The 103,872-nt window shown below is 48.4% G+C and overlaps 2 protein-coding genes across 8 annotated transcripts; one reads left to right on the top strand and one right to left on the bottom strand.

The window, feature by feature from the left end:
• Positions 1–10,709: 10,709 nt before the first annotated feature.
• Positions 10,710–76,775, top strand: RAD54L2 (RAD54 like 2). Of its 5 annotated transcripts, XM_065845846.2 has the most exons (24): positions 10,710–10,854; positions 12,314–12,403; positions 30,508–30,714; positions 56,546–56,744; positions 58,126–58,265; positions 59,849–59,980; positions 60,506–60,738; positions 61,235–61,417; positions 61,692–61,825; positions 62,843–63,039; positions 63,549–63,891; positions 64,755–64,932; positions 65,501–65,752; positions 66,361–66,479; positions 66,789–66,904; positions 67,902–68,001; positions 68,214–68,419; positions 69,703–69,878; positions 70,629–70,825; positions 70,940–71,136; positions 71,606–71,695; positions 72,254–72,346; positions 72,564–73,028; positions 75,680–76,775. In XM_065845846.2, exons 3-24 carry the CDS (start codon positions 30,564–30,566, stop codon positions 75,745–75,747), a joined length of 3,969 nt encoding a protein of 1,322 aa, XP_065701918.1. In that variant the 5' UTR covers positions 10,710–10,854; positions 12,314–12,403; positions 30,508–30,563; the 3' UTR covers positions 75,748–76,775. The 5 variants fall into 5 exon arrangements, with proteins under 5 accessions (XP_065701918.1, XP_065701913.1, XP_065701915.1 ...); XM_065845841.2 differs by lacking the exon at positions 75,680–76,775 and having other exon boundaries at positions 72,564–74,085; XM_065845843.2 differs by lacking the exons at positions 12,314–12,403; positions 75,680–76,775 and having other exon boundaries at positions 10,716–10,854; positions 72,564–74,085.
• Positions 76,776–78,408: 1,633 nt separating this feature from the next.
• LOC136105921 (semaphorin-3D-like) lies at positions 78,409–102,578 on the bottom strand. Of its 3 annotated transcripts, XM_065845847.2 has the most exons (18): positions 102,406–102,577; positions 90,377–90,567; positions 85,386–85,546; positions 84,591–84,653; positions 84,221–84,340; positions 83,795–83,897; positions 83,220–83,348; positions 82,748–82,893; positions 82,397–82,511; positions 82,168–82,237; positions 81,768–81,912; positions 81,465–81,687; positions 81,245–81,333; positions 80,734–80,775; positions 80,300–80,457; positions 80,008–80,072; positions 79,627–79,757; positions 78,409–79,547 (listed from the first exon to the last, which is right to left on the bottom strand). In XM_065845847.2, exons 2-18 carry the CDS (start codon positions 90,498–90,500, stop codon positions 79,137–79,139), a joined length of 2,295 nt encoding a protein of 764 aa, XP_065701919.1. In that variant the 5' UTR covers positions 90,501–90,567; positions 102,406–102,577; the 3' UTR covers positions 78,409–79,136. The 3 variants fall into 3 exon arrangements, with proteins under 3 accessions (XP_065701919.1, XP_071669246.1, XP_071669247.1); XM_071813145.1 differs by lacking the exon at positions 84,221–84,340 and having other exon boundaries at positions 102,406–102,578; XM_071813146.1 differs by lacking the exon at positions 90,377–90,567.
• Between the last annotated feature and the right edge of the window lie 1,294 nt (positions 102,579–103,872).

The raw sequence follows: 103,872 nt of genomic DNA on the forward strand, positions 1-103,872 counted from the left end.
TTTGCATTGTGGCTGCAAGTACTAAGGTTTATTTTGTCTTTGGATTGTGGGAGTAGAATGCTGGTCTCCTTGAAATACGTGGGACGTGAGTGACTCAGATAATAAATGCAAGATTTCACCATAGACATTGTGAATCACCTCCAGCCCCTCCCAGCCAGTTCCACAGCAGACAGGTGTGTCAGGCCTTGCTATCTGCTCCATGAGCTCTTTGTGATGCACAACCATCTGCCGCTAGCTATTGTTAGCTCGTGCTGTGTTCCCTGGGCTGTGGAATACTGCCCATGAGCGATGGGAGAATCTCCTGGCAGACGAATCCCCAAGGGACATCAGCAAGGAACGATGTTGTCTGCTATGGAAAGGTTTACAAACCAGCTGCAGTTACTCACCATGCAGCAGATTAATATTCAGTGTTTGCTTCAGAGCAGCATCCTCAGATCTAAACCTGCAAGTCTCCATATATCCCCTTCACAAAGGGCAACCAACTAAAAGGGGATGCTGAGGTCTCACATCTACAGCTCTTCTGAACTACTTATAAAGTTCCCTCCTTGCCTGGAGTTGATCAGCATCACTCTCCCAAGAGCCTTGCAAGATGGGAGAAGAGGAGGAAAAAACTTCGTTTCCTACAGCCAGGCAAGTTCACAAGCAATTTTGCTTGCTGGACTGACTGCAGAGACTCTCCACACTTATAGATAATTTTTTTGTTCCTATTCCAAACACTGCTTTTCTCTCTTGGTCCTTTACCAAGACTTGGGTTACACATGGATTCTGCAGTCAGTGGAGTTTTACCCCTTATCCTGTACATGTAGGAGAACATGTCACCCTGTAGACACTATCATACCTCACAGTTCTATCTCCCTTCCTCTGGAAACTATACTTGATAGTGGGAATTTGCTCCATTAGGAACAATCCCCAGGAGCGATTCACAACTGGCTGAAGCGGGTTTGCTAGAGGGAGGGTTGTGTCTCTCCTCTTCCCCCTATAAGTGTCAAATGCAGCATCCTCATCCTCAAGCTGTGTTTTCTGGAAGGAGCCTCTGACTTGACCCTGTGCTTCTGCCACAGTCACAGTGTCCAGATCTGCAAGTCCTGCTCAGGGCCTCTCATTCCATCTCAATTCACTTGATGGTGGGGAACTGCTAAGACGATTCATGTCCCAAACCTCTCTCAGGCATTCAGGAGTCTCCTTCCCATGCAGGCACCAGCTGGGAGCAAACCATTCCTCCTCAGCTCTGCACCCAGACTGTGTGCAAGTAATTTTTAACGTAGGGTGTGGACTAGTTGAATATAACTAAGACAATCAAAGATGATTAAGAAGTTTGTGTGCTGTGGAATATATCTCCAGCCTGAAACAGCTAAAAAAGCTCTGCAATTCACCCGCAAAGTTCCCAGAAGTGCACAGATCTCCTGATAACATTGAAGCACCCTGACAGCCAGAGTTCCTGCCTCCAGCTCACCTCCCAGTGGAGCTGAGAGCACAGCACTTGTGTTCAGAAATGCGGCCTCCTCCTGGGAATCTTCCAGAGGTCTGTATCAGTGCAAAAACCTCTACCCACTGCTTTTCACTCCTGTGGAACAAGTGGCTGTGCAGAGGAGTGATCAGGGCTGTCACCTCCTGCTGCAGCCCTCTGCCCCATCTTCTGTCCATTTGTGACTCGAAAGCACACCAGGCTTGCTGTGTCCACAGGGGCTGCTAGCAGGTATATGCAAACCTGCCTGGGCAAGTTTTGCTCCTATTATTTGGCTGATTTCTAACCATCTGCAGCTACAGTTCCAGTCATTCCCTGGCTCCTTCTGTCTTGTCTCTTCTTCTGTGGTTTTTCTTTAATTTTCCCCTAATACTTCACATAATTCTGGTTGCTATACAGTGTTTCCAGGCTCAGCCATCTGTAACAATCCCCCACCATGGGTGTGTGCAGCTTGGGTGCACTGTGGACACTTTCCTGATGAATTTGCCCTTTTTGTAAAGTTACTCTGGCTGCTTGGAAACAAACTGAAAATAAAACTATTACTAATACCTTCCCTCTCCTAGTACCAATTAACTTCAGCAAAACAGTCTCTTCCAACATCCTTTGTGTGGTCTAGACCAGGGTACAGACAGCAAAGTAAATTGTATGGCTTGATTTACTCTTCAGTTTTGTTGTCACCAGTGCCACATAGATGAGGAAGGTGGGTAGAGCGGAGCAAGTGGCACAGTGCAACTGCCCCCAGAAAGGGGGTACATTTGAACAGCTACCTGGATTCTGTGCTGAGTCACCACATAGGGTGATGGGAGCAGTCCCAGAGGCTGCTTCCTTCACCGGAACCTGGAGAAAGGGAAGGATCTAAGTTCAGTCCCCCCACATGCTGAACACAGATCCCAGTCCCCAGACTATTAAAAGGCAACCATGTGCTGTTTCATGTCTGAAAGGGAGTTCTGTGCAGTTCCAAAAGCTCTTCAAAAGAAATGTTGCCAACTTAACTGCTTTTCTGATCTACAAACAGCAAGTTTCCAAAAATAATTGTCCAGCCTCTTGATTGCTTTGTCCTCCCCTCCTTCCTGCCAATGGCCTGGCTGGGCAGGTTGTGCTGTGTTTGGGCAAGGAAGGTCATTCACCTTCACAGGCTCCAGCCACACAGAAGAAGGAATAACATGTTAACGTTGCTTCCTACTTTATACATTAGGACATCTCACACACACAAGCAGCCCCAAGATTACCCCCTTCACGCAGACAGTTCCATAGTTTTTCTGCTTAAATACATCTGCCATCAAAACTATTTGAGAGCCTTGCAGGAATGAACATGTGCTTTTGAAACAGAGATACTTCCTTAAGCCCCTGAACCTCAGGCACCATTGTAAAGCCAGAGGAGTCAATAAAAGGGGGAAAATGCTGCTTAATGCAGTTTAAATAGTTGTTGTTTAGGGGTTGTTTTTCAAATGCATGAAATGGCCTACTGTGGGGGGAAAGCAGACTACAAAGATGTTAGATTATTCCAAAATTCAGATACCACTCATTGTAGGAAGACAGAAACTGCAGAGAGTACTACACTACACCAGTATATTCCCACTGAGTGAGGAAGCCAAAATAACTGCTGTGAAGATCCCTTTCCAAAGACAGGGCGTGCCAAGATGCTAGAGCATAATGAATTGTGGATTTTAAGCACATCAACTTCTGCCATTAGCAAGATTATGTTCTTCAACTCCACCAATGTTTTAGAATGATGTTTCAGCATCATGAGAAGTGTGACTAATATCTACTGGTAGTGAAACAGGAAAGGACATCAGAGTAGCAGTAAAGAGAATGTAGGTACAAATGAGGAGATGCTATGGCTTGCATTTCATTGTATGAAGTTTTAAATGTTAAAATATTAATTGCAGTGCACAGAGTGTTGAGGAAACCCCTCCAGTAGAACAGGCACTGTGTGGAAGACTGTGGGCAATAGCTGTGGGTGGGATGCAACCACAGATACCCATGGTATGTCAGGAACGGAGCAGCTCCTGGTGACACTAACACCTCACTGCCTGAACAAGCAGACATGTATGACCAGGGAGTCTCACATGGCACATTGCCTCAGGATTACAATACTAAAATGTAACTGTTACTGCTAAAAAATAAAATGTGAAATCAACACTAACCCCCTCATATGGGCTGCTTACGTCAAAGAACTTGCAGTGATTACAGGTGTTCTAACAAACAAAAGATTATGTCCTGCGTGAAGAATAAAGGAGAGAGTAGAAAGCATACTGAAAAACAAAGAGGAAAAGCCAGCTATCTTGTTTTATAGCTGCAGATTAATAGTAAGCCCTGGATGAATCTACTGAATGAAGAAGCAAATGTAGGTCTTATCAGCATCAACATGAAAAGTGCACTGAATTATCCTCCCAAACCTCGATAATCCACCCATAGTCCTTCTGCCTGTTGTATATCTGCTCAAAACCAAGAAGTCTTTTATTATTAGTCATTTAGTTGCATGTATCCTTCCCCTTTCCTAAAACAAACACCTTCCTTGGCCATCCTCATCTGTGAGGTTAAGTTTCAGGATAAACAATTGAAGTACAGTTGTGAAATGAGGAAAACAGAAAAAGCTCACTGTTTCCACCTGCCCCATAGCCATCCTACCTACCAGCATCATTCACATATAACCTGTAGCCATGGTAAACCCCAGGGTCTTCATCAACAGAAGATGTGAGGGTAGAGGTCAACAGCCTGAACCCTAGGAGGAACAGTAGGGACTGAGAAGCAGTCCTTCACTTCTCTACCAAGAGCAAATACCTGCTGTTCCTAAAGGGACAAGAAATGAGGAGCCAAGGGAATACCAGGACCAGTAGGGCAGGGTTGTCACCAGTCAATGCTCATACCACTGTACCTAGGCCAGATCAGTCAAGGGACAGCAATCAGCATCAACCAAGAACACAAGTTACCAGGCAAGTTCATGGTGACAAGACAGAACCAAAGTTAAGCTAAAAACCAAGTCTATAGGCCACAACCAACAATACCAACCAAAGTCAAACACATCCCAAGACCAGGTGCCCAGGGCTGAGTTTAAATAGAGCCCCTGTGCCAGTCGACAGTGGGGGGGGGTGTGAGTGGAAGCCCCAGGTGAGGCTGGTCAGGGCTGTGGAGGCCCATTAGGTCCCTGACATTTGCAGCCCAACACAGGGACAATGTTACCACACAGGGGAAAACTCCCTTGTTCAGAGTATTATCAAAGTTGATTCCTCAGGAGAAAACTGACTGTAGCATTAGAAAGGAGGTTTGAAAGCATGGTTCAGAGCAAGGCAGTCCTGACCAGCCACTGGGTTTATTTTCCATTAAGGAAGGTGAGGAGGTGATTTTTTTTTATCCCACGTGCTCCTCTTGTTCTAGGTGAGTGAAATGTCCTGGGATACAGAAAGGCCACACTGGCCAGGAAAGAGTCAGTGCATTTTGGGGGTGGAATGGGAGTAGATGTTGTTGTGCTCACTGGCAGCACCTGCTGTAACCAGCTGGCTTGGAAGGAGGGCTTAAAAGGAGTGAGCTGGACCTAGGAGGGAGTATGAAGATGTTTGGTTTCTTAGGCTGGGCTTAGAGGCAAATAAGACTCCAGTAATATCTTCTTGTAAGACTGTTTTTTAGTTGCTTGCTTCCTTCTCAGTTGTACCACAGTGTGTGTTTCTGACTAAGCAAAACAAGAAAGAAACTATGCAACTTCAAAATATTTTTGGCCTCCCGGTGACTTCACTAATGGGCCTCACAGGTAGTTCAATGATGCACTTGTGTGTGCTGGAGCTGTGGGTTTAACTTTGTTGCCTTCATGGGTGTTCTCAGCACTGCAGGTCTCTGTGGACTTTGCTGCTGGCTCTGCAGTCCTTGTCCTTGCAGTAGGTGGCTAAGTAGGGTGAGTCCTGCTTTAGCGGGATGCCCTGCTGCGGGGATTGCCAGGAGCTGCTGTGTGACCTTTTCTGATAAGGTGCTGCCTTGCATTACTACTTAAATTTGTTACTTTTGTTTCTTTAAATATACTGCTGCTCCTCCTATGAGCGAAGTGCCCTCTCTTGCCCTCACTCCCTCCTGTTACTCTGTATATCATTGTTTTTTTGTTATTTCCTTTCCTGACCTGAAATTATGAACACTTGTACCTTCCTCTAGAAAAGGTGGTGCCTTGTTTTATCTTCCTGCTGTCTTCTCTGGGTGGCTGCACCCGATTTGATCACTTGGTGTTTGAGAGTGGGGTATTGAAGGCTGAAGACCAGTTCAAGCAAGCAGCGCTGTGCTGAGTTATGCAATGGCATTACAGCATTTCAATACTGTAATCCTTCTCAAAGCAGGTCACCATAGGGTTAAGAAAACAAAATAAATGCCTGCTTTCCAAGCAGAGCGATCTTGCCCTGTAATGGCACTGATTCTCTTCTGGATTAGGCTAGTGCAGAGCTGAGCACACAGAGGAAGTGTTCCAGTTGTTTCATGTAATGAACGTTGGTTTTAATTTGTCCAGAACAACTTACCTGTTTCTGTTCTCCAGTGTCTGGTTCTTAGCCCCTTCTAGTGGGGAAAGAAGAAGATTGCAGACTGAGTGTTAAGGTGCAAGTGAAATCCAAGATGAATACCATGATTCCGGTTAAATGTTCATGAAGCAGAACCACCATAAAATGAACAGGCTTCTCTGAGATGAGACTCCCTGGTAATTCCTTGATCAAAGCACAAAGCTTAATGTTACATTAAGTGTGATATTAGAAATAGAGTGAGCTTCTGTTTCTGATTTTTCACTTTTCTTCCCTCTGTGTGACTGCCTGAGTTCTCCTCTCAGGATGGAAACAACTTCTAGGTTTCCTATCCTGTGGTGTGGATGTGCCTGCTGTGAAAAAGGGACTGGCCAGAGTGTGTTCTCCTTCCACAGTGGGACAGTTCACCAGCAAGCAGAGGGGACAGTGACCAGCACCCAGAGTGAGTACCGTAAGAAGAAAGAGGCAAGTAAAGGCACATGGAAAAGGAGGCAACACAGATGTGGTTTAGCAGGTGACTGGTGCTGTGAAGAACAGCGTTGTGTGTCACCGCTGGCCAGGGAAGGTCTGCAGGAAGCACAAGGAGGGTCACCATGGCACACAGATGATGCCTCCTCCATGTCAGTTTAAGTAACACAGGTTAGACCAAACTCTTGAAAGAGAAGCCTCTAAGGGCATGCCCATCAGCATTAGGAATTATGCTGTAGCAGTTGTAGCACTGTCACTAGAGTACTTGGGAAACAGTTGCTGTGATTCCATCAAACCAAGCACATTTGTGCCAGGCTTGTGATTTATTAATTGACTGGATGTCATATGCTGATTCCCAGCTGCTTGGGTTGTAGAGTGAACTGCAGACCTGCTGCTTTGCCTGTGCCTGTGGACTGCACCTTGATAACATCTGCTCTGTTTCCAAGCATCCCATCACAGGCTTTCAGTTTCTAGAACTCTTGGACAGAGCTTAGGATGGAAGAATCCAGAGGTATTCTAGTGCCAGGGCATGGAAGGCAAAGCTAAGTTATCTTCCTGATGGGATATGTATTTTTCTCTTGCTATAGAGACACCCTTCACAGAGCCTTGTCTCCTGTGGCAGGGTGAGCAGGTTTAGGAGATGCTTCTGTAACTCTCATGGAAAGTTTTTGTAAGGCATTTTAACTCTCCACATGTTCTGTGGATTATGCATCTCAGAGCACTTATTCAGAGGAACAGAGACCTTCCCAAATCCTGCCTTTGCCTCTTTTAAAGACCCTGGTGTGTAGGAAGAGGGCCCAGAGTATCTAGAGCAGTGCTGATGTCCCAGTCAGGACAGTGAGCATCAATGCATCAGAGTTACTTGATGAACACTTTTTTCTGGACACAAAACTGAGGCCTGATGGCTCTATGTATTGAGAAAGTCTGATCAGTAAAGCTGTGAAAGGTAACACTTTGAAAGTGCCTTTTCCAAGTAACATAAAACTTTGTAAATTGTGCTTTGCTGGACAAGAGTGACACAGCCAAGTACAGAAGTGCTCATGGTTATGAGAGAATCAATTAGGGCATGTTGATGAATAATGCATGTGCAGCTTAGGAGGGATGGATGACATCAGTTTTATTTTTGTACTGTTAATTGAGAGTGATTCTAGGACAGAAAAAAGCACAAAGGGAAGAAGGAGAGCTTTGGGGGAGATTCTGGTCGGAGCATCAGAAGCTGGAGGCTCACCAGCAATGCTTCCTGTCCATTAAACTGTAAAAACCTCAGGAAGAGGAATTGTGCTAATGTCCTCTACAGCTGCTAGTCCATGTAACTGATACTGCCCAGGAACCCAATTCAGACTGTAAATGATATGAGCATTTAAAGAGATAGAGGTTGAAACTGTTGCTTTGAAATCTGATGGCCTTTCCTGTATTAAGATAATGTCTGTCTTACTCTTCTGAGGCCCAGTTGTAGGATATCAGTCAGCTCTATTTATCACTAGAGATGAGACTCTGCTGTTCCTTGGATTTGCAGGGATTTACAGAGAAAAGCTGGAGTGGCAGGGTGCTAAAGAAAACCTGGGACCCTGGTGGGAAGTACTCTACAGGTCTTACTGTTCTCCCCTTGGGCCTGTGCACTGGTCAGGTTTGCAAAAGCCAGAGATTCTGCGTGACCTCTGAGACTGGCTTAACTACTGCAGGCTGGAGCAGGAATCTCGCAAAGGAGGAGATGCACTCTGCATCCCTGTGCTTTGGTGTTTCACAACAGCCAGCTAAGGGAACTTTCCTATGTTTCGATGCCTGCCCAGCTCACACCAAACCTGCTGCATGTGCCCAGTAGTATTCACTCAAGTAGAAGGACAAAGGGCACACTGCTGTGATGACCAATCAGCCACTGCCCCAAGGAACCATGCCAATTTGTTGTCTATATAGCACTTTTGGTGATGGTTTATGTATATGTGAAAGGCTGTGAAGGTACTTGGAGTGTTGTGTGGATGGCTGTTCTGCTCAAATTGGGTGGGAATTAACAATCCCACCTGGAATATTTCAGAACATTTATTGATATGCTTTTTCAAGAAGGGGTCACTCCTTCAACCTAATCTTCCACAGTGATGGTAAAGGACAGGTGGTACCTGTTTAAGGAGCCAGAGCTGCCATGTGTGATGGGATTTGAGGTTACTTATGTTTCCTTGAGGAATAACACCTGAGCTTTCTACCCAGTTCTATCTGGACACTGTAACTCCAGCCTCAGTGTTGCAAACCAGCAGTAATAACTCATTCTTGCTGTGTGGACTGAAAGTTGTTGTTGGTGTGAGTTCCTGATGGCATCTGCTTCAGTGTGGTGGATGTGAGTGTTCTGTGGCTGGACTGTGAGCTACCTGCTAAGAAAGAGTGTATGATGTGGAGCTGGGTGATGGGGACAAACACTGCATCAGGACTGTGCAGGCAGCCCCCCTGTGCCAAACTCAGCCTGACACACCCACCTGATACATGTGTCTGATTGCAAAGATCCATTGACTTTGAAAGATAGTGGTCATACACCTATATTAGCCAAGAATAAATTTCTAGGTCTGTTTTAGCTCCCTTAGTTAACTCCACAGAAATAAGGAGAAGGTGCTAGCTGCTGGAGAACTTAGAGGTGGTCCTTAGAGAAGCTGTCCTTAGCTGGATTGAGCTTGTCAGTGCTACTGTGGAGCAAATTGCTGAGGTGTGACTTTTTTTTTTTTTTTTTTTCAGATGTTGTAATGTGGAATAAAAGCCAATAAGAACTCCTCACTGCTCTGCTGGGGGTTCTTCTGCTTTCACTCTGTCTCTGAGGCCTCTGTTGTCATCCTGCCTTCTGGATGTCTCATCTGTGTGACAAGTTGGGACAGGGAAGGAAAACCCAGAATTTCATGTCAGGTTTAACAAAAGGTCCGGTGGAGGATTTTGATGTGTCTGGGTGGGAAGGAGGGTGAAGGTTTTCTGTGGTACCTCATGGCTTTGCAAAGTGCCCAGGGACACGGTGTTTGTCAGATGGCTCTGTGGTGTTATGGTCCTTTTCTCCTGGACCAGCTCTGGCTTCCCTGAAATTCAGGAGACCCCTGAAGAACTAAGGGTTGTGTTGCACTGATCATCCCCAGGCTGCCACTACATTGCTGGAGTCAGATACTAGTCTCTTGCTTTTATTTTTCATGCTCTGGATATTTGAGTACCGACCTGGGAAACCAGACAGGCACATTTTTCTGCTGGTCTTGTTCTTTTTCTTCCGTTTAACAGAAGGAAACACCAGGCTCTTGCTGTTGTACAGGGTGAACAGCATGCTCTCCATGCGGTGTCAGCAGTGTCTCCTGGCAGTGATGGAGACTATCAACACGCTGGGCTGTGTCCATGGGACTGCGGCCAGCCACGGAGGTGAGTGGTGGGCTCCCCTTTTACTCAGCACTCATTAGATCACATCTGAAATGCTGTATGTGGTTTTGAATCCCCCTGATATGTTAGAGATGCAAATTTAAGAAAGTTGTGTGGAGGCTGTGAAAGGGTTGGGGCATAACAGGCTGAGGGAAGGGAGTGGGTTGAGCTGGAGCAGGTTTGGGTGGATGCAGTGGTGATTGTCCAGTACCTGTGGGGAGATGACAAGAATTCATGGCAGGAGAATGAGAAACAGTGGTTGTAAACCTAAGTGTCTTGTGTCAGACTGGATATGAAGGCAAAGTTCTCTCTTGTGAAGGGGTGTGGCACCGGAGCGGGGTATCAGAGACTGACGGAATGTCATATGTGGAGGCTTTTAAGACCTGACAGGACGAGGCCCAGAGCTGAGCTCTGTGTTGTCCCTTCCTTGAGAGGGAGGCTGGGGGAGAGATCCCTGAGGCGGCTCAGCCTTAACTAACTGTGGCACCCTGTGGCTAATTAACAGCATCTCGCGGGGGGTATCCCCACGCTTCACGCAGTAACTCTCCTCACAGCCGATGTTGCCGGCAGAAACAGCCGAAGCTCCAGCCGGTGAGCCAGGCGGCTGGGCAGGCCCCGCATTCCCCGGCCTCGCTGCGGCTCCCGCCGTTACCCGCTCCCGGGCCTGCCCAGCAGGCGGATGGGGCCCTCGGGACTCCGCCGGGGGGCCGGGCCCTGGCGGCGCGGAGCAGCCCCGTCCCGCGGCCAGCGGGCCCTGACGGCCGAGCGGCGCGGGGCCCACCCAGAGCCGGGCCGCCCCGTCCTCGCCGTGCGGCTCCCGCCGCCTTCCCGCCCTTGGCGGCGAGGAGGAACCTTTCTCCGCCCTGCGGAACCTTTGCGGCGGAGGCGCCTGTTGCTGCCCGGGGGATCCTGCGTATGCTCCAGCGGGGGGTGGGGGGGGCCGGACGCTGGGTGATGCGGCCCCCGAGCGGCGGCTGAGCGCCGAGGCTGGGACGGAGGCGGGCGGGCGGCCTCAGCTCCTGGGGCCCGCCGCAGCCCCCCCGCCCCCCGGCCGAGGTGAGAGCTCGGCGGTGCCGCGCGGTTGGGGCGCCGCCGCCACAATGGGAGCGAGCCGGGAAGGGGCGCGCCGACAGAGGCCCGCGGCCGCCCGCCCCGCCCCGCCGGGGGTGTGTGAGCAGCGGCGTGGGGCGCCGGCCGCCCGGGCCGGGGGGCTGCGGGGGCGGGCGAGCGGACACCCGAGAGGGGGGTGGAGTGGCAAAGGCTGCTGGGCCCGTGGGGATCGGAGTCGGGGCAGCGGGGAAATAGCCACCCGGTGTGAGGGGGCGGCGGGGTAGCGGCCCGGCTCCTGGGGAGCCCGAAGCCGGCGCAGCGGTGTGAGGGAGTCGGAGGCTGAGCCTGGGGGCGAGGGTCGGGCTGAGACTGCACTCCCTGCGCCGGGCCCCGCCAGCGACTGTGAGAGCGGGGCGACTGGCCCGGGGACCGCCGAGCCCGGGCTTCGCGGGGCTCGTTTCCCGCTGCATCCCGCCGCGGTTCGGGGCCTAAGCGAGTGTCTGATTTCGGGGGCGTGGGCGGGCCGGCTGCGGGGCTGCATCTGCCCCCGTGGGGTGTCGCGGCTCCTCGGTGCCCACGCGCGCTGCAAGGAGGGACCCGAGCCGGGGGGCTGTCAGAGCCCGGCTATGCGGGGCACAGCGCTTGTCCCGCTCCTGCTGCGGCTGAACAGCCGTGATCTGTAGGGCCGGTGAACAGACAAGCAAAGTAAAAATTTAGTGTCTGTGTGAGACTTGGTGGTGAGCTTTAAGAGGGAGAAGTCTCGGTGTGTTGAGCTGTTATCTCTTGATCCTGTCTCACTGCTTTTTAACTTGCTCCCCCTATGGAATAGTGTATGGGCTGCTTTTGTTGGTGGTTACATTGGTGACTGGACGTTTCAGTGCTCATGTTTATGAGACACTTGTAAACTACATTGATTTCCCCTCCTGCCACTTCGCTGATTTGTACAAAACTGGTGCTTTAAAAAGTTCTTAGTACATCACCTTAGTCTATCTGCAGGTGGGGAATTTTTATTGAAAAAAAAAGGCTTTAAAAGGAAATAATGGAGCTCATTTTTACCTTTTTATGCTAATAAGATGCTAATGATCACATTTGCTTGTTTTTTTAACTTTCTTAACATTGGATATCTTTGTATGGTTACACAAACGTTGAGGCTAGCAAATAATCAATATAGCCCATAGGAAATGACTGCGGAAACTTCTGTATTAAGATATTCTTGCTGCCCGGTCAAAGGTGGTAACTCCCCTCCCCAGGTTAGAGTAATGGACCTTTTGAGCAATTCTCTCTCTGCTTCAGTGCCATATCAGTTATTTTAGAATAAACATCCTTTGTTTTGGTAGTTCTGCTCTAGGGGCAGTAGTGTCTAGGAGAGGGATGAAAACAAACCAGCCTGCTTAGGCCACTGCAGGTGCTTCTGGTGGGAGCTCTGGTGTGACCTTGGTTTTCTAAGTAAGGTTTCTTTTCCCAGGTGTGAAGCTATACATCCTGAATACACAGAGCAAACAGCTCTTGTCCTGTGACCTTATCAGCATCAGAATATAGGAGTTGTTCATTAACGGTAGGTGCTGAATGTGAAATTTCCAAGAAAAATATAGTTGCTGCTTTAAGGAAAAGTTTTTGTGGTTGTGTGATGTTTTCTGGGTTAACACTGCCTCAAACTGAATACCACCATCTCCTCCTCCCAAAAGAAGCTGAATGTTTAGCCACCATGTTCCACTTGTACTACACTCGGGTAACTGGCAACTTCTGCATGCCTCAAATCTCTTGAAATTCCAATTTTGATATTTGAGAGTATTGCAGATCCTGGACTGGAGCATCATATACTCTTTTGAGGAGAAGAAACAATGTGTTTCCTGTCTTATCTTAGTAGTGGAGATTTGAGAAGTATAATCTGGCATAGAAAATGGTAACAGGTCATTTTAGTGTTCTCTGGGATCCAAATCAATGTCATAGAGTAATTTAGGCTGGAAAGGTCCTCAGGAGATGTCTAGTCAAACCTGCTGCTCATAGCAGGGTCAACACCAAATTCAGACCAGGGCTTTGTTCATTCAGGTCTTCAGCCTTCCAAAGATTTGTCAGTCTGTGTCCCTGTTCCAGTGTTTGACTGTCTCCGCAGGGAAAGGTCTTTTCTCTGTCAGGTCACAACCTCTGCTACTGCAGTTTATGTCTCCTGTCCTCCTGCCGCGTATCTCTGTGCCTCCCGTCTTCTGGAGAACCTCCGTGTCTGGACAACTCCAGTTCTCACAGCCTTTCCTCACACAGCAAGTGCTCTGTTCCCCTGAACATCTCAGTAGCCCTCCACTGAACTAATTCAGGTTTATTTGTGTCTTGCTTGTGCTGGAGTGTTCAAAACTGTACATGGTGTTTCAGGTGGGTGTGGAAAGCGCCAAGTGACAGGGAGTGATGGGTTCCTTGCTCAGGCAGGCTGTGCTCCTGCTGGGGCAATCCAGTGTGCTGTTAGCTTGCACCACTGCCAGGGTACACTGCTGACTTGTTTTTAGCCTGCTGTCCAACCTGTGTCACATTTTGTGTTTGTATGTACCTGTATGTAACACACACAACTGTTGTATCTCACCCTCTGCCATGCACCTCTGAAGAGCCTCCTTAACTTTTATGTGAGCACATACCTGTGTGATACTTACACACATGCATCAAATCACACCTGCAGCACTGAGCAGTAGTTTTCCCATCCTTTTCTGCACATTGCGGTTGTTGTTAGTGGTGACTGTTGACTACCTGGCCTTTCCTATCTCTTCTGCTGTTGCACATACCCTGGCTGGTTGTGCCTCCCAGCCCACAGGTCTGCCAGTTGTGTTGCTGTGACTTTGTTTCTCAAAATTGTGTTCTTTCAATTACCTCTTTGAGATGTATCAGGTTACCAGGCTGAGAAGGGAGTGGCAGTGGAGTGAGACTTTTACCATGAAGATTGAATTGAATCTCATTTGATCAAATTCAAATCCAGAATTTAGTAACGTAGGAAATGTGTTTTCAGGTAGTGTTGTTTATGGATGTGAGTTGAATGAAACGTTTAAATGCAATATTTTTAAGAATGCAGTTAGTTGCAGTGCAGTTATGTTAGTGTAATTTCTTTGAACTTGTTTCCTTCAGGTGCTTAAAAGTTTTTGCACCATAACACTCTGGAGGACAAATATCCCCTGCTAATGAAGTTTCTTAGTTTAAACTTAATTCTGGAGAACACAGTTCCTTCAGAGGCTAAGTACTATTTGAAATTCCTAGATACTTGGTACAGATATAATTTTGAGATGTGTGTTTTCTGTTTACACAAAATAATTTCTGCATAATATTTTCCTGATTGTCAAGCATATTGAGTTAATTACAGGTGGGTTTGTTCCAGAGAATGCTTATTACAAGACAGGAATTTGTTGTATTTAAGCAACATTTGAAGCTATATAAAAATAAGATAATTTATAGAGAGCTGCTGTTCCCCTCTGCCCCCCAAATCAGTGTTTATTAAGTACTTACCCCAACATAGAAGAAGTAGAAATCAATAGTTATATTCAGACTTGTAGAACAGCATGTGTAGAATCTGATATTTAGGTAATTTGAAAAAATGAAAGAAAGCTTCATTTCTTATTAAATTTTAGAAACCTCTGGTTTCTAGGGTTTTATGCTTATGAGAAACAGAATCCTGAAAATGAAGGGGGCTGATAAAGTAACACCATTTGTTGTTTGAGAAAGGGGCAGATTTAGTTGATGAAATTGAGTCATTCCATAATGCGAGAAGGAAGAAGGTGGAATTACAGGTAGCTGTGAGAGGGGAAAAATTGTTGAACAGGCATCTTTAGAAGCTGGTTTGACTTCTGAGAATATGGTAGTGTGTTTTGTTTTTTTTAAGTCATTGTTCTTCTGAACCTGCTAGCTGGGGACTTCTCATTCTAAGGAACACTAAGAAACTAACTGATCAGTATTTCATATGTGGTAACCAGCAAGTGCTGATTGCACATATTTGCTATCAGAATGAGGATATCTGAAGTTGAAACAAGTTTTTTTGGGAAAAATGTATGCATTGATTTTAACCATGCAGATATAAAACTTATCGAGAGTGATTGCTTTGAAATATACCTCAAAGTATAGAAAATAGGCTTTTAGAAGTTCTTGAAGGCCAGGCATACCATTGACTCAACTTTGTCTGAAGTGGAATAGCAGAATGTCAGTTTAGTCCTGCAAGGGAGACTGATTCAGTGCTATTGTAAACTCAGAGCAGCACTCATGATTTAAATCTTGTTCTTGCTAAGTGGTAATGCTGGAGTTGGGGTTACTCTGACACCTTTAAAAATCTTGTGGCATTTTGAAGGTAACTAGAACTCATTTGAAGGAGGAGGGGAAAAAGAGAAGTATTACATCACTTTAAATTTAATAGTGGTATTTTCAGCATGCTCTGAAGTGTGTAAGTGGGAGCAGCGATTTGAAGCACTCTGTGTTGGCTTGTCAGCTTGTCCCAAAGCTGCTGTTCTGCAGGTATATCTGCAAGGTTGAATGCAGAAACGAAGGAAGATTGAACCAATTTAGGTATGAGGGACAACTGATTACTCAAACATTAGAACAAACATAAAGGCTGGTGTGAACCTGTCTGGAGGTAGTATTGACTCTGTGCTCGAGAAAAGCACTGGATAACTTCATGGCAGAAGATGTTCAAGGATGCAGAAATCTTGAGGGGAAGACTTTTAGCCAGTTGCTTGACAATGAAGCTGAAAGAATGTTAGATACTGTCAGCATGGCTTGTGGTGTAAACATGGAGTACAGTGTTCAAACCTTATAAATAGTGCCCTCTGCTACTGTCCTAAATCCTAGGAGGGGTTTTTGATCTGCAAAGTGCAGTTAGCATTGGCTTCTTGAACACCTGTTTGAAAAGGAGAGTTGATGAGGTGAACCAGCTTCTTGCTGATATGACTTGATGTGACTCTGTCCTTCTCCCCCCACTCTTCATGTGCACATGTAGCAGTGCTGGTAGAAGCCTCAGTAGTTGCAGTGTGCTGGCACAAAACACTTTCTACTGCCATGACTTAAATTTCTAGCCAAGGATTAAGCATATTAACAGAAGCTCTCCGCTGCCACTGTAATTAGCGCTACGCTGGTGGACTTTTGCTGGCAGCTAAGTAAAAAATAGTAGTTGGAAAAGCTCGATATATTCACATGCTTTCTTGTGTTACAAATACATCAAAATTTATGCTGAACATGAGAGGACTTTGATTGAGGCTTAACATGCAAAACAATGCAGTTTACACAACAAGAGAGCCTTAAGAGAGACATTAAACTCAAAAAAGCAATTAAAGTGGTTTTGTAATGATTTGGCAGTTTACAGGCAGATAACTTTACTCTGGCATTCTCTGTGGAAAGCTAGCTTGATCTAATTAACAAAGAACTGGAGCTATATGGGGGCAGAATTGATTAACAGAAACTACAGAACCCTTCCATTACTTAGCCAATGTGGATGGTCGTGTACAAAGGGTTTGTAGGGCAAGTACAGTGTATCATTGAAATGTGGTGGATGTAATACGATCTTGACTTGTACTTTCTTCCCTTGGCAATGAAAATTTTTACCCAAAATTTTTGCTTGTGAAGAAAGCTTTTCTAGCCCATGAGAACTGTGGAAATCATGTTTTAGATGAAGGATAATTCATCAAAAGATTTTCTTCAGTCTCTGAGAAACTCAAGTCTTGTCCCGGATATCAGCATCAATTAAGTGTGGGCTATTATATTTGGAGTTGTTGGATCTGCAATAAATAGGTTATTAAAGTGTATTGATTTCATGTGAGTTGCACTAGCTGCATGTTGCACCCAAAGGCTAGTAAAACAACAACCAACCAAACCTCAAACCAAACAAAATTTGTGAACCAGACAAAGCCTGAAAAGGGGTTGTGAGGTGGCAATGCTCACACAGCCTGCTGAGTCAGCATGGAAACCAGGATGTTACTCAAAAAGGAATTGATTGAGGAGGGCTGGTGGTAGGGTTTACTCAAAATTAGTGAAATAAAGGAAACCGCTACATGACTGGTGAGTGTCAGTGCTCTGGAAGATCAAAAAGTTGTAATCAAAACTCTTGTATCAAACATATACTTAGGTATGGGATTTGTGTGATGATTATGTTCCCGTTCCTCCTGCAATACTGATCAATAAGGGTGTTGTTGCAAAGTGAATCTTGTTCAACAGATATGTTTTTATGTATGGTCAGTTAGTCAAAACCTAGATTAAAAATAGTAGATGTGGGAAACAGAAAATGAATGGAGGATGTTTCAGGGATTTATAGTAGTCTAGAGCTTTGTAGTATTTTGTTCAGTGGCCTGGAAGAAAACATGAAATTGGAGCTGATCAAATTTGTGGATTATGTAAAGGATGCAGTGAGTGGTGAAGCATGAAGAAGGAATGGCAACTGTACAGTGTCCTTCGAATCGTGTGGGTAACTGGGTCTAATATGACCAAATATGTGTTTATAGAGATGGAGCATAAAGTTATGCGTATTGTGGGAAAGACTGGAGGCTATCGGTCTAGAAAAAAGAATTGTGCTTCCAGAAACTAGAGACCTTGGAGAGAATGGCAGGAGCTGAGCGCATATATATATATATATATATGTATATATATTTATATATGGCCGTACGTGAGTCCTCAGAGTAACACTGTGGATAGGAGGGCTACTAAAATAAGCTGATTACTTTGTTAATACTAATGTACATCCGTAATAACAGGAAATACTGAATAAGGACAGAGGGGTAAAATCAGTGAGGAAATATTTTGACCTGGTCTAATGCTGATGTTTTTAAAGGGAATTTTAAAAGCAAGGAAGATGATGTAACATTTGATGTTGCTTGGGTGATTAAGTCACTCATTATAAAACTTTTTCTTAAAGTGCTCAATTGGTTTAGCTTATCGTGAGATATTTAAAAGTTTCTCAATTTTCTTTGGGGAAAATAAGCTGTGTACTAAAGGGCTCTTTAATTTAGTAGAAAAAGGTATGATATCAGCCAGTGCCTGGAAGTTAAAAATATTATTTCATAGTCTAGATGACATTTTGGAGCTCTGTATGTCATTCTGGAGGGTCATCAGCCTCCCCAGACTTGGGATGACACAAAGTTTAAACTGGAGGCTTCTTTTGTTTTTTTTTTTCCTCTTAAAGGTGATCATTGTGACTTAGAATGGTTCTGAAAGTAATGATCTTTTTGTTTCTAAATCTGTTGCTGGTCTCTTTCATTTTTTAAATATTTTGAAATATAGTTTTCCTTAAAATGTACTGTCACTTTTAATGGAATCCTCTAGTTTTTCAAGTCTTGCTGCTTTAACTACAACTGTTGTTATTACTGTGGAAAAATTGCACCACAAGAACTGGAGTGGCGTGAGAGATGACAATGAAGAAGATGCGATTTAGGTAACGTTTTTTCCTCACTTCCTTAAGGAAGCTCCAAACTGGTACAGAAAAAACCCCTTTGAACACAGACACTCTTTCTAGATTTTCAGAAATAATGAATCTTCCTTTTAGACTTCAACTTGTATGTTTTTAACTTAATTAAAAAATCTTCACCTTGACCTTCCAGAAAATGGATTCAAAAGTTGAAATTTCTCATGTCTTTTTCCTTGAATAAAAATGATATTGCTACTTTGCTTTCATTTTTACCATCTTTAGGTTTCAGGTTAGCTGGGTTGTATGTTATATGCTAGCCAAAATAAACTCATGCATGGCTTTTTGATTTGTGTTTATCTTAGAAATTAAAAAAGCACAATAAAAAAGGACAGGACAAAGGGGAGGCAAACAGTTTTTGGCTGTTCCTCTATGAAATCACATCAGTTTTGTGCTGCTGCTCCCCATGAGTATTATAAGGTAACTCCACCTCTCTCATTATTTATGGCAGGGAAGATTGAGGGGGAACAGCATTAATTATCCAGGAGTCTGGATGAGATTTTGGGGATGGGGGGAGGATTGTAGAACCGAGGCCGGGGAATGCGGGGCCTGCTATGGGGAGAGAGATGTTAACAGTGCACAGCGAGAGTCTAACTGTGTGGTGTAATTTGTGGTACTTTTGTCCTTTGAGTGGCAATTGCATTGATTTTTCAATTAGAAAAAGCCAACCAAATGAACTTCAAAAATAGATACCTCTCTGCACAAACCACATAATGATGCCGTGACTATTTAAAGAAGGGGACAAATGAGAGGATTAAATATGAGAATGTTCATGTCTCACCTCAGATACATGCACGATGCTTTTGATCAGTGATTGTAACAAAGGTAAGGAAGTTTTATTGCATTCCCAAGTCAAAACGCTGTCTGTCCTCTGTATGTGGAGCACCATTCTGGCTGCTGAGACCATGGTCCTGCAGACATTGATGCCAGCTTGATCTGGCCATACCCAGGGCTGCTTGCTCCCACCCTCTTGGCTGTCTTTTTCCTTTCTGGCTGCACAGCTGTTCATGCAACGTTGTAGTAAATCACCTTTGGGAATTGAATTTTGCTTTTGGGTTGTTTTTTGGCTGAATCAGTTTGCCGTGTGGCCGTGCAGGCTGTGGTTCTGGCACAGTCCGGACAGGTGCACTGGTGGGAGAGACCAGCTGCTGCAGAGAGTGTCCGAGGCCTAAGAAGCTGCAGTCAGCAGAAGGAAAAACAGGTAATTTAATAAAGGACAAATGTTTATTACCCTTCTGGTGCCAGTGAAATCTGAAAGCTGCCTGCCCGTGTCAGGGCATGTCACTGTCTCTCTAACTGGTGGGATTAGCATCAGGTTTTTGGTTGCCATCTTGTGTTTATCACTCTCTTTTGTTTAGTCTTTGCATCACTCACTGATGAAAGACACAGCACTGGTAGTATAATCCAACTGTCCAGAAGTTGAGATTAGTCTTCCAGCATCACTACTTGTGTGAAAAATGACTAGCTGTGGTTTCTCCTTTCCAGAAGCAGTTGGATGTTCCTCTTAAAGTGCCAGGGTTGTGGAGTCACCTCAGCGACTTCTCAAACACAAGTGTCCGGGCTTAAGAAATAAGAAAAGTCAGATTGTTTTTGCAGGGTATATTGGGGTGTGGGAGGTAGGAGGAACAAAGAATATTTTCCTAAATCAAGAAGTTGTTGTAGGAGTGGTGTCATTGGTTGGGTGTTTAGTTTCTTGTCCATAGGTGTCAACAAATTGAGGGAACAGGACCAAAAAATAAACCTTACAAAAATCAATGCCTTGCAACCCTTACCCTAAACAGGGTAAAGCAATTGCCTTGAAAACTGGACAGCAGAATGACTGTTGCGTAGAATGAAGGCCTGGGGTGAAAAAGCAGGATGCCTTTGAGATTAGGTATTTGGGGAAAAGCTGTTATGCCAGAAGAGATTTTGTTTCTGATTTTTCCTCAATCCTAAGACATAATCCTGTCATCTCTGGAGGAGAATTTCCTGGGGAAGCTGTTAGTTTGTTTTTTTTTTTTTTTTGGCAGGGGTAAACTCTGGACAATGCATACCACAATTTGCCCTAACCAGCATTTTTAAGTTTCTGTCCACTGTAACTTCACATGCTGTTCTCCAAGGAATGTGAGCAACTAAGGCCTTTATTATGTGATCTGAATTTGTTTATTCTATAATGACTATAGTTAACTACTTGAGAGAAATAAGACTCAGATAATGAGCAGCGAACACTGAGGAAATGGGTGATCTGCTTAGTCATGCACACTTTGTAAGAATATTTTTTTTTCTGACTCTCTCTTAAAAAATTGTTTAGAGGTGCCTTTTTCTTTCTCCTGTACTTACCACAGCACTTGTGAAACACAAGGAAGAGAGGAGATCTTGTATTTCAACTAAATCAATATTTCTAATCAGTGAAATGCTTATTTTAACAGAATGAGGTACAGAGCTGTGAGCCTCTGCTGCTAGCATGGAACATTTTGTGAATATTTTTATATACATTCATAGCGACAAATGCATCCAGCGGTGTACCCACTAGAAAGTCTTTAATTTTTACCATTTACCTCCTAACAGAGAGAGATCTATGAATGAAATTAAGTGAGGTTTTACAGCGTTGCCAGTAAATCTACTCTGGAAATGCCACGTAAGCAGTTTTCTCTGTGAAAGAGTGCTAATAATTGTACCCAAGAACTCCCATCAAAAGAAAAGTTGTACTTAGTATTAAAATTTCTGAGTTCAGCCCAAATCAATAATGATCAAGAGTTCCTAAAAATCAGGCAAATGGGTAGCTTGAGTAAAATGACTCAGCAGCCTGGATTCAAGACTGGTAACTCAACTGAAAATTTGAGAGGGGGAGAGGAAAAATGAAGATGGGACACAAAATTCTACCTCTGTTGTATTTCAGAAGATCGTAGCAACTGAGTGTAGGGATGTTGACTTCTTAGAACATATGTCCCCTTTGCCTGGGATAGTGACATGTCACCAGGACGCAGGAAGAACCGACCTGCTGGCAGTTCCTTCTCTCCTTGCTCGCTGGGTACGGGTGCCGGTCAGGCAGCGTTTGCAAATGCTGACTGAGTTCTGATAGAAAAAGCGGTCACTTGGGGAAAGCAGTTAACTGAAACTTGCACTTATCTTTGAGAGAAAGAGTACCCAAAAGGTTGTGGTGTTTTGAAGATCACAGCTGAATGTTCTTTATAGTTCTGTTTCTGAATCTTGGAAACGTAACATTTGGATTCTGCATGGGTGTGAATATCTCTACAGTGTTGTCTGTTCAGTAAGAACAAGTACTACAAAAGACATTCCTGGCAGTTACGAAAGTTAAGTGAATTTATACCTTTGGGAGGTAGTGCCATTTTTACTCCAAAAGAGTTGTCTCTGTAGCCAGCAGCTACTTCTGTAGGTGACTGTCATGGTCCTTATTCACCATATGGTGTCTTTTAATAATTTGCTAATATGTCCATTTTCAATGGTACCTTCCTGTCTTACTGTTGGATATGCCTGTGCCCATTTGTAATAGTAGTTAATGTCCTGTTTAACGTACGTTGGGACTGGATAGTTGGGTGTGTTTACCAAAAGGGTACGGTGACCTACAGGGTATATTATCTTTCTGTTAATATTTGCGTATCTCCTTAGCCAAACTTGCATTGTGCTGCTTTTAAAGCTCTTTTGAAAGTAAGCTCAAATACGCAGAGTCATATACTCACAATTTTATAAGATAAAAAAATCTAATATGTATATAATGAGACTCATAGCTCAGTTTCTTTTGTGAAATAATACTGATTATCTGTAATTGGGGTGTTTTTTGTGTGTGTATGCATGCAACAGTGTGTTGGATGGTGAGAGGCAGTGAGCTGCATTCTTTTCCTTTGCAGGCCTGTCCAAACCATTGGGAGGTTTTGAGCTAGTGAAATGCAACCAAAGTGGTGCTTCCATTTCTAAGGACAAAACCACAGGAGGCTACTTCATCCCTTTGCTTTCAGTGTGAGCTGCTTATAGTGTCAATTATAAGTGTTTTCAAAAGAAATGTATTTGTGCAGGATAGATAAGGATCTGTGCAACGGTTTTATTTTAGCCTGTTTAATGGGAAAGGTGAAGATCAACAGGTTTTGGTGACTTTGTTCTCAAAACCAGCAAAACGTGACCTTTATAAGTGTGACTTACTGGAAATTTTTCCAGCACTGTGCAAGTAGAATGTAGGGAATGACTCTGAAAGAAACTCAGGTTTCTGACAGTTTTTAATTCTTTAATGGATTTTTAATCTACAGTGGAATTCAATAAAAATTAGTGTGTCTGATTGTTTGACAGACTGGAGCGACTTGGGTCTAACATATGCTAATTGTCATCTTCATATCATGGGAGTTCAAAACTGTTTATTTTAATTTCCTCCTACTTCAGGATTTTTGTCTTTCTTTTCTTTGCTCTTGTTCAAGTTTCTTTGGTAAACTGTAGGTGGCATAAGAAATGCTTTCTCGTTGCTAGTGTAATTATCGTTGCTGGAGGTGGGGTACGGAATAAAGAGGAACAAAACCATGTTGAATTCCTCTTTTTTCTAAAAACTGCATAAACCAAGAGGAAGAAGGATGAGGCACTGAAAACAAACTCCTAGTCCTCTGCAACAGTTGGTAGTCAGGCGCAGACATATGACCAAGGGAAGAATGAAGTGGTGTTTACTTTGTGATCAGTTGGTGACAGTGTGCAACGTGGCTGGTGTCAGTCTCCCTGGGGATTTTGGGTTGCCCTGGACCACGGCTGGTGGGAAACTTGGTTTCGTGAGCAGAGACACAGTGACAGGTGTGAATCATTCCTCATAATGAAATGTGCTTCTCTGGGGGGCGAAGAACAAGTGTGTGTGGATGGGGTGATGCTGAGGGAACAGGATAGATCAACTAGACCTTTCAGCATCAGGAAAACATGGAACTTTCCTCATTCTGAAAGATGAAAACATTGTTCATGAGCTATATCAGTCTGTTTCTGTAGGATACTCTTCAAGGAAGTAAGCCCGAAGCCACAGCTTGTCTTCATAGAGTGACAGTGACTGATCTTTACTTGAGAGGGGATTAGCTCTTTGCCTTTTCACTCCTCTCTGTTCCACTGCTTCTGTTTATGTAATTTATTCTTGATTTATTATATAACTTCTTATCTGGCACCTATGTATATCAAGAGCTTAAACTCCTAGAGGGATCTTTTAGTTATCTCGATCTTCCTTTCTCATGGGAATTGGCTCACCTCTGGCCATAGTTTGGGTGTGCACAAAGAGAAGGCTTAGCACACCTCTCCTGGGACCTGATTTTTAAAATCTACCTTTTGGAATTTGAGAATGGTTATCATTAATGCAGGGTAAGCAAATTTGCCCCAAATTAATCTACTATATAAAATATATTGAATATAATTTGGAATCCTGACATGCCATGCTCTACTCTTGGGTCTTCCGCATAATTTGAAATCTTTAACGGGATTTCACTCCTCTCACAGCTACTGGTTATTTTTCTATAGCTGTAGCACCATGGGCAAAACCTGTAAAAGCACACTTAAAAGTGCCTTTTATATTGAAATACTGTTTGCTTGGACTAGATGATCTTTTGAGGTCCCTCCCAATCCCTAACATTCTGTGATTCTGTGAAAGCAGAAACAGTGTTGAGGGAAGGAAAGTTTCCTTTTCTCAGCATATTCTTTAGCAGGGAATGCATGTGCCATTTATACAGGAGTTAGCAGAGCTAAAAATGGGGGTTGAGTGAAGTAAGAGAAAATTTCTGTTCATTTATGATGGTGTTAATCCAGATGAGTATCAGTAATTATTGGAAGCAAAACTGATCACATGCTTCTTACCTCAGCCTGAAATTGTATGTAGTACAAACCAAACTGCTCTTCTAGACAGTGAGGACCTTTTGAGTATTTCAAAGAAAGAGCTCATTTATATGAAGCCAATTTCTACTTTAGTGTGATCAAGTCAAGTTGCTTTTAAAAGCAATGCAACATTGTTCAGGAAAATAATTATATACATACACACGTATACAAACACAGAAATAGTTTGCCCATTTCTGCTGGCTCTGTCTAGAGGTAAAGAGCTTGTCAGTGTCTTACGATGTCTGCATGGAAGCGAGCGCTGACATCTTATGAAGAGTATTCAGGGTTTTTTTTTCTTTAGAGGTCACAAACTATTGGTACTGTGGGCAGCAGGGTGTCCCTGCATCCCTTAGGAAAGGCGAGAGGGAAAGGAGGCTGTTCCGGCAGCGGTGGTGGCTGGTGCCGGTGTGCGCAGTGGCTGGTGCCGGTGCGTGCCGCTGCCACCGGTCCGGGTTGCGTAAGGATCGACAGACGCTGCCATTGACTCACGCTGGCTCTTTTTGTTCGGGATCACGGTGGGAGCCAACCCTTATGTAATGTTCATTGTCACATTCGCCGTTCCAGCACTGTCATGTCAGCAGAGAGGAAGGATTAGCTCTCCCTTTTCTTTCTTTATGGATTGGTTTTAGTTTGTTTTGGGTTTGTGGGTTTTTGTTTTGTTGGGTTTTTTTTTTTTGCTTTCTCCCACCCCTTCTTGCAGCAGCTTTTGTTTTTGTTGTCTGGGAGCAACCAGTTTCAGGCTGTTTTTAGTGTTGTGGTGCCTTTTAGGAAGGAGATTGTTAACCTAGAGAGAATAAAAGAGCAGGTCCTGTGACTGATACATGAAAGTGTTTTTCAAAGCACTCTCTTATTCTTTCTGTCGATTCCTGCTCCCCACAAATCACAGCGGGCTCCTTAATACTCACGTCACATGTGGGCAAAGATGAGATGCGTTGTGCCTATATTTGCATGGGGTGGGGAGAAACACACTCGCCTTCTTCAGAAGAGTGGTCCAGGGCAAGCAGATGCTCTCCAATTTATGATTTTACAAGCTGCTGCTTTTTGCTTTCTTCAGTTTAATGTTCCTGTAGTAAACATGTCACTTATGGGATCAATGCCACTTAGTTTTGCTGTGCTTGAACAAGAGAAAAGAAAGGAGGAGAATTGTTTTCTTCCTTCCCAGCCAGCAGTGCGTGGCCACCAGTTATCTGTGAGTCACAGCTGAAAAACTGTATTGCTCAAGTCCTAACAGCCTCAGACTGCAAAGGAAGAAGGGATTTAAGTCACGAAGTAATCAGTTAAGGATGGCTTTAAGTGCAATTTGGGGGGTTATCTTTGGGGAAAAGAAGTTCCTGTTGATTTTTCAGTAAACACTTAAGTTTGCTTTGTTAAAAACAGAAAGGGGATCTGCTACACTAGTATTGGTCAGTAACACTGTTGGCTCTTTTTTGAGAAAATATTTATTCTTTTAATGATCCCCTCTCCCCCTCCTTTTTTTTTTCACATGCTAATGTAAAATAGGGATGTTAATATGTTATATAATGTAAATGAGATAAGTTCGAATGTTCGTTAGAATCAAGCTGTCCAAAACCACTGATCTCAGTTTTATTTCTTATTGTATTTTTAAATTGAACAGAAAAGTATTCATTGTTATTTTGCAATAACCTTGCAAGTTATTGCTTGCAAATTGTAACAGTTTTTTTTGTTTGTTTTTTGTTTTTTTGTAGTAGAGAGAAGCTTAAGCTCATGACATTTTTTTTAGTGATCCATCTGTATGCTTTGTAATAATTCTCCATTAGTGACTGAAGGCTACATCTAAGGTACCAAAACTCTGCTAGCGTGAGATCTGGTAAAAAAATAAGATTTCTCTCAAGGAGCCAGCAGTTAACTTCGTGCACATCTCATTTGAAGTGTTTGTGTGGGAGCTGAGTGTTTAAGAGAAATCTTATGGCCCCAACCAACTATTTTGCTGTTTTGTTGCCAAACAAAAACAAACAAACAAACAAACAAAAAACAGAAAGGAAAAGATAAGGAAATTATTACCATACAAAAAGATTGTATAGCAGGAACTGGAGAGCGTTATGCAGCACTGACTTTGAAATACCTGTTTTTTTAAACTGTGTGTGCAAATCCTCCCGTGATTTGCCAGTGTGCATGATCCTGTTTCTATGGCCAGGCACCACGATGACCAACGTGAAGTCTTGGTTACAAAACAGTCTTTAAGGGACAAATCTTGATGAGTCCCAGATCTTGGACTTGGCTGGAGGCTGGGGAGGTGATGGAATCCTCTTTACTGTTCAGCACCGTAGTAGCATTAGTGTTAAACCTGTCCTTTCTGGAGGGATTTGTATGGGATGGGTTTGTACTCAGGAATGAGCGTGTCCTGTGCCGGTATCACTTGTGTTGTAGCAGGAAAAGAGCTGCTGTAAAGCCATGTTGGCTTCTGTGGTTTCCTGAAGGTACAAGGGCATCCTGCTTCTCCTTGCTCTGATGGGAAGGATGCCCTGTCCTGCATCCTTCCTTCGTACTCATTTGTACTAGTTAATTAAATACTAGTTTAGGTTTTATACTGCTGACAAGTCCTCTATGGAAGCGGTGATGTTGCACAGAAATGGGTAAAGTTACCAGATCCCATGATGTTTGCTTTCACTTAATAGTTTGCTCATGGCCTGTGTGACCCTGTGGTGAAAAACTATCACTTAGAAGGGAAAAAGTTCATGTTCAGATTTCTTTCCCAACTTCATATGTAAGAAGAAATGGTGATTTTAAATCTTTGCAGAGTGAAATAAATACATGAGGACAGCAGAACTGTGTCCGAATTTGCAAGCCCTTGAAGTTTTCCTAATTCAGAACTGGGCCTCCTTTCTGTGCAGGCTGAGGAGGAGGCAGTCAGCACCACATGGCATTTACTTGCTATTTGAAATGTTCTACCTTAAAAAAGCAGAGCCCAGAAAACTTCAGGCCTATTTTTATCTTCGTTGAAAGACAGGACATAATACATGAGAGAGGCTGTCTTGGATGCTAATTTGGTGTGCAGTTGATTGCAGGGTTTAACTTCCTGGGTAGGATAAACATGACAGCACTTTTTTCCTCCCTGAGTAAGCAAGAGGATTTTTCAAAGTGTTTTCACCTAATACCCCATCCTGTCTTCTCAGCAGCCTCGCCAAGTGTTCAACAAGGCGCTGTATCGTGTGGACTTGTGGCTTTCAGTTGTGAACTGTGGTGTGGCACGTTTGGTTTGTATTTCTTGGTGCTGGTGAACTCTCCTCCTGGCAGGGCAGGAGGCTGGTGGGCTGATCTGAAAGTCCAGAGAAACGATAACTTTGATTAGTTGAAGGTAATCTGTTTATCTCTTGCAAAACGCCCTTCCTGCAGCAATTAAATGTTGAGCACAATGTAACAGTGTGTGCAAAGGCAAGAGATGGGGCAGGTTGTAGTAACTCAGCCATAAAACGGTCATGGCAGCTACAGTCTGGCCTTGTGTAATTCCCCTTGGTGGAAGGCTCCAAACTGGGTCAGGTCGGTGTGAGAAATGAGGGCAGCCCCGTGGCTGCGTGGTGCCTACCTGCCTGTCCTGCCGTGTCCCTGCTCCCGCTGCCACCACGCAGCGTGACAGCCCTTTGGCAGAGTGACAACCCACCCAGACTTGGGCATACACAGTGGACAGTGGCCAAGGAGGAGGATGGGAGGGAGTTAGACAAACGGCAGCGTGACAATAGGCACAGGAGCTCACCATCTTTGTTTCACCCAGCTTCTGCAAGGTTTAATTAAGTCTTTTTGAAAGCTCTGTTTAACCCTCCTGCCTGTGGCGGGCCTGCTGAACGGGTGTCAAAAGTTAGCTTATAAAGAACGTATGCGTACTGCTGAACAAAAATAAAGCTTAAGATTAGAACCCTTTTGTACTCCAGTCTGAGAGATGGCTGCTCTTCACTGCGTTTGATTTTATTTATAGAGATACAAGGACCCACATCTTTTCCTTTAAACAATTTTCATAAAGTGTTTTGTGGTGTGTGGGTTTTTTTTTTGTTTTGTGTTTTTTGGTTTGTTTGTTGTTGTTGTTGTTGTTTGGGGTTTCTTTTGTTTTTTTCTGTTTTTTTTAGACTCTGCAACAAACAATGAAACATGAGAGATGATACACAGGAGGATACTGATGGGAGAAGCTGTATCATGTGTCACGCTTTGACCTGGAGCATTTAGTGGCATTAAAAAAGCACTTCTGCTTTTTCGGTTTGTAGATGAGAATTCATTCCTGCTGTGCTAGTAGTGTTTGTATTTTTTTCCTCCCTTTGGGTTTTTTTGTTGGTGCTTAGTTTACTGGGATAGTAAAACATGGAAAATTTTTAGCATGCTTTTGTTGATATGGTCCCTGGCAGATAGCATGCAAGATGCTTTATAGCACAGTATGGACAACATAGAAATAAATAAAACGCCTCAAAATCCCGGATGACCGGTAGAGACCCACAGAGGTAACACTATTGACCACCTCCTTCTGAAATGTGAGGGAGCACATGCAGCTTTACAGTTTTGAATGCAAAAAAAAATCGAGTACAAAACCAATGTTTATTTTCCTCAGGGCCAAATATCAACTGGAAGGGAACATAATTGCTATTTAAAAGTAAAAAAGCCCGCTGTTTTGAAATACACATAGACTTTAGCACAGCATTTTTCAGGAAAAAAAGCTTGTGATAATAGGTTGTTTTGCATTTGCAGTCCCTGGCTGAAGTCACAGGGTCAGAAAGCGAGCGGAGCCGGCGCCGTGCCTGCGGTCTCGGAGTTGCCGCGGGGCTCGGGACCAGCCACCACCAGACCACAGAAGCTGAATGAATCTCTTTGGCTGGTGTAAACTGGCACAGTTCCACTCGAGCCAATTTAGATTTTGGCCTTTTCTACCATCTGCTTGACTAAGCCAACTTATTTTGTGTGACAGGTGTAACAGTGCAGGGATGTCACTTGTCTCTGCCTGGTGGTAAAGTGCTCCTGGGACCTGGCAGTGAAAGGCTTCCTATGCCAATACCAATCCCTGCAAAGCCTCTTCTTCCCTTGTGTTTATTTTCTTTCGGACACTTTTCAATGTTATTGAGGAGCTGAGAGAGGCAAAGCAGGAACTGATGACTTCAACTGGAGTAATTCATTGTACTTGACAGGGGTGTTGAGTTGTGCCTTTAGCCTTCAGGTTTCTGAGCTCATCTAGTTACTGCTGAAACACAGCTGAAAATGACATTTTAATGTTTCTTGAAGTGTTTGTAGATATGCATGCTGCCTTATCTGCTTAGATTTATTTTTTTATAAATGGCTGATTAGTTCTCAAACATTTCATAGTTTACACCGGAAATGTGGTGTAAGTAGGGGGCAGCAGAAAATGAGTGATGAAGAAATGTTTCCCTTGTCTGTCCTTAAAGCTTTCTGGGGAATGTGTGGGTAGTAATTCTTCTGAGGCTTGTTTTTTGAACAAATCCTTTGCTTTATGTTCCTTGAGATCACGATGCCTCCTTTATTTTTCTTTCTTGGTTGTGTTTGTTTCTTTTCATCCATCACAGCTCCTTTATGATAGTTCTTTGTGTATGGAAGAGGAGTACCCAGGAGTACCCATCGCTGTCCAGAAGTGACAGTGCATGATCTGAACAGATAAACCTATGATTGCCCTGGCCCTCTCTTTAGGCTTTCTTGTTGTTTTGTACTGTGATTTGTGCTGTGATGCACTGGAGTACCGTAACAGAGGAGTGATCCCCAGCCAGCTCCAGTCTTGTCCTTTAGAGGAATTCTCTCTGATCCATCCTTCCTTTGTGTTTACTTTTCTTCTTACCCTGCTTTACGAAGGGACACAGAACCTTTAAAAACTGGATCTTCATTGGCTTCTGTCCATACAGTTATTAAGGTAACGCTGTGTCCTCTCTGTGGGTTGGAATGGAGGCTTCAGACAGGCCGTGGTGAGGAGCTGGTGACCTTCCCAGTGGGTACAGCTGAACCAGAGGATGGTTTCTGTCTGCGACCCACAGACTGTATACTGCAGTGCTTGGGATTCAGAGTAATGGGTATCCATATGGGGTTCTGGGACTGGTCCTTTTTCTGTGCTTCGTGTTTGGATGGCAATTTTCTGAAATTGTTCACTTAATATATTTATTTTTGCATTTTTCTATAATCTGACATTGATGCTAGGAATCTTTCTGCTGTCTACATGTCAAGGATACCAATAAAGATGTTTTGTGCTAGGATTACTTAATATGTTGTTTCTGATGTTAATTCAACAATGCTGGCCCTATATCATCATGATACATTGCTTATGGCATCCATTTTCTGTACAGGATTTTGTGCACAGTCTGATATAACTGTTGTTTAAAAGAGCGATGGCAGGTTTGTGTTTTTATATGCAGTAATGCTGCTATGATTTTGAGCCTTGAGGATCAAAGGTTGGGATTTACTGGGCTCATTATGTACCTCTTCTTCCCTCGCAGGGCTGCCTCCCGGTAGAACATGAGCAGGTAATGCACAAGGAGCACCACTGGGAATCATGTCAGACGAGTCAATCTCAGGGAGTGATCCGGACCTGGACCCGGACTTGGAGCAGGAGGATATGGAAGAGGAGGAGGAGGAAGATGAGGAGGAGGCGATGGAGGAGGACAATGATGGGGATGATGAGGAGGACTTACTTGATGAGAGTGGTAAGTGAATGGGATTGTGAATTTCTGCATACATTTGTTATACAAAACCAGAGTTACTGATTTTGGTGAGTGACACCTTGGTAGATAGCACAAGGGTTAGGATTCGTCCAGCACTTAGAAGGGAGAAGTGCTCATGTGGTTGTATAGTTTAAACAAGGATTGAATGTAGGTTAAATTTGGACATCTAACCGAAAAAATTTTTCATTGTGAAAACAAACCACAAGCGTAAATTGTAAGTAGGATAGAAATTTTAAAATAGCTACAGATTCAGGGAAAGCAATTATATAAAGAAGTAAATAAATCAGTTTACAATTACTTGTATTATTAAAAGGATCTGGTAAAATTAAATATGTTTACATAACTGGGTTGCCCATAGGTAAACAGTTAATGGATGCTGTGGGCAATCACTGCTCACAATAATAATCTTTATCAATTGAGAAATGTTCTTTTCTCACAATGTACAGGTTTGGGGGTGGTTTGTTTGTTTGTTTTGCAATATGAAAGGTGGCAGTGCTGACTAAGGAAGTTGTCACCTTCTATCCTCACCTAGTTTTAAGTGCCCCACTCTCTTCTTCAGTCAGGACCAAGGTAGCTGTTTGTGGACCTGTGCTGTGCAGGTTGCATTTAAGCAAGATTAGGTAACTGCTCTGGTTCATGGCATGATCCTGGAAATATGTTTCATCCATCAGAAAGGCCAGTGTTCTAGGGCACGTAGACAGGAGTGCATGGCCCAGGTGGGAATTCCCCATGCTGTCTTTGCCACTAAACTCCTTTTATCATAAAACTACAGCCCACACCTAAGGGATGTTGTATTTGCTTCCTTTAAAATTGTAATTTTTGATAATTTTGAAGAGTATGTAGATTTTTTTAATGCACCACCTTCAACCTACAGAGAATAGCCTTCCTTTTCTTAGTGTAGAATGTGTTAAAGACAGATACTTCTCTCTTCCTGTAGTCACTAAAGTATTTTTTGTTTCAAAGTACATTGCTGTACTCAAGTGGTTTTCTTTTGTTGTTTTGCTTTTTTTAATATTCTTTCAGCCACATGCTACTCAAATATACTATTTTGATTTAAAATGCTTATAAAATGTTTACACAAATTAATTTTATTCCTCTAGTTTTATTCACATGATGGCTTCTTCTAATGAGAAAGTAGCAGAAATGGAAGTGTTAGCTCAGGTAAGAAACCAGGGAATTCCCAGGAAATGGAGTTACAAGGCCACTGATTACTCTGTCTCAAAGAAACTGGCAGTTACCTTGTCGCTTTGTTCACAGGAACCTGCGCCCAGCGGAGCAATAGGAAGCATGACATTGTAGACAAGCTTTTATTAACAGAGGAGTGGCTGTATATAATGTCCAGGCAGCTCATTCCACATGGTTATTTTGTCATAGACCTATGTATTTTATCATCTACCTCTGTCTTATAGTGTCTGAATACTCATACTTGGATTATTCTTTCCAAAGCAAACAAAGGTAAATCAGAACATTGCTAACTGTTAATGACAGCTGTTTATTTTAATCTTTAAACACTAGAAATGTGTTTATGTTTTGTATTTCGTTAGTGACTAATTAAAAATAGATTTTAACAAATGTAGGAAATAATGAGGAAGATTTAAAAGACAATTTACATATAAGCAGCATAAAATGTTTTTACAGTTGTTCATTAGATACAGGAAAAACTCCCTCTTACACAATCTGAGCAAAGCTAGATTACCTCTGAGCTTTCAGGTTGTTTCAGCTTTATTTCTGTCTGCTAGAATATCAGGATGTTTTCTCTGTGCTTAGCTGTATAATTACTGTTTTCTGTGGAGGTGTCCACTCTGCTTTTCCTGATGTCTCATCACAGCTACGTACTGTCTTGGAAATGTCATTTGATGTCTGTATTACCTTGGATCTAATATAAAGCCAGTCTCCTGCTAGTTGGCCTATGAAAACATAGGTGACTTCAGAATTAAGAGGATCATTTTATTTTGCCCATCAGATATTTATAGTCCTGTCTCTTTGTAGCTGACCTCCGTTCATAAAAATCCTCTTAGGAACAGACAGTTACTTTGATTCACAAGAGGGAAGTGTGTGCTCTAATGTTTATACTATGAAGTTTTTTAACAGCTTAATTTTAATAATTTCTGTTAAGCTTTGTTCTGCCTGTTCCCAGTTGTGCTGTTCTCCTCCCCTCCTGGTACCGTGGTTGTTCTGTAGATGTTCCATTAAGGATCCCAGGGGATCCTTCCCTTGTGGACAGGTTCTTGCATATTTCTAGCACTACAAGATTTAAAAGATCGTAATTTTCTTGGAAGGGCAACAGACTGCATGCATGTTTTATCCAAACTGAAATGGATTACTTGTTTTAAATAATACTGATTATAACAATTATAAAACTAACATTTTTACTGCTTGGTTGCAAAATAGTGGCATTGTTTTGGGTATGTAGATTTTCCATGATTTGATGGTGACTCGGATTCCTTATGAACCTTCCATGGTTAATGTAATGTTACCCACACCTGTTGATGGTTGAAGGTCTGGTCTCATACCTAGCAGTCACATGGGTTTTGCAAATTTAACCTGTTTTCTTTTTTTTTTTATATATATATATGTATATATATAGTATGTGGAATTAATACTTGTGGTGATTTCAGTTTCAGGATTTTGTGTTCTTTTACGTTCTGGTAATTAGGAGTGCTGTCTTCAGTTTTGGTGCAGTTTTTCTCATTCCTGCTCTGAGAACCCGAAGTTTTGTTTGCATTTAGTGTAGGCTGTCGCATAGGTGGTCTAGAATTTAGTCTGGATGTTTATAGTACAACTTTGTCTTGATGAAAGCAGTTCTTAAACCTTCTCCTCCTGCCCCCAGGGAAGAAAGAGAGCACAGAGGACTAGTTTTCTGAATATTTCTGAATAAATGAGAGTCAATAACCACATAGTTTACATCCTTTGTACCTTCGGTGGTAGTCAGTTAGTGAACCTTAGCATCATGTGTAGCTCTTACAGCTTTAGTCTTTTTTTCTAGCACACTTGTGCCAGGACATGCCTACCCTGACACTTCAAACCCTTCCCAGGGGCTGCCAGGCTGCACAGCCATCCTGGGAGCATGTGTCAGTCCTACCCAGAGGCTTCCACTGCTTTTCCAGCCTGATCATCCCTGCACACTGCATCTGTTTTCTCATCTCTTGTGAGCAGCAGCACTTGCTTTATCATGTTTGATTTCGTGATAGCAGTGCATGACCACTAAGAACTTTTTTCCTTAACTCCCTAAATCCTTTTCACTAGAAATGTGATGTGCTGATGACTGTAGAGATAACGGGCTGTTTTAAGTCCTGCAGTTCTTCTCTGATCCTGGTAGTTGCTCAGGGCTGTGTAGAGCTCCATAGAAATGAAAGCTAATTCGAGCAAAGAGGAAACAAACCTCCAATATGGATTTTACAAATAATTTCAAATGCAAGGATTGTTCATACCTCAGAGCTTTCCTGAGGAAAGCCGTGGAGTGTTTGAACAAATCCCACTGTAGTGCTCGGTTTTTTTTGTGTTCTGAATGTGTTTGGATTATTCTGATTGAAGTCTCTGAAATTCATTGTCTCTTACTCATTGCTGTAATTCTGCTATTAATAGTGATGGCACGTTTCTTCTTACCTCTGAGTATATGAGTTACACGCTTTTTTAAAGATGTAATTTGGGTAAAAGTGTAAAGAGGTGATTGTTTCAGTTCTCTGAAAGATGTCTTAATGAGCACAGGCATTCAGACACTGTTCTCGAAGGCTGCTGTAGTTATGTTTGCACACAGGATATGTGGTACAGCAGACGGTTTGGAATCAGTACCTCTGGCCTCTGAAAGTAGACAATTTTCCAATACCACAGCAGTACTGCAATACTTGATGTACGGATGTACCAGGCAACACTAAATAATAGTGTATTAGATGCTACTATTGTGATATGACAATATCCACGCAACTGGCCTTGTCTTCCGTCCTGTGTTGTCCGCTTTGCCTGTTTTCTCCTGTCCCATCCCTTCTTTCTTTCCCCAGGGCTGGGTGCATGCCAGCTCCATGACATCTGTGTCTGACTAGTGGAGAACAGGAGAAGGTGGAGACAGTCTGCACTCCCGCTTCCCACCTCAAACTTGTCCTGTTCCTACTCCTCCCCGACAGAGTGCTGGAGCAAAACAAAGCTGCTCTGTGCAGGGTTTCTATGGACAGATGGACGTTAGGAGAGGTGTGAGCGAGGAGCAGAGTTGTGTTGTTGGTACAGAGTTGCAAGTCCCAGGAGAGTGGAGGACACGGAGTAACTGCTCTTTTGCACTGCAGCTCCTCAGTAGCGTGAAGGCACCAGGGCCAAGTCTGAGAACCTCTGAAAGACTGGCACAAGAGGTTAGTGAGGGGAAAGATCAACCCTTTTCCTCACCCTAACCTCTTAAAACTGCTCATCCCTGTCTACGACATTTTGTAGCATCATGACAGACTCAATTACCTCTTGTTTCTGGAGCATCATCCAGAAAGTATTCCAATGGCTGCTTTTTGTTTGAACTTGAGCGTACCGCTTGGTACTCACAGTTTTGAGTTTCCTGCGATACCGAGGCAGGAGTACTTGACTTCAGATGGCAGCCACTGTCATTCAGGTTTGAAAAGATCTTTGCTTTCCTTGAACTCTCACTAGAGGAAAGGCTGTTTGTTTAAAGGAGTACTGCTAGATCAGCTTCACATACAATTTGCACTGGGTGGTTGGGGAAAAAAATGTTGGCATGAAATTATAGCAAGAATGTATTTTGTTTAGTGCGATGTTCCTGTGTGGCTCATTGTCATGTTGCATGCAGCAAGGGGTGCAATTACTTTGAAAGTGAAATGGATTTGTAGCTGCTTGGATAATTTCTTTGTCTAACCTGAGGGGAAGAATCAGTGGTTAGTGCCATACTTACTAGAAAGTACATTAGCACTTGAGTTATTAAAGCTGAAATTATTTTGGAAATGTGTTTTTAAAGTCATGTGCAAATGTGAGTTAATATTTTTTTGAATGATATGTGAATGCATCCTTGAGGTGCAGGGAGCTGCTGCTCATCTTGGAAGATCATGTTATTCATGCGCTTCCCACCTCCAAGTCATTCTGTCTTTACTTCTCAACAAAGTGCTGGAACAAAACAAAACTGGTGTGTGTGGGGTTGAGAATAGAGCAAATTTCTGTCCTTATAGGGAAAGAGAGGAAAATCTTTGTTATAAATCTGTTCATTTAGCAGGTTCCTTCTGCTCATGTACACGAGATTTTGCTTTTCATCTGGAAGTTATTCTTATAAATCAGGTCATGTTATACTCACCTGTATGAAACTGAGAGGCAGAGCATGGAGACAGTCTCCTGAATAATACCCTGCTAAATTATATCCTGTTCTTTATAATTTTGTATCCAAATTTAGAAAGGCCTATACTGCTGGAGGAGAAAAGGGGGAGCTGCTGTTAGAAAGAAATTTATCTGCATATATCACTTGAATTGGATGGTCCTACTTGAATTGGAGATGGAGATTAGTCCCAGCAACCTGAAATCCTTTTGTGTTCTACTTTTGACCACACTGCACACCACTTTTTCTTAGGGAAGACTGGTTTTAGGTTGTCCTCCCTATCTACTAGAAAAATTAAATACATAGCTTAAGAAGAGGAGGAACAAATAGGTGCTTATTTTTTCATCTCTGAACTCCTTTTAGAAAGGAGCTTTTCACAGCTGTGTTGAGGGTAGTTGGGCATCCCAGGGTCTATGCAGCCTCGGAGACTGCAGCTGCTCTTTGAGCAGCTCTTTAATGAGATGCTTCCGCCTGCTGCAGTAGGTGGGCCTGATGGACTTGATTGCTTCTTGCTTTCTCCCTCAGGCTGGTGGTACACAGGCTTTGATTCTTGTCCTTGTTCAGCTGGAGGCTGGTGGCAGGGGCTGAGGAAAGGGGCAGGCCCGCTGGAGTAAACTTGGAGTGGAGAGGAGGCTCTTTTTGTTGATTGAAAATTGATAAGTCAGAGAAAAAGATAGGGAAGTCCTGACTTTTGTTTCTTTCCCCAAATCTAGAAAAGCACTGAAGACGATCAGGAGGGTTCCTTTAATTTTAAGCTCTGCTGTATTGTGTGTGTACATATGCCAGAGTGATGGGTGCCAGTAATAATCTTATAATTTAATCTGCAAGTTATTGTTTGCAGAGTGCAAGGTGGATTTCTTGGGGGGAAGAGAAGAGTGGTGATTGACATATTTCCATTTTTTCCTTCTCGATGGATTTCCTTATCTTGCTTCTTTTATTTTGGTTACTTGGGGCAGGATGCAGCTCCCTCTAGAGTCCACCAGTACTATTTCTAAAGAGGCTAGAAAGGTGTGTTCTGGGGCAAGCCAGCCTCTTCTTCACAGTAAGTTTGTTGCCTCCACGATATCTCTGATCTTTGTAAGACTGGGAAACCAAACCTGAACTTCTGTGTACCACCGTGCACTTTACTGTTCTTAGACAGCCACGTAGATTTTAATGCTTACAGTGACTTTTTGTAGACTGTCTTCCAAGCCAATCAAATTGTTATGGGAAACTGCGTTACCTTAGAAATCTATCCTTATAGATCAGATTTTTAAAATATGCTTTATCATATGAGTACAGACTGTGGGACTTGACCTTAAATCAGCTGGTTGTGGATAACTCAGCAAACCTGCATCTAACTGCAGATATTGGATGTATTTCTCAAGCGATTTGCTATAACTAAGTTCCTGAGGGGTTTGTATTGTTTTCTCAGACCCTGGAAGGGATGAGAGCATCTCCGAAGATGATGTGTGTCTGTGAAGCATACGCTCTCCACCTCCACAAACCTTACATTCCAGACTTAGGTTGGTTTCCTAAAACCCAGAAAATTACAAGCTGGCTGTCATCTATGTTTCTACAATGCAGCTGAATAAAATGCAGAAGAGATAGTTAGTATCAAAGGTGAAAAGAGACTGGCTTCTAGTATTTGCAGATTTAGCAATCCTGGTTACTGAGTAGTGCAGAAAGGTTACATTGAAATGGCAGGGAAGAAGGTTTGGCTCTCACATTTAGGCAAAAGCCCCACTGTTTTCTCTAGGAACTTTGCTTCGTTACAGAAGGCTGCATATTTTACCCATTATTTTTATTCTGGCAGTTTCCCTATGGTACAGTCTGTCTTTCAGAACAAACGGTGTTTCTGTGTGCAGTCGGAGGGGTTTGGACCTGCCTGGCTTTTGTCTGTACCCAGCACATTGTACGGGAGCTGCTAACGCCCATGCAGACCCTGTGGCAGGCACCCAGATCCCTTGAAGTGACTTTACTGGACTCACTAAATGGTGACATTAAAAAAAAAAATAAAAAATTCCTCTTGGGTGCTTTGCTGGTAACAGCCAGTACCGTATGCTTTGTGAGCTCCCTTTCTGTGAGCTCTCATTGCAGGGGAATTGGACTAGGTGACCTTTAAAGGTCCCTTCCAACCCAAACTATTCTATTATTCTGCTGAAGCTGCAGATTGCCTTGCTGGGCATTTTGTTTGTGTTGGGGCAGTTTAGGCTGTTGGAAAGTGATAAAGACAGGTGGAAGTCCCTTGTCTACAGGCTCTCATAAATATGTGAGGAGCAGGGGAAGGTACCAGGAATGGAGTGTGGAAGGAGTGACACCAGGGGGTTGTGGGGGTTTTATTGACTGATTCCAGCATTTTAACTAACCCTGTGAACTAGATTATTCTCAGCAGGGTGAGGTGTGGCTTGAAGGCTGCTGTGGGAAGGGAGGATGAGATCCTGACAGCGCTGTCCCTCAGCCCCCTCCACAGGGAATTACAGACTGACGATGTCGCAGGTCAGTCCCTGAGCCTTTTGCCGCACACTCGCTCTGTTTGAAAGTGCGGATGCTTTCCCCATTTCCTCTGCTTATCCTAAGCAGGAAGAAGCTCCAAATGAAAGAGTCTGCGACTCCTCTGTCCCCTCCCAGGCTCCCTGACAGCAGTTTCCTCTTTGAGAAGATGGCTCAAAGTCTGGCAGAGCCTCAAGATTATATAACCTGGAGTAATGACTCGCTTTACTTCTTTAAAAGGCGGTGATGACGCCAGAGCTCCACTTCCTTCAGACCTGCTGACTGGGCACAGGGACTGGCTGATCTCACAAAATGATGTGGTATAATAACTAGCTACACTTTTTTTTTTTCCTCTTTTCTTTCTCCTTCCTTTTGATCTATTGCATATGATGGAATACAAAATAGAAATATTTCTGTGCAGTTCAAGAATAGCCCATGTCCACAGCTCTGCATTTTCTATTTATATGTGTATAGATTTGTTTCAAATGTTTTTTACCTGTAGGTACATGCTCTCTTTTCTTAAAGTTGCCCCAAATGTGAGAGTAGCTTGAATGCCTGGGGACCAGGGTCAATGAGCCGGTGGTTTACTAGCTGAAGAAAGAATTGCTCCAAGACTTCCATGGGGAGGAGAAGTATCTTGTTTCTTCCTGATTTTCTGGTAGGAGTTGTGCTTTATTGGCCAAAAACTTGTTTTTCTCTTTTCACGAAGCAGCCAGAGAATCCCCAAGGAAGGCTAATCACACTCATGCTTACTTCTCTCCATGTTTGATAGCTTTTTCCCCATGTATGTTTTCAATAGTCAGCTTTGTACCGTACCTAGTCACTGCTAGTCAATACCATACTCCATCGTCTGAAACTTCTGAAACCATGACAAAATCACAAGGAAACTAATTAGCAATTTTGCAACATGGTATTTTGACTCTTGAACAGGTAAGGAATGGCAAAGTGACTTTGCCAAGGTTCCCTGATGAGTGTGATGAAGACAAAGTCAAAATCCTGTGCTTTACATTTTAAGCAGCACCTCTTTTATTTTCAAATGTACTGGGTGAAACATTTATCTGTTTTCTGTTTGAGTTTAAGCTATGCAAGGGGTCCTTATTTTAATTTTTCCTTAATTTATCTGGTATTGTGTTGTATTTAATGACTAGTTAAGTAACATGTGCATGTAGCTATATGTTACACAAGTACAATGTTTTTTGCCAAGCAACAGCAGCAAGTTTGTAAGGAGGGGGAACTGTTTTAACTGAATTAGAAGCATTCTTCAGATTTTAAAACACAGTATCACATCACAGTTATTTGCTTTATTTGTTGTTGTAATTTTCTGCTTAGGCTTTATAGAAGACTGCAACACTGAACTTGCTGAAGTGTCTGGCTCGTTGTTTGGATCAAAGTTTTTGGTGCAGTACCCATTTTTTTTATTTTAATGGCAGTAGTTTGTACTACAGATGTTGAAAATGTGTTATTCACATTTTCTTCAACATGCAGTTCACTGACTCAGTCTCAAAAAAATTAGGAGTAGGAGTCAGAAGACGTTATTTTCACTTGCAAATATGCAAATAAGAATGAGACAGGGGAAAGCTACAAGATTAAATCTTTTTGGACTAGGTGAGTAGAAACTTCTAGTTTAAGTCTCTGTCAAAACAAGTTTTGCGATTAAAACATCTGTAGGTAAGCTTCATCTATGTACAATATTTAAATACTTGAACTAGTAGAAACAATTTTAAAATGGCACTTTTATGTACTCCTAGGTTGTGATTTATGTCGAATTTGCACCTAGAGGAAAACTGAAGTTAAAGTTGTACAAAATTTCTCTTCTGTGGTGCGCAAATACATCGTGTCATCAGCAGCAGAAATGTAGCAAGTTACGGGAAGATATGAGAATCAGTTTCTTGAATATAACACATTGTAACTCAATAGATTTAGCTTTGATTAAGATGCTGATAAATACCTGTGATATAAATCCTTCAACTTAAAATCATTACATCTTGTAGAAAACAAGCTTGTTTTCTTCAGTGCATTTAAACAGCCTTTGAAAGCCCGGGGCTGAAGTCTGAAGCAGTGTCTGTTTTGCCCCAGCGAGAGTCTGAAGAGCATTTGCGGTAGGCACTGCAGTTCGTCACTACCTGTGTTTTGTGTGATTAGATTTTTCTCACATTATGCACAACTTCTCTCCCCGGTTATGATTTAAATGAGTGTGGGAAAGAAAATAAAGCAAGATTCATGTGTATGCAAACAAAATGAGAAAAAACAGATTGATCAAATTTTATGCCTTACATTTCAGTCCAAAACTCACTAAAATCAATGGAAAGTCTCCTCTGATTTTCCGTGCTTGGTTTCAGTCTTATTAAAAAGGAGTTTTAATTTACAGCACAGAATTTGTTTAAAAAGCAAATGATTCTCAAAGCCCAGCAATACTCAGTTGACAGCAAGTAGTGTGGAGCTTAATTGTGTCTGAACTGGTTTAGGTTGATAAACACCACCTATATTATAACCAATACAAAATTGTATTCTGGTGTGTTTTCCATGTTGCTAAAACAACAAGGATAACAGGACAGGGAAAGCAGCTTTAATGATGTTTGTATGTGTTTCTAGAAGCTGATAATCAGGAGTAAAATTTGGTTGTCAGGCCTAGTTTGTGTTTAGTAATGTACAAATAATTCAGATTCATAGGCAGCTTCTCTACTGGTTGGTGATCAGTGGGGTGTGCAGAAGCAGCTGCTGGAGATGGAACAGTCTGTGAGAGCCTGTGCTGGGTTTGGCTGGGACAGAGTTAATTTTCTTCATATTATCAAGTATGGGGCCATGTTTTGGTTTTCTGCTGGAAGCAGTGTTGATAACACGGGTGTTTTAGTTACTGCTGAATAGGGCTTACACACAGTCAAGGCTTCTTCTGCTCTTCACCCCACCCCACCAGCGGGTGGGCTGCAGGGAAACAAGGAATTGTGAGGAGACATGGTTGGGACAGTCGACCCCAACTGACCAAAAGGACATTCCATGCCAAATGGTGTCATGCTCAGTATATAAAGCTGGGGGAAGAAGGAGGAAAGGGGCAATGTTTGGAGTGATGGTGTTTGTCTTCCCAAGTAACTGTCACATGTGATGGAGCCCTGCGTTCCTGGGGATGGCTGAACACCCGCCTGCCCATGGGAAGCAGTGAATGAATCCCTTGTTTTGCTTTGCTTGTGTGTGTGGCTTTTGTTTTACCTATTAAACTGCTTTTATCTCAACCCAGGAGTTTTCTCACTTGTATTCTTCTGACTTTCTCTCTCATGTGACTGGAGGGACTGAGTGAGCACCTGCATGGGGCTGAGTTGCTGACTGGAGTTAAACCATGACAGAAAGTGGTGGGACAGGGAAGGGACAGCACAACCAGTGTGGAGCAGTTGTGGATGGGCAAGGAAGGTTTCTTGTGTTCTGCAGGGTGGAGATGAGAGTGAACAGCACATGGGGCAGTCATTGGAGAGAAGGAAACCACTCCAGCTTGCAGGGACCAAGAGCATGGTGGCACATGGTGGATCCAGTGCTTCTCGCCTGCAGTTTGCTTGGTGGGTGTGAATTGGGTCCATGTTGAGCAGTCCTGGAGAGGACACGGGGAACAGGAGGTTGAAAGAACTAGGTTCAAGGTGGACAACAGGCACAGGGATGGGGAAGGTGAGTCACTTGTGTTATGTTTTGGGATATTTCACTGAAACTTTTTAGTTGACCTGAGTTTAGTTTGTTTCCCCGCCCCCCTCATCTCCAGTGTTCTCTGCTATACAGAGGAGCTGATGTCCTGAAAACCTTTGTGATTGAGCTTCTTGTGTGTGTAGGCAGATTTCGGTGTGAGTTTGATTCCATATGAATTTGCAGTGCTCAGGGATGCTGACATTGCTGCTGGAAAAGACTTGTCAGTATTATAAAAGCTTTTGATCTTGATATTCTATGAAAATCAAATTTTATAGTGTGTTTTTTTTTTTTTTTAACAGGGGCATCTCCTAGGTTGTTTGCAAGGGAGCCTCTCAAGTGACATCGGTTTCTTGACCAGCCTGTTCTGTGGATTAGTACAGTTGTACAGTTGCAAAGAGCTTGTGGTTTGAGGCTGAGGTGTGTGAGGTACGACAGCCAGGTGAGATTTCAGACCCTGCAAGGGAGGCAGAACATTTTTCCTTACCGGCAAGGCTGGCCTCGCAGAAAAGCAATTTAGTAAATGGGCTTATCTATAACAAGATTACCTTCCATGAGGAGCTCATTTTATAAACTGACTGTTTCTGGCAGATCTAATTCTTGGCTGTGTGAATACGTATTTATCATGACTAACAGTGGTGGCCTCCCCAGTAGGCTGTTGTGAGTAGAAAAGCTAGAAAAATTCCATTCCATTCTGCACACTAAGGTGAAGGAGGAAATCTCCTTTTTATGGCGGTGTGCAGAAGGACAGGTATAGGTCATGTTTCCCCCACTGTGTTGAGCTTCCATTTTCCTTGTGCTTATTTGCAGCAATAAACATGGCTTGGAAAGTACCCAGTTGCATTTACACAAATACTTGTCTTTAAATCTTGCTTCCTAGTTTCGTAACTCTGTTAGGTCAGATGCTGAGGTCATGTTTGGTCATTTATTCCAAAGTCCTTACAAGGCCTGCTACGATATCCTTGGCTATATACTTTTCTTAATATATTTGTCCCTCTTTTCCCCCTTGATGACCACTGTATGTTGTATGTACCAGGCTGTTTGAATCTGTGACATGGGTGAAAGGCTGTCTTGCTACCAAGCTTCTTAATTTTAATATAGTTCATAATATTTTATTTGCTAAAATTTATAAGGCTCTAATTATGAAAATATCACCTTGGGTTTGTTTCAAAGTTGCGATGTACCCTGAAGCAATGTGGATATGTTGATGGTAGCAAGCGTTCACTGCTCTCTGCCACTATCTTGAATGAAAGGTCTAAGAAGAATGGCTGGAGTCACACAAAGGGTACCCGGGCTCGCCCTGGCTGTGTTTGCAGACCCCTAGACCAACCATTACTGTTACAAGCGCAGCATGTTGTCCTGCAGCCCTGCAGATCTGTGCCAGGGCTGCTCAGACACAGCCTTGCTTCAGGCTTCCTGTGCCCACCCTGGTTTTCCCAACTCTCACTCGCCAGTTGTTTCAAGTGATGAGCTGACTTTGTTACATGGACAAATGCTTGCTAAGAGCGAGCTGATTGTGTTATGTGTCTGTCAGCCCGGGTTTGCTGTTTGCTGCTGGCATCGAGTATGGCTGTGGAGGGAATTAGGCATGGAAAAAGACTCTGTGGCACTGAGGAATGATGATTAGCCTTTAGGGGTTCAAGCGCAGCTTTAAAGTACTTATTCTCTCCTGTGCTGACTTATTCTCTCCTGTACCCATCCTTCTGGTGCAGATGGATGACGGGGAGGACAATTTACTTAGAAGAAGCTTGCACTCCACAGAATCTGAAAGGTTGTTTCCTAAAAACTGTGAAATCTCACTCATAGTCCATTTGCTGCACACAGAGCCTTCTGCATGCTGCCAGCGCTGTACGAGCTGCTGATTTAACCAGGCGAACAGGGTGCTTTTCTGCCCGTTACCGTGCAAACAGGTTACCGGCTCCCAACGTACTTCTCAGGTTTCAGTCTCAGTCGTCCAGTTTTCTTGGCAGTTAGCAGGCAAATAGTTCATAAAATCAGAGATACCAAGATACTTTTCAAAGCCGGAAAAACTGTACTTATTTTTGCAGCTCATTGCCCTCCTCTTCTCCTTTTGTGCTGTGAAACTTGGAAGCGGGTTTACGGTCCCGCGTGTCCCCTGCGTGGAACGTCCTGTTGTCTGTTGGGATTCCCCTTGCACGGGCCCCGCCGGAGCCCGAATGGTTATGTAAGGATTTTTATTTTATTCTCAGTCTTGGTCTCTGCCACTAGTTGAACTGGATCACGGGCTGAGTGAATGGGATCTGCTCAGAACAGCGTGCAGCTCCGTCACTCGAGATGAGGGAGAGGAGTGAGACCTCCCCTGTACACACCCCTTCAGCCTCCCTACTCTTCTCTCTTTTAAAACTCTTTTCCCAGGCATAACTGAGGTTGCTCCCGCTGATTGGGAGCACATACTGAAGCCAAACGGGCCGGGCAGCGCAGCTCCAGCCGTTGATCCCCGGGGGAGCAGCAGCTCTCTCGGGCAGGGCTGTGCTGTTTGACTCTCCAAGCAGGGGAGGAGATAGTGACAATTTTTATTTAGGCTGAACACGAGGGGTATTTATGTAACAGTGACCCCGGTCTGTCTCGGCTGGGTGCAGGGAGGATATATGCGTCCTGATTCCTGTCACACCGGCTGGGTGGATGCAAGCACTAGGAGCTATTTACCAAAGTTATTTTCAGAAACCTTAAAGTGCAGGTTTCCCTGTGTGTGCCCCGGACTGTTTTATTAGGAGACATTTCTCACTTGTGAACTGAACAGCCAGTGAGAGTGGATTTAGGGCTCACTGGGCTGTGGGCAGAGATAAGGAGTTGTCGGGAGTGACTGGAAACTTTTGTCCTGAAGACCCTGAGACCAGAATAGCAGAAGGGCTGAGAGCTTGCGGCCACGTTGAACGAGCGTCGGGGCAGAGCTCTTACCTCAGTGCCCTGAGCAGCATGTTACTCTTGGATGAGTCTCAACAGTTTCCAGGTAGGACCCAAGTTGGTGGTGGGGATTATTTTGCACTTTTTATTTTTTGTTTTGTGTTGTGGGTTTTTTTAATGTGTGGATTGTTTGTTTTTCTTCTTCCCACTCCCTCTTCCCCCTCCCCCCCCCGCCTTTTTTGTTCCCTCTTGTTTTCCTGTTACAGACTGTTCATTCTTCCACCCTGTTCGGTTTTTTCCCTCCTGGAGCACCCTACTCAGTGGCCAGCAAAGTGCAGGAGGAACCAAGACTCTCCTGTGGGGCTCTGGTTTTAATTTGCTGCCTATCTGGCAGGGATGTAAACAGTTGGGTTTTCAGAGTCTTGCAGTGCTTGTTGGCTTGATGGGGGAGATATGAGAAGGAAACTCTTTCTTTGTACTCTTAGTTCTTAAGATTTTGGTGATGTGACATTCTGGGTCTGACTGTTGTTGTTTCTGCTGCTGTCATATTGTAATGCTGCAAAAGTAATCTTTAGCAAGAGAGGAGGCAGCTGTTATTATCAGTATGGTTTTAAATCGATTGTCTCCTCCCTCACACCCTTGAACTTCTTGTGTATACTTTCCCCCAACATCCTACTCGATAAGAGTTTTGAGAGTTTCTTTTAACAGTGAAATATTTGGTGACTTGCTGATGGGGCAGCAGTCCGGGCACCAGGCAGAGCTGTTTGTGCTTGCTCCAGATCCCCTAATTAGTGCCTAATAGGCTAAGAGCTACTTGGCTTCCCCCGCTCCCCGCCCCCCCCCCATCAAATGGAAGATGCTGATGAAACCCTAACAGGACTTTGCAGTTTTGGGATGGTTACTGCTTAATTTGCTTGCTGGTGGGAGGACATTGTCTGTTGGAGGAAAAACTTTGTTCAGATTTAAGCAACTTTCTAAACTTTTAATTTAACTTGTTACTTTGAGGTCAGGTGCTCAGGGACACCAAGCTTCTTCCACCTTGTTCATGTGGGAAATGCTTCCAGAGTTCATGATATGAATTTAATAGACTGATCAAAAATGGTCCCCAGGGGTTCCAGCTCTGAGTTCCTGGTTTGTTGTACAAGTCCATTGCAGTGTGGTCTTCATCAGGAGTTTTTATAGAAAGGACCCATGCAATATTGGTTGTCCATTAGTCAGAGGGGTGGATTCTAGCAAAAGCTTTCTTAGTTCTCGGCTTGTGGTGGCAGAACAAAGAAACTCATTTTGTGAATTGAGAAAAGAGCTATCATACAAAATGAGTTTAGATAAATGAGGAATCTGGGTGATACAAGTGGCTTATGTAACGCAGTCTTTGGAAATGAGACTGTAGGTCATAGAGGGAGAATGCAAGGTTAGAGACCTTCCAAAGTTTTGGATGGAAAGGTATTTTGGGGTCATTTGTACAAACATGGGAGAACACGAGTGCAAGTGCACTCCTCTTTGTACAGCGTTGCTCGTCAAGTCGTAATGTCTGGGGAAAGGTTGATCACAGCCTGCTCTACCACCAGGAAAATGGTCTCTGTTTGAGGAAGCATTTGTGATGGAGCTCACATGGTTGTGCTCTGGCTGCTGGATCCAGGAGGATCTCTGTCCCACGTCTCCATAGCTCCTTGTCCCTGGAGAGGGTGATAAAACTGCACAAGGTCACAGAGTGAGACTGGGACAGAGCTGAGTTGTTAGGCTCTTCCCTGCCTTTGTGCTTCAACCACTGGTCAGGATTTCTTTTTGTCTCTGGTTTACATGGCTTTTTCTCACTCCAGGTGTCTGAACACTTCTTGGGGGTGTTCAAAGTAGGAAACACTTGTATATGTGATGCTGTGCGATCTGTTTATTATTTCATAAATGTTTCTGGAAAGTTAGAGAGGATTTTAATTATTTTGTGGTAGCACTCACCAGCAAGTAAATCAAGGCTTGTGGCAGTACATTGCCCATCCCCATTTGAAAAGAGGCTGTTGCCCTGCAAGGAAAAAGATCTCTTATTTACTGTCTCTTCCCCATATGCACCTATACTCCTTTTTTTACTGAAGAGGTAGATGCGGTGGGCTTAGATTTTGGGGTGTTACATATTTTGGATGGAGGTGGCCTTGTGACATTGTGGCTTCAATGTGTGTGAGTCTGATTGCCATGAACAACTTTGCAGCCCTTTGTCAAACTCCTTTAGTAGCACACAAAATGGCACCAATATTTTGAAAAGAAAAAGTAGAAACAGATTGTTCTTTGAGTAATGCTGTTTCATCCTGGTCTTATTAGCTTTCTCCAGTGCTCTCGGTCACTTTTCTGGCTGCACTTGATGGGAGAGGTGCCAGTGGAATGCAATGGCACACAGGCTCAAACTCAGCAATTTGTGGTTTTTTCCCAAGTGATGCCTCCCTCATTAAACAGAGTCCTTAAAAATTCCTCTGAAATTAGAGACTGAAGGAGAAAAAAAGAATGCAGCTGAAGTTCTGTGCTTTGTTACAGTTCTGAAAAAAAATCCTCAGCTATGTTTTGGTTTTCCAAGTAGGAAATTATATTTAGGGAAAGGAAAGAGAACCTGTTGGTCAGAGCATAGGACAGGAAGCCAACAACTTGGGAGTTCCTCAGCACTGATGCCTACCTGATTTCTTCACCTGGGTTTCCTCTTCTGCAACATGGACAGGGGTTGTTTCACAGGCTATTGTGAGGATTGTGTTATGCTTGGGAACTCCTTTGACACCGAACAAATGCCAGGTATTATTATTTTGAAATCTGTCCTCTCTTATACCATTGCCACCATGAGCAACAACAAAAGAGCACTCAGATGCTGAAAGATGCTTTATGCTGGGATTATTTCCCATGTTACTCTTTCAAATTAGGAGTGAGTATCAGATGTCTTCTCCTCCTGCTCTGTTAATATAATAGGTCCTGAACAAAACTATGGTGAGGGCTTGAGGCTGGAATTAAAGTTTGTTTTGGGCTTGCTATTTGTTTGCCATTTTGGTGGCCTTGGAAGCGTGTGGCAGCAATAATCCCTTCTTTGTTATTTCTCATTGCTCTCAGGGTATCCTGGTGTAAAGCTAATGCCACAACTCCCAGCTACCTAGTGTAAACCAGTGCTTATGTAATGATTGCATAATGCAGAATGCTTGCTCCCCTACTTGTCCTCTTTTCTTAGTCCCTGAAATTTATCCCTAGAAGAGTCATGGTAGCAACCAGCTGGATTCACTGTGCTGGGAACACGTCAAGCCCGGTATGCATCTGTTTTTTGAAGCCGGGAGGCGAAGTTTATCTTTGTTACCTAAATCAATATTTATCCACCTTAATAAACTAGAGCAATTTTTTTTTTTCCTTAAGTTTTGAACTGTTGTGAAAAAAGCAAGGTCTGATGGTTTAGATCCCTATGGTAATTTTTGTAATCTGACTGGCAAAACTGTATTCAGGGTTACTAGTTAACTGGGATAACCAGAAAGGGGAGGTTTCATTTCTCTCCTGTGTGCTGCTTGTTGAAAACTTCCCAGCACTCAAGGCTGAAACACTTCCTGACTCCAGTGCATGGTTTTATGTAACTCGGTTGCTCTCGCACACTCCTGGCTGAAGGACACATGTAACCCATCCCGCTTCACTCCTACCTTGCCAGGCGCATTTCCTGGCTTTGTTTCCCTGTCTTGGCCAATGCCCGCAGTGTCTGTGTGAGTGGAGGGCTCATGAGGAGGAGGAGACAGTTTAAATTTTAGCTCTGAGGACTTTTATTGGGAAAAGTAATTTTGGTTGTCATCTGTCTAGGAGAGAGATGCCAGGTAGCAGCGCTCTGCATTTCTCCAGATCTTGCTGTTTCAAAGCGCTGTGGAAATTTGAAGTTTCACAATCTTCCTTTGAGCATATCAGAGCTGGTGGCAGACGTGAGATTGCCTGGTGCTCCAGAGCAAGGATCCACCTCTCTTCCATGGTGCGGGCGAGGGGGAGGACAACCTGAGCACCACCCCACCAGGGCTGCTTTTCAGGGGCTTGTGTGAGGTGCCAGTGGGGCTGGGTGCAGCTGTGCCAGCACAGGGCCGGCTCTGGAGGTGCGGGGTGCTGGTGGATGCAGGCCTGTGCCATACCACGCTTATATAAGTGCTCTTTGGGGTTTATGTAAGCTGGGTCTCAGTGTCCCATAGCATTGAGGCCCAGCCAGAACAAGAGCTCCTGTGTATTTGGGGCCTGGTTCTGCTTACATAATCCCAGGGCTAGAAGATATATTGTTTGTCACCAAAGTTGGCTGTTTGATGTTCCCATTTGCCTTTCAACACTTCTTGGCTGTTTCCTTTCGCTTTGGTTTTGGGTGTTATCCTCCTTGCCTCCTGCCTTTCACTTCTGCTGCTTTTTGCTCCTGAAGGATTCCTTCAGGCCAGGAAAGGGGTTTTATTCTGCAGCATAACCTCATCAGTAATGGATACACTGAAAGACCTCTGAAGGAACAAAGAAGAGCAGTGCTGCCTTATAATTTATCTTCTAAAGTTTTCCATTGATTGGGGCTTCCTGCCCAAAAAAGATTCTGGAGATAGGTTTGGCTTTTGTATGTTCCTGGTCTGGCTCTCTCGCTGTGCCTGGGCCCACAGAGCCTGTGCTGGGGGTATTTTCTTCAGAGCTCATTTCACGTCTCTACCCTCCATCCTCTGGCCCTGGGATGGGGATGAAGCAGGCTGCCACCAATCTGCAGATTTCACATAGGTGTCTTGAGCCCTCAGTGACTGATCACAGATACCTAGAGAAATGAAAAATGTGTTACTCAGGCTTCAAGCAGCGCTGTTTGTTATACCAATATGATAGTCTCTGTGTCTGGTTACGGTGACAAGAACGAACAACAGACCTGAGGTGGTTAACTCCTAGATAGATCAGTGACAGGAATGAAGGTGTCAGAGCTGATGTATGTGTGGTTTGACAGGTGAGGGAAGCCTCCCCTGGGAGCAGACAAGTGTTGGGGCTGGGCAGGCTCTGCCAGAGAGATGCCTTTGTGTCTCGCAGTGCCGTGAAGGTGACTCAGCAGGACACCAGCCATTGGAGCCAGGGCGAGGGTGATGGTAGAAATCAGTCATTCTCGTATCAGTCGGCTGTGTTTCATTAGAGTTGAGCAGGGCCAGCATGCAGAGAGGGTCTGGGAGCTGCAGGTCCAGAGGCATGTGGCATGGCTGCCGTCTTGGCAGGGATATGCCTGGCCTGTGAGCTCCCCACATCTGTGGCCCTGGCCAGGAGAGGACATCCATGAGGGGCACCCCGACACACAGGAATAACGCCCTGCACACAAGAAACCACTGGTGTAGAGAAAAGGCCGATCCTGGCTGGGCACTGTCTCTCGTGTTGCTGGTGAGGGCCGAGAGGCGCCAGTACTGGGTCCCGGCGTACTGGCGGGGAGCGTGGCCAAGCGGGTGCTGCGGCGCGGGGGGCGGGTGTGCCGGTTGTATAATCCTTACATAATTAGGGCTTTGTATGGCAGTTGTGGCTGGGAGGAGCCTCCTGCTGCCAAGGACTGAGCCTGCTTATTTTCCGAGAACAAAGTCTTGTTACTAATTAGCTGCCCTGATAGTGGCTGCGGGGGGTGGCCACAGCCTCAAGTCCCTGGAGGGGCTGCCTCCCTGTCCGTGTCCCTGTAAGGTGGCTTTCCCAGTGCTTTGGGAGGAAGGAACTGGGCATTGATGTGTGTCAAGTGGTGGGAAGGGGCTTTGTGACTCTCCTGGGTGTTGCAGCAGGCAGGGTCTGGAGGAAGGGAGTCTGAGCTTCCCCCTTGTTTCACCTGCACCATCCTTGAGGGGTTTCACGAGGACTTTCCTGCCTTCAGCCTTGGGGTGCTCAGGTGTGTTGTAATGCCGCCTCTGTGAGAGGGTGCTCTGCATAAACACCTCTCCTCCCTTCTTGCATGGCATCGTGGGACAGCTGTACCAGTTGCATACAGAAAAAGAATATTCTGAAAATATTGAATTTCTTTTCTGCTTCAGCTGAATAAAGGTTGAGCTTGAGCACTATGGCGATTGCCAGCCTCCGAGATAGTTGCTGTGCCACAGCTAGAGAGCTGCTGTTCTTCAGGTGCCAAGTACAGTTAACTCTGGCATCACGTACACACCTCTCCAGGGCCCAGTGCACTGGGAAAACATCACCCCAGGGAGCATCTTACAGCCTGTCAGTGCCTTTGCAGTTGGGCTTGCTTTCCAGAGTTGCTTCTCTTGCCGTGGGCACAGTTGTAGTTCAGTGTGTCAGTGACAGTGAGTGTTGCAGCTGCAGCTGTGCAATTAGTCTGTCTTGTGCCATCCCTCAGTGCTCCTCCCATCCTTGCTTTGACAGCTCAGTACTGGCTGTAGTAGTACTAGCTAGTACTAGCTAGTCTGACAGGCTGTTGCCCACAAACTGCATGGAAGCTCCCAATTCCCTGCAGTAAGATTTAACTGTTCCTTGCTCTTTGTGCAAGACAAAAGAGAGCTCCCAAAGCAAGAACTGACTCCTTGCTGCTCTGCATGCAGCTGCCTTCCTCACCAAGCATGCACATCCCTGTCCTTAGGCTGGGAAGCAATGCCCAAAGACCCAGCAAAATACTACTATTCATTCTGTAGTGAAATGATTTTAGAAGTAAACAAGTGTCTGTTTTTCAGTTGTATGCCTTTCCTGGAGTCATTGGCAGAGAAGTTGGCCTCCGAGAAGGAGGATAACCTTCCAACCAGCCGTGTTAACCAGGTTATAACTGAGGAGTCAAGGACTTAGATGTTACATGATGTTTTGTCTACTGAGAGGCTTCTTGCACCTTTTTGTGCATGCAACAGCCTCAGGTATGGAACCCTCAGATCTTATCCTGAATGCCAATTTTTTGTACTAGTAGGAGTGCTAGCCTGTTGCTAGAACTGTGGATGATTACTTGTGTGTGCACAGATACTTGAACTTATTGAATTTTGCCTTAGAGTGTGGAGGTTGGATGCAGCTATAACGTGGTTTCTTACACACCTCAAATTCAGGAGAAGGCTGTGTTAATTACAGAAGTTGCACACCCCAAAAACGTCCCTGGTGCTTCATGACACTTCGTAGCAACCTGAGTCCCTTTGCAGAGCAGGCTGTATGTGTTGAGAATGATTCACTGCTGAGTCGAAGATGCTAGAGTATATTCTCCAGGATGCATCCTGCACTGCTTTATGGGAAGTTTGAGAGTATTCTGCAAGAAAGAGGTGATGAGGTGAGTTTTATAAGCTTGGTGCAATAGGAAATACCCCACTGTGGAAGAAATCTTTGGCTGTTGTGCATCATGTGTCACACCTGTGTGTGGTGTTCAGGGCAGCTCTGGCAGTCATGACACAGGGAGCATCTGCAGCAGAGTTATACAGAGCAGTCATGACATTTTTTCCTTACAGAGACTTCTAAACTGTAATAACACGAGTGTCGGTCGAGAAGCCAAACACCTCCCTCTGCTTGCTATGTACAGCTGGGGGCGGTGGTTGCTGCAGCTAAATGAGCAAAGAGAACTGTCCCCCCTGCCTGCTGCACAAGCCAGAGCCATGCTGTAATCACATCTATTGGGTTTGGAGAGTTCAGGCACATTTTAAACCTCTGAAGTGCATGAGAAAGTATAGTCATTTCCCTCTTGGTGTTTGAGGGTACCTTGCAGGACAGAGTGCCTGAGCATATTTACATCCTTGTCGGTAGCCGGGACTGACCCATGTTTGTCTTCTTCTGAAGGACTTGGGCCTGCTCTTTCATCCAGCTGTGCTTGTGTGTATGTGGCTGATCTCACTGTGCAAGGCTATGCTGGATTGTCACCCATGGGCTGATGGCAGTGCTTTTCTCACTGAGGCAATGCGCATAACTGCTCAGATCTTCCTAGAATGCACAAACACATCAAGCATGATCAGGCAGTTGTCAACTGCAAACGTAGTTGGCAAATTTTTGTGTTGTGTAAAAATCTGCTTGTATAGCCATGGCCAAGTAATGTGTTGAGCTCCTGTTACTAAACCGTAATTGTGTTTCTGTTGTAGATGTAGGCATGGCAGAATTGGGGCAGGAATTATTCCATTGATTACTTGATGGGACCTGTTCAGCAAGGCTGTTCCCACACTCCCTCTAACCCAAAGACCAAACCTGTTGTTGTACAAAAGAGGTTTTTGTGTGTGTAGTTATTGCTTCTTAATGTATTTCTGTCCCAGTGTGGGTCCCAGTTACACATCTTGGAGCTCGCCATGCTGGAGCACAGCCACACGGCTGCAGCGGGAAGCCTCACTTTTCATATGCTGTGAGATTTTTCTGTGTACACAATCAGAAGTTCAATACAAAACAGCAACAAAAAATTCCTACTAGTAACTGCCAGCTCATTTCACAGGTGTGGTGGGAGCTGTTGCATGGTTAGATGGAAGTTATTTGTGATTTTATCATTGTATTAGTTAAGCTTTGTGAAAAACAGCTTTATTCATGTTAGTGGCAAGGAAGGTTTTGGCTGGGTTAATTTTCTTCACAGTGGCTAGTATGTAGCTATGTTCTGGATTTGTGCTGGAAGCAGTCTTGATAAAACAGGGATGTTTTAGTTACTGCTGAGCAGGGCTTACATAGAGTCAAGGACCCTTCTGCTCCTCACCCCACCGCACCAGCGAGTGGGCTGGGGGCACAAGGAGTTGGGAGGGGACACAGCTGGGACAGCTGATCCCAACTGACCAAAAGGGCATTCCATACCATATGACATCCTACTTGGTATATAAAGCTGGGGGAAGAAGGCGGAAGGAGGCACATTTGGAGTGATGGCATTTGTCTTCCAAAGTAATCATCACGTGTGATGGAGCCCTGCGTTTATGGGGATGGCTGAACACCTGCCTACCCGTGGGAAGTGGTGAATGAATCCCTTGTTTTGCTTTGCTTGTGTGTGTGGTTTTTGTTTTACCTATTAAGCTGCCTTTATCTCAGCCCATGAGTTTTCTCAATTGTATTCTTCTGACCCTCTCTCATACCACTGGAGGGACTGAGTGAGCGACTGCGTGGGGCTGAGTTGCCGGTTGGAGTTAAACCATGACAGATGGGACCAGCCTTGGGAAGCCGGCTGTCCTCTGAATCCCACTGTGACTGAGTCTGTGTGATGTTTGGTAATGTTGCTAGTGCAGAAGAGATCTCAGTATCTAGATGCATAAGTGTCAAGAATGTGGGCTGAGGCACAGATTGTGTTCCTCACCTCAGAACTTGTATTGGCAGGACAAACACCAGCCTGGGCAGACATGGCTGTGGTGGATAAGGGCCTGTACTCAGTGCACGGCCAAATTTATCATCAGATTTTAGCTTTCAGGCTCCTGCTCAGATGAGAATTATCTTTAAAAAAATACCATCTGATCCAACTATTTTTATGTTTCAGCGGGTCTTGTATTACATTACATTAAGAGGAAAGAAAAGGTAAAATGCAGAGGTGGAATGAGTATCCAAAGGGATTGCATAACAAATACGGAAACATACAGAGGAGACACATAGTGGCCTTACCTTTGGATTTTGCTAGCATCACCATTGTGCTGAAGGAACCTTTCTCAGCACAGTATGGTGACAGAGTCGCTACTGGAGGAGGTGATGTGGGTAATTGCTGGGCTGAGAAGTGCTTCCTCTTCCAAACAAGCATGACTTTGTGCTCTCTGGTGCCTTGTCAAGGTCCCCTGGGCCCCGGATGACATGGCAGCAGTGTAACTATGACAGTGTTTGTCTCTGGGATAGTCACTGGTTTAATGACTCATCACAGAGAATGTAATCACGTGTGCAGCCTCCCTGCTTCCCTTTGCCCTGTTTCACCCAATCTTTTGATCTAGTTACATAACTGGGAGTTGCAAGGGGTGGGGGGAAGCAAGCAGCGCTGAAGAATTGCAGGTAGTGCGACCAAGATGTGTCTGTGGCTCAAATAACAGAGCTGTTGTCTGGGAAGCCTGGGAAACTGGGTTTATTCTCAGCATGGTTCTCTGTCTGCAAGTGAATGTGATGCGGGATGTCTGAGACTGTAAGGTGGAGGAGGCATGGCGGGAAGACAGGGCTCCAAAACCTTGACTGTGGTAGAACTACCATGATTGCAGCAGCGAATCTGTTTGCCTTTAGCTTTGTATGCAGCATGACTTCCCTGCATTCATCATGAGCTCTGTTTCATCGCTTACGTTGTGGATACCTGTTTCTTTCTAGTATGTGTAAGACTGGCTGGGAGTGATGTTCACAGAAGTTTGAGCTGCTCTGCTGGTATTGGCTCATGGTGGGGTGAGCCCTGAAGATTCTGACACAAACTTTGAGCAAATACTGGGGCAGGTCTGGTGGGATGTCTGGAGATAAAACTTGCAAACTTTGTGCTTTTGACCACGGTGTGAATCTAGTTCTTGTCATCTCAATTTTAAGAGGTGATGTTGGTGATAAAGTTAATTTAATAGACATATTAAGGTGGCAGCTGTAGAGGTGCCTGTACTGAAGCATCCTTCATTTAAGCTCCCAGCTTTTTGAGAAGGGATGTTCTTTGTCTCCAGATCCCACGGAGTCACAATGTGATGCTTGTTGGTTCTGTATTACTTCATCTGCTGCATTCTTCTGAGCTGATGTCTTCTTTCCTTCAAAGTTCTAAGTGTCATTTTAGTTCAGTCATTAGCTCAGATACACATTATAAGCAAGATTATGAGATGAGGGTATCTCTTTGCCTGACACAAGGGGACAGGATGCTTCAAAGAAGCTATTACAAGGCTTGTCAGAAACAGTTTACTTCAAGGGAAGCTTCTGAACAGAAACATTTCCTTTCTGTGCTCTGCAAGCATTAGCTTGGTCACTGGCAGCCTGTTGAAGAGCAAAATGTCACATAGAACAAGTTGTCATTTCACATAGTGCCTTAAGACTGAAATCAGCCACTGATGGAAATCTGAAAATAGGATAATGCAGAGAAAAAGAAATGCATGTGATTTATAATGTGGAAAGAGTATTGCCACTTACTTTTTGTTTTCAGAAAAGCTTCCCAGAAGTTACCACTCAAATCATGAGAGTGGAGCCTGGTGATAAAACCACTGAGCTACTGGCTAAGCCATGGCCCAGTGTTGGAACCAGATAACCTCTTGCATGTTATGTTCTGCTAACTGGGAAGGTGGTTGCACAGGTGTCATATAAATGGGAATTTCTGCCCTACTTGAATGCTGTGAATCAAAGAAAAAAGAGATTTGAGTTCCTTGTTTTTATCAGAGCTCATGAGGCCCCTGTAGGAAACCAGGCCCTGAGGGGCAGTGGGCATTCTATGTGGACTGAAGTAATTTTGCCTTGTTTTCTTTGCAGGACACTTTTGGACTGTATTAGTGGTGTTAGCCTTGGCTTTCTCTGGCAGCAGACCCTTCACTGTAAAACTTCTTAACTCTCTTTGAGTGGCACTGTTTTGACACTTGGAGAAACATGCTTGTAAACAAGTGAAACTCAGAATTGTTGGTTCCCGTTCAACTCAAATCCTAATGAGTGCTCATGTAAAAGCTAGCTGCCAGCTGTTGTCCTCATGTTGTTACCTCCTTGTCTTTTCAGACCAACCCCAGGAAGCCGTGTTCAGCGGTGACCATGTGGAACACACGGAGGATGGAGAATGGCAGCGCTCTACTTCAACTACCTCATCTCAGAGTGAGCGGGCAGAGCGACTCTTGCAGAACCAGCACAAGAGCCTGGCCTCTGAGGACACCAAAAAGAAGAGGGCTCAGAAACCGTCTCACATGCGGAGGAACATAAGGTAAGCAGCAGCAGGACGGAAGGAGCGAGGGTCCTATATAGCCTTTTTGGCAGAAACAGAATCTCTGGACTTTGCTTCTGAGCTACATTTTGCCACTGCTGGCAAACCAGATGGCTTTTCTTTTGCAAAACTGTAGGATTTCACCAGTGGGAGTAGTATGTTCTCAGATTGAAGTGCTGCATGTGGGTGCAGAGTTCTTTGGTATTTCAGAAAAGCAAATATTTGGTTATGGAATTTATTGCAAAAATTGTGTCCTTGCTGCTGGCTTTAAGATATGTAATTGAAAAACAGCACAACCATTAAGTAAATATCCAGTTTCAGATATCTGCTGATGAGGATCCTATTGCAAACACCCTCTAGTATCCCCAGTACTTGTTGGCAGGAGTGCTGGTGCTGTGATGACTGAAATGTTGGAAACCAGTGTCACCTGAATTTTATAAAGCAGTAATTGTTTCATTGTGCAAGTCACCACATATATTCTGGGACAGGTTGTGAGGTGGTAGTTCACTATGAAATTTTGTTCAAGGGGATTAAAATACTCACAGGAGCTCCTGTGGCAGCAAGTGACGCTTTGACCTTGTATGTGATGTGCTGGTGGTCTTTGCTTCGTGTTTAAGCTTGTGCAGATTGATTTTTCTTAAAGCCAAAAGAACTTGTGTTTAGTAGGCCTTGTAAATGGAGACTTCGTTAGGATGGAGGAGATGTCCCTGCAGTGTGGGGTTGGGTAATTTTAAAGGCTGGTTTGAGGGAACAGGATTTCACTCCTGCTTGTACTGAACCTCTCATGTAGCAGAACCTTCATTTCTTGAGTTGCACATGTGAAACTGAAATGGGGGAACAGCAGCTTTTGGAAGTAATGAAAGTTACCTGTAAAAGTAAGGTACTTTGACAGCATCCTTTGAAACAATTGTTAAAGCCATTAGAAGTCCTAGTTCCTGAAAGTACTACTTCAGAGTAGAATCAGGGTGATGACTTTTTGGGGGGAATGCCTCTCATATCTTCTTTGCATGACTTCATGCATTTTCTGTTTATAAACTGCATAGCAATAAATAACATCATTTCAGATAGAAGAGCTAGTCTATGATAACCTACCTTAAGCTTACCCACTCACATTTTTCTTCTTTTCATTGTTTTTCTTCTGTCAAACTTTTGATTTTTACTTGAGTAATAGTAGTGTTACCTGTAGTTGGGAAGCACAGTCTTGAAGTAGCTGTAGAATTTGTCTGTAGCTTTTGGCAGTTATGTTCCTAGTCTGTGTAGCTGACAGACTACCTGGAGCTTGTCAGTCGTCTTTTGAGACAACTCTATAGCTGTTCAGGTTTTTGGAAGAAATTGTTTGACTGTAACCAAATCATGTTTCTCTGTTTGCTTCTGTGTCCAGAAAGCTGTTGCGTGAGGACCAACTGGAAGCTGTGACAAAAGCAGCCCAGCAGGAAGAGTTGGAGAGAAGGAAACGGCTAGAGCAGCAGCGGAAGGATTATCCAGCCACTATCCCAGCTGTACCCCTGGAGTTTCTTCCTGGTAAGCAGAGGGAGATGCCACCCGAAGCAAGATGTTGAAGGATAGAAGCTGAATGAGGAAGGTACTGCCATGCTTGTCCATGATAGGACAAGGGGTAATGGTTTTAAACTAAAAGAAGGTAAATTCAGACTAGATATAAGAACTAGATATAAGAAACTTTTTATGATGAGTGTGATGAAACCCTGGCCCAGGTTGCCAGGGGAGGTGGTGGGTGCCCCATCCTTGGAGACATCCCAGACCAGGCTGGACAGGGCTCCGAGCAAGGGGGTTTGGACTAGGTGAGCTTTAAAGGTCCTTTCCAACCCAGACCATTCTATGATTCTGTGCTGCACTTGGACTTTCAAGTGTAAACTCTTGAAAAAACAGTATCAAACCACTTCTTGGTTCAGTGTAGTCATTTCCACATCTGAGCTAGTTCTAAATCAAGATGCTGCATGGTGAAAGGTGCCCAGTAACTTTTGTTGAAGACACGTTGACAAGTTAATTGTGTTTAAGTGGGATGCTGGAACAGGTCTCTCATGTCTTTCTAACTGGTATGGAGCTTAAACAAACAGACTTGACAGAAATGTCGTGTCCTTGATCCAGATCATATTTGAACTGTGAATGGTCTGGTAACGCATAGGTCTGGTAGTAGGGACAGTGGAACAGTAGACTGGATGCATGCATGTTCATGATGTTAGACTGGGTGCACATAGGTTCATGATGTAACCTCGTCCTCTCTTGCATGTTTCAGCAAGCAGTGAAACATCAGGCAGCATAAATGGTTGTCTCTTCTGGGCAATATGTCATTTTGCGTTGTCTTCTAACCTGGGTGGTTTCAGGGATCTAGTTGATAGCACAGGCTCTGAGACTGGTGTAAAGGGCAGAGAAGTGCAGCTGGAAGCTGTGTCGGGGTACAGAGTTCTTGAGTTGACTTTGCCTCTTGACAAAATGTCTATTCACCCTTAAGTACAAGTGTTCAAAACATTTTTACGTGGAGGAGGAAGGAATAAAAGCTACTTAAAACACTGAAAAATGCTGCAGAGTAGGTTGCATCCCCAGAAGAACATCATTGCTTGCTAACTTGCTGCAGTGGTGCTTATTTGGCCCTTTTGAGTTAGGCTCTCTCTCCACATGGCAATACTTAAACATACAAACAAATGGTCTTGATCAACAAAGGTCATTTATGATATGTGGGATGTGTCCCTACTAACAAAGAGCAGTTATCCTCCCTTCAGCAGTTGATACTTTTTCTGCTGGATGAAAACCAGCTTTTACTTCTGAAACCTCCCACAAAAAAGAATTAATAAAAATAAAGGGGGAGGACATTAGCATGTTGCATGGTCACTGTGCCCAACCAGGGCATGCAATAGAGAGGGTGCTGTCAGCAATGGGCTATTGTTTTGGCATATTGAGAAAGGAGGAGATTGTGACCCAGGAAGCTGAGTCACAGCAGTACTGTAGACAGTGAGAGTCTGTTATGGAAAATTCCAGGGCTAAGTTATTGGAGCAAAAGTAGAAGGAATTACTGTCTGGTTTCTGAGCAATTTTGTCTCCTTCCCCATTATTATGAATTACTTACTGTTTGTAATTTATGTTTGTAGAGGACATCGTTTTCAGAACAGCAGAGGCTGCCCAGCTCCCCCCGCAGGTCCTGGCTGAGGAAGTGATCTGCCTGGATAGTACCAGCAGTGGCAGCGAGGATGATGCTAAAGGAAAAAATAGCATTAAAGATGGTAAGTGACCAGTTGCCTCAGCCTGTTTATTTAGCCACAAGCCTCCCATTTTCATCTGGTCAAATGCTCCAGTTGTGAATAACTTCAGATTTCTGTAGGCTTATTGGTTTCCAAATATATGACCAGTTCTGGCCTTTGAGTCCTAAGCTGACATTTGTAACCTGGCCTATCAGGCACTCTTGCGAACTTGTGTTTATTTCTGTTTTATAAATGCACTTAATTTTGCTCAGTGCTCTGCTGAAGAATGTTTACATGAGATGTGGCATCATTTGCTGTGTATAAAATGAGCATCTAAGTATTCAGATCTGCAGCTGAAAGTGGGTTTTGTGTCCCTTGTCCCAAGTGGTTCTAACCTGACTCTTTTATACCACTCCAGTAGAGTACTCCTGCCTGATTTTCTTGGTGGTTTTTAGGCATTGTATCAACAGATAAAATATGTGTCTAGGTTTGGGCATTAGGAGGGTATATGGAGGAGAATTTAAAACACTTACAGAAACTGTCTTGTTCTGTTTGGCAACTTTACAGAAGTGATTGAGCTGAGTTCAGGAGAGGATGATGCCCTCCAAATTGTGGACAGCAGTGACTCTGGCAATGAAGGGGAGGAGGATGGCAGTGAAGAGAGCAGTGGCTCTCACGTGAATGATGCCTTAAATCAGTCAGATGCTCTGGGGCAAGTCATTGTGAACATTAATCATCCACCAAATGAGGAGGACATTTTCCTGGCTCCCCAGCTTGCACATGCAGTAAAACCTCATCAGGTAGGCTTTATTAGCCTTGAAAATGGGATGCATTCAGGCAAGCCCACCTTGTAATCTCAGCAAAACTTCTTTGGTGAGCTCTGTGGCCACTTTGATTGTGATGGTGGCTGTTGTGGACAGTCAAATGATAAGGACAAATTAAAGGAAGGCCAGGGCTATGTATAACTGGCTATTGTTATTGTCAGACCTTTGTGTATTTACACGAACATCTTAAAAATAAAATTATATTTATCAACAAAATAAAAACCCCAAATTCAGATTCTTTGGCTACAAATGAATTTTGATTTTATTGTTATATTCTCAGGAAATTTTACGAGTATCTAAAAATATCGATTTTCTGAACTTTCCTTAGATTAGTGTGCTGTAGTGAATGGAAACATCCCTTTTATATTTTCATGGTTTAGGCAATCTTAATGTACTTACCACTCTGTAAATACATACCCATCTTGGTTTTTTTCTCCCACCGTTCTAATACTTTTTCTACCTTTCTGTCTAGATTGGTGGAATCCGATTCTTGTATGACAACTTGGTCGAGTCCTTGGAGAGATTTAAAACCAGCAGTGGGTTTGGGTGTATTTTAGCACATAGCATGGGCCTGGGCAAGACCATACAGGTCATCTCTTTCTTGGATGTACTTTTTCGGCACACAGAAGCAAAGACTGTTCTTGCCATTGTACCTGTAAGTAGCCACGTGAAGGGTTGGCTGAGGGTCTGCCTGCACAACTTCTTTCTTTGCATAGAGAAGATTGATTAGTGTCCTGTCTTATGTCAAGCTCTATCATACCCTTGCTGCTGTTCTCCTGCCTTCATTCGCTGTGTCCCTGAGTCTGCATGCTGTGGTCTGCTCCATCTGTCTGGGCACAGCTGGGTGTCATTCCCTATTCTCATTTTTGCTATTAAAATTCCAAGTGACTCATTTGGGTTTTTAATCCTTCCATGGCTAACTTTTTCAGGTGAATACTCTCCAAAACTGGCTAGCAGAATTCAACATGTGGCTCCCAGCACCTGAAAACCTTCCTGCTGATTATAACTCCAAAGAGGTCCAGCCCCGCACCTTCAAAGTCCATATCCTGAATGATGAACACAAGTAGGTTTCAGTAAAAGCCCTTTAGCCATTTTGAGCTCTTAGACTGCATCTTATGGAACTGTTACCAGAGCTGTTGTTGCAGACTGTTCAGTTTGGGCTGATTCTGTGCCCTCGACTCCCAGATCTTTCCCACTCTGCATTCGTTGTGGATGGTTTTCTTTCCTGAGATTTTTTTCACACATTCAGGGATTTCTCTATCCAACGCTGTAACTTTCTGTGAACTGTGTTGTCCTTGAGGGATTCTGGCAAGTTATACAAAGCTTCCTTGTCCAGAAAGGAGAAATTGGTGATTGCAGTTACAGCCTGGTGGGGAGTGTATTCTTGGCTTGTGGGTCTCTGCTTCTTTCTGAGTCATTTTTCTTGCCTGGATCAGAACAGTGAAGAGATTCAAGGGAACTCTCAGTTCATCAGCTATTTTTATTCCCTTATCTGTTGAGGTCTTCACCTTCTGGGTAGAATGTACTTTGAATCTGCTGATGCCATGTGTTTACTGTTGGATGGGATCTGATGTGCTCCAGGAGGAATGAGTGCAGACAGTGTCTTGATCTGCACAAATTCTGAACAGACTAGCAGGGAAGGAATAACCGAAGGACAGTAGCATTGGAAGAGACAACACCGAGAGATAAACAATTAGATGATGATAACCATGTACAATAGCAGCTTGTTCTGAAAATGTTTTTTGTAGACGCAGTCCCCTCAGCAGCTCTTTAACAAACTTGAGAGCATCCTTTTTATACTTTTGTACATGACAAACTTCTACAGCTCAGTTCCTGTAAGAATTTGTCATTCTCAGCCCTGCTACTTGTGGCACATAAAAGGCTTTTTTTTTCTTTTCTTCTGTGCCAGATTGTCTCCTAAAGAAACTTCATTGTATTCTTCTCTCTGGTTTGATGTGAGAAAGTGCTTTAATTAATTGAACTGGTCTTTTTTCTCATCAGACTCCTATCCAGTGGTTCAAACTGAAACTGGGGAGAAAGCTTATAGGTTGTTTGGTTGATTGATTTGCTTGTTTTGCAGGACAACAGCTGCACGTGCGAAAGTGGTGAACGACTGGGTGATAGAAGGTGGTGTACTGCTGATGGGATACGAGATGTACCGTCTCCTCTCACTGAAGAAGTCTTTTGCCACTGGTAGGAAGAAGAAAACAAAAAAACAAACTGGCCCTGTCATTATTGACTTGGATGAGGAAGACCGGCAGCAAGAGCTTCTGAAAGGTGGGAGGCCAGGCCTTGAGAGAGAGAATGTGATCCTGTTGTCCAGCTGACTGTCAACTCTGGCGGCACAGGGAGACAACCAGTAACTTGCTTTTAGCATCCCTGACACGATCAGACTTTGCTGGATAGGGTTATGTCTTTGGAGACAGAAGGTTGTTGAGCTTCAGTTGAGTCTTTTATTTCTTGCAATAGTTGCAAGTAAGCATTGAAGTCTGTACTCTGAAACTGGGGATTTCTCTGTGTGAGATTTGCCAGTCTGAGCTGATGCAGGACAACCAACTTGATGCAATGCAGGTCATTGAGTGAAATCAAGGGACAGTCATGTTTGGTCATCACCACATTATGCTAAATTTGAGCTAGTGTCATCACATTTTATTTCCTGAATCAGCCTTGAATACTGTTTTTTTGTCTTTCAGAGGTACTCCTCTTTTTGTGAAGTTGGTGACCATATAAACCCAGAACTTTGCCTTATTCATCTCTAACTAACCCTTAATGTTCCTTGTCCTCAGGGATTGAGAAAGCTTTGTCTCGCCCTGGCCCAGATGTGGTTATTTGTGATGAGGGACATCGGATAAAGAACTGCCATGCCAGCACTTCGCAGGCCCTGAAGAACATCCGCTCCCGCCGGCGGGTGGTGCTGACTGGCTACCCGCTCCAGAACAACCTCATTGAGTATTGGTGTATGGTAGACTTTGTCCGACCTGACTTTCTAGGCTCACGACAGGAATTCAGCAACATGTTTGAGCGCCCTATCCTGAATGGGCAGTGTATTGACAGCACCCCTCAAGATGTCCGTCTCATGAGGTATCGCAGTCATGTCCTGCATAGCCTGCTGGAAGGCTTTGTGCAGCGGTGAGTCCACAGGGGTTCTCAGTGGCGTATTCCATGCAGACAGCTCCTTCATCCCAAATTAGCCTGCTTGTTTGCTGAGTTTATGCAGTACAGCTGATCGTGCTCCTTTGTAGAGTCATTGAATCATTTAGTTGGAGAAGACCCTTAAGAACATTGAGTCTGACCATTAACCTGGCACTGCCAAGTACACCTCTAAGCCATGTCCCTGAGAACATCATCTATATGTCTTTTAAACCCCTCCAGGGATGGTGACTCTGCCACTTCCCTGAACAGCCTGTTCCAATGCCTGACAACCCTTACAGTGAGGAAATTTTTCCTAATATCCAATCTAAACCTCCTCCGGTGCAACTTGAGGCCATTTCTTCTCATCCTATCATTTGTTACTTGGGAGAAGAAACCAATTCCCACCTCACTACAACCTGCTTTCAGATAGCTGCAGAGAATTATAAGGTCTCCACCACTCTGGACACAAATCCACTTTGTTTCTCAGATAAGGGTTCTAAGGTGCTGGGCCAGTGATTTGAATGGGGTGTCTTAGTCATTGGCAAAGCTAAAAAGAGACCTTAGGTCTTATTTCTGTTTTTCAGCTGCCATGGAAATCAGGACTTTAATCACTTTTTTAACACTGTGACTTGTGCTAGAAGACTTTAACATTTCAGGTCTTTGTAACTGTGCTTATAGTTGGTATTTGGCAGCAGCAAGAATATCTCAGAAACGTTGTGTGTTAGAGAAGCAACTAGAGGTCTTTCTCCCTGCAACCAGGTGGGCAAGAAGTTGAAATCTTACCCTACAGGCAGCCACAGAGAGATTGGATTGGGAAATTCCCTTCCCTCTATTTATCTCTCTCTTTACTTCTTCCACAGGCGAGGCCACAATGTGCTGAAAGTTCAACTCCCATCTAAGGAAGAACATGTCATTTTGGTACGTCTTTCAAAGATCCAACGGGCTCTTTATACGGAGTTCATGAACCGGTTCCGAGATGCAGGCAACAGTGGCTGGCTGGGACTGAACCCACTCAAAGCTTTCTGTGTCTGTTGTAAGGTAGGTTTTGACAGGAGCTACAAAGAAATATTCTAGTATGCAAGGAAAAGGCAGGAATACAAGTGAAAGTGGGAGATGAAAGTGTGGCTGGCCAGGTGCATCTTCTGTCCCCAGAGTGCCCTACAATAGCCCAGCAGAATTGTTATCCCCACTTCCAGAACTGGGGCGCAAGGATTTTTAATGTCTTTTTCAAATTCGTGCAAGAAGCCTGCAGCCATCAGCTGAGCCAGCACTGGGCTCATACCTTAACCATTTACCAAACAAGCAGCTTCCTCTGTGGGATGCGCAGCGGCCTTCTGTTTTGTTTTCAAGGAAAGAATTGGGCAGTTTTAAAGTCAGGAGAGCCTTGGTTAAGGTGGTTTATACCTTGTGTCATGGCAGAGCCATGATTTCTGTTTTCACTGCCTTAATGCAGACTGGTTTTCTCTGCAGTGCTTCACAGTTCCATGTGGGGATGGTGAGGAAATGATCAAAGCATTAGTTCTTTCCTTTGAATTGCTGTGGGGGCTTTCAGTCCACAATCACTGGCAAGCGCAGGCCTAACCGCTTTCTTTTCTTACCCCTTCAGATCTGGAACCATCCAGATGTGTTATATGAAGCCCTGCAAAAGGAGAATCTGGCAAACGAGCAGGATTTGGATGTGGATGACCTTAGCACAGCAAATACAAATTCCCGCTGCCAGCCTCAGGGAATTAAAGTCAAAACAGAGAATAATACTTTGGCATCACCAGTTGCAGAAGCTACCAATAGCAAGTTCCTCCAGAGCGTTGGCTTCAATCCTTTTCAGGAGAGAGCAAATCAGGTTGTTACGTATGAGTGGGTGAGTACCACTGCTGGAAACCTCTTTATGTGGAAACTAATGATAAACATAGGCTAAATACTTACTCTGGAAGACTGTACCTCTTTTTGCTAGGGCAGTTTTCTGAACTAAAGCAGAGAAAATACTCTTTTGTTTAAGAGTTGGGGATTTCTCTTACTTTTTTTCTACCACAGAGCATCTTGATAAGCATCTCTTCATGGTGCTGGGAAAGCCTTTGGGACTCTCATGAGGCAGGAGTGCAGGCAGCACTCTTTTATACCATTGTTTTTGTGTGACCAAAAAGGCTGTGGATTTTGTTCCTCTAAAAATGTGTTAGATTGAAGTTTAATCTAGATAAGATGGTAGTAAATCTAGTGGGCTGGAGGAGAGGTCTTGAGCTCTAGTAGAGAGTCATGAGAGGTTAAGATGATGCTCATTCATCCATACTCCAAGAAGTTTGTCATTTGGAGCTTCTGGAATGGGAGGTAGCAGCAGGACATTGTCACCTTGGCCTGACTGGATGTAGATAATCTCTCTGCAATGACTCGTTTCTCTCACCTTGAGACAGGGATGTTGAACTAAAGAGGGAATGAGCAATTCCACCATAATAGTCTCCTGTTTCTCGGTAGGCCAAAGACATCTTGTGTGATTACCAGATGGGAGTCTTGGAAAACTCACCCAAGATGGTGTTACTGTTCCACCTAGTTGAGGAAAGTGTGAAGCTTGGAGACAAGATCTTAGTCTTCAGGTAAGCAAAGTATCAACAGCTGATCCTACAGTCACCAAATGCTTGAGTAGTTGGACCCTTCCTGATAGTAGGAAGTTGTTACATGGGGTGAGTGGTGTGGCAATTCACCTTTTCTCCTTTGTTATATTAGATACTACTTTTCCTCCATGAATTTTATACTTCTGCCACTATCGAGTTCACCAGTGAGAGGTGTGCTGCCACAAACAGGGTTTGACAGCTGTCAGTGCTGTCATGGTTGGGGAAGAGTACTCATACTCTACTTCTGCTGCCGTGGGGGCTTTTTCCTGAACAGAGATCTTGGTTTTGCAGCCAGAGCTTGTCCACCTTATCTGTCATTGAAGAGTTTTTGGCAAAGAGACCAATGCCAAGTCCTCCAGGCTCAGATGGAGGAGTTCACAACTGGGTCCGAAACATCAACTATTACAGTGAGTGCAGCCAATCCTCCTCTTTTGGTGTGACATTGTTTGACCCTCCATGATGGACAAATTCTGGAAAGTCACCCGCCATCTTCTTGTAATTGTCCCTGGGTGTGAAAATGCTCTTCTGAAACATTTTTCTGATGGAGTCTCTTTCAGATTGTTCTTACTTTAGTTGCTTGGGAAGGCAATGCCAGTTTGATAGCAACTGAGTAAGATATCAAAAAGAAGATTTAGGAATTATCAGAAGACGTTAGACACCTTTAACATCTCACACACCAGCGCTTTTTAAGTTTTAGAAGATACTTTTTGCTTCTGATGTGGCTATTTTCTAGATCTTGCTTTCCAAACCAGAATCACTGTGGAATGCTTTCATTAGCTTGGGGGGCTTTGAATTCCTCCTCCCCTTTTCTCAGCTGTAAATCTTGTTCTGGCATGGGTTGTTGCTTTGTGTGGCTAATTTACAGGCCAGGACTGAGAGGAGGGGTAGATACTGCATCTCTGGTTTTTGCAGAGCTGCCAGAAGCAAGCTGCTGCCCCGAAACAGGGACATGACACCCCTCTGCACTCCTTTAGACCAGCGTTCTCTGTGCTCAGATCCAGTCTATGGGGTTTTGCCAAAGGCTTTCACAATTTTGCTTTCGCTTGGTTCCTTGAGCTTCTAGAATACGCGAGGCCTTTGTGCCTGCTGCTCTTGCCTAATACGGAGCCTTAATGTGCTAGGTGCATTGTTGTACTCCCGATCTTGGCCTTGCCAAGCTTGAGTAATGTTTTGCTTGATCTTTCAGTTGAACAAATCCCAACCTGGCTGGCTGCATTGCACCTGCTTGGCAGGGCAAATTAGAGATGCAGAATGGTCCATTGGAGTTCCTGGAGTGCATGACTTGAGGAAGACTTAGAATTGGTTGGAAACCAGTACCAAACTCAGTGTTTAGGAAGTGGGTTTGTTCTGATGAGATTCTTCTGAACATACAGAGCTTTTCAATGTGTCCTTTCTTCTTCTCAGGACTGGATGGCAGCACCTCTGCCTCGGAAAGGGAACGGCTGATTAACCAGTTCAATGACCCCAGTAACGCCTCTGTTTGGCTGTTCCTTTTGTCCACACGGTAAGTTGGCTGGAGCAGAAGGCTGCAGTGGAGTACTCATGCTGGAGCTCTGTGTGCATATGGGTTTTCAGTTCTTAAATTCCTTTGTAGTGTGCTCTCAAGACTCTGTGGGATGATAGTGTGATGACTATGCCTGCCTAGAAACTTTGAAAATTGGCCAAGGCAGCAATTTGAAATTTGCCTTTAATTTGAAATTTATCTTTAATTTCCAGTGCTGGGTGTTTGGGTGTCAACCTCATAGGAGCAAACAGAGTGGTGGTGTTTGACGCTTCTTGGAACCCATGCCATGATGCACAGGCCGTGTGCCGAGTGTACCGCTATGGGCAGAAGAAGCCATGCCACATTTACAGACTGGTTTCTGATTACACCCTTGAGAAGAAGATCTACGACCGTCAGATCTCCAAGCAGGGCATGTCAGGTCAGTGTGGATATGGTGCTCCACTCTTGGCTTTCGCTCCTTTTGGCTCTTTCAAGTCCTGTTTCCTTGGGATTTGTAACTTTTTTTTTAAGGTTGAAAACCAAACAGCCAAAGAAATAACAGGCATGTTATCTTTGGGCTGTGTTTGATGCTATGAGTTGGCAGTGACATGAGACCCTGTAAGAAATGCAGGGCAGAGCAGTAGCGTTGTAGAGTTGGCCTCCTGCTGCAGGGTTGTGATGCCAGACCAGTGCATAGCCAGTTGTCTTCCTTGCTACTCTCCTAGTTACTATAAGAGACTGGAGACTTGGGGGTGCTTATCCTGTGCCTGGGTGCTACTCGTCTTAAACTGGGCATTACTTATTCAATAGCTCTATACCTCCATTTCTTCAGCAGCAAGAGAGGGAAAATGACCCAATTTATATATATATATATATATATGTGTGTGTGTTTACATAGAGGTATATATATATATATATACACCTTTTACTGATAGTGCTTACTTAGGAGCCGAGAATAATTAAGTCCTTCCAGTTCTGAGTTCTCCTTGTAACAAAAGTATCTTTTGTGCTGGCTTGTGCCAGCTGTTGAGCTGCTCTTGTTGAGCATGCAGCTGAGGGTTGTGGTGACCCAAAAAGAGTTCTTGCTGCCTGCACCCTTCTTTGTCTCAAAACCCAACTCCAGAGGCAGCAGCCCAGTGTGACTGGCTCAGTGTGCTGTCTTGCACTTGAGCTGGAGTCCTCTGGCTCCCAGGAGGATCATGGACATAGATATTTTCTCCATGTGCTCCTGTTTGCCCTGTGTGCAGAAAGGAACATCTGAGGAAAACTTTCAGGCTCTTGCGAGAGAGGGACTACGACTTTCTGAGCTTTTGACACAATAGAGTTCTGTGAATTGCAGCACCTGGTTATTAACTTGAGCATTTTTGGTGGGATTTGTGGGAGGGAACATACTGACGTGGCTGCATTCTGTCCCAGGGCTTGTACATTTTCAGCCTTGAGATGTGCGATGGGACACCATCCATAATTAGTCTCAAGTTCCTGCATGCCAGGAGCTCCATGACCTGCACTGCATTACTATGCAGTGTGGAGCACAGGGTGTTTGTCAGCCTGACTTGGTCAAACAGGCTCATCTCTGAACATGGCTGATGATTTTTCTTCCTGCCCTGACATATACAGAAGACTTCTGAGGACTAGGCAGATTGCAAGGACGGAGCTGTATTCGGGCAGGAGTGTAGGAAGGGCAGCAGGCAGCAGTACCGCTCTTCTCACTCTCTTTTCCAGATCGGGTGGTGGATGATCTGAACCCAGTACTGAACTTCACACGACGAGAAGTGGAGAACCTGCTGCATTTTGTGGAAGAGGAATCCAACCCTGCTCAGCTCGCCCTCAATCCAAGCAAGATGAAGGAGTCTGTTCTACAATTAGCCTGTCTCAAGTATCCTCACCTCATCACCAAGGTAAGGCAACCCGCTTCCTGGCCGGCACAACATACACAGGCAGGAGGAGGTCTGGAGGAGTCTGGCTGTGTGAAGGGGATGTGATGGCAAGAAGGACACATCTGTGTGCTGGTGGGCATAGGTAAAAAATCCTTTAGAGAGGGCTCTGAGAGCCCTGCCCTTCCCAGCAATATCTTCTACATATTTAGAACCATGTCTGTCCTGGACAGATTTGGGGGCCAGTTGTAGGGCACCGTTTTCAACTTGCTGCTGGGCGGGAAGGTGGCAGTGGTATATCCCAGCTTGCTGCAAACTGTCTTCCTGGAGTGGCTTTAAAATAAAGCTGGGGCAGCCAGCACTTGCCTGCATTGTGAAGAGTGTCACTGGCAGGGTAGTGCTGCAGAGTGGGACTGTGGCCAGGTGCCACAGGGCTCTGGTGGCTCTGTGACATCTTGGCAGGCTCCATGCTTGTGCTCTTTGCCTGCCCTTTGACTTGTGTTTTTTGCTGTGTGCTTGTGGTAAGCGATGGACAGACTTAGTGATGGTGAGTGATGGCTTAGCTGACTCTGTCACTCTTCAAGCTGAGCCTTGATCACATTTGCCCCACACATGCTTTGCCATGACCAGCTCTGCGTCCCAACTCCCCTCTTCCCTGCTCCAGCCAGGTATGGAGACAGTGCTGGTGCAGGGACCAGGTGGCTGCCATTTGGGGCATGTTGCCTCCCTCTTGTGGTGTGTTGCTGTCAAAGCCTCAGTGCTGTGGGGTTGCAGGAGCCTTTTCAACATGAGTCACTGCTGATCGACCGGAAGGAGCACAAGCTGACCAAGGCAGAGAAGAAAGCAGCCAAGAAGAGCTACGAGGAGGAAAAACGAGCATCCGTCCCCTACACCCGGCCGTCCTACGCACAGTATTACCCAGCCAGTGACCAGAGTCTGACGAGTATCCCTGCTTTTAGCCAGAGGAACTGGTGAGCACCTGCCTTTTCCCCTTCTTCCCATGCTGTAGACGTGAAATGAGGGGGCAGAGGATGCTCAGCCCTGTTAGTGGGGGCACTGCACTTTCCTCCCTCCTCTCTCACTAGGCGACCAGCCCTCAAGGGTGAGGACAAGCCGGTGGCAAGCGTCCGCCCAGTTCAATCCACGCCAATTCCTATGATGCCCCGGCACGTCCCCATGGGCAGTGCAGGATCAACCTCAAGTTCCAACCCTGCTGTCAACTTTCCCATCAACTGTCTACAGCGAGCTGGTGTCCTTGTGCAGAAGATTGTCACTACCACAGGTGAGTTGCTGGTGCTTACAGTGAGTTGAGTTGTGATGCCCACAGTGAATTGAGAAGTGACTTGTTGATGCCCACATGGGCTGTGGGCAGATGGGCATCAGAGCCACTGATACTGCTTCTCTGCATTTGAGGGGTTCCCCTGTACCTGGAGGACTTTCCCTGCAAGGAGTATGAGCCTGGTGGGCTGTTGGGACTGAACTCCCCATGAGGAGGCCTGCAATACTGTCACCAGTTGCCCCTGTTGAGATAGGGGAGGTGCTGTGCCGGAGTTGCATGGCTTTTGTTTCCTCGGAGCCTCTACTGCCTTCCTATGCTGCTCAGAACTCAACCTAGGGCTTACTCCCAGCACAGTGTGTAGTAGAGACAACTGCACTGCTAGCAGAGGTGTTCAGTGGTTCACCTCCCTGAGCCTGAGTGTGGCTGATGTGTAATTTCACATACACTGTTCTGTTTCTTCCCCCACTGCCAGATATTGTGATTCCGGGTACAAACACATCCACTGATGTACAGGCAAGAATCAGTGCTGGCGAGAGCATCCACATCATCCGAGGGACAAAAGGTAGGTCTCTCTGTCACAGTAAGACTTGTGGATAGGGTCCTAGCTGATGCTACTTGGTAAAGAAAAGGGTGTAAAAGCATGAATCAGTCCCTTGAGAGGAAAAGAAACAGGAAGAGGAGGAGATCTGGACTTTGCAGTGGCTCTGTTGCAGCCCATGATTTGGGTGTGCTGTTGTAGCTGATGCTTCAGGGCTATTGCAGCTGTGGCTGCTCCTGCCTCTGAGAGGAGCTGTTGGACTTTGTGGTTGGGTATCTCATTCTCAAGACACCCACTTTGTGTACTGGGGTAGCCAAACACTTACCAGTGCTCCCAGAACAAACTTAGTCCCAAGCATGAAGTTCCACATTTCCCACAGACAGCACATTGGGAAGGGATGAGCTCCAACCTGGGAAAGCTGAAGGGATGGAAATGAGGAGTGAGAAAGGGGGCAACAGCCCCCTGCCGATCTCCTGCACAATCTGTGGGCTGCCGTTATGCAGCACTGCTGTCCTGGTCCAGCCTGGGCAGTCTCACAGGCACACGGAAACTGTGAATGAAGTTGTTCTGCCTTTGTCTCAGGGACGTATATCCGGACCAGCGATGGGCGGATTTTTGCAATCCGGACCACTGGGAAGACCAAGGGCAATGAAGACCGTCGGGCAGCTGCCTCAGGTAGGGGTTTGTGAGTGCTGTGTGGGGCTCACTTGAGGGCTTTCCTACCTCAGTGTCTGGGGTGCTGTCCCCTGGCTGCCTTCCATCGCACTTGTCTTCAGAGCTAACCCCATGATCTTCCCATGATTCTCCCACCTTCCTTCCTGCTGTTGCTTCTTGACCCTTAGGTTTTTCTCCAAGGTTGTCTTTCTCACCTGCTCCATCTCCTTGCTCCCAGGCTCCCAGAACTCTTCGCTGGAGTCCACAAGCAATGGCAGACACAGTGCCTCATCACCTCAGCTCCGCAGCACAGAGGAGCTCACTCGGCCCATATCCCCTGACAGCCCTGAGATCATCAGTGAGCTGCAGCAGTATGCAGAGGCCGCAGCTGCCCGGGAGTCCCGGCACAGCTCTCCCAGCACCAACGCAGCACAAGGCCACCCTGCTTGCACGGACACCGCACCTGGCTTAGCAGCTCGAGGAGCTGAACAGCGCGTGGGGATTCACTGCATGGCTCCCGCCGTGACTTCAGCCCTGCCAGCCACCAGCCAGCATGTTGATGCCCACTCAGTGTTGGACTTGCGGGGCAATAAGCGCAAGTCGACCTCGCCGTCAGCTCCAGAGGAGCAAGCCCGCCGGCAGCAGAAGAAGCGCCAGTTGCCATCGTCTGTGCAGCCCTACGAACACGGGTACCCCGTCTCTGGTGGGTTCGCCATGCCTCCTGTCTCTTTAAACCACAACCTAACCCATCCATTTGCCTCCCAACCAGGAAACTCCTTGTACATGGGCTCTGGCTCCTCTTATTACCAGCTGCCCAATTTACTCCCAGACCCTCATCTGGTGTTCCCTGTGACTACTGACCCTCTGCTGACAGCCGGCACCGCCAGCTCTTCTGCTGCTACCTCAGCCACCGCCAGCATCCCCTCATTCATGCTAAACCCTTCTCTGACAGGGGTGCTGCCCAATTACTCGCTTCCCTTCACGCAGTCACTCCTGCCCGAGCCCAGGATGTTTGCTCCTTTCCCAGCCCCTATCTTGCCTAGCAGCCTTCCCAGGAGCATGGCATCTGCCTACCCTGGCTACGTGTCCCCTCACTCGGGCTACCCGGCTGGGGGCCTCCTTCGGTCCCAGGTGCCTCAGTTTGAACCCCAGGAAGTCCCAGAGGTGGGATGCAGCTCTAATGACGAGGACAAAGACGACGACGATGTTATAGAGATCACAGGGAAATAATGGGCCCAGCTCCTGCTTGGTCTCAACTCTGCAGGAGGCAAAAGTTGCAGGATCTTTTGGGAGTCAGGATTTCCCCTCCGGGCCACAGCAGTGGGTGGAGAAGGATGCAAAGGGTGTGGGGGTGGTTTTGTTCTTTTCATTTTGTTTTGTTGTTTTTTAGCTGTCAAGGGTCTGAATTGTTATTAGGGACTGGGAGATGGGAGGGGGATAGAGTGGACCTGCCAGGGCAGGTGGAGCAAGAGCCAGGGGAGGAGGGAAGCGATGCAAACATAGGAGTGCCTCCCTCCCACGCTCTGTCTGTCTGTCTCTGTTCTCTGTCTTGTCTGGAAGAGGGAGGTTTGATGTTGCAAGCCACTGCCCTTCTCAGGCCTGGAGGCATGGGCTTGACTGCAGGCAGGGCCGAGCTTCCTCTCACACAAACTGCCTTATCTGTGAACTTCTCTCACTCTGGGAGATGTGGGCTGGAGGGGACATCTCCAGCAGAGTTTGGGGACGAAGTGTTTTTACTGGGGAGGGTGCAGGGGGGCTTCTATGTTGTGTATGTTGGGGCAGTGGGATTGATGTAAAAAAAAAAGGGGTGGGGGGCGGGGGGGAGAAAAAAAAAAGAATCAAAACACCCCACAAATGATTTGCCATCTTCTTCAAATTCACATGAAACTAGTGTGAGGGCTCCAGGCAGGCTCCTGCTGCAGTGAGGTGGGCAGGGCTCTGGTGAGGGCTCCTCCAGACCCTTTTGGAGGGTCCCGTCCTCCCCAGCCCTTCTGGAGGGTTGCATCCCAGGTAGGTTGGTCCTAGGGTTCTGATGCCAGCTCTGTGTGCCAGATGATGGGAGCAATCCCAGATGTCTTGGTGGCCATTGGAGGGGAATCCTGGTGACTTCCCCACAACCCTGCCATTCTGTGTGAAGGCCACGTCTCGTCCCTCTGTGGCCCACCAGATCCGGCGGCAGGGGGACTTGTTGCTGCTTCTCCACTGCACCACGCAGTGGGGAAGGTTGGAAGGGGACTTTGGACCCAGTGCCGGTTGCTGTTTAATCTGTGATCAGAGTGATTTCCCCCTGCACAGAATCTCTACATTAATTTATTTCATGAAGGCTTAATATTTATTATTTGGGAGACTCTTTCTATTTTTAAATTAATTTCCATATTAAAAAAAATAAAATGCTGGCCTCCATCATGCAGTGATTGCTTGTTGGGTTGTCTGTGTGGGGAGAAGCAGCCAGCTGACCAAAGCGTGACTGGAAGCAGGGCTGGCTGCAGATCTCTGCAGCCTGTAGCTGACCTGTGTTGTGTTGGCTGGATGTGACCCATTGGGGCATCATGCCGGAGCAGGGAGGAGCTGCTCTGGGTGTTCAGCAGCAGCAGAGGGAGGATGGAGCCCTCTGGCTGTGTTGGGCAGGTGGAGGAGTGCGTGTTGCAGCCTCCTGTGCTTGTTCCCAGTGGGGAGGAGGGCTGTGAGGTGTGTGGTGGTGGTAAGGCAGAACTCCTGCTGGGGACGCACCTGTCCCCTTACAGGGAGTGGCACCGAGCCCAGTGCTGCTCTGCCACCCGCCTGCAGAGCGTGGCCCTGACAGCAAATGCCTTGGGGCTTTGAGGATCCTGAGCAGAAGCTGGGCTTGGGGTGCATGACTCTGTGTGTGACTGCATTAGGATGGAGACCTGAAATCCGGGAACCTCCGTGTCACAGCTGGATGTCACCAGGCAGGAGGTGCGCTCACCTGCGTGGGATGTCCCTGGAGCGTGCCTGGGACTTGGGAGCAGTGGTAGCTTGTAGGGGACCTAGTGGGCTGTGGAAGCTGCAGTCACTGGTGTTTGCTGGGACCAAGTGGGTGTAGGAAAAGGCAGGATGCCCTGACATCCTCCACCAAAGGGGTGCTGGAGGGAGGGGACCTCCCTTCGTGAGAGAAAGATGGGGGTGTATGCACGTGTGTGTCACAAAAACATAATAAAAAATGTTATGGGGCTTTCCTAGTGTCTTTCTCTGTTTAATGAACATTGTCTGTCAAACATAACTACACCATTCATAGAAGCCTTAGATCAACAGTTTAGCTATGCAAATTATTTTAATTATTTTTTTTAAAAAAACAAACATTAAAATAGTGCTTTCTTCTTTAACATATCCTAGGAGTTGAAAACCGAGGGGTTCTGAGCAAACTGCTGGACAACTTGTCTTTGGATGCACCATGGAAATAAAAATCAAACCCCCCACAAAAGTAACAAAGCAAATTAACTGATGGTGTTCATGCAAGTTTCTCCAAAGACTTGACAGTGCTGCGTCTGTGAGTCATGCCCTCCTGTGCTCTGTGTGTCCACCTCGTGCACAGCCCTGTGACACTGATTGTGTGACGAGCTTGCCCTGATGTCCGTTGCATCCCTGTGAGGCTGTCGGTTTTCCGGTGGATTTGGGGAATGGACCTAGGCAAGGGCTTTCCTTGTCGAGAGTAGCGAGTGTCGAGACCTGCGGGTGTGTGGGGGAGGCCGGAGTGTGAGCAGCCCCTCACCAGAGCCCTGTTGCAGCCCTGGTCCTCGCTGGCAGCTGTCAGGTTCACCTGAGGGACCCTCCTGCGTCCTCTCTGAACTGGGTTTTCTGTGGCTCTGTGCTGAGATGAGGCGTGAAGATTCAGCTGGGGGAGGTAGTTGGCACTGCAGCCATGGTACCTGTGACTGCAGACCCTTTTCTCTTCCCCTTGCCTTGCCACAAGAGCATCTGGGGCTTCCTGAGCAGGCCCTGGCATGTCCCTATATTGCTACCTGATGTCCTCCTGGGGTCCCCAGCACAGCCCAGGCCCTGTGGCCGTAGGAGCTGGCGGTGGCAGGTCCTTGGCTACTTCAGGGCACATCCTTTGTGCCATGGGCACCAGGGCAAGTTATAAGGGCTCTCCTGGCTCCTGTGTGGCCATGGGGGCTTGGAGACCCCTTGCTGCCCTCCTGTGGTGTGGCTGCCCTGGGATGCAACCCGCTGCGGGGGACTTCCTCTCGCTGGTAAATGTCCCTGGATGGGGGCAACCACAGCATGGTGTCTCTGCTCAGCAAGCACCCAAGCGGAGCCCCAGCTGCCCTCCTGGAGCATGGCAGGGCACCTGGCACCTCTCTGTCCCACAGACCAGCCCTGAGCACCCTTTAATGAGGGGCCGAGTCCCCTGGGCCCTACTGGAGCCTCAGCTGAGAAGTGGTAGCAGAGACAGCTGTGACAGCCTGACCACATGGCTGCCGTGGGGACTGGCAGCCTGGCACCTCTCTGTCCCACAGACCAGCCCTGAGCACCCTTTAATGAGGGGCCGAGTCCCCTGGGCCCTACTGGAGCCTCAGCTGAGAAGTGGTAGCAGAGACAGCTGTGACAGCCTGACCACATGGCTGCCGTGGGGACTGGCAGCGACTGGGGCTGCTCTGTGGTAATCTGAGGCACCTGCTGTGCCCCAGGGCTGTGGGCAGGATTTCCTCCACCCCACAGAAGGTGCAAGGGTGTGTGAGTTATCCAGGGGCTTTCTGAGTGTGGGGACCTCTCAGAGCCCTGAAGTTCTCTCCCATGGGATTCCCTCTTACCCTTGTCTGCCATTTTCTTCAGCACGTGGTTCTGTTGCAGAGGGTCTTGTCTCAGTTTTCCTGAGCCTGGAACAGGGGCTTTCCCTGCACAGGTTAAATTTTGCTGCTGAATTTCTGTCTCCACACAACCAGAGTGAAGCAGCTGCCAGCTTGCAGTGGGGCTGTGGGTGACACCAACAGCCATGCAGGTCTCTCTGCTGGGGGTTTTGGGCACTAAGGGAGATTTCCAAGTGCAGCCCAGGGGCCAGGGCAGAGCCGCAGGGACCTTGGGGACACACAAGTGCCCTCCGCCTGGGCACCCAGCCCTGGCCCTTCCCGTGGGTGGGACGTTTCACTCCTGGGGACAGCAGGCTGGGTACTGCTGCACGACAGTGCCCCAGGCATGGCTAGGGCTGCGGCTGCTGTGTGCCCCCATCTCCGTGGGCCCCTGTCTCTGTGGGCTTGTTGCCCACTCACCAGTTGTGGCGGATGCACTCGACCTCCCCCTCAGCTCTTGGGGCATTGTGGGAGTCTGTGGGGTGGGGGCAACCCAGCCCAGCCTGGCCTGTGCTGGGCGTCGTCTGCTGCATGTTTGCCTGAGAGGTCAGTGGGGTGGATGCAGATACTCACAGAAAACAAATATTCCATCAGGCAGAGGGTGGGATTTCCACGGGGTCTTCACTATAAATGATGTATATTTTGGGTTAATTATGTCAGCAAATACCTGGATGCAAGAGAATTGCTGTTGGTTTGTGGGTGGCTTCCAGGCCAAAAGGGACAAGCACAGCAGATACCTTCACAACTGGTGTTTCTCACCACTCTGGGATGAATTTTGTTAATTCAGTCTTGGGAGGACGGGGCGGGGGCAGGGAGGGCTGGGGTGGGGACCAGAGGTTAAGAAGGGAACGTAGTCCAGCTAGATACAGTGAGATGATGGCTCCTTGCAACGCGGAGCAAGCGCTCACTTCCAAGGGACGGTGGTGCGGGTGAGGGGCAACAGGAGAGCAGCCTCTGCGGCTCTGTGCCTCCCATCTTGGTGGCACCTGGCTCGGAGCCGGAGTCCCTGGCACATCCACAGGAGCCTGAAGGAATCCGTCACTGAGTCTCATTTTGGATTTTCTGTTGTTTTGGGGTTCTGTTCTTTTTTTTTTTTCCCCCCTTTCTTTTTTACTACTGCCTTAGTTCGTGGTCTGTCTTTTTGTGGTTGGAAAGAGGAGTGTCGCTAGCAGGGTGGGTCGGTCAATTGCCCCCACACATGATCATGTGCTTCCCTCTTCTCTCTGTTGAACAGGATGTGCTCGCCTGATCTCCCAGAACAGAGACTTTGAACAATTTGTTGTTTATATGATGTATTTATTTTTACTTGTGTTTCATGTCATTTTTAAAAAAAATAATAAATTGTAAGTTGGTATAGCTGCCTGTTGCTTCTCTTCCTTTTTTTTCGGTAAAATGAATGTCAAACTTTAAAAAGTGGTGTGGTTCGAAGTGGATCGGAGCTGGGCTGAGCATGGCCATCTCTGCAAACCCCAGGTGCCTTGCTGCCGGAGCCCGGGCTCAGCGAGCAGCCGTGTCTTGCTGCCTCCAGTGGCGTTTGGGCTCCACCAGCACCTTGGCAACCGCCTGTGTGAGCCCCCGCCAGCGCACAGTGCTTGCTGGGGAAGGCTGGGTGGGTGCACGGCGTCCGTGGCAGGGCTGGGTGCCGCTGGCTGTCAGGGCACCACTTGGGAGAGCCAGCTGTCCCCCTTCTCTGTCCTCTGTGGTTATTATTGCTGCTGATAATGGCCATCGTTAAGGCCCAGGGGAAAACAAGGAGAATAAATACTCTGTTGGGTAAATAGCTTGGAGTCTTGGAGAGCTGGTGCAGGCTGTGTGTTCTCACCCCAGCATCCCCCATGGGGCACATGAAGAGGCATTGGGAACTGGCAGGGTTCGAGGTAGTAACTGCGAGGCATTTTCTGCACAGGAAGCTGCAAGGTGTCTCGGAGCTGATGCCTGCCTGCAAGAAGGGCCCTGGAGATACTGAGAAGGGAGCTGGGGGTGGCCCCAGTTCCCTCTGCCCCTCACAGGGGCTGGGGGTGCCTCCGCACCCGGCCGTTCTTGCTGTCTGGAGACGGGTGCTGCCACTTTTGGTGCCAGGTTTTCTGCCGCTGCCTCTCCTGGTGCCGCAAGGCATTGCAGTAAACGTCCAGGCTGGTGCCTGGTGCCCCTAGGGCCCGTGGGAAGCCCTTGTAGCTCGGCTGCAGGTCAAGACGGGGCCGGGGGCTCTGGTGGGTCCCTCCCAGCTCCTTGCTCCGTTTGTAAGGTGACACATCCATGGCCTCGTGCCGGATGACGCGGAGGCTGTATCGGGTGAGGGGCCGGGAGAAGGAGCGCTCCACCGCCTGGCACTCATAGGTGCCCGCGTCCTCCCTTGCCAGCTGGCGGATCAGCAGCCCTTGCTCCAGCACCGAGAAGTGTCCGTTGCTCCTGATCTGGGACAGAGCACCGTGGATCAGTCCCTGGGGACAGAGCCACCACCACGCCTCGTCCCCACTGCCCTGTCCCCTCTACCTCGCTCAGGCCTGTCTCCTCGCTGTGCTGCACCAGCCACCGGACAGTCAGCTGCGGGGAGTGTGCTAGGCACTCCAAGAAGGTTGAGTTCTTCTCCACGCCAAAAACCAGCTTCTCTGAGACAGTGGTCCCTGTGCAGGGGATGGGACAGAGAAGGGGGTGAGTACCCTGTGTGGGAACTGTGTGACAGGTGGGGAGGGAGGGCAGCACAGAGTGTCCAGCTCGTGGTGGGCTGCACAGGCTCTGTGGCAGACAGCACTGCTGCAGCTGGTGGCACTGGTTTCCCAGCACCATGCCACCCACCCTCCTGGCCGTTGCTGTCCCCGGCAGAGCCGGTTGCCGGCCCCAGGGCTCCTCACTGGGGCTGGGGCTGGCGCTCACCCTCTGCGGTGTCCTGACACTGGCTGAGCAGGTCAGACTTCAGCACGTCCTGGCAGCGGGCACGTCTGTGGGAGAGCAGACAGGGCTCTGGGGTCACACCTTCCCTGGGCTGTGGGACACCCCTGTGGCAGCGCAGCCCAGGGAGCAGAAGGGGGACCAGAGGGCTGGAGGACTGGCCTGGCTGGCAGCAGTGGGGGTGTGGGCTGACAGGAGAAGCCCCCAGGGCTGGTGGCTTGTCCTTCTCTGCTGCCAACAAAGGGGAACAGCAGGACTGGCCCAGGTGGGTGCTCACCTCTTCTCGGTGAGGAGCTGTGGGACGCAGGTCCTGCCATCCCAGGTGCAGTAAGGATCCCGGGCCAGGCAGCAGTCGGTGCAAGTTTTGCCGTAGAGCTCGCAGCGGTACAAGGAGAGCTGGAGCAGCCCGTGGGTGCTGCTCACAAACAGTTCCTGCTGCTCAGGTGAACAGAACAGCAGCAGTCAGTCCCCAAGCTGAAGACCAGGATTATCCAGGGAACAGAGTTCCCTGCCTGGGCTGGGCTGAGGGCACTAGGAGCCAATGGGAGTGTGAGGCAGAGCCTGGCACCCCCTCAGCCTACACTGGCAGGACCCTGTTCCCTAAATGTGCAAACCCTGGGGCCAATGGACCCAGACAGAGAGCCTGGGGCCAGCTGCACCCTGTGCCCTATCCCTTGGCTGCTTTAGGGAGAAGCAGGAGGGAGGACTCACCCGCTTTGGTGATAACTTCATGTCCACGATGGGAGAAGGCACCTGAGGGGAAGGAGAGGCTACTGCAGCTGTGTCGGTCCCTCCTGGGTGCCCCAGCCTGACGGTGGGGTGGGACCCTGGGGCAGCAGGCGGCAGGGCTCTGGTCCCAGCTCCAGCTGCTCCATGCTGGCAGCCCGGGCTGGCCCTGATCGCTGCAGGCAGCCCTGCCTGGCAGACACACTTCCAAATCTGGGCTCAACCCTCCCATTTTAGTTCGGGTTCCAGCATGCCATCCCCATCCCATCTAGTGACTAGATGGGGAGTTGGGACATGGCTTGGCTCCGGTCTTCCTAGCTGCCCTCCATGCCAACAGCACTGCCTGCTGGTCAGGGCAGTGGGAGCCACCAGCAGTGAGGTGAGGGACCTCCTGGCAGAGGCCAGGGACTTGCTGCAGGAGCTTGCAGAAGTGTGCTGCGGGGCGAGGAGAGGCTGCGTGGTCCTGCCACTGCAGTCTGGCCCTGGCCTCCGGTACCTTAGTGACGCTGATCTCCTCCAGGCTGATCACCTCGGTGCCGCCGCTCACCCCGCCAGCCAGCCCCACCTTCAGCACTTGACCTTCATCTGTGAAGGCAGCGGGAGAAGGAAATGTCAGGGCTGGGAGCCACCCAAACCGGCAGGGCTGATGTGACTTGGTGTGCCTACAGCGTCCCCAGGGCTGGAGTAGCGTCCCCAGGGCTGGGGTGACCTCCCACCTGTACCGAGGAAAAGCACATCGTAGTGCCGGCTCTCCATCTCCAGCCTGTGCACCAGCAGCCGCTGCAGCCGATAAGGGACATTGACCTTCACCAGGACGGGCTGACGGCCCTGCGGGTACACGGGCTCCCACATCAGCTGGTGGCTGCGCATGAAGCTGATCACCTCATCGGGGAAGTCCTTGGTGGACTGCAGGAGGGGGTCGTATGTCTCGCTGGGGCACTGCGTGGTGACACAGGGGGTTGCATGAAGGCCAGGCCAGCCCGTCCTTCTCCCCCCCACCCTGCTCCCCAGCCCCTTACCGTGCCAGGTCGGGGATAGGGGACACGGCCCTTGTATTCTACCCAGCGGTAGTCAAATCCCTCCTTGTGTGCAAAGGGACCACTGAAGGCAGCTCTCACGGCTGCCATGGAGTAGACACAGACAGCAGAGCCACTGAAGACACCGCTGCGGGGGAACGTGGGGCTGTCAGTGTCCCTGCTGCTCTGCAGGGACTGGGCACATGCACACCCATGTCCATGAGCCCACACTGTCCCCTGTCACCCCGGGAGTCACGCACGGCACCCAGGGGGTGACAGGAATCTGTCTGGCACAGCCGGTCCAGCCTGTGGGACCCCTGGCTGTGCCAATGCCAAACCTGGTGGGTTTGCACTGGTGAGGGGCTGGAGGGGGGCAGACTGTCCCACGCAGAGCCCTGCTCACCTGGAGACCGTGAAGAGGCCAAAAATAAGGGGGTTCTGAGGGTCCCGGGTGTGCAGGAGGAAAACATCCTCTGCAAAGAGAGTGGTGGAGGTGAGGCACCCTGGACCTGGAGCACCGGTCCCCAGGATGCAGGGGGACATCCTTGGCTGGCCATCCTCGTGGCGAAGGGGAAGGAGCAGCTGTGCTGGAGCAGCATTTCTCCCAGCTGTGGAGTGGGTTGTGCACTCACCAAGCTGGTCAAAGTGGGTTTCAGTGCCCTGGGGCCCGGGGATGGAGCACACCAGGCGGGCCTTGAGGAATGTGCTCCAGCGGTTGATGAGGCTGCGCTTCCCTCCAACGTCGTTCTGCCAGGCACCAAGAGCCAACCTCAGAACAGCTTGTCTGAGCCTCCCGCACCACCATGCACACCTCGGTCCCGCAGTGGGACATCCCCAGCCCTGAGCCCTCTGCTCTGTGGTGGGAGTGCAGTGACACTCTCATGTCCTGCTGTTGGCCCCTGCTTGGGATGTCCCTTGGCCCAGAGAAGGTCAAACCCACATGGTGGGACACCAGCCACAGCATGCTGGCTTTGGTGACTGACCTTGCAGACCCGGGCCACTCTAGCATGGATGTGCCGCCGCTCCCACTGCCCAGCTTCCATGGCCATCTCGCGGAAAAATATGTAGACCTTGTCATCGTGTGGGTTGTAGGTATCAGGGATGGCATGGGCACCGACAAACGCAGGCTCTGCAGAGGGAAGGAGCAGCACAGCATGGCCCTGTGCCTCGATCCAACCCTCAGAAGCCCTTTGGAGCAGTGTGAGGTGCTGAGGGTACGCAGGGTGTCCCATGGAGACCCTGCCAGCAGAAGGCAGAGCCCCATTCCTGGGTGCTCAGGCTGCAGAGGGAGTGCTGGAACATGGGTCCCATCAGAGACTTCATCAGGGCTTCTCCCCAAGAGGAGAAGGGGACCAGATCGCTGAGCTCTGGACCACAGTGCTGGCACCAGCCTCTCCCCACCTGGCAGGAGAGCCGGCCCTGCACCCCACAATCCCATGATCTCCCTGTTCCTACCGTGTAGCCAGTGGTCCTGGTTCTGCTCTGTGCGGATGTAACTCTGCTCAGCTCCATGGACCCAGGTCCGAAAGAAGGCAGCGCTGCTGCCCATGAAGTCGCTGGAGGTGCCTGAATAGAGCTCCCCATCTGCGGGGCCAGAGGGGTGGAGGTGGGTGAGGGTCCCACTGCAGAGGTACCCCAGCAGGTCACCCCTGTGTCCTCGGAGGCTGGAGGAGGGCAGAGGTGGCACAGCCTGGCTGGGAGCCTCCTCCAACCCTGTGACCCAGCATGGCTTCTAGCCCCACGGCTACCCATCCCTGCCGCAGCATCAGTGTGAGTGGGCAGGATGGTGACCAAGCACGCCCCATTTTAATCTGCACCTGTGTTTGTGACTGTGTAGCAACTGCGAGGTTGGGGTGAGCCAGGGCAGGGCTGGGATGGCTCCTCTCCCTGCACCCACTTCAGCACCAACCCCGGGCCCGCAGCCACATGCAGCAGAGCAGGGACACGGGGACCTGCCAGCTCCTCCCAGCACAGACCATTCCCAGCGCTCCCAGCTTCCAGCACTACCTCTGCTCCTCACTCTTTCTTACCAAGAAGGAGTCCTGTGAAGGGTTCATGGGGGCTGTACGGGCACCGTCCTCGCCCCGATTCCAAGGAGTGGGTCACCAACCGCATGGGGGGAGCCCCGGGACCCTGCCAGTGCCAAAGACCAAATGTCAGCCCAACAGGAGGCTGGAAACAAGCTGAGCATGTGGAGAAGAGTGAGAAGGAGGCCGGTGTGCTGGTCTCTGTAGGGAGTCCCAGCAGGGGCTGCCTAGACCATGTCCTGTCCCCACGGGGCACCCTGGCTCTGCCACGCCAGGGCTGCTTCTCACCACGTGCAGCAAGGCCATGCAGGGGGCAGGGACTCTGGGGATCCCTCTCCCCCGTGCTCACTGGGAAAGAAGATGGGGATGTGCTGAGGGTCTCTTGCCACCTTCCGCAGTGGGAATGTGTCTGGCCAGGGTGCCCCTCACCTTTCCCCTGGTTCCCAGCTGGATGAAGGCACAGACAGGCTGGTAGGAGCCGGTCCCGCAGGCGAACACATGGCTCCTGTTGAAGGGCTGGAGGAGGCGAATGAAGTTGGCACACTCCGTCTGCTCAACGGGACACGTTTGTTAATGGGCTGAGCTCAGGGCTGGACAGTTGTGCCCAGCCTCATGGTGTGTCTGCCCAGGGTGAGGGAGCTTGGCCAGATACTCCCCCAGCATCCGGCAAACTGAGCTTAACTCTGCTGCCTCAACACTCTCCTCCTCTCAGGCAGACCTCGAGGCTCCCTTTCGGGGTGTTTAATAGCCACGGCAAGCTGCAAAAGGCTGCGAGCCGGGGGCTGCCAGCCCTGCTTACCTCCACATTCTTCCCAGCCAGCTGGCAATGCTCCACCTGCTCCCTGGGGGCTGGCCAGAAAATCTGCAAGAGAAAACACTGCTGATGCAACGCCTGCTTGGGTCGGCTGGCTCCCACAGACACTGGTGGGAAAAGGCTCAGCCAAAAGCTTCTGCTGGGCTTAGGAGCACGGTGAGGACATAAGGCTGCTCTGCAATGGGTCTGACACCCCTCTGGGTCCCCAGGGCCCGGCCAAGCTTGGCAGGCAACTGGCCAAATAGGGTGAGAGCGAATCTGGTGTGGGGACAGACAGAGGTGGAGTGGGTCATGGCAGGCCTGGCGGTGGGCAGGCTCTCCTGGATCCTGCTGTGGGAACGCAAGGCTGCAGCACCATGACGGGTTTTTCTTTGTTGGTCTGAGCTGTGCCCTGCCAGCAGGATGTCTCGGGATGACATTAGCAGACTTGCTGCTGGAGGTGGTTTAGCTTGCAGCAGCAGCAGGGACTAGATGTGATCCCAGGGCTCTGGACATTGCCCTTTCAGCCTTGCCTGGGGTCCACCCAGGTCTCCGCTTCAGGCCAAGCCACCCTGTCCCTCCCCGGCGTCAGCCTGTCCCAGCAGAGCTGAGCCCCACCAGGGATGGGCTGGCCCTGCTGATTGAGACATCCTGATGTAAATGTGTCCCTGGTGATGTTAAACCAGCCCAGCTTGGAGCACATCCACCTCCACGCCCTGGTGCTGGACTGAGGAGAGGCTCCTGGGGAGGAAGGGACCAGCCTGGCCAGGGTCACACTCACACCCTCCTCCCAGCACTGACCTTCTCAGGCTCTCTGTTGGGATGGTCCAGGTGGAGCAGGAAGATGTGGTTTTTTGCTCCCACCATCAGCCAGGCCCTGTCTTCATCCACCAAGAGGGCTTGGAAATCCAACCGATCCCCTGAGGCCAGCAACAGGTGAGAGCTGTTGGATTTCAGAAGATCTAAGGAGCACAAGGTGGGAGAAAGAGAAACCCATCTGTGAGTGACACAGCAAGCAGCTCCCCCTCCCCGGGACAGCTCTGGCTGCCCACCCCCGCCCCAGGGGAATGCAATTTTCCTGCCACTGCCTTACCAGAAAAACACTACCCTCAGTGCCCCAAAGCTCCTAATGAAGCCTCTTCCCATGAGTTTGCCTGGAGGAAACACTGAGTCACCCCTATGGAGAGAACTCCCCTGACCTTGCCCTGGGCTGGTTCCAGGGTGCAGGGCAGGACAGTGGTCCATCCCAAGGACCCCTGTTGCTCTGTGTCCACCCTGCCTTCCAGAGATCTTAAAGAGACTCCCAAAGCCTCTGCACCCTGAAACTGCGGGGAGAGGGCTGAGAACACAGGAGTCTTGGTGCCATAATTCCCAGTGTGTTCTCCCTGGGCTTCAGATTGAGAGGATTTATAGCAAAAAAAAGCCATCTTGGCTATTCGCTGGGGCAAAGCATCGCCCCAAGGAAAGGCTGTGTGGAGCACGGCTGCCACAGCCCAGTTTGGCAACTTCTCTCCTTCATCCATCCCTGAGCCTTTTTTTCTGTGAAGTGTCTGCTGGGCTTTATCCCAGACAGCTGGATGCGCAGGCAGATGGCTGCACTGGGACAGACAGACAAACGGATGGCTGGTCCCTGTGAGGGAAGGTCCCAGCTGTGTCCCGGGTGCTGCTCTGATGCTGCCTCTGCCACCTCACGTTTCCCTTTCTGCCTCCTGACACCCAGCCATAGCCTGGCATTAGACTGGCTCAAGAAAAGGGCTTTTTAAGAGCACCCCTTTGGCACTGCTGGGGGGAAGAGTGTGCCCTGGACATCCATGGACACGGATGGGCAGCAGGAAGGGCTTTGCTGTACAGGCTGCAGCTCCTCCGGTGCAGAACCCTGGGGGGGTAAGCATGACCTCTCCGTCACTGCTGTGTTGGTGTGCAAAATGGACAACAGGATCCTGTCGCTTGGTTAACCACACCTGAAACAACATTCCTGGGGCCCACATCAGTCCGTGATGTGCAGCGCCAGGTTGTGGAGCTGGCTGCTGGGTGAGCATTCCCCCGAGCATCACAGCAGCGGCTGCTGCTGCCCCAGCAAGCGGTTGCTCCCAGGGATGGAGGCAGGACAGGCTGACACCCAGGTGAGCCTTAGAGCTCCCAGAAATCCTAACACATGGCTTTCCTCTTCTAAGGCGGCAGGATCTGGCTGTGGAGAGAGTGAAGGTTGACAAGGCTGCCCCTGGCTTTGGTGCTGCTGTGGGCAGGGGAGATGGAGATAGGGACTGCAGGGAGTTGGAGTGTGGCTGGAAACCCAGGGTGATCTGTAAAACCTATGCTGAGGAATTACCCAAAATGGTGCGGATTGAAGCAGTGTGGCAGGAACTGAGGGAGGGAAACCATGGAGGGGAGCGGGTGTTGGCACGGTGGATGGGACGTGCGGCCCTGGGTGCAGGTGGGGTGTACGTGGGCACGGGCACAGCTCTGTTCAAAGGGAACTGGCTGCCCTGGGAGGTTGCGTCTCTCTTCCTTCCACCCCGTTTCCAGGGCAGAGGGGAAGCGGGGTCAGTGCCTGTGAGCTGGAAATGCCACTGACGTCTGCTGGTCCCTGGGGGAAAGGACCTGCAGCAGGCGGGGGTCCCTGCCCGGATCCACAGCCAGGCTCGTTCCCAGCTGGCGTTTCCTTCTCCCCTTCCTCCAGGGTCAGACCTCCAGTTACTGTGGGACACCAGTCCCCCTCTGCCAGGAGCCAATCACAGCTGTGTTAGGGAGCTCCTAGCCTTCCTCCTGCTCCCCAAAAACTGAGCACAGCCCTGCTTCACTCCCTGCTACTTCTCAGGTACCCAAGGACCCTCTTCTGGGTGCCGCGGCTCCAGGGGGGCACATTTCCAAGCCATTTCCCACCAACTGAATGGGATTAACAGCTGAATTCCTGTCCCTGCCTGCGGGCCATTGTCACGGCTGGGTCCCCAGCGGGCTGCTGTGCATTGCCCACCCTCCTGCATCTGCCAGCTCTCCTGGACCTGCCAGATCCAGGGGTAAATGTCAGGCAGAGAGCTGGGGAGTCAGGATGCAGTGGGAGGGAGGTTGAAGGTTCAGCCAGTACACGGGTGTAATTAAGTGAAGTAAGGCAAGGCTGGTCCCAGGGAATGTCACCTGCTGGTCACCCTCTGATCTGTCTCAGCCCCTGTGAGGACAAGTTCAGGCAGGACGATGGAAGAGCCCTCCCTGCCCTGCACCGTGAGACCTATAGCAGTGTCAATGACCATGAAGGTGTCAGCCTGACTCTGTGACATGGCTCTGCTCCCTCACCAAAGGGACATGGAGTGCTGGGGACCCAGACCTCGTGTGCAGGAGGCTGTTGTGCACAAACCAGCTACCTCTTGCCCCCAACCCAGCCATATGTCCAGGGCATTTGATCCAAACCTCAACTCTCCAGGCAGGGAACCAGGTCTCTGCAGCAGCTGCGTGGTGGCTAAACTGATGGGTGAGCCCGGAGAAACATCCTCTCCTTTGTGTTCATTATCTCCCAAGGCCACGGTGTTTTTCTCTGTTGTCGGAACCACTATAACCGCCTTGTCCCATCCATCATCTCTGTCTGCCCCTTAGCTACAGCAACCTCAGTGCGGGTGACTCTGGGCTTCCTGGGGTCACAGCCCGGCTGTGCTGGGGGGGCTGTCTTCTCCCCTTCCCCCCACCATCAGACACAGCCGACCATAGGGGAGATCCCTGAAGCCCAGGGGAAGCTGCATGCTAAATCGGGATCCAGCCCCTCACTGCCATCGGCTGATAGGGAGCGTGTCAGCACAACTCTTGGTGTCGATAACCAGAGACCCACCAGCCTCCCGCACCTCCTCAGCACTTGCTGCATGGTGGTGGCTTCTGGGTCCTGCCCTGCTGGGCTGGCTGCAGGTCAAAGGCTGTCAGGAGATCTATTTGCCAACTCAGAGCTGTGCTTGCCGTGGATTATTGCAATAAGAGGAGCTGGGAGGTGTGCTGTGGTTTTGCTGCACTGCTGTATGACCTCAGAACACGGAGTGGCTCAGCTCCGGCCAACGTCAGGGCTGACCCAGCCTGACCCAGCTCACCCACAGGCTCCTCTCGTGCGGCTTTGATTGCCAGCATGCTATTTGCTGTTATAAACCTCCTCGCCTCCTTGGCAGGGTGGGAGCCGCTGTTGTTGTTCCTGGCCCCGTGCCCCCTGCCCCATCCTTCCTTTGCTCTCCTAGCCTTCACCGCTGTCATTTCCTTCTTGCAAACCCATTTGCATCTTCTCCCCCATCCGCCAGTGACTCTGCCTGCCTCCCCCATGCTGGGATCTGAGGGCAGGGCTGAGCCTGTAGAGGGATGCTCAAAGGCTTCTTTTTATTTATTTATTTTTTCTAGGGGTTTTTAAACCTAAACTTCTCAAGGCATTGTGTCCTTGAACCTGCCCGGTGCTGTCTGTGAGTCACATCCCCTGCCATTGTTTCCATTGTCCTTGAGCCCTCCTGATGCTGGGAGCTTCCTCTCCTGCTTCTGCCCAAGGCTTAAGGGCTTTTGGCATATCTGGCCCCAGCACACTGTGGGGCTTTGAAGTCAGCAGACCCTCTGTGCTCCTGCTGCCTGGGCAGCCCTGCTCTGCCTCCTGCGGCTCCAAGGAAAGGCAGACCCTGCACCATGCTCCGAGTTGGGCTATCGGCAGGGACCACCTCCCTGCAGGGACATCCTGCATCCCTGGGGGGTCCAGCCCTCTCCAGCCACAAGCTGGGGGCATCTACTACATCACTGGCCACTGCTTGGAGAGCAGCTTCTCAGGGTGATGGAGCAGATCAAAAGGATGGCTCCAGACCTTGGAGCATGATGCCCATGGGAAAGCAGCACTGCTACCTCACGGGCCGGTTAAGGTCTGCTGATTGCTGTGTCCAGCGCAGCACCAGGCATGTGCTGAGCTATCTGTCCTTCAAAGCAACTTGCTCTTTTTCACAAAGGGGAATCTGAAAGCATGTAAATTGGCCAAGTTCAAGCTACTGGTCCATGGCAGGGTGGCCAGATGCTGGGCTAGTAGAGCTGCACTCTAACCACTCAGATCATTCTCCTGCAGAGACATTTTCCCTACAGACTCATCCATTTTGCACTTCCCTGCTGGGCTGTGTTCTGTGCTACCTGCCAGTCTGCTCCTGCTGCATCTTCAGATCACCAAAAGCAGCCTCCCCAACTTTGCATCAGGCACAAGAAGAGCAAACTGTGCCTCCCCTGGAAAGCTCATAATCTAAACAGACAGGACAGATGCAGGGGGGAAGGGTGAAGTGTAGCAGGGAAATGATCCGTACAAGGGATCAGCCTCTCCTCAGCAGGGAATGAGGGGTGAGGGCAGAAGGGCTGACCTAGGGCAGGGCTGTGCTGGTGGGAGGCAGGGCAAGGGGCAGCAGCACTGCCTGGGGCTCAGTGTCCCCATTGCACCAGGATGGAGAAGACAGGGGACATTCTCCAGGGGCTGCCCAGCTCAGTTGCAGCCCAAGATGCACCTTAAGATTCCCAGAGTGAGTATGAGCAGAAGGAGACATTGCTGCTGGTCCCAGCATTGTGCTGAATCAGGGCAGGGTGTTCCCTGCTCAGCCCCCTTCTTCGATGGGTGCAGCATCCTCAGGGACTGTCCTCAGGGCTCCAGCCATGAAACATCCCGAGGGCCCAATGTGTGGAGGCGTTGTAGCCATGATGTTAGGGCTACTGCTCACCTCCCACCAGCCCTGGCCCCTCATTCGCTCCCTACCTGCAGGACACTCTCCCAGCCCTCCCAAGTGAGGTGCAGACCCCAAGGCAATCCCCCTTACCTCTGTAGGCAAGGCGAAGGCGTGGGGCGTGCTGTTTCCATGCCTTGCTGCTGCCTGGCTGCTGCAGGAGAAGGCAGAGGAGGAGTGCAGCGAGGGGCAGCCCATGGCGGGGGTCAGCGTGCATCCTGCTGGTCAATAGCTCGCCCTCACAGCACCATGGTCCTGCGCCAGGATGTCACCTCTGCCACCAGCTGCAAGCAGAAAAGGGGGAAGACTGCACTACAGCTAGTTATGTACGGGTTGGGACCTCTGTCCCACTGGCCCTTGGCTAGCTAGGGTGCTCAAGGGACCACGAGTGACAGCTCAGCAAGTCAGCTCATCCCCAACAAGGTGTCAGGCCAGCTGCCTGGCAGAGAGGAGCCACCAAGAGCAAGTGGCCAGCCCCCCAGACACCCACAGTGCTGCAAACCAAGCCAGGGCTGTGGTACAGCCTGCTGGGCAAGGGCGGGTGGGGCGGGTCACAGCCATGACTGGCTCAGCACACACAGGCTGGGGACCCTGCAGTGCCTGCCACAAGCATCTCGTAGGCATTTATCTGAGCAGAACACCTGCAGGGTGCTGGGGCCACAGCCCCAGCCCGAACCAGCCAGGCTGGGAGGGAAATTGCGGGCCCTAGGAGGTGGGTGCCTCTCTGGCTGGGCTGTCCTCACAGCCTCAGCACTCATCGATGGTGCCGGTCAGGTGAGGAGGATTTCTGAACATCTCCATTGCCGTGAGCCGCACTGATCCCAGCTGGGACACCCGGGACCCTCCACCTCCTGGAGCTGGCAGAGCAGCTGGTGCTCTCAGGGCCAGTTTGGGTGCTGGGAAAAGTGGCTGTGGCTGGGAGACCCGCTCACTGTCTGTCCCTTCTGCCACCCAGAGCTTGAGCGACTTTGGAAGAGCAGCTATTACAGCCTGACGAGGGGAGGTGTTTTTTGTGCAGTGCGGCATGCCCATAGTGTGCAGTACTCATGAGCACTGGGGTTTCAGTATCTCAGAGGTGACTGACACAAGGGAGAAGGCAGGCAGTGCTTTGGGGGTGGTACACCCTCTGACAGGCTCTCGGAGCTTGAGCATCATCTGCAAAATGCCTGCTCAGAGCCCTGATGCTTGGCCAGAGCCCAGTGAGGGACCTCTGATATTCATCCTGTCTCAGCTTGGGGTTACATCTTGTCCCTCTTACTGAAGGCAGGATTAATGTTTTAGAACACTGTCCATAATTGCCACATTCGTGATCCCTTCAGCATCCGCTGTGGCTGCCTGTGTACATGATACATCGGTCAAATAGCCTGGTCACCCCAGAGCTCTCCAACACCACCGGCATCCCTTGGCTGCGGGATGCTGCTGGCTGGAAGAGCTCTCTCACATTTACAGCCCCGCAGAGCTGTACAGGGTTTCACAGCCTCCTCCACCAGCCCCCACGACCCCCGCGGTGAGCAGCGCTGCCCCACCAGCTCTCAGCCGTTAATTCAGACAATTTAGATGTTTTTTCCCTACTTACAAAGGTTCTGGTCCTGAAGTTGCAGCTCTGACTAACTCCCTCTCTTGCTGCAGATTAAGTTCTTCCAGTCCCATGGCTGAAAGATTTAAAATGAGTTTTTTGGCTCATTCCTGGCCAGGGGCTCTTGGCACATGGAGAAGGGGATTTCTGCTGCCCTGGTAATGGGCTGTGTAGGAGGGGCGGATGGTGCAGCCAAGCCTTCCCTTCTGCCTTGTTCTCTGCCTTCCACAAGCAGGAGCGCTTGGCTCTGCTTAGGGAGGAGGTTTAGGGCTGCAGAGGTTGGGGGTTCTCTCACTCCTACACGGGGAGCAGGCAGCAGCCTGGGGTGCAGCCCCTTGCACAGCTCCTCTCTGCCTGTTGCCTGCCCTGCTCCAGCCAGCACAACCTGCTGTTGCTCCAGAGCCTTCCCCTGTTCCGGGAGGGCTGACACCACGCTGGGACATGGATGTGACCTGGGGGTGGAAGCTCTGTTGTTTTCTGTCTCTGTTTAGTTTGGATCTGCTTTCTCAAACCATCTACCCCTTTCCTGGGCAGGTCAGTGACTGCCTAGGGAAAAAACAACAACAACGAAAACAAAACACTAACATGGTAGGTTTAGCTAGGTTTAAATTGTTCATTTTTTGACACATTTGTCATGGAGCAGGGTGATTTCCAGATAGGGCTCCCATCAGCCACACTGGGGACCTGCTGACAGGCAGTGCTGCCCTCGCTCCCCGGCAGGCAGAGCTGAGGAGCAGCTTTCCTGCGCTGGGGATGCTCCAACAATTTCAGCTCTTCCCCATGGTCAGCCGCCTGCAGCAGAATCTCCCGGACCTGTCCTGCAGACTCACAGCCGTGCCCTGGGTGAGCACCGCTATCCTGGGGTCAGCACAAGGACATGCCTGACATTTAACAGGGATTTTTTTTTTTCTTTTGCCAATGTGCTTTTGGTTGCTGGATTACTTGGGAAAACGCTGGCCTCTAATTGCAGCTTTCTATAAATGGAGCAGCGCCTGTGCTGGGCTCAGGTTTGGGCTAAGCCAGCCCTGGGAGGAACCTTTCATGACCCGGAGCTCCAGGGGCTGCTGGGGTGGGTTGGGATTCTGCGGATGGCAGACAGGGCACTGCTCTTGCTCCAGGACACGCTCACGCATGGCTGTGGGGTGAGATTTAGGGATGCTTTGCATGCCTGCAGCAGGGGCTGGGTGGTGGGGCAGGCATGCAGGCTCCCATGTATGGCTCAGTTGTGCCGGTGCTTCGTCTCCTCACCCTGGGAATGCCAAAGGTGGGTTTGATGGTGGCAGGAGCTGCAGCCATGCATGGAGGAACCCAGAATCCTGGTGGAGCTGGGTGCAGGGTGGGGAGATGCGGGGATCTTGCTGGAGGGGCTCAAAGTGGGCAGGGAAAGAAAAAACTGTTGGAGGATGACTTCCAGTAAGAGAGGCTTCCCTTATGTCATTCTTTCACCAAGCCTTGTGGGCCCCCCCATCATGCCCAGGCAGTGCTGAGGGACTCAGCACATCCTGACTCACCTGTGCCCACAGCACTGGGCACAGGGACATCCCTCACTGTGACGGTCGGAGCAGGGACAATAGGGGAGAACACGCGGCGGGGCCACAGCCCCTGCCTGTAAACCTCTACCCAAATCTGCCTGGAGGTGAAGAGCTTGGCAGAGGCAGCATTTACACTGCGAGGGGGAGCGCGGGTGTCTAGTGGATGGAAACAAGCTGCGGATTATGAATCCAGGGTTAAATTAAACACTCCGACAGCTTTAAATAATCAACTGTCCGGAGCTGCGACTATTTCTATCTCAGTTTGGAGAGGGAAGTGCTGGTGAGGGCAGGCTGCTGGATGAGGGGGGTGAAGGCAGGAGCGGTTCCATACTCCGGGCACCATGGGAAGGATGTGGGTGTCCGTAGCCCTGTTTCGGGGGGCTGACAGTCCCCAGGAATACCTTGGTGTGGGTGGCATGGGTGGTGATTCCACGGCACTGGGCTGACTTTGTGCCAGCAGTTCCCAGTGCCATCAGTCTCCCTGTGTCCTCCCCTCCCTCCCACTGGTGACCGTCAGGTTTACGGCTTTGGGCTGTCATCCAGAGTCACTGTTCCATGGCACAACAGCACTGAATTTTTCCTTTGGAGATAAAGTCCCCTGGAAGGTCTTGGCAGAGACCGAGCAGCACAGGGAAAAGACAAATCCCTCCTGTGTGAGATGTGCGGGTCTGTGAAGGAATTGTTTATCCGTGAAAGCACCAATTTCCTCCTGACAATGCCTATTTGATGTGATGCTGTGAACAGTGTAAACCAGCCCAAATTTCAGAGGGGTAAGGACACTGGCAGTGGATTTATCAGGCTAAGGATTATCTCCCAAGAGGGACAAGCATGCTGAACCCCACCTCCTCCGTGACCCTGCAGCACAGACAGCAGCCCCCGTGCTGCCTCCCTGCCCAGCGCCATGTGCTCCCCTGCTTCCACAGGCCCCGATTGTGTCCCAGCTAATCCCCACAGCCATGTGCAGCCTGGTGCCTTCTTTGGTTACACGGTGGGGCTGGCTGGGCCATGGGCAGCGGGTGGAGTGCTGGCCCCCGGCAGCTGGGGAACCTCATGGGAGCGGAGCCAGGGGGAGGAGAGGGGCTGCACTCTGGTGTCATCATCCAGCCGCAGTCACCCTCCCTGTGGGGGGATGGAAATGTTGTGCCAGGGCTCACTGTGAGAGGGGGGAGCCTCAGGGACTCCAGACCCTCACCATGGGCATCCCAGGCCCTGGCTTTCAGACCTGAGCCCCAAGTCCTTGAGACCATCCTGTCTCCCCCAGTAGCAGCCCTGGGTGACAGTAGTCTCCCCTCTGCTGCTTTAGGGAGCTGAGAGAAAGGAGTTTCATCCCACAAATAAAGTGTGGCGCAGAACCAGGTGAGGAGGTCCAGCAGCCCAGACAACTGTGACCTGTCTCTCCCTCTTCCATGACTTCCCCGAGTGCCCATCCCTGCACACACATGTGCACACCGCTTCTGTGCACGCCACCTGCACAGCTGGAGCTGTTGGTCGTGTGCCTTGGCGCGCACCCCTGCCTGCGGCTGTCCCTCTCGCAAAAGTGCTGCCTGCCTGTCCCCCTTCCTGCCCCTGCGCGCAGAGAAACCCTCCCTGCTCAGCCCAGGCTGTCGGTTGTTCACCCCGCCCAGGATGATGGATGCCACAGCAGCTGCAGGCAGAAGCAGCTGTTGTCCTGCTCCAAGTGGGAGAACAAAGCCACCGGGAGGGGCCCTCATTTTCCCCCCTACCTTCCCCCACAGCTGCCTGGCCAGGGCAGGACCAGCGCAGGGGAAGCCTGTGGTGCTGAGCTGCTTGTGGGATGGGGACAGAGGCACAGGATGCTCCTGCAACCTTACACTGGAGTTGGGGCCACAAAAGCCAGCACCAGAGTGCAGGTAGCATCAGGGGACTGCGGTGTGCCCTGTGAAATGACAGGGTTTTGGCAAATGCCTCAGTAACACAGGTCACATGTGCCCAAAAGCAAATGGCCCACAAAGAGCTCCGAAGGCAGGAGGAGTAGATTTTAGAGCATTTGAACAGCAGCAGAAGGCTGAGGTTGCTCAAGCTTCACCCGTGTTTCTCTGCCACAGCACAGCAAGGCTGGCCATCAGGCTCCCTGCCAGCTGGGACATCTCCCGACAGCCTCCTAAGCTCCCACCTCCTGAGATAAAGCCCACGATCGCAATTAGCCCCAGACCACCCTTTCTTGCCAACCACAGCTGTCAAAGTTTGCCAAGTGCGGCGAGTGGGGAGGAACAAGCTCCAGATGCCTCTGGTGTGCTGTGGCCATTTGGCTGGGCTGTGCCATCAGCACATCACCCTGCCAGGCAGGAGGGCTCTTCGCTAACAGGCACCTGGTGACAATGGTCATGGGGCAGGCACAGCTCGGTGGCCCAGGTGGTGTGAGGGGCACCTCGCTGCCTGTGGTCACACTTGAAGGCATGAGCGCTTTTTCTTTGTTCTTATGTGTGCTGATCACAGAATCATAGGGCAGCCTATTCTAGTGCCTGACAGTCCTTTCTGGGAATAAATTTTTCCTAATATCCAATCTAAGCCTCTCCTGGCTCAACTTGAGGCGATTTCCTCTCGTGCTATCATTTGTTACCTGGGAGAAGAGACCAACACACTCCATGCTACAACCTCCTTTCAGGTAATTGTAGACAGCGATAAGGTCTCCCCTCAGTCTCCTTTTCTCCAGGCTGAACCCTCCAGGTCCCTCTGCTGCTCCCCATCACACTTGTGCTCCAGACCCCTCACCAGTTTCATTGCCCTTCTCTGAACTCGCTCCAGCACCTCAAGGTCCCGGGCTGTGAACCCCTCCGGCAGCGCTGCCCCAGACCCAGCAGAGTCCAGCTGTCCCTGCCCTCCAGAGCTGTGGCAGATGGGAGCTGGGCTCAGCTCCTTATCTTTAGCAGGGGTAAATCCTTGTGTTGGAAGGAGCAATTACAGCACCTTCTCTAATGATTTTCATCTCCCTGAAGTTTCAGTAGCTTAAGGCATGCATCGGTTGGAACCACATTCTTAGAAAGCAAATGGGGAATTGCCAAGCCCAAGGCTGCTTGGGATATTAATAACTGTTTATGAAGGGATAAGGAGCTGGCTTCACTTAATGTCCTGCTAATTCTTTTCTCAGGAGGCTGTTGGCTCAGCCCCCACCTTTCCCTTGCTACTCAGAGAGGTGAAGCCTGTTCTGGCTTGGCTCTCGGTCATCAGACTGGGAAGGTGGCCCAGCAGCTGGGCTTGTCCCACTTGCACAGTGACGGGCAAGGTGACGGGTTCCGTGGTGGGCACGGTGATGGGCTGGACTGGCACAGGCTTTCAGCCAGGTAGTGCCAGTTGAGTAACCTACATCATTCCTCCCTCTAATTCACCTCAAGGGCATCCAGCATCAGGGAGGCAACAAGGCCTATGTGCAGAGAAAGCTGGATGGAGATGCAGCACAATTGCACCTTGCAAGTCTCCTCTCACTGAAAATGCTGGCAGACTATAGGCAACTTCCAGTGCCACCAGACTACCGAGTCTGAACAAAAACACCTCTGGGAAAACCAAGGCAGGCAGGGACTTCTTGGGACCCCAACACCCTCTGTCTCTCTACCTGCCTTCCTAGCACCACACCGCCCCACCTCTGTCATGGCTTTCATGCCTGCATCCCCAGCACAGGGCAGTACTGAGGTCCTGCTGCTGAGCCCTGGCTCAGGCGAATGGCTGTGGGATGCTGCTGCAGGATGCTGCCCAGGACAGAGTTCCTGGAGGGGACAAACCGCACTGGGATGCCAGCTGGCACCAGTGCAGAGAAGAACTTGGAGGAAGGAGGCTGGGTTCCTCCAGAGGCAAAGCAGAGGGTCAGGGAGGTGGGACAAGTGCAGAGTGTGTCTCACGCTGTGCAGCAGCCATACAGCTCATCTCAGCCCAGCCAGGACTGGCGTGGGGTATTATACTCCAGACTGACTTATATTAAACTCCCAACCTGCCTCCTAATGTGACTGAGAAGTTTAAAATTCTTTCACGTTTGGGAAGGGGCTCGCTACCCTCTGATGTTGTGGTTTAGGAAAAAAGCACCCAAATAAGGCAGGGAAGAGGCCTTGTGCTCTGTGGCCAGGCCAGCTTCCCAAAGCCTCGGTGTCCCCCAAGGCAGCAACGCATTCCTCAGAGACATTTATACCACAATGTCCCTGGCCGGCTGAAACCCACCCTTGTCACCCGTCCCTTGTCACCTGTTGGCCACATGGCCTGACATTCAATACAGCACTTGGGGGGCTTGGGGAGTTCTGCCCTCTTCAGAAGACATTTTCTGGGCTTCAGACTTTCCAGTCTGAGTCTGGCTGGATCACACATGTGCTAAAACCAGGCAGGGGGTCCAAGGCCAGGAGTCAGCATAGGCTGTAGCCAGGGACAGGTTTGCTAATGCTTCTTGCCCCAAGCTGGCCGAAAAACCTCTGCTGGGGGGTGGGCTGGGTGACACCCATCCCAGGGTATTCTCATGACAGCACCAGCCCTGGGGAGTGGAGCATCATCCCTGCTCCCTGGACAGGCAAATCTCCTCCAGTGCTCCCATGCCAGAGCCTCTTGCCACCTTACGCTGCCAAGACATTTTGCAGCAAACCCGTGCAATTTATAACACACATTTCTTCATTCACAGTGGGATTATTGCTTCCCATCTCCAGACCTATTGGGCAGGGATGCTCAGCACCTCTCGGAGAGCTGTTGTTTTCACCACGTTTCCCCAGCTACAAACCAGTGAAGCACCTGCTGCACTGTACAGTGACCTGGCTCATCCTCATCACCATCACCAGCCAGTCACTTGGCCGCTGGTCACACTCCTAGGGCCACTCGCTGTCCCAGCCAGGGCTGCCCATCTCCTCTGACACTTGAAAGCTCTGCAGTGTTTTCTTTTCATCAAGAGCAGCCCTGCTCTCTGCCCTCCCTGGCCTGCTGCACTAATTGGAACAGGCTGGGCAGGCGTGGGGGGCTTTGCCAGAGAGTATTTTAATGAGGCTGGAGGGTGCCTGTGCTGTTATCTGCTGCTTCTCAGAGCCTCTTGGCTGCAGCTCCTTGGTAATTACAGCCTGGATGGCCGGCTAAGCTCTCTGGCTTGGACCCCTGCAGAGCACCACGCTCCGGCAGCCTCCTCGACACGCTGCCCTTTGCTCCAGGACACTGCCTGGGGAGCTGGGGGACACATCTCTGCCCAGGGTGAGCTCCCAAAGGGCTGAGCTACCTCGCAGTCCCCAGCAGTGGATAATCCACTGTGGACAAGGGGGCTGTCTGGAGGAAGGAGCTCTGGCCCTGGCCCCGCTGCTGCCTCTGTGCAGGGAATTTCTGAGGATCAGTAACTGGCAGAGACACAGTGGATGGACGCCAGGCTGCTCACCCCCGCTGGCTGCTCATCCATTCTGCCCCAGGAGACCGCGGGTCATCTCCAGGCTGAGCTGAAGATGAAGACACATCTGTCAGGGGTGGGACAGGTCAGTCACTGGGCAGCTGCTGTAGCTTTTGCATGAGGGGAACCAGGGTGACAGCTGGCAGCAGCATGCTCTAAGGCAAAGCCCTCTCCTTACAATTATTTAACTGGCTGGTTAAACCAGAGACAACCCAACCCAGCAGATGGGCCCAGGTGGAGATACCTACTCACAGGGTGGGTCCTGGTGCTGGTAGCAGCCCAGAAGCAACCACCACCATGTACCTCACCCAAGGTGCTGCTCCCAGGACACATCCTTCCTATACAACCCCTAGTTCATGGGAAGGCCTCTCAGTCCTCCATGTACTCATCCACACTGTGGAAGGCCACTGTGGCTGTCACCCTTCCAGTGGGGAGCTGAGTTGCAGATGGACTGAGTCACAGGCCCATGGCCAAATGGGAACTGTAGCAGGGCAGGCATTGACCACAAGCGTCCCACCTTCCTCTAAACAGCAGATCATCCTCCTACACCATGCACCAGAGCCTTGAGGAAGCTCAGCACTGAGCCTGACTCTTCCAGTGTCCGTGTACAAGCCAGTATGTGGTGGCAGAGTTGTCACCACCCGCCTGCGTGGGAGCACCCACCGTGGGAAGGCCAGCTCTGTGCTCAGTGGACAATGGACAGATTGAAACTGAAAGCCAAATTATCTGACATCAATGGTCTCCTCCTGGAAAACGGGGAAATAAACCTGAACTCGATGGTAGGAGCAGCAGAGTGGTTCCTGCACACAATCAATGGCAGGTCGCCAGCATGCTGGACAAGAACAATAACCCCACACGACTTGTGAACAGCATTGTTTTAGGGAAACCATATCCTGGGCAGGCTCCCAAGTCAAATCAGGGTGACGTTAGCGCCAACCACACTCCGTGCCACGACATCCTCCTGGCAGAGCTGGGTTGTGCTGGCTGGAGCACGTGTGTGCTGTGCCTGCAGGTCCAGTGGAGCCTGGGGTGGGTCAGGGGTATGTGGCGTCGCTGAGCGTGGAGATGGCAGAGCCCAAATATCCTACAGTGCCCACACTGGGGAATAAAAAAGGCTTATATCTGCCAGGAACATGGAGTGCTCCCTCCCAGCTACCACAAAATCTGTCGTTCCCTGGCAGCTAGCTACAGGTAGATGCTAGATTTTTATGGTTGTGATTTGGGATAATCTAGTCTACAGGGAGGCAGAATGACCTGGTCCCCTGTGCTGTGAGCCCACCTCTGAAGCCTTATACCGGTCATCTTGCCACTTTGTGCTTCTGTTGTCCCAGGCAAAAAGAGTTGGAGAAGGCACAGCCAGCTCCTGTGAGCAGGGGAGAAATGAGAAGTAGGTGGGCAGTTGATGGGTGGCTCGCAGAGACCAGAGAGGACCGCAGCTGGAGACCCAGGCCAGAGCAGGTAACGCTGTCTCCCCATTCCCCATCCACAAGCTGTTCCCAGCAGCTCCCAGAGCAGGGGGTTACTCAGCTGCTGAACCGTGTCTTTGCTCTCAACATCAGGTTTGTAACTGTGTGAGCGGGTGCCTGTAAAGACCTGATTACCCTGTGCTCTCAAAGCTGCCTCTTGCTGTAACTCCAGCTGGAACGAGGACAGACCAAACTTGGAGGAAGGGGCAGCTCCAAGAGTCCGAGAGCCAAAGCTTACAATAAATCTTCATCCTTGCTGTAAACAGCCCCTGAGAGGGTGTCACAGGGGCACAGCAGAGAGCGAGGCAGCCAGAAACCCTTGCTGGCGAAAGCATCTGCCAGCTCTTCTGGCTGAAGGGCTTGGTTTGGCAAAGAGCATCACTAGTCCTGCCGAGGAACCCAGGCTTGGCTCCCGCTGCCTCTGCTCGAGCCCAGTGCTGCTGGCAGCCCCGCAGCTGGGCACCACCTCCTCTCCAGCAAGCTGGGATGGCTCAGGCTGTGCCACCCCCTCTCTCCGGCCTCCTCGAACAAGCACGTTGGTATTTGGGAGAACAACTTACACCCTTGGGGGCTTCCTGTTTAAATCTCACCCTAAGGAACTGAAGCAAATGATCTCTGTCTTGCATCCTTGTGGAATTCAGGGAGATTAGATTAGGGATGAATTCTTCCCATATTTCTTATAGAGCTGATATCTCTGCCCTGGCTTTTCAATTGACTTATCCATCCCTGACTCATAAATCACAAGGGTGTTTGTGTCTGTCTCTGTCATTTTCAATACCGTTAACTCTGCAGGAGAAATCTATAGATTACAGCAACCCATCATGTCAAGTCAGCGACCCACAGGCTGCCAAGCCGCCTCCCTTTGAAGGCAGTGGCAGGACCGGCTGTTGGGAAGCTGGGACACGCTCCGCTTGGCAAAGAGCAAGCTGCCGCGGCGTGCGCGCGGGACAGCCCAGGGCTGTGATCTGCCCTCCCAGAGCACCTTCCCTTCTTCCCTTGGGCACTCGGCTGCCTCAAAAAATGCTGGTTTCCAGCTTGGTGCGAATTTCACACCAGTGCTCAGCAGACAGATTAATGCGATGATTTTGTGTGGGCAATAAACTGCTTAAGGAAACACAGCCCTGGCAGCACCCTGAAGCTGGGGGTTCACCAAAGCCCAGCTGCATCCCCATGAAATGCCGTAGCTCAAGCCAGAGGCAGTCTTACTTCAAGAGTAGGAAGAAATAACTCTCTTTGTCTTAATTTAAGTTCATCAAGTACTTTGTTATTTGTTTCTAGACATAAACAAACTGCCTCCCTCATACCCTCACCTGGAGTATCACAGCCCCATCGCACTGAAACATCTATCCAAGATGCTGGAGGTGTGTAAGGCTTCTGACTCCATCTGTTCCTCCCCAGGCTCTGCAATGCCTCCAAGCAGAAGGGTCATTAGTTAAAGGACGCCTTTGGAGAGCACCCGGCATTTCCCAGGCTCTGTTTCTTTTCTGCTTGCTATATTGCATGTCCCAAGGTTTCTGAGAGCTGAGGCGTTGCAGAGAGGGAGGTTGAATCTGTCCTGACAAATTTCATGCAGCCTGAGCAGCGGATGATTCCCCCACAGTATTGGGAGATTATTTTGCTTCCTCAGACCAAATCTGTCACAACTGCTTGGAGGCAAATGATTGATTTTTATTTGAGGAGGTGGGGGAAATCCAACAAAGCTGTCTTTGAGCAGTGGAAAAGTCCCCAGAATGGAATAGGCCTTTAGTGAAAAATCTGTCCAATATGGGATTTCAGGCTGTTAAACCTTAGCAAAAGCAGAGCATCGAAGTCAAGGAGCCTCAGAAAATCCAGCTCTGGAGACAGCTTTACCTTAGTAATAAAACTTCCTGGAATCCAAGTTAAGGCATTAATAGCTGTAACCAAAAAAGACTATGACCATAAACTTTTCATTGTGTACTACAGCAAACGGAGCAGCAGAACAAGCTCTGCTCTCTCTACAGAGCTGGTTAAAGACAAGTCACTGCTGAGTTGCTCTGCACAGAGATATAAAACACAACAAAGCAGACTGTAAAAGCAAACAGGTTTCCAGCGGGTCAGCCCTGGTTCAACCACCCTGGGAACGCTGCCCCAGCCCTGGGGAGAGACACAAGGGACCCAGCCCAGCCCGGACTGCCAACCTGATGAACAATTAACCCAACTCTGCTACTCACCAGCCCGGGAGCCCGCGGGGTCTCAGCGCGACGAGCCCACCCTGCTGCCAGCCCAATGGCCTCCAGCAAACCCAGCGCACTGGGAGGCTGCAGGGAGGAGCCGGGGGGTGGCAGCCCCTTCATTCATAAAACCAGCCCCCGCTGCGGGTGACCCCGCTGTCCCGGGAGTGCTCCGCCGCTGCTCGGCCCGGGATCTGCGAGCAGCAATTGCCATCTGGCGGTAAACGGATTTATTTGGCCAGGGGCTGTGAGGCTTGCATGAAGTCATAGGAAAGGATTCGGCTTTTCCCTGGAATATTTCATTCCTGCAGCTCGAGGCACACCTAATGGGGTGGGAGAGTAAAGCAGCCCATCAAATGCATCACTCCTTTTCTTTTTCTTTGCTAATTGGGAAACTGAAATGCAGGGGGGCAGATGGGGACTGGGGACACACAGGTACTGTCCCACTGCAGCCTGGCGGGGGGATTTAGAAAGGAAAGCTCTGGTCCACAAGCAAGCAGCTCCAGAGTGAAATGTCATGGAAAGGGCAATCTGTGAGGATATGGGCTCTGAAAGCTGTGCACAAGCACAGTGCAGCAGGAGCGGACCTGTACATCCAAGGACCCAATGTACGTACTGCACTTTTGCAAGATTGTGGGGTTTTTTAAACTCCAGAAAAGCTCTTGCCTGATGCTGTAGCCTGATTGCCCAGCAGTGCCTGGGGAGCGCGAGGTGCATTCCTGGAGCACGTTCGATTTGGTTTCATCTGAAAGGAATCCAGTTGCTGTTCTCCCAAGCCTGAGCTCTCCAGAACTGCTCCAGGACATGATCCAAAGCACAGTGAAGTGAGGCAAGTCAGGAGATCATTTTCAGAAGTGCACCCCTGAGCCACATTAATGTGCTGGAGCAGGCACACCCAACAGGGCTTTGGAGAAAAGGGACTTTGCTGTGTAACTGTCTTGTGTCCAGAGAGCTGTTGGATTCTCTCCTAAGTCCCAGCAACAGGGAGGACCCAAGGGAGCTGCCCAAAATCCCAGTGGGGCCAGGGAGGGTGTCAGGGCCCTGGGGGCATTTATTTGCCTCACCTGGGCCCTCACCCACCCACCCACCTGCCCACCCACCCACCCACCTGCTGCCCATTGGGCTGGGAGCTCCATTTAAGCCCAGGTGTAGGCTGTGAGTCCTCTCCTAAGCTGTGCTGCAGGTCCGGACTGCTCTTCTAGGTAGACTTCAGGCTGATGTAGGCAGCGTCAGCTCCCAGATGGACTTCGGAGCAATGTTACTGGCAGCTTTGTCACCAGCTTGTTGTGGCACCTGTCGCTACCCCCAAGCTGGCCATGCTCAGATCCTGTGGGGTGGCACCCTGGTGGGTGAGGACACCGCCTGTGCTGGGGTCACCCTGTTCCTGCTGCTCCCACCCAATGGGAACCCAAACTACCCCAGCACAGGCACCTCAGCTGTTCCTCACCTCCCTCTGGATCAAGCCCG

This window comes from Patagioenas fasciata, chromosome 10 (assembly GCF_037038585.1).
Source record: "Patagioenas fasciata isolate bPatFas1 chromosome 10, bPatFas1.hap1, whole genome shotgun sequence".
Lineage (NCBI taxonomy): Eukaryota > Metazoa > Chordata > Aves > Columbiformes > Columbidae > Patagioenas > Patagioenas fasciata.

What these genes read in the sequence shown, in the direction of transcription:
- RAD54L2 (XM_065845841.2), top strand. Translation starts at nt 30,564, where the DNA reads ATGTCAGACGAGTCAATCTCAGGGAGTGATCCGGACCTGGACCCGGAC. An exon ending in CTGGAAGGCTTTGTGCAGCG is followed by an intron (nt 63,892 to 64,754) that starts GTGAGTCCACAG and finishes CTTCTTCCACAG; the next exon opens with GCGAGGCCACAATGTGCTGA. An exon ending in CCGTCGGGCAGCTGCCTCAG is followed by an intron (nt 72,347 to 72,563) that starts GTAGGGGTTTGT and finishes CCTTGCTCCCAG; the next exon opens with GCTCCCAGAACTCTTCGCTG.
- LOC136105921 (XM_065845847.2), bottom strand. Translation starts at nt 90,500, where the DNA reads ATGCACGCTGACCCCCGCCATGGGCTGCCCCTCGCTGCACTCCTCCTC. An exon ending in TGGCTGGGAAGAATGTGGAG is followed by an intron (nt 84,341 to 84,590) that starts GTAAGCAGGGCT and finishes CCCGTTGAGCAG; the next exon opens with ACGGAGTGTGCCAACTTCAT. An exon ending in AGGAGATCAGCGTCACTAAG is followed by an intron (nt 80,776 to 81,244) that starts GTACCGGAGGCC and finishes CCTTCCCCTCAG; the next exon opens with GTGCCTTCTCCCATCGTGGA.